Below are 144,179 nucleotides of genomic sequence, written 5' to 3'. Positions count from 1 at the left end.
GGCCACAGCTTTCCTGGTTACCTAAAGAACTGTGTCACTTCTAATGTTGCTAATACAACAGCTACTTGTCAAACCAAAGACACACAGAATTAGAACTGAAGAGAGCTGGCTAATCTACAAGAGAGTACTACAGATTCCTTGCAAAAATTTCCAGATTCATCTGTTCTGACAGGACCCTGCCCCACAATGCACATTTTAAAAGTTCTCTTTCACCAGAGAAGTGCTCAGAAGGTGTTGGGAAACCTAGTACAGTGGACTTAAGCATCTATGGGGCATGTCAAAAGTTATAGGACATGATGCGAGGTCTTATCCCACAACATTTGTCATGTCAGTGAACAAACAATAACACAAATATTAGATTAGGCTCATAGAATCAGCAGTGGGGCTTCTAAAAATGTATTGGGCCCCAGCTTCCCAGTTTTTGACACTTTAAAATCTGCCACAGAGTATTTATGTAAAATGGATCAACATGCGGTACTGGAGCTTTTTTACTCACTACCATATTTATAGTGATACAGTATGGATTCTATCATTATTAAGAAAAAGCTCTGTGCTACCATGATTGTTATATATTTAGTGATTATTAAAGCATGTGCATTTATTGAGAATAAACTTCGGATCACTTATTGACTTTGAGCACTTAGGTCCATTCGATTATAGTTGACCTTGCCACTGAATGTACCCAAATATGGGCGAAATTACTATTTATTTATTAAGCCCTATATAGATGGGATTCGTTCCTTAGGGAGACGTCTGTGAAAAATATTACACACCCCTACTCAGTGATAAAACGCTTGCATCAATTGTGACTGCAATTGAAAAAAACAGGAGGACCAGTGAGTTTTTTGGCTTTCTCTGTCACATGACTTCACATTCAGTAGCTCCTCCATTTCCACTCACTGTTGTGTTTACGTGGATCTCCACACCCAAAGTGTAATGGCGGTTCGTGGCAGTGAACAATAGCTATTTTATTAAATGCGAGGTGACCAAGGAGTTCAGTGAAAAAAGTAGGTAAATCAACCCGTAATTTTCTCATAAGACATCTATGAAAAACACATACATTGTCGTTCCGGATGGGAATAAAATACCAGAGGACCCCCTGAGAAACTAATCTTGTCCGGATAGGGCTTTAAAGCACTTCACGAAAACACGACTATTCTATGAGAATAAAGATTGAATTTAATATATATGTTTTTATGTTTTCTCATAAATTAAGTGTACAATAATGACACAGAGGTTCCAGAAGGCTATTATTAGGTTAGAACATCAGGGTGGTTACTATTTGGAACGTTTCTGACTTTCACTTACAGTAAAATAACATTGATTGCCTCATATTATCTGGTATTATGTCGTTCTGCAGCGAACATCAGCGTACATCAGTTAGAACATTCTTGACGATGCTGTCAGGATCCCTCCTGGGAATCACTCTCTGCCTCAAAGACTCAGCGGCCTCCTGAGGCTGCTAGGAACTGTGCTGTTTGGTCCCTAATGCAGTCGATGCATGCAGAGCCATATACACTTATTACTCAATACACTTAAATGAGTTGGCAGCATCTGTGAGAAGTTTTTTCTCAGTGTATGTGTGTGTGTGTATATGTATGAGTGTGTGTGTGTGTGTGTATTTCAGACCAGACTGCATTGATGCTTGTAGACTTAGCAAATAAGCCCCCCCTCTCCTCGCACTCCTTCCCTCTATCCGTCACTGACGACGTCTGCTTTTTCATCTCAGACTTTAATATTCTTTTATTGCTGTCCTCACTTCTTTTTTTTCCCCCTACGTCCAACTTTATACTTTTAGTCGTATCACAGTCTTTCCCCTGAGGGTACGACTCAGTCTCAGAACTGCCTTTTGATTGACAGAGTGTTTAGGAGCAGATTGACGAGGAACCTTGTTCTGGACGCCTCCTTGTCTGTTATCGACTGCCCTTGACAGGATCGTCTGGAGACAGACGCAGTATTGGAGATGATTGTTCATGTAAGACGCAAGTGGCCCACAAAAAAAAATGCACAAACTAAGTGATTCTGATCTCAGTGTTGATTGTTCCCTGGGTGTGTAGTTTAAGATGTGGTGGATGGAACTCGTATTCGGTTCCCATATGACAGGGATTGGTGCTTTCCCCGGGAATTGTGGGAGATGTCCCCCTTCGGAGGAACAGATCACTTGTACTGACAGGACTTGACCTAAACATCGTAGGGACGGTACTTGTTTTCCAACACAAAGGCTCTGTCTCCGAATTTCCTCTCACACACTTCCTTCCACACACATGGTCACTTACACACAGATGCTCTCTCTCTCACACACACACACACACACACGCACAAACACACATTCTTGTATTTATCTTGTATATATCTCTTTGTGAGAACATTAGTCAGACGTGCTTTTCAGGGACACCACTTTCCCATGGTCTGTGTGGTGGTGGGGTGTGTGTGTGTGTGTGTGTGTGTATGCATGTGCTGGGTCTGGGTATGTCTGCCTTTGGTTTAATGTCCTGATTATTTTGGAAAAACAGACAAAACAGGGTTAACCTACAATGTAAAAATATATATATACATATATAGTATATATGTATATATACATAGCAACAACCAATTATCAGCCATAAAATTAATACCACCTTAATTTTATCAGCTCCACTGACCATACAGAAGCACTTTGAAGTTCAACAACAAGTTAAACAGACTGTAATAATCTGTAATCTGCTTCTTTGCATACTTTATTATCCCCCTTTCACTCTGTTCTTCAATGGTCAGGACCCCACAGGACTACCACGGAGCAGCTATTATATGGGTGGTGGGTCATTCTAAGCACCAGGGCTAGACTGGAAACTGAATTCAGGCCTGGACAGCCCATAAATCATAGCAATTCTTAAGTAAAAGCACCTAGCTCCCCTATCAGCCCTCTATATGCATGTTTAGTTACGTGCAAGTAACTAAATGATTATGCAAAAACATATGCATTATTAAATGAGTGATTATCTGAATATTAGGGTTTATGTTATTGATAGTTTCAATCTAAACTACCAATGAAATTAAACAGAATAACCAGACAACATACTACATAGTGCCTTTTTATAATGTATTCTCAGCTTTTTTTGCTCTTTTTTGGGTGCTTTCTCTCATTACTAGTCATGGCATATCCATGGTTGCCTAATGGCCATGCATGTCGGATACCAGGGTTCATTTTCAAGAAGTGCTGTCTAATCAAAAGTTGTATTCTCTTTGTTGGTATGTAGTGATTAAACTATGTAGTGATTAAAACCTCATGATAACTGCAGACAGAAAACAGCCCTCTTGTCCCACTACCTGCACACCAAATACATTCGTGTATACAAAGTAACGAATATGGAGTTGGATGCAAGTGGTCTTCAGTAATCGATATGAAGCTCACTGCAAACTATGCAAGAAGACCATCAAAATAGAGACCTTGGGTGTGAAGGTGCTCAAGACTTACGACAAGTTAGAAAAACACCAATCTGCCACGAAAAGCCTCAGCTGACTCAAACCATCATGCAATTTGACACAAGCTGAGATTGGTGCTACACACTAAGAAAAGTAAGAACAGATTTGTACTTAAAAGAGTACAAAGCTTGTTGCTGGGGCTGTACCTTATATTGAGGTATAAAAAAGTACCTTTTCAGTGAAAGTCCTTTTTTGTACCCATATTTTTGTGCCAATAAAGATTATAAAGATTATAAACATTATCATCAACTAAATATGTGTCAATAACTTGATGATCTAAAATTGTTTGGCTTTCACATAACAAATCTGCAATTAAAATATATATTGTTTATTTAGTACAGTGATACAGAATACTGAGTGTACTTTTTGGCTGGTTAAATGGTACAAATCTGTACTTATTGCTGTTAGGAATGACTTTGTACTTCAAACAGAACAAATCTGACTCTGTAAAGACCAATATTGTACCATTGAGGGTACAATTATTAAGAATGTACCTTAGAGTACAAAAAAGTACTCATATCGTACCTCTGTTTCTTAGAGTGTAAAAAGGAAGAATTTGAGTCGTCTTAAATTTAACTCACTGGACTTGCAAGAAACCTTGATACTGTAGAGCAATTTATAATTCAATATTAGTATACTTAAGGTAGGTTCTATTTTTAGCTTTTCACCTGCCAACACACATAGAGCCACTCACCAAGAATTGTCCCAGTAGTCCCTACGGCCAGTCCATCCCTGCTCAGCACTGCATTGACACTGACATGGTCATACAAGGGGATCAGACAGACAGCAGTGCTGGTGGAGGAGATGATAAAAAATAAAGAAATGAATTTGTAGTGAAAAATAATAAATATATTAGCTTCTCAACCTGCTTTCTAATTCCGGTTTCTGATGTTAAAGTTATGGTTACACAATATGCTTTCTCTGTCTCATCTGTTTGCATACCATTGCATTATTAAAAGAAAGAGCCCAATATCTTAGTATAACATTTGTTTGCTGCAGGTTAAACTTCGGTCAGCTTGCTGAATGATAAGTTCACGGTAGGTTATCTCAAGATTTATTTTTATTAGAAACCGCTTAACACTAGTTGATCACAAATGAAAATATGTGGGAGAGTATTTTCAGCATTTTTCTGGAGGCAAGTGGCACAGAAATTCCTGCACTCATGCTGTTTTTGCAGTTCACGCTGCGGGCAGCTACTTTAAAGGACCAGCCACTGTGAGTAGAGTACAGTATATAGTGTGGTGCTTCATTCTATACTTATAATGTATCCTCAAAAAAATGTGGGTGGTAATGCCTTCTTTGATGTATCCCTGGTACAAGATGCCTTCCATCAAGAAAAGTTTGCTACCTATAAAACTTCATGCATGTAATATCCCATCTTTCTTACACGTGTACTGTTGTCATTTGTAGTGTTGTGTAGCACAAGGACCCTGGAGAAATATTATTTTGATACAGATATACAATTGAAATGACAATGAAACCACTTCACTGGAATAAATTGTAGCATCTTTCTTATATCCTGCTTGAGAAATGATTGTGTCTTTACAAGGTTAAGACCAGAATTAAGACTACTTATTTGTTAAGACTGGGCTTGGACTTGTACCAAAGCAATAATATATCTTGTAACAATAACTTGTAAAATAAGACAAATAAGGGTTTCAATTAGGGCTGAACAAAAATTCAATACCAATATACAGCTCTGGTAAAAAATAAGAGACCACCTAAAAATTATGAGTTCTTTGATTTTACCAAAATGAAAACCTTTGGGATATTATCAAGAGGAAGATGGATGATCATAAGCCATTAAACCAAGCTGAACTGCTTGAATTTTTGCACCAGGAGCGGCATAAAGTTATCCAAAAGCAGTGTATAAGACTGGTGGAGGAGAACATGCCAAGATGCATTCAAAACTGTGATTAGAAACCAGGGTTATTCCACCAGAAATTGATTTATGAACTTTAAAATTTTATGAATATGAACTTGTTTTCTTTGTATTATTTGAGGCCTCAAAGCTCTGCATCTTTTTTGTTATTTCAGACATTTCTAAATTTCTGCAAATAAATGCTCAAAATTGCAACATTTTTATTTCAAATTTGGGGGAAATGTTGTCCGCAGTTTATAGAATTAAAATAACAATGTTCATTTTACCCAAATATATACCTATAAATAGCAAAATCAGTCTATTATTTTTTCCAGAGCTGTATGTTGTGAAACAATATGTTTAAATTACAGCAATATAATTTTTATATATTTCTTACAGCATATGTCATTGACTGACGTTTATTACAGGGCGCATTACACAAACAGGTAAATTCTTTTTTTTTTTTTAGAAGTTGGTAGGTACAGATCCTAAAGTAGTTTTTTTATATTGTTCATATCAATACAGAAATTATATTGTATAACAAATGTGTTAATATAAATTTTGGACATATTTTCCTGCCCAAGTTTAAATTAATAATGGTTCTAATGGTTTAAATTAATGAACACTGCATAATAATACATATGGGTTGCATATATATCATATATAATGTATTTCCTAACAAAGTATTGTGCGTGAGAAGCTGGACACCATTTAGGTCAATATATTACGCATGAATGCAGCAAAACGATTTGCATCACCTCTGAGTTTCAGGCCTAGCAGCCCCAAATCCAGTTAAAGTTCAGACACTAAAAATGCCTTTATGACACATCAGACCCCCCCGACCCCCAGCCCCCTTCCTACCTGCCGCCTCCTCCATCTCTGAGACGTATGGCTTCAGCCGGCCTCCCCAGTCTAAATCACCATGACAACTCTTAGACTGTATTTATCTCTTAAATCACGGTTCAGAAATAGCTTTGGAGATGGGGGAGAAGGGCATGCGTCTTTGGGAAATGATTGCGGTTGGGGCGACTGTGTAATCGATGCCCTCTCACTCGCCCTGCGCACATCCGTCAAAGGTAACGCTAGAATTGTGCAGCCCAGTCATAATGGATAGCAAGACAGTGATGTATCGGTCCAATATATAATTATCTAGATAAGCAAATGTTATTTGATTGCAACTCTCTTTCTCTGTGCTCCATGCATGAATGTGCGTGAGTATGTGTGCAATTGTGATAAAATTACTGTAATTGTGCAGCGTAGTTACAGTAAAAAAAACAGATTAATGTGCACTAATATGCTTTATTTTACTACTTTAATAACTGTAATAGTAATAGCTCAGTAATTGCAATTTACTATAGATTTTTTAATTTAAGAAAGATTAATATTAACTAGAAAATTGCTTTTCATGTAGGAAACACAGAATGGTTGCACAGATAAAATAAAATGAGAAATCAAAAAAGGACAAACAATTTAGTGTGAGTTAGTATGGCTATAGATTAACCAGAGTTTAGTACCTGCCCTGATTCAGTAAAAGAAGTTTGGTTAGTGAAAATAAATGGGGGTGCATTGGAGGAATGAGAGGAAAAAAATACAAATAGATGAGTGCAAGTCAGAACGTTGTAGATTAGAATAAGAAGAAAATAAGAAATGGAAGAGAAAAGAAAAAAGAAGGAACATAAATCTGATACATATATAGTTGCACAAATCCTGAAGGAAATTATAGATTCATCAGCCTATATTGCCTTACTCTATATCTCAGATGACCCTTTTGCGCTTTTTGTGGTTCCATGCAGTACCATCAGTTTTAATTGTTCACTGCTTGGCTAGGCTTGGTGTAGGTTGGGCCACAGTTCACCACTGATTTTTCTTTATATTGTAACAAGTTACTGTTTTTTATCATCTGAATTTTTGAAGAAAATATTTATATATTTTGGAAACAAATGCAGAATACAGTATATTCAAATTGGCAAAGATTTTGCTATAGATCTCTGATTCCCTAGAAATATAATAATTATAAGAATAAAAATATTCGTAATAAATTGGGTACTGTCACTTTAAACAAACTGCGAGTTCTGGGAAGCTCAGCATCCTTCCCGTATCAATACTGTTTGTAACATCCCTGTGCCAAGTTTGACTCCCCCCTCGGACATGCGTCATACCTATGTTACACAAATGGCCACCTGCAGTGCAGAGGGAGGACCAGAGAATGAGAAGTGGGGTTTTTTTTGGAACACGCTGGAAATGTGTCGGGTTGCAATGCTTTCTGGGAAAATTCTGCTGCCAAAGTCAACACTTATGTTCACTTAGTCCCTTACCCTTCTGAAGGCTCATATAATTAACTTTAGGTAAAATGTTAAGGCTAACAGTGCTGGGTTGCCTTTAAGACGCAAAGCAATGAGTTGCCTTTAAGACTTACAGCTAAGATGACATGCTGATTTGACTGAAGACCCACACAATTTAGCTGCCTTTAAGAGCCACAGCATTGAGTTATCTTAAAGAGTGATAACACTGAGTTCCCTATCATACACTCTGCCTTGTACCTGTGTGGTTAAAATAGCGTCAGAGTTCAGGAATAAATCTACACTGATGAGAGTTATTTTCTGGAAGTGAGGTGTTCAGGTAAATTTTGGAGGTGGAAAACACTGGTGGAGGTGCGCCACTGACTGAAAAGAACCTAGACAACAGTCAATCGTCATTCCTATATGTGCGTTATGTGCACTTCGCCGCTTTTTAAATACACACACAAGCAAAACCTGACTTTAAACTCAGCAATAAACAGCATGAAGAATAAAATAACATGCTGTTCAACAATAAACAGAATAAAGAATAAAATAACATGCTGTTCCTTAAATGAGCTGCTGGTGTATCTTCACAGTGTGAATGCACAGGTCAGTATAATCTTCTGAGATGCACAAAGCACAGCGCTGTTAAGATACGAATGCGCCAATATCAGAATGCACCTGCCTCTTAAAGGGAATGGCAAATGACACACTGATTGGTTTATATCACATTACATCTAAAACACCCTCATGATTATTTAAGATAATTAGTATGCACCTTTTGTGCATTTCAAGCTGTGCAAGATGTATTTTTTTGGGCCCTCTTGATACCAAAGACACACCAATATGCCCTAAAATCAGCTGCGCAATCTTCAGTTGACTGGTGCACTATAGATCACTAAAATATGGCCTTGATTTGCTTTTAAGAATATGTTTTTATAGTATGGCACAGTATGTGACATATGCATGACCCCTTACCCTAAAGTTAAATATTGGAGAAGACCTGGTGTGTTTTGTTGGTGTTTGTGTCTGCAGTTCTGTTTCCAACTTTAACAAGCATTTGCTAACTACTCTGTTCCCATGTTTTGGCTTTACCTTAGGGGACAATAGGACAATATAGACCTTTACACACTTGCACAGTCCAATTTTGGCTTAAAAGATCAGGAAGTTTGTATTTGGGAACAAACTCAGCAAGGGCAATTACTTCTTTATTCACTGCTGCTTCTCCTTCTAACAGGTAATGGCAGGAGAGGGCCAGAGAGGCTAAGAGAGATGGAAAGAGGATGAATCACTGTGTGTGTGTGTGTGTGTGTGTGTGTGTGTGTGTGTGTGTGTGTGTGTCTTATCTAAGAGAATCCCTACTGTGAGACACATGTCCAATGAGTAATTATGTGGGGCCAAAATGTCTCCTCACCTCCACGACTTCTCTCCAGCCTCTGCAAAAACTAAAATTAATTCCAGGAGACACCTTCCAGTCAGAAAAGGAAAGAAAAAGAATATATGAATATATATATATAATGTCTACACCTCCATGCAAATGTGGGGGAACATAATGAACCACACACTCTTTTTTTTTGGTCCTGAACAGTAAATGTAAGATTGGATGCAGGATTGGAAGCAGAATCCTGTAGTGGACAGGTTTGATAGAACAGAGCAATGGATCAGAGACACATGCAGTGTCAAAACTGTCACTCAGTAACAAATGACCCAATGCTGAGAAAAACAACAAAGAAAGAAATGAATTGGTTTAGAAAAGAACTTTGCTCAAGCACAGTGACTGTTAGAAACAGCTACACATAATATTTGTTTTTCAATACTAAATAAATAAAATGATGATAACAGGCGAATAAAACATAACTCCAATTAATAAGATAAAGTAATTTTTAATTTTAAGAACCTAACATTATGAAACTACATGGTAAAAACTAAAGCAATAGCCAAACACTAAAGCAATACAATATACTGCCATATATATATATATATATACTGTCATGGGATATCAGTATGTATTGATTGTGAAGAGTAACCTTCAAGGACATCTTCGAAACTGCTACACAAACCTGTATGAGTTGTGAGGTGTTATCTTGTGAGTGAGGTCAAACACTGGCCAGTGTGCTCATGGGAAGGCGACATGAATAGTTAAGCTTGAGTTCGAGCGGGGTCTGACTGTGGGTGGATGGGACATTCTATTCCTTGATCCACATGAATACTGAAAATACGCCAAAGAAGGCATGAACATACACATTGGACAGTGTAATACTGTATATGTAGTAATGATTGTGACCAGCGATGTCTGGTCAGAACTGTCCATACAAAGTGACATACAACTCTGCAGAGGCCTCACATGCTTCATATTCCGCAGGTCAGTGCAGCATTCTTTACCTTTTATAGGATATGGCAATATTAATATTAGTTCCTGTCCCATGACATATGGCATTTCGGTGTACAAGACAGTACAATACTTTGTATTTTTACATCCTTATCTGTCACGCAGCCTTGTTCTCCTTCCACACTACCGGACTCCATTTCTCAGAATTCCGCTGGTTATGACATCAATAATAACCTTTCACCTTCACCCATTCGCGTTACGCTCCGACGCTCTGATTCACCTGTATTCTGAATTACTTCCGGTTCATTCTTGTTTAGCTCCTGTATTTAAGGCATCCGTTTGTAAACAAACACCGCGAGGTATTGTCGACTCATGTTGCATACTAAGCGTTTTCCTATGTTCTGTTTTTGCTTTCTTGTTACGACCCTGTTTTCGGATTATCGGTTTATGTCTTTTGTTTTGCCCCTATTGGATTTGTTGTACGATTGGACTGTTTCTCGGTTTCGAACTCGGACTGTATTTTTGACTACGTCTTCTGGTATCGGTGAGACCGCTGTTTGCCTGGCTTTCCTGTTAGCAGTATCTGTTAGCTTGCCTGCTAATAAACCTGTTTGTACTTTTAACTTTTAACTTTTAACCCGGCTCGCGTCACTCCTCTCTACCTGGCGTTACATAATACCTCGCCGCAGGTGATGGCTGAGGTTAATGACCAGTCGGGAACCAGGGGAGGGTTCTCGAACAGCATAGCCAGCTTTTTGAGAGCCTTGCTAACACCGTTACGGCTCTTACTACCCAGCAGTCAGATCAACACTCTCAGCTAGCTCAGATCACCGCTAGCCTTCAGGATATCGCTACTCAGCTCGCCCAGCTGAGAGTAGCAACTCCAGCTAGCCTAGCCTCTGCTAACCAGGCCCCTGTTAGCTCTCCCGCTATCGCTCCCTCGGCAGCCACTTTTCCGGTAAGCAAGCCCGATAAATATGATGGTTCTCCAGATTTATGTAGAGGCTTTCTCTTGCAAATGTCACTTTTTTTTGCTAATTCACCGGTTAGTGTCGACGCAGCTCGTATTTCGTTTTTTGTATCTTGCCTTACCGGCAAGGCTTTGGATTGGGCTACTGCTATTTGGCCTAGCATTGAGCGTAGCACTTATGAGCATTTTCTCAGAGAGTTTAAGCTGGTATTTGATCATCCGCATCATGGACAGTCTCAGGGGGAGTTATTAATTCAGTTACGCCAGGGGAATCGTTCTGTTTCAGATTATGCTCTGGAATTCCGCACTATGGCTGCAGGTAGTGGTTGGAATGAACCAGCGTTACGAGTAATGTTTCGTAATGGACTCCGTGTTAGCCGAATTAGCTTGCAAGGACGATGGATTACCCTTGGAGGAACTTATCTCCTTAGCCATCAGACTTGATCAGTTAAAACAAGGCTCAGTACCTGGTCGTAGAGCTGCTGTCTCTGCTCCCCGTTTTGCTCCACCTCGTGCATCTGGATTTACTTCACAGGCCACATTCAGAGCGGAGGAACCAATGCAAGTCGATGCTATGCGTTTATCTCAAAAGGAGAGAATGAGACGATTACGAGCTGGATTGTGCTTTTACTGTGGAAGCGCTGGACATGTATTACGTAATTGTCAGTATTGCCCTTCCCGAGGTCAGCGACAAGATTCTTCAGGCTCGTCCAACGGTGGGCTCTCCCATGGTTACCATGGCAACCCGGACCGTCCATATGAGCCACCTGCTTCTGACTCGGGAAAGCGTGTGGAACCCCTTCCACACGCTTTCCCGAGTCAGAAGCAGGTGGCTAAGCCGACCCAGAAGAGGGTAAGCCGACCTAGCTCTGACATGTATTCAAGATCATTTATAATCTCAGTTATACTGTTCTGCCAGTCCTCTTCCTTGGTGTTTCCAGCCCTGATTGATTCCGGTGCCGAGGGGAACTTTATTAATGAGCAGCTGGCCAGACGACTCCAGATCCCGTTTGAATGCCTGGAGAACCCAATGAGACTGTCAGCGGTGGATGGTACCCCAGTTGGTCAAGGAGCCGTATCCCACACCACCACACCAGTCAAGCTGAACGCCAGCGCTTTGCACTCAGAGGAGATCAGTTTTTTTGTGATGAGGGACACAAACTATCAGATTATTTTAGGACTTCCATGGTTAAAGAAACACAATCCTCAAATTTCTTGGTTCAATTAACTTCTTGGTCTCCATACTGTCATGATCACTGTATTATTGGCCCTAGATTATTGATCCAATCTACTACAGTAGAGAGTCCTGGTGTTGAGTCACTTGCACATATTCCTCCAGATTATTCAGATTTAACTGAAGTATTTAGCAAGTCTCGTGCTACTCAACTCCCACCACACCATTCATATGACTGTGCTACTGAGCTTACTGATAATCAGATACCTCCTAAATCACGCATCTACCCGTTAACTCAGACTGAGGAGAGTGCTATGGAGGAGTATGTGCAAGAGGCCTTAGCTCAGGGGTATATTCGTCATTCTACCTCTCCAGTAGCCGCATCCTTCTTCTTCGTCAAGAAGAAGGATGGAGGTCTTCGTCCATGTATTGACTATCGTCAACTCAATGCAGTTACGAAAACTTATCCTTACCCACTACCTCTAGTACCTGTGGCCCTAGAACAACTACGAGGGGCTTCCATTTTCACAAAATTAGACCTCCGCAGTGCTTATAACTTGGTAAGGATCAGAGAGGGTGATGAGTGGAAGACTGGCTTTTCTACCACTAGGGGGCACTATGAGTATTTAGTTATGCCGTTTGGTCTCAAGAATGCCCCTTCCATTTTCCAATCTTTCATTAATGACGTACTCCGTGACATGCTGGGAAAATTCGTCATAGCTTACATAGACGACATTCTTATCTTCTCATCAGATTTGCGTACTCATGTCTCACATGTACGTGCTGTATTAACCCGACTCCTTCAAAATAAGCTTTTCGTCAAAGCAGAGAAATGTGAATTCAATTTGTCTACCATTTCCTTCTTAGGTTATGTTATTAGTGCCAAGGGTATAATCATGGATGATAGGAAGGTTCAGGCTGTAGTTAATTGGCCTCACCCCAAATCTGTTAAGGAACTACAAAGATTTCTTGGTTTCGCTAACTTCTACCGAAGATTTATTCGTAATTACAGCTCTCTAGCCGCTCCACTCACGAACCTGTTAAAACGAAATGCCAGAAAATTGGTCTGGTCTGAGGAACCATCAGATGCTTTCTCCTCACTCAAGGAATCGTTCGCTTCGGCCCCTCTTCTGAAACATCCTGACCCCAAAGAACCCTTTATAGTAGAGGTAGATGCTTCCAGTGTGGGGGTAGGAGCAGTACTGTCTCAAAATATTGGCTCTCCCAACAAAATGCACCCAGTGGCTTACTTCTCCCACAAACTTTCCCCTGCTGAACGCAATTATGGCATTGGTGATCGTGAACTTTTGGCTATAAAATTAGCTTTAGAGGAATGGAGACACTGGCTAGAGGGAGCTTTACACCCTTTTGTAGTAATTACTGACCATACAAATCTGGAATACTTAAGATCAGTGAAGAGCATGAACTCACGTCAGGCACGTTGGTCAATTTTCTTTGCACGTTTTGATTTTGTTATTACTTACCGACCTGGCTCCAGAAACACTAAAGCAGATGCACTTTCACGTATTTATGAGGAGGACAGTGCAGAAAGCTCAGAACCCTCTACTATTTTAAAACCAGGTATTGTTCTAGCCCCTATTCGATGGGAGATCTCGGAAGAGATTGATCTAATTAACTCTACTTCACCTCCTCCTGTACCGTGCCCCTCAGACAGAACTTATGTACCAGAGCAATGCAGAGATAGACTCATAACTTGGGCTCACACCTCACTCACTTCAGGGCATCCTGGCGAAACCCGCACTTATCAATTATTAGAGAACCGTTTCTGGTGGGAAAATGTGCGATCCAACATCCACCATTTTGTATCCTCCTGTACTGTGTGTGCTCAGAGTAAGACTCCCCGCACTCTACCTGCTGGTAAATTAGTACCTTTGCCTGTTCCTGCTCGGCCCTGGTCTCACTTAGCTGTTGATTTTGTCACTGATCTCCCGGAATCTATGGGTCAGACAGTTATCATGACAGTCATAGACCGTTTCTCTCGCGGTGTTAGGTTCATTTCTTTCAGTAAGATGCCTACTGCCTTAGAAACTGCTGAAGCTTTATTTAACCATGTGTTTCGTGTTTTTGGTATCCCTGAAGATATTGTCTCTGATCGTGGTCCCCAATTTATTTCTCAGGTTTGGTCTGCCTTTATGAACAGATTGGGTATATCTGTTAGTCTATCCTCTGGTTATCACCCTCAAAGCAATGGACAATGTGAAAGAATGAACCAGGAGCTAGGAACATTTTTGAGAATTTACTGTAGTAACAACATTCATGATTGGGCCAAGTTCCTTCCTTGGGCCGAACTAGCTCAGAACTCTCTTATTAGTTCCACCACTAAAATGACCCCTTTTCAATGTTTTTTAGGATATCAACCACCCATTATGCCCTGGTCAGCCGAACCCTCAGATATTCCTGCTGTTGACGATTGGATGCGTCGGAGCGAGGAGGTGTGGGAGGAGACTCATAGGCGTATTGAGGCTGTATTACAGCGACAGAAACAACAGGCAGATCGCCTACGCCGCGAGACCCCCCTCTATTCTCCTGGGGATCGAGTTTGGCTATCTACCAGGGATTTCCGGCAACCAGATATGCATAAGAAACTTTCAGTTAAGTATATTGGCCCTTTTAAGATTATCAAGAGAATTAATGAAGTTACCTACCGTCTCGATTTACCCTCTCATTATCGTGTATGCCCTTCTTTCCACGTGTCTTTATTAAAGCCGGTTATCCCTGGTCCGTTGGATGAGACTTCGCTTGGAGCACCTCCTCCTCCTCCGGTCGCTATGGATGGTGGTCCAGTCTATGCGGTGGAACGGTTACTGGACTCCAGGCGGAGAAGGGGAGGCCTGCAGTATCTCGTGGACTGGAGGGGTTACGGACCGGAGGAGAGAAGCTGGGTGCCGGCAACTGATGTTCTGGACCCTTTAATGGTGGAGGACTTTCACCGATCTCATCCGTCCCGTCCTGCACCACGCCTCAGAGGTCGCCCCAGGAGAAGATCTCCAATTCCAGGAAGGTGTAGACGTCGTGCTTCGGGCTCGGTTCATTCCCTCAGTTCCGTCCACGGCTCCAGAAGGGGTCGTCCAAGGTCTAGGGTTTCCGGCCATCCCGTTCCCGCTTCTGGACTGCCTGTCCTGAGTGCCACTGGAGGTGATGGGGCTGTCTCCTTTCGTCGTCCTCATCCTTCGGTATCTTCGGACTCTTTGGAGGGGGGAACTGTCACGCAGCCTTTTTCTCCTTCCACACTACCGGACTCCATTTCTCAGAATTCCGCTGGTTATGACATCAATAATAACCTTTCACCTTCACCCAATCGCGTTACGCTCCGACGCTCTGATTCACCTGTATTCTGAATTACTTCCGGTTCATTCTTGTTTAGCTCCTGTATTTAAGGCATCCGTTTGTAAACAAACACCGCGAGGTATTGTCGACTCATGTTGCATACTAAGCGTTTTCCTATGTTCTGTTTTTGCTTTCTTGTTACGACCCTGTTTTCGGATTATCGGTTTATGTCTTTTGTTTTGCCCTTATTGGATTTGTTGTACGATTGGACTGTTTCTCGGTTTCAAACTCGGACTGTATTTTTGACTACGTCTTCTGGTATCGGTGAGAGCGCTGTTTGCCTGGCTTTCCTGTTAGCAGTATCTGTTAGCTTGCCTGCTAATAAACCTGTTTGTACTTTTAACTCGGCTCGCGTCACTCCTCTCTACCTGGCGTTACATATCAGTTATACAACTATGAATAATACAAACCTTTTTGCTGAGAAACAGCATGGCAGTAAAATGCAATGCTTCCTAAAGTGCACATTAGTTTAATTGCCGTTGTTAAAAAAATATATTTTTTTTTTTATGTTATTTTAGAATCAATAATTTGTACTTAATTACTACTTGTTTGTAATTAAAATGATACAAATGTACACTTAATTTATACTGAATATATTAGTCATATGTTATGTTTGCTATTTTTTGATACAGTTTAAATATATTTGTGTGAGCTGTCCAACTGAACATTAAAACATATTAAAATGTGATTAAAGTATAGATTTAACACATTAAAAAATCAAAAGCAAGATATCATTATACAAGCATTAACTGTTTTTTTTATTACACTTAAATAAAGTAAACTTGTAAAGTATAGTTTTAATTTGTATTAGCAATACAAAATTAATGTTTTGCTAAATATAGGCTCCTATAACATTCAGTAAAAGTATAGTTTTATCATGAAAAACAGTTTCTTAAACAACACTAATATAAGTATATATTCTTATAATGTACATCACAAGTACACAATTAGCATAGCCAAATAAAGTATATATTTTCAAAGTATACTGAAATACAGGTTAACTAGGTAAAAATGGAAGTATAATGGAGAAAAAGTATACTTTAATTGTTCCGCCCATAGTTCACTATTATGTTCACTAATTCAATAAGTACACTATTATTATATTTTTCAATATATGGCATTTTCACAAAGGTGGCTATGCCAATTTGCCCCTAAATGTGGGTATAACTGTGTGTGTGTGTGTGTGTGTGTGATACCCTGTGATAGACTGGCACCCTGTCCAAAGGGTATTTATGCCTCCCCTCCAGACCCACCATGACCCTGACCTGGAAGAAGCGGAAAAGAAAATGAATGGATGAATAAATAGATGAATGAATACTAGAATTACAGCTGTTTTTCAATTTCAACCATATTTCAATACAGAAAATGTTAAATATGCATTATGTTAGCTTGTTAGTGTTTATTAGCTCATTATACATAGTAAACAATATGCTACTTTATAATGATGCACCAGCCATAAGCTAATTATTCAGCCTCAAGCCTTTATAAATATGTTGTGCCTTTGCATATTAAATTCAGAGGCCCTTTATGAATGATTGCTATAGGGTATTGTGGGCTATTCTCAGCGCAATATGAAAATTATGTAATAACAATGTGTAGGACATTTGCAACGGTGGACATTTGCTCATAGCGATTTAGCGGAGATGGTTCCGTCACTGTACCCTGAACGCTAGTGATTATAATGTCAGACAAATCACAAAATCTACTGAGCTGTACAGGTTCTTCTATACAAACAACTTCCTGCTACTTCCTCCATGAGTTTACAGCTGCTTAAAAGTACCACAGCCTAACAATGTTGACCATATTGTCTGAAACTGAAAGGATGTTCAAAGAGTGCATTGAAATATTATTTATTTAAGCTTGTTTACTTTTTTAAATTATTAGTAGCTCATTCTGCATAGTAAAGTATAGTAGTACATAGTACTTTATAATAATGATAATACTATTTTGTTTATTAGGATAATATGATAATAATAATGTAGCCACAAGCTAATATCTCAGCCTCAGGCCTTTTTAAATATATTGTACCTCTGCATTTTGAATTCATAGGCCCTTCGTGAACAATTGCTATAGGATATTGTGGGCTGTTCTTGGCGCAAGATGAAAATTATGTAATAACTAAGTGTAGGTGTGAATGCTGTGACCCAGAAAGTTAAGAGGTTCAGGAGGTACATATTTATAGGCTAACTGTACATTTGACACAATCTAAACGGTGGATTATAAGGTGAATTTGGAAAGAATAACTTTAACAGAACAAGCACTGCTGTTAAACTGCTGTTCTGTTCAAAGGGAAAGGTGTGCAGAGAATTTAAATGAGGCCAGTAGAATACAAGCACTTTCTTTTGATTCCTAAAAAGAAATGACAGATGATACTTAGCCCTATCTAAAGTCGACAGCCAAATAACCTCTGATTTCAGAGCGAGGCCAATCAAATATCTGTCTACTCCTCTGGTGGTGACACTGCTGTGTTTACACATGCATAACATCTGTTTCCTCCTCACTCCAGTCTAACATCTTACGCTTTTCCATCCCTACCTTCTGTCTCCCTGATTTTTTTCACCCACCACTGCCTCATCTCTTCCTTATGACTCAGTTTTGTTCCTTACTCTAAGGACCACCACTGCATTAAGGAGGGGTTTGTGTTCAATATTTTTTCTTAAGATGAAAATTAGCTGTTTTAAATAGAAGCCCATTATTTTTAGCTGAGCATCTAAATATAGGCTCTCGTGCTCTACCTACTCAACACTCAGACATGTATATATTACTAAAGACCCAGACTTGAGTAAAAGTACAAATGCTCTATCAAAAAAGAGACTTGAGTAGAAGTTAAAGTGTTTTGATTGGATGAGAAGCGTTCTATGAATGACATTATCAGCCAGTAATGGTAATGGAAGCTCTCCATGTATTACTCCGCCGCATACAGGTAACCTAGCAACGATGCAGCGCTTACAAGCCAAACAACGCAGCTACAAACAGAACAGTAATGGAACTACTGTAACTTGGGGAGTGTTTATAACCAAACGGTTCATATTTTCTCTCCCTCGTTAACTCAAACATTGTCAATAAACAGCGATAATGTAACTGTGTTATAATCCCAATAATTATGCCAATAATACAGCACTCCCTCTCGTGTATGTTTGCTTAAATCTGCTGCTGAGTTTACTGAAAGTAAAAGCACAGTACTGCGTTGTGTAGTTATTACAGAAAGCAGTGGAAAATTATCAGAGTGAAAGGCTAAACAGTAGCAGTGTGGTCTTCTTATAAGATCAGCTTGATCTCTTGATTCACTCTGTGATGAGAAGCTTCATCAAACCCGGTGACAGTGCAGAAAATCTATCTCTCTGGCTTTAGTTTTAATGTGGGTTTGGAATGATTCTTAACGTTTTTCAGCACATAAAAATGTATCGGACACAAAATAATTAAACTAATGGAAAATATGTAGTGAGGTAAAAGTAAAAGTAGGAGAAAAAATAATACTTCAGTAGATACAGATTTTAGTACTTATGTTCACTAGTGAAGAATTGGATATGATTTTTCCCCTTATTTTGGAGTAAAAAAAATGACTGAATATTTTGATATCCAAAAACAGAATCTGTATTTAAGAAATCAGACTAGTCAGACTAAATCAGAGCAACATTCAGCATTAAACCTCATTTTACAACAATTTTACAACAGTTTGGAAAATTCAAATAAACAAATTCAGTTTTTCTTAAACTACCTTTAAATTTTACTTTATTGCAGACCGTATGAAGCCAATATATTTCATGTTTTGTCTGTTAACCTTCAATTTACTTGTTAACATAAGTCTATTTCTTTATTTTAGGCCTGCAACACATTCCAAAAATGTTGAGAAATTTAGAAATAGGATAAATCAAGTGGTATCTAAAAAAAGCTGAGCCTCTTCAGTTTTTCAATAAATGTAAGAATAAACTTTTTGAAATATTTTTAAGCAATGTTCCTTAAAGAATGATTGGAATATACTTGCATATTTATATCTCTCTATAGTATATAATATTATTAAAGGTTTCAGGGAATCTGGAGAATGTTCAGTTTGTAAAAGGTAAGGACACAGGCTTAAGCTAAACACACGCAATTTTTGATCCCTCAGACTTTCAAGAACCATGCATCAAGAACCGTCATTCAGAATCAGAATTAGTATCACTTTATTTGGCTTGGTGAGAGCAACACATGTATGACATGTAACAATTACAAAGACTATTGACAAATCATTACACTACGAAAAAGGTACTATAAACAATAAAACAGAAGACGAATATAGTTAAAAGTACTAAATACATAAAGAGTAGATGCTGAAGAGACTCTGAAGAGCATTATAGAGCACATTGTCATTCAACAATAGCTGAAAGAACCACATATACAGAGTTACTGTGTATTCATAAATGGCACTTAAAACTTTACTGTGCAAAAAAAAAAAAACTTATTTTAACCATGTTCATAAGTGTCAGTGACCTCTGAATCATCTCACAGAGGAAACATGTACAATGGTAAGTTGAATCTGTATTCAAGAACCATTTTTTGAAAGAAACAGATGTGCTCTGGACCAAAGACTATAAGAATATCCCAAGACCATCTGCACTGCTAGCAGAAACAAGTCCAAAAAAAGACATGCTGTGCCATGGTACAGGGTTGTGACAGTACACTTCTGTGATGCAGGATTACTGCAAAAAGGCACATTGACATCTTAGAGTAACATATGCTTCCTTCAAGACATCTTTTTATTGATGTTCATGCATTTTTCAACAAGATAATACAAATCCACACACGTGGCTGGCCAAAATGAACTGTAAACAGTAAACTAAAATGAAGTTGATTGAACAAAACATTAAAAATATCTTGGGGTCATATTGTCTGCAATGAAATAAAGGTCAAGAAAGATATCAAGCCATCCTGCAATCCACATTATACAATAAAATAATCAGCTAGAATTCATCCTAAATGTTGTTGGCAAGCCTGATTTTTTTAAGCACTCTCCACACACTCGAATGATCCATTTTCTGTTGGATGAAGTGCTTTTCGACTTTGCGCTATCCTGAAATATAGTGTCCCACAGTGGATTATAACTCGCAGTTTAATCCATACGCCTGCGATCACTGCAGCACTCAAGTCAGGGTGAGTTAAACTACATCCACAGTGCTTTTAAACTCAGTATGCTAATATTTCCAAAGTTCTTTGTACAGAGTGCACTGTGAGGATTCCGTGGATCTTATGAGCATTTGCTCATAGCGGTTTAGCCGAGATGGTTCTGTCACTGTATCCTGAATACCAGTGATTATAATGGACGGCAAATCACGAAATCTACTGAGGTGTACCCTAAAATTACATGGTAATCATGTTCTTCTACACAAATCACTCATAATAACTTCCTACTACTTCCTCCTGGAGAATGGTTTACTGTTACTCACGTCACTCAGTTACTCAAGGAGCACAATTTTCAACATATTGTCTGAAACTGAAAGGATGTTTGACCTTATGTATATATTCATTTGTTGGATAACTCTCAAGAAAACCTCGAGAAAATCTCAAGAAGCCTGAGTACAAAGAATATAAGGAGACAGTGTTATTTTTTTTGCTGTTATTCTAAAAAAGATGTGAAGTGAAACAAAAAAAGGGACGCTCTGCCTTAGACTGAGCAAACTAAATAATGCTAATTGACAGTTCCAGAATTTTTATCAAGGTAGTTTTCAAACGATTTTACCTGAAAGTACGTCAGAGAATGCAATTGTTATAAATCCAGCTCATTCGTGTGAGAAAGAGAAATAAGAGAAATAAAGAGAATAAAATATTACAGGAAATTATTTGAATTCTAATACACTCCCTCAAACACCTACGTTGCACAGTTAGAGGCTGTTTCCCATCCTTGACCATGCAAAATTAAACTCCTAGCCACCCTTAAGTTTATCTTCACTGACTTCAGTGATTCAGTCCTAAGAATTAGGCTAAACCAAATGGCAAAAGAAACACTTTTAATGTATGGTATAAGGGATAAGTGTTTGGTGTAAGGGATAAGTGTTTGGTGTAAGGGATAAGACTAAATAATTTATACAGAAAAATGATTTTATTTTATTTTAAGTCATAGGCTACATTCACACAGCAGGTAAAAGTGCTGTTTGTACGATTTTGGTCACTATAATGTTGGTCAGTATGTGGAAATGTGAAAAAAAAATGCAATGCTGAGGTAGCTTAATGTATTTTGCTTTGTTGTATTGTCTGTTGGGATGTTTTTATTAAAACCAAGAAATTAATAGGTAAAAAAATGTTTTATAAAGTCAGTCGTCCATACACATTTTGACCATCAGTGTAATTGTAATTATGAAAACATCGTAATCCATACAATCAAGCAGGTTCACTTATACAGGTAATTTGGTGACATTGTTAGTATGAAATCTAATTTGCTACTTAAAATTCTTCTAAAAACACAAATGCTGCAAAAGTCATCTCATGTAGAACACTTGTAATCTTTTACAGCACAGCAGATGTTATGCTTCTGATGAATGCTGCCTATATGACACAGTTACTAATTAAAAGAAAATCTCTGCCATTCGTCACCATACGTGACTTGCGACGCATTAAGTCCCTTAATAATATGTTCCTGGAGCGTCTGTCAGCATTTAATGAGTTGTGCCTCATCAAATCAATTCTTCATCAACTGGCATTTCTCTCAGACACCTCATAGCCCATAGTAACGGAACCGATTAACAACAGCACAACAGGTTGTCGTACAGTGGCATGGGGTTTAGCTAATTATGGCAGGCGACGTCGCTTTCTGCTCAACAGGTAAAATTCCACAGTTGTGTACCTCACACAAGGTGCACACAATATACACTATAACTATATGGACAAAAGTCTTGGGACACCTGCTTATTGATTATTTTTTTTTAAATCAATTGTTATATCCAGTTGTTCCAGTCCCTATGGTCCAGAGAAGGTTTTCTATTAGATTTCGGGAACACTGCTGTTAGGATTTGATTGCAGTCAAAGATTTGTGACATCATGGTGTTTTATGATTATCACCTCCCAATTTCACCCCAATCCCCCCAACTCATACCAAAAGTACTGGATGGTTGAGTTAAAAGGATACCAAAAGTACTTGGATCCTTTTAACACGGCAGAAAAGATGACAAAATCAGCACTGCGTGCTACATCCCAGCTAACAGATAACATTCTAATAACGTTAAGCAATTTTTTAAAAAGTTTCCAGGAAGGTTAACTGTAATTTTTTTGCAATAATGTTTCACAAACATTATAAAAATGTGTATCATAATAATAGTTTGTGTCACAATGTTATTAGAAAGTTTCTCACATAAAATTAGACAAATACTATTATTATGGGACGTTATGAAACATTAACATTATGGAAACCTTAAAAGTAACATTCCCTAAAATAAAAATGAACATTGACCAAACTACCATCACCAGAAACAATAAAAAAGCATTTAATAAAAAATTAAAAGAACATCCAGAAAACTTTCTCCCAATTTGGCTATCTAATTGTCCCACCCTTTTGTGCCGCCTGGCACCACTTTTAAGCGTGATAGTGAGAGAGCGCCATCTACCCACCCGGAGGGAGCAAGGCCAATTGTGCTCCCTTTGGGCTGATGGCAGAGCTACATGAACGGGATTCGAACCTGCAATCTCCCAATCATAGTGACATTTTTGAACATTCTAAGAACATTAACCAGAACATTCAGAAAACATTCTACTAAGCAGAAATTATAAATTACAACATTATAATTCATTGTAATTCCTGTATAGTACATAACGTATTGCCATGTTCTTGCCAATAAAGAGCCTTGTGTGTTTGATAAACTAGAATTATCATTTGTCATTTTTTTCCCACACCTTTTTTAATAAAAACAAATAGAACAACAAATTCAAGGTGAACAAGGTAGGTGTTTTTCAATAAAGTGGGCTTTTATGTTTATGGACACCCTATTCGTTTTTTATTCCTCCTCTTTATTTAGGGGAAGCTACATCAGCTTTTGAATTAGCAATATTAGTTTTGCTTTCATGATTTTCTGTATATTGGTTCAAATTTTGTGAAAGATTTAGAAAGTTTTCAAGGATTCAAGGACACTTTATTGTCATTCATATTGCATGTGGTACATGAGTTGGAACGAAATTGTGATCTCACGGTCCAGTTTACACCCAAAGAGCACTGTTAACATAGATAAATATATATATATATATATATATATATATATATATATATATATATATATATATATATATATATATATATATATATATAAAAACAGAATAAAATAGATATAAAGATAAATCCACAAAAATAGGGCCAGTAGGCAGGTAGCAGCAACATGAAGTCCAGAGTGCAAGTTTGCTGTAGCAGCAAGATAGTGTGAATGAAGGGCAGTAAGTAACAAGATAAAGTGACAGTATTGTCCCTGTAAAGTGTCAGTGGTGTGTGTGTTATCTAGGTAAAGTTTAAGAGTCTTCACATTCACACACTTTTATCCATTCATACACAGTATAGTGTGGGCAGAGCATTGGGCCAAGCTTCTGCTGATGTTTAGAGGAAAGTGCCTAAAGACAATTACTGTACATTCAAAAATGCCAGATTCAGGCAAACTTGGCAGCTGATGCCTGCTGAGGAGAGTTAACTGGTAGCTGGTATTTACAGGCTTGAGTTCAGTAATTGAAATTCTGATATTCTGGAGTGTCTGCAGGGCTCGGAGGGTGCCTGAGCAGTTGGCAGAGCGCCCACGCCCTCTCGTTATCGAGCGAGAGGTGCTGATGAGCGACCCTGACCCGCTCAGCTAACGGAGGAGTGCAGGCTCCCTCCACCCAGTCACACAAACTCACTCAGACAGGGAGATGGGGTTTCAAAGACACAACTCAAAAATCCCACCCACACAGTAACACACACCAAGCGGCTGACACACTCAAATCTACTCAAAGGCTCACAGTCACACAGTAACACACACAAACACACACACACATTCACACACTCACACAGATGCTGTTGGCATTAACATACTTGCTCACAATCCAGCTAGAGATTCAATTTAGATTACCAACACAAGATGAGTCAAGAAGGGGGATGTCAAGGTGGAAGAGTTTATTAAAGCTATGAAGCAGAGGAGTTGCATACTGTTAGCGGACAGTGATTTTCAAACTCGACAATAAATATAAATCAAAATCAGATCATTCTGACCATTTCTCATCACATAACGAAAAGTGTTTCATGTTTAAACAGTGCTGTGCTGTAGTTTACAGCACAAAAATCTTCAATTCTCTAAGTAAAAAATAAGTAAACAAGTCCTCAGCAGTAAACAAACTTAAATATGGCATTTTCTGCAAATTTAAAAGCACAATTTTTGGTATTTGTTGTGTTGTATGGAATTAAGGGTGCTTTCACACCTCCCTTGTTTGGTCTGGATTTTTTTTTTCAATTTATTTTACTTTTCAGTTGGGTCCAAACAAAGTAGCAGGTGTGAAGGGAGGGACAAACCATAGGATCAAAAGACGAGAGTTTGATCCAACCAAAAGAGGTGGTCTACTGAACCATGCATCTACTAAAAGATGGTCCACACTTGGGCCAGAATCCAAGATGGCGGCACCACACATAAACGGTAATAAAAGTAACAAAAACAGAAGAACTGTACAATTTATTAGAACTTCTATCTTTTTGTGTCTAAGTACAACAATTCTACACACAGCTTTCATCTGTAGACATGTTTTCTTGGTGTTATCAATTGGTATTTTAAAGCTTTCCTAGGACAATGTTAACAGCGATAACCTAGGACACTTAAAATGTGGATAAACAGCTCTGGAAAAAAGTGAGAGAAATAAGAGAAAACCTTTGGAATATAATCAAGAGGAAGATGGATGATCACAAGCCATCAAACCAAGCTGAACAGCTTAAATTTTGGCACCAGGAGTGGCCTAAAGTTATCCAAAAGCAGTGTGTAAGACTGGTGGAGGAGAACATGCCATGGTGCATGAAAAATGTTATTGAAAACCAGGGTTATTCCACCAAAAATGTATTTTTTTTTTGTCATTTAAGCCATTTCTCATTGTCTGCAAATAAATGCACTAAATGACAATATTTTTATTTGGAATTTGGGAGAAATTTTGTCTGTAGTTTATAGAATAACACAACAATATTTATTTTACTCAAACATTTACCTATAAATAGCAAAATCAGAGAAACTGATTTAAAAACTGAAATGGTCAATTTTCCAGAGCTGTATTTTGATTGTATGTACCATAAAACACCAGTAAAGGATTGTCAATCAAGTTGTGGTAATTTCAATGTTGTAAGTAAACTGATTTTTGTAAATATTTTAAAATAATGTACAGTTATCTAAACTATGATGTAATTTCCAGCTCTGAGTTCTGAGATAAATGTTCTTTTTTTTTCAAAGAATGCTTTGTAAATGATTTCATATTATTTTAGATTTTATCTCTTAAAGATACTTACATACACATGGTGAAATGTCACTGGTCTAATTAAATATTTAAAAGTATTTCAAAAAAGCCAACAAACGCCAAATTCAGTATAACGCCATTTAGTGGTAAAATATACTGTATACTATTATATTGACATCAATGTCAGGGTGCCACATTAATTCTAGCTATAACACAGATCTCTGTCTCTTAGTGGAGAAAAGTGGACATGAGTGCTGATTAGTGCTCTTAATTTGAGTGTTACCACAGCTTTTAACAGCACCTCTCATGTTGCTAAGACGCCAATCCGCTACTGCTGTACTAAATATTGTATGAACCCTCTCTGGCTGTACCAGAACAAATAACACGGCGGTGTGTGTTCCATGACGCAGTTTGCTTTTTTTAAACCAATCAAAACCTGGATCAAAACCTGGTCCCACACCTAGCACCCAGCACCCCAGCGGTATCTGGCACCAAGACACAAGCAGCATATCCTTTAAGTTCTACAAATTGTAGACTTACACCAACCATAAACTGGAAAACATTAAAAAAAAAAAACAATCTGCCATTACTTTGCAAAGACTCAGAATCTTGCTGGGTCGATAGGTTCCCTTGTGTGTGCTGAAGTTTTTTTTTTTTTTTTTAAATCATCCAAACAAAAAATGATGCCACATACTGTAATATAAACACAACACTTGCTAAACAAATAGAGACAATTGCTTCATGTTTGGTGCTGGGAGAGCTCACCTAAACATCACATTTTGCATAAGCCAAGACTTGCTCTATTATTAATATTGAATAAATATATTTTATCTGAATGACAATATAAAAAAAGCCTCATCATTCTGAACATGTTACATTAAATGATTAAAATGTTGGAATATAATAAAAACGTTAATGTATCTAAAAACTAAAAGGAGGCTCTAGTGCCCTGTTGGGCAACCCTTAACCTGGATACAGGATGAGATTCTGGGACACAGTTACCTACAGATTGTAGTTGCAGCAGGGCCTGTAGATCCAAGGAAGACCAAGGAAGTGATGCAATTAATTAGAGACATTCCTTGGAAACCCTAGATGACAGCCAGTTTGTAAAAACGAATATCCTACTTCTCTCAGTTAAATGATGTGCCCCTATGAAAAAAAAGTACTTTAAACTGGGAGTAAATGTTTTTGAATGTGTCATAGATTGGGTTGCTACCTGTCATGGTTTTCCCAGGACTGTTCTTCTTTTTAATAAAAAAAAACATGTCCAGGTTTTCAATAGGTTAGTTTAACTGACTATTTAGACTTTTTCTATATTTGTGTCCTGTTTTTTTTTTCAGACACAGGTGGCAACCCAAGTCATAGAGGAATGTCTAACAGTCAACAAACTCTCATCAAGAGGTACACTACCCAAAAGTAGCCTCTGATAGCACTTTTGCACAGATGTGGAACCAGCACATTGTGGTTCACGATTTGAACCTAATTTTTTAATTTTGAACCGTGTTTCCACCAACAAAAGTGGGTTCCGGAACCAGGAACGTTTGTTCACAGCGGAAAACCGAAGAATACTAGGTTCTTCAGTGCGAATTATGACCACTTCTGTTCAACACCGCTTTGCAACACACTCTGTTGATGGCAAATGAAATAATGTTCCACTAAAACTGGAGGAAAAGCCTGAATGGAACTGGTTCAAGAACCAAAGTTCTTTTGGTGGAAAAGCACTCTGAGAGACACGGACCAACAACAAATAAAATACACCATCCAAAAAAGATTTTCCTTTTGTAACACAGTGTGCATGTCTGTGTGTGTAATACACAAGTTTGCATTAAGTGTTAGTGGCACTGAATGGCCTAACGGCAGTGCCTGAGGATCTGCTTTTCCCGCAGTACCGAGTCCTCCCTGCAACTCACTAATGAAGTCAGGCTTAATTACTGAACCTGCCACAACTCTGCCCAAAACACACTCTAATTACAACACCACTGCTGCAGTCGATTACCCTGAGGGGACGATCATACGTCAGTCTGTCCGCCTGTACCCCATTCCCAGTCGTTTTTTGGCCCTTGAATAACAATAACAATGGTAAACAAAAGAAAATACATTTGCCTTTGGTCAATGAAATTCATCCCCGTTCTGACAGCTCACTTGCCTCAAAATGACGGCGGAGTTATCTGAGGGGAAGCTGCTGGACCTCGCTCGTCCAAGAAATCAGATCAAAACAAAGCCATCAATTATAGAACATCTGAACAAGGAAAAAGAAACACAATCTTATCATATGCACAGAGCCAGAGTTTTGACATTTTTCTAAATGTCTCCTGGAAAATGGAGGCCAGAAAAGGGCAACGGGTTGAACTATCCGTAACACTGTGGTGACACAGTGGAGACCATCGGCACCTTGGAAACAGAGCAGAACTAGATTACTTGTGTCCCTCGTCTGAACTGCTCGTGGCCTGGGACGTGAAGAGAATGCAGTATAATCTGCTTCATGCATGAGTGAATGAGAAGAGTGTTTCTTAGAGGCTGTAGAAACACTCTAGTAACCGCAAAGTGTCACTCCATCTAAAAATCTTATTACAGACGGTAGCAGTTATTCCAGTGTTTTGATGAGTCACAATTCTTGTACGTGGATATAACAACCTGCTATCTGAAAGAGTTGGGACAGTGTGGAGAGCGCAATAACAAAAATACGGCGTTTCTTACATTTTCTGTGACTCGTGATTTTTATTTCATTGCAGACAGCATGAACCCAAGACCTTTATTGTTTATTGACTGGACAATTTCATTTCATGTGTTATATATATATATTTATTCCTGCATTTCTGCCCTGCAACATATCCCAAAAAAAGAGATAGATGAGGGATAAAAGAGGGGCGATATAGAATTTACCACTTTGTTTTGTTGCCATTCTTTCTTACAACACTTGAAAGACTTTTGGCACAGAGGATACCAAGTGATGAAGAGATTGAGGTATTACTCATCATCACATTTTTCGTTTCAAAACTCTCCATGCATTTCTTCTTGAGGACAGGTCAAGACTGCAACCTCTTTTTTCCACACTTATATCTTTGTAATGTGTGCAGTATGTGATTTTGCATTGTCTTGTTTAAAAAAAGCTTGGATGTCTCTGGAAAAAGATCTCAAATTCATCTAAAAGGCAGCAAACGTTGCTCTAAGATCTCAATGTACTTTTCTGTGTTAATGTTGCCTACACAGAAGTATTCTGACACAACCCATACCATGACAGACCATGGCTTTTGGATTGCATGGTTGCTAATAACACTCTGGGTGGTCCAGAGTCCATTCTGTCTTTTGTCCATAGCATGTTTGTTATACGGATTCAATTAAACTGATACACATTTCCACTGTGTGATGCATCACCCTAGATGCTTCTAAGCCCAGAAAAGTTGATGCTGTTTTTGAACATGGTTAACATAAAGCTTGTAACTCTGTATTTTAGTGCTTGACAAAGGTTTCGCAAAGTAATCCCATACCCTTATGGTTCTATCAGCTATTGCTGAATGATGTTCATGATAAAATGCAATCTGAGGGATTGAAGAAGGGTTTATATTAACAAATTAAATTAAACTGACCAGAAAACACATAAAAATATTTGGTTCATACTGTCAACATAGAGCATACTGCAACAAAATGAAAGTCAAAGTAAATGTAAGAAACAAGGCATTTTTTATATGCACCATACAGTCCCAACTTGAGGTTGTTTAAAGCAGATTTTGTACACCTATTCTGGTCTTGTGGGATCAAAAAAATATATATTTTATTTATTTTAATTTAATTTTGCTGGGGAAATGTTTATTTTCTTCTTTTGCTCTATTTTCATTGCTAAATTACAAGTCTGGAAGTGGCTATTACTACATGCTGGCCTCCTAATACAATTTACTCTGTATATTTGTTTTAGGAGACGCCCCATTTTTTCCAGGCCAATCTCAGTGAAGCACTAAGTTGGAGTTAGAAAAGGATAGTTTGCATTTAGCAGCTCTGTATAGACCTCATCTGTTATCTAGAATATGTAGAAGTTCAGCTGTGCAGGAGTGTTTATTGCATTATTAAATTACTTCATACCCTCACCACTCACCAGAGGTCTTCATTTCAGTTATTACTGGGCATTGGATGAAATACAGGGAGTAAGAAATAGACTCACATGTAATGTAAATTAATGTAGGTGAAAACTAATTTGTATTTCTTTATTGATAAATGGCAGATGCTTATTAGCTGGGTACAGGATATTAAACATCTACGAGTTAAATGAAAAAAAGCCATTTGCCTCGGACACAAAATACTCCATTCATTCAACTTGTCAACATATCAGCACAAAGTGTATAAGCCTACTGGCACAAATATAGACACATAGATAGATGGGTAGAACAGAAAATGACTTTAACAGTGTTTCCCTTCTTCCCTCATCACTAAACACTTCTATAAATATTTCCAAATCTATTGCTACTCCTGGGTTCTATTGCACAAACTCTCAATATTCATTTAGACCTTTATTTATTCAGCTGTCGCTGCTGCACTGAAGTTAAATACAGCAGCGGAAATTGGGAAATGCCGCCAAAAGTTCATCATCTCTGTAGGAATCCTTCTGCAGTTTATGCTATTTGTGTAGATCAGAAGGATGCGGCTATGCACTGAAAAGCCAGAGCTCATAAAAATAATAAAAACAAAAAATGCCCTCATATCTCATTCTCATACCAGGCCACAACTGCAAGTGCACACTATCTGAGCAGCCAGAAATATGAGCGTATCTCAAATGCTCATATTTGGATTATCAGGCACACCAGTCAGTAAGTTTGTGAAATTAATCAGGGAGCAAAAGGCCATTGCTTTCGAGAACATTGTATTTGCCCAATTTCCTGTGAGTCACTATGTGTGTGTGTGTGTGTGTGTGTGTGTGTGTGTGTGTGTGTGCGTGTGTGTGTGTCCACTGGTGGAGAGAAGTGGCTTATGGCTTCAAAACAAAATGTAGATATCAAGATTCATAGCTATATTTAACCTTCTGTGTTTTGAAACATTTAAAACCTCTTACTCGCAGAGATTTACACACATTTCAGCAAAGGAAAGCATTCCAGTGACTGCAGTAGTCTAGACCCTTTCTCCACCTCCTCCACAGACTATTCTGCATCGACTCCTTAGATAATTACCAGATGCTTATCAGGGAATGAGCACAGCAGAGAGAGAGACTGAGACATATAGACAAAAGGCAGAGGGTCAAAGCCTATAACTGGACACTGTGATGCAGCATGTTTTTCATTTACAGTATACACCACAGGTGTCAAACACAAGGCCCGCGGGCCAAATGTGGCCCGCCACGTCCTTTTATGTGGCCCGCAAGAGCTTGTAAGATCTTAGTGTCTATAATAAATAGGTCAGAAGCGTGCTTTGACCAAAAACTACATTTCCCACAATGCTTGTCGATTGTGTTACCCGCGAAGTTACGGCTTACTGCCACTACACGGCAGTGTAGTCATTGATGTGGAAACCCTGCCGGAGGGAAGGCGTAACTTCGCGGGTGTAATTGAGACATACAAATGTTGATCCCATAATGTCCAGAAAAAGAAAAGTTGATGCAGACGGACGGCTGTGCTTCAAGGCGAAAGACCGGTATGCCTTTTGTGTTACGAAGAGTGTTACTGACCAAAATAAACACTTTTTAGGAGAGATATAAGTTATGTGTAAATATTTATAAGACAATACCAGACAAATCTGTTTTAATGACGTTAATAAACATCACTGTGACAGCGCTAGTCACAGTTTCACCGCAGAAAAGGACGAGGACGTGAATCACTTATCTAACCAGCCTTTACTGATTTCTGCCACCAATAACCCTTTCAATAACCTCCAATAGACTTTAATAGTCTTCAGTAGCCTTCAACAGTCTAACCTGTAGTTATAAACATCCTGAGGTGAGCAGCGCGCTAACTGACCTGTTTATAATGTAATCCCAGCAGTGACTCCGGGACAGCTGCTCTAAACTGCTGCTGTTAGCTGCTTGGGCTGAAAGATGAACTGTAGTGAGTTGTACCATCCGTAACTGTATTATTATTTCCTATACAGAAGAACTTTAAAAACCGTAAAAACGCTCAGACTGGAGCCCTGTAGTCCTGTAGCCCGTGGCTGGGCTGTAGCTCTGACTCAGTAAAGACTGCGGGCTGCTGCTGCTGCAGCTCCGACTAGTGGTTGGATGAGGAACTGCTAAATCTGAGGAAATGCTAAATCTGTCACGTTCTTAACAGCTCACAATTTTTAATTTTATATTTATTAAGCCTCTTTTCAGTATCAAACGTTTTGATCAAACTTAATATAACTTGTATGTTATGTCATTTCTATTCACTTGAATAGTTTGGTTCTTGATTGATGGAGTTTTTGGATTTCATAACATGACAAATTAAAAGGATTTATGTTAATAGAGCAACAAGCAAACATATTTTCCATTGTGAGTTATTTAACATTAAGGAGTAATTACATTCATTTTATATTACATTTGGTTACATTTTATTACATTTATAAGTTACATCTGGCCCTCAGAGGACAGCCAATATGCCAATGTGGCCCTTGGCCAAAATGAGTTTGACACCCCTGGTATACACAGAGGTTCTTGATATATTTACACATAAGTTACTGACTAAACTAGACAATTCAGCATTTTCTGCACTCATTGCAGGTCTCATGCATTTAATCAAATTCTTTCTAGTCTGTTAAAAGCAGTCCAAACAGAAAAAAGCCTAGACAAGCAACAAGCAAGCAGCGTCTGCAGTGAAAGAGAAAGATCGACAAGTCCACACAGCTCAGGTCGACCCCTTTAGATAAGGTTTCTGTTCGGATCATGGTCCATATATCGATTTGTGTTGTGAAATAAAGCCTTTTCACCCTGTGCATTTTCTGAGGTGGGAAAATTAGTCACTTGTTTCTTGACGGTAGTCGGCGCACTATGAGAATGCGTCCTGTTGTTGTCAGTATGATTGGGTGAGTGCAGGGTTAGATTGTGTAATTAAGTGCAATGTCCCTGAGTGGCTCTATTACAAGGCCCATAGCTGCCAGTGGCATGCCACAAAATGGTCCGCTTAAAAAAAGCTCTGCTTCACTGCACTCGAGCCGCGCTTTGCTGCCCCCGAATAAATGCTTTTAAGCCCAGGAGAGCAAGAGGGATGATGCCATAAAAACTGTTTTCAACCTCTTGCATTTTCCTTCCACAATTTATATTGCAATAAAAGAGCTGAAAGAAAGTAACAAGACACAAACTCAAAGGTAGATCTGACTCAAGATGAAAGGAGAAGCGCGGGAGGTAAAGGCTGCCATTTTCTCTGCCAGAGGTGCCAAACACTGGCTCCTTCTTTAATGAGGCCCAATTAATTGATTCTAATTAGCAGTGAGTTTCGCTCATTAGACAGTGGATAGTCACTTTGTGGACTGTCTGTCAGGCGCACTGTACATTATGATTTTCTTCCTCACATTGTTGCATGTAATGTTTGCCCAGTCTCTTCTTTGGCCTTTTCCCAAAGCAGAATAAATAGCCTATACCAGTTTTGTGGTCATAAGACAACCTATTGACAACAAGATTTCAGTCATATTACATCATATAAATTATAGAACATTTTAACAATTGATAGGTACTCTCAATATTGTCACACAGTAATTTTGTTTGCTGGGCACCTATCTATCATCATTATATCATTATCACTAAATAAATCTAAGTAATAGATTAAAGGGGAACCATGGGAAGGAATTTTATGGCCAGGACTTCATTATCTCGTTTCCACAACTTAATAAGTTGTGGCCCGCATTAGGATATCGTTCCCATGCCTTAATTCTTTTTTACAGTATGTCACCTTAGGGGTTCCGTAAATAAATTCGTTTTAACAACAAAAAAATCTGAGGAGACACTTAAGTGCTCTTTTTATTGAGTCGAGTCAATAGAACCGGCTCTTTTCAAAGAGCCAGATTTCCCACAACTATTGACCAGCCTGAGCTGGCCATTCCCTTTTTTCACAGCACGGTAATACAGACATATTTTTTTTTAAATAGATGGAAGACCCATTTAATTTTGCCGGATAATTACATTTTTAATTGTATTTTTCATTGCAGTTTAATACAGACAAAATGGCTTACTATTCATTCACAGTGTGCAGTTTGGAGTTTGTGAGTGTGTGTTAAGGTAGTGTAGCATACATCTTAATAAAAAAAATGTGAAGAAGTTTGAATTCCTAATTATTATTATTATTATTATTATTATTATTATTATTATTATTAACAAAATATGATATACATAAATGCTGCCTTAAAAAAACAAAATTAATAAAAAAAGATCATATAAATTATCTTTATTAAGAAATATATGGAGAATAAAAATAATGTACATTCAAAATGTAAAAAAAATATCTGTACTTACCCCTTGTTTTATTTTTATATTTTTAATACTTATATATCATACAATTTATATAATTTAATTGTATTCCTTTCAAGTCTACTAATTATACATTCTTCCTTTAGGTATGTACATACGGTTATGTTATAGATTATTCATTTGTGATTTAGCGCCATCTAGTGACAGAGAGTCTTATTTACTAAAAACTGCGCATGCGCGAGCATGAGTTCACTCAGGAAGAGATGGGAATCATAACATGAGGGTATGTGTGAAGTGTGATATTCACATGTAGCTAGTTACCCTAGCATTCAGCTTTCATGTAAGTTATAGGTAAGGCGTTTCAGTGTATGAAAGTCTAATTTGTAATGCTGCACCTCGTATGTATGCTGTTAGTTACGTTATAGCCCTGTCAGTCTGAAAAAGAGGGATTTAACGTTAGCTGGTGCTAGTTAGCCAGACTGACAGCTAGTTAGCATAACAGCTTAAAGATTAGCCTCAAAAACTGCTGGGTTAGAACCGAGTTTAGCCCTGTGTCTGACTGCAGCACAGCCCTGATGCAATTTAGATACTATGTTTGAAATTTAGCTAACGTTAGACCTGTGTGGACAGGAGGTGATATAAACCCTGAAGACTCGCTCAGACATTGGTTGCTGCACTTGTCGATGTAGATTATAATATAGCTACCCAGCTGGCATTTCAACATTGAATCAGTGTTGATGTTATGGTGGAATCAATGGTGAATCAGTGTTGATGTTATTGTTGAATCAACGTCGGATTTGGTGTTGATTTTGAAAAGTAAATCAACATTGATAGGCAACGTCGTTTCAACGTTTCATTGTCGTACGTTCAACCTTAAACCATAGCTCACATTCGGGAGGCTCAAAATTGGATGGAAGAGGTAAAATAAATATGCAGCGATAAAAAAATAAGCAATTTTATTTTTATTCTCTCTCTCTTCTAATATACATCTCTGAGAAGTAGGAACTGCACAACTACATACAAAAAGCTTTTATTACTACAAATAACTAAAAATACAAAATCCCCTGGTAACAGTAGTGCTGCAACAGATTATTATTTTTGGTAGTAAACTAATCAGATTTTTTTTTTTCAATTAGTTGATCAGTCAACGATTATTTGGTGGAATGGTGGAATGGTGGAACAAACTACCTTCCACTACCAGATCAGGAGAATCTCTCACTATTTTTAAGAAACTCCTGAAGACAGAGCTCTTTAAAGAGCACTTACTCTCTTCACACCTTTAACACACTAACTACTTCTAACCTCATTTCCTTCTTCCCCTCCTTCACTCCTCTATCCTATTATTTCCCTTTGACCTACTTTAGGCCCTATCTAAAGATGTTTTACCTGTAACTTCTTTTACTTTTGTACTTCACTATTGTAAGTCACTTGGGACAAAAGCATCTGCCAAATCTAATGTAATGTAATGTATTTCTGCCATGTCCTTCATCTCTAAAAATGATAGAAACAGTTGAACATGATATTTGAAAGGCATTTAAATGTCTAGATGTTGTTTAAACATAGAAATTACTGATATTTAGTGATTAAATATGTAATCTTTTGAGTTTGGGCACTTTTTAAGACACCAACTAAGTTGAGTGTAAACTGTGTGAATGGGCCATTTACCAATCTCCCATTGTGCTTCTCTCCCCAGCAGTTTGTGTAATGCGGTACTGTTATCGATTAGTAGACAATGAAATTTGTAGTCGACAAATTTAAATAATCAACATTGTTGCAGCCCTAGTTAACAGTGTTAACAATAAACTTATCACTAAAATCACTGAGTATAAAGAATTTTACCAACACCTACCAATCTGATTGAAATTTTGATCTAAAAAACACAGCAGCAAAACAAATAAACATGAACATTCCCCCAGATATGTTGAGGAATTGGTGCCAAATTGAAATGCAGTTACTGCAAATTGAAGTAAAATCACTTTTTCATCCCTCCATCCAACCTTTTTTTGAAATTGTTTGGTGATGAAATGTAAAATGCCAATTCAAAAGAAAGAAGGTTGAGGACATTATGTTGATTTAAAGTTAAACAGACATTACTTCACCACATTGTAACATTCAAGGTTGATTGTGTACTAGCTGGGTAACTAACTAGTTAACTGACTAAATGAGTTAACTGATGTTGTTATAAACCTGTTACAGCTGGATAAAGGAAGTATTCGTTGTGCTACATAACTGAGTGAAGAAAAGTAGTCGAAAGAACAGTTTAAAATGCCTGCCAGAAATACAGTGACGAGTGGGCTGCCCAACAGCAAAGTGAGATACTCCAAGCTTGCAAGTGATGATGATGGATATATTGACCTCCAGGTAAGCCCTCCTATTCTCTATTTCTATCACATAGAGCTAATTTCTGCTTCAGTCTCATGCCAGAGGTGATCCTAGGATAAGAGGTTTGGGTTGAGCACTCAATGAGCCCAGTCTTTAAAAAAAAAACTGTACTTGAATTTGAGGAGAGTTTCCAGGAGGGGTGAGTATCTCATATCAGAAGAAATAGAATCATTTAGATTCAAATCAGACACACGAACTTTATTTAACTGGACCAGGTGTGTTACACTGTCTCCATCATCTTATTCAATTTAAATAGCTAAAAGTGGAATGCTACTCAAAACTATAGTATAGAAAAAGTATAGATTTTTCAGGGCATCTGTTCACCCTTTTCTGGACAATGAAATTCTATCATTTATTTGTTTCTTTATTCTCTCACCTGAACAAAGCTTCTTACTTTGGAACAAATATGCAATATTCATGGCTGACTGGCCACACATACACATCACATATCAAGAGTGTGACACTACATGTCTTATTATATCTTCTATTATTCTGTAACATTAATTAACATTAAAGTGTCAGACAACAACAGCATACGAGTGGAGAGAAAGTTGATTATACAATTTGCACAGTGTGGGGAGAGTGCTGTATTTTTGTTTTCTAGGATTTGAGCATTGTCTAGTTTATTAGAGACACACTTCTGTTTAAAAAAAAAACAACAACACAACAGTTTGCTTTCACTTTTAAGGTTGCTGGGACTAATTTTAGGGGAGCTTGAGCCCCCCCCCAAAAAGTCTAGCAATGCCCCTGTCACATTCTATTAATTTAAATAACTTAAATTACAGTTTACAATTTAATTTAGATTTTCAAGTGTTACTTCTTAAAAACATACAGTTAGGGCACAATATTGTTGTCTTTCATGGGTGTTAACATTTCAGGTCATAATGATATGTAATAATATTCTTTCTTTCTTCTTCTTTTTTTAGTTCAAGAAGAGTCCACCCAAGGTCCCATATAAGGCGATTGCTTTGGCCTCTGTTCTATTTCTGATTGGCACAATTTTGATCATCATAGGATCTCTTCTCTTAGCAGGATATTTTGAAATTAATGATGTGAGTATTTTATTATGTTTTTGTAGTCCATGTTGTGTATTAATAGATATACAGTAACATTCATTGTTTCCTCTAAGCTTAACATACTTCGTAACACTTTGCTGTCAGTTTGTGAATTCTAACCTCAGTAGAGTTCATTTTGATTGGAATAAGGTGAATCCTATACAATACTTTGCAAATGTATTTGCGTCTCCTAATTTTCTTTTTATTTATATCTGTCACTCTGACTGATTTTGGGGGATTTTGGCCACCTCTTCTTTGGTAATTTATATTCAGTTTTAAACATTATAAGCAGCAAACTGATTTCTGTGCAAGGATATAGTGAAGTAAGGGTGTCCTGAAGGGAGAATAAAGTCACACACTGTTGGTGTGTTGTTCTCTACTTTCAGTTTTCATACCTAGTGTGACCACATGTTTGTCCCACCCTGGTAGACAGGATGGTAGGATCAAATTAAGAACCTTTAAGGTCTTGCCACAGCGTTGCAGTAGGGTTCAAGTACTACGCATTTGAGATTTCGAAAAGTGAATTTGCTATGCATTTTAAGATCATTGCCTTGCTGATCACAGCATAATAATGGCACATTACTTTCTGGAAGCAGATAGCAAAACTTACTCACACCATAATGCTACCACCACCATGTTTAACTGCGTCTTTGTTAGCGTCAGTTAATGTGGGATTTTTTTGTTTGCAGCACAGCCAAATTATTAAAATTTAATATGCATTAATATTTAAATATTAATAATTTTATATACTAATATAAACACACTGTTTTACATTCATCAGTAATACCTGCTGCAATAAAACAATTGTTTACTGGTGCGCTAGAACTTTAATATTATGTGACTGTATCTTTGAAATGTAGTGACTCATTTTATTTTATTTTTGATATACATATATATATATATATATATATATATATATATATATATATCTTGCTCTGCGTTTACATCCATGGTTCACTTGTGAAAGCTGTTAACGACTCACGCACTGTAATGTGCTAAACAAAAGAATAACTTCATTACATACAAATTTGTAAATTATACTTTTTAAACATGTTAATTAATACATAAATTAGTTTGTCACCAATATGAATGGCATTTTTTTACCTTTTATGATTGATTGAGTTGCAGCAAATGGCAATTTACCCCAGTGTTAAATACTTTATGTATTGTATGACATGTACATACTTTGACAGACACCCGATACTATGTAATTTCAGTCAACACTTGCAACCACAAGCCTCTAATCCATTAATAATAATGAGCAGCAGTAAGACAAAGTTGAGACATCCACTCTTGATAATAACACTAATCTGAGTGGAAGAAACTCCATTCCATTAGAGACCTCAGTAGTTAAGTGAATTGCAATGCCTTTATTAAGCCTTCATGACAAAAGACTTAGCCCTGCTGAAAGTAAACAGTTCAAGCTGTGCTCCGAGAGTTCAGAATGGAGTGTGATTACGTTCCCGCTGTGAAGAGCATCTGATGCTAGCATTAATCCTGTTCATGGATTGTCTGAAGGAGGTCTTCAGTCTACTGCCCTATTTCCTGACTCAGTCCAGATGGTGTTGCAGCCATATCACTCCCAGCACACACACCTGAACTCAATATCAGATATCAGGGTTGATGTTTTTTTCCAGTAGGCTGGTGAAACTGGTAATGCAGACCATGGTAGCTTTGTAAAAAGCATATAAATGTAATAATATAAATAAACTGCATTTTTTTATTACAGTAATACTCACAAAACTGTTATTATTAACATTCACTCTACTTGAATAAAAAAAAAAACTGTATAGTTACTTTACTTTTACTAAAGTCACACTTAGTATCAGTTACTACAAATTCACAGGCATAGACTAACTGTTTACCACTTACAACCTAAAAAAATGCTTACTAACTTTAGCAAGTTGAGGTTACAAACATATATGTCGGTTTAGCTAAAGACTGGATGTTACTCTTTTTCTATATACAGTTAGAGAGAATATTGATATGTCCTTCTCTCTGCATAATATACAAAATACTATTTTAGTTGAAAATAATTTAAAATGTACCATTAGAAAAGAATGATTCTTATGTTAACTGCTGAAAAATAAGTCCCTCTCAGTTACTGTACTGTGGGTCACAGAAGAAATATGTTTACTGTAGAATTTACCTGTAGAATTCATCAAAGAAGAATTTTACCCACCGTTCTCTGTGCAGGTACAACAAAAAAGAGAATAAAACCATGGCAGCACAAAAATGATGCATCATGGAAAATAATACCTCTAGGCAGAGTTCATTTTAAAATGTTAATTTTTAGATTTTTATAATTTCTGTGAAACAATTAAAGACCAAGAAGCATCGACTTTTTGTTCCCTTGTGATTTCTGTGCTGCAATTGCAAGAAACTATATCCACCACCCAGGTTCCTTAGATTGTTCCATTTGTGTGACCAATAAGCTGCATAAAATGAGTCTTCATTTTAGAAATTTGTGTTATAATAATATTTTGCTCACAAAATCAAAATCAGTTATACCGGTATTCAGTGTACAGTAGAATCAAATGTATCGGTCTTGTTGTAATCCTCTCGAGGAGACTCGTAACTTGTGACTTGTGTGACATAAACATAAAGCTTACCCTAATCTCAATGCAGCTGTTAATGAACAAAGCTTCACCATATAAATAATTGATAATGTTTGTAGAAAAGTTACACAAGGCCGTCATTATGTAGTCTAACCACTGTGCTGCATTTTCTGTCTGTGTTCTTCAGAAGTAATGCTATTTTTATCCTGTCTCATTCACAGCACCGTGACCGCACTATACCGGTCCTTATCATTGGGATCCTTGTTTTCCTTCCTGGATTCTACCATTTACGCATAGCCTACTATGCCTCTAAGGGCTACCGAGGATACTCCTACGATGACATCCCAGACTTTGATGATTGAGTAACATGGAACGTCGTGACAGCTCGCTGACGTTTCTGATAGATCTCTGAAGAAGAGCATTCTTTCATGTGCAGACAGACAAAGCTGCGGTTTTGACAAGCTCCCATTTAGAAGTGCACTACTGGAGAAATGATGATGGTACTTGTTAGCGCTGAATATGCTTCTAAAAAAGCTGATAATTTGAGCATAAAGTATCCAGCATGTGCATTTTCATTCCATACCTCAGTAATGGGAAAAATGCTTTTGTGAGACTACATTGCCATGTTTCCTTTAAACCAGATTTGGTTCTGATTAGAACTGAGACAGCATTTGGAAGCATTTGCAGTATCTGTTTTTATTTAACATTGCTTAGAATTGGATTGGGGCTGCAGTAGAAGTGGTTTTCAGGAGGGGAAAAGCTTGTTATCTGTGTCACTTTTGATAATGTTCTGTAGAGCTTAATCTACACACTGCCTTGATCTTCCACTGCAGTAGATGGGCATTTAGTATCACATTCCATGATTTGTATCATTTCAGAGCTATAACAGCGCACCTTACCATTCTATTGTATTATTTATTTGTATTAATTAGTACTTCCACTTTAGTGTTATGATGTTTCCTGTCCATTCTATTGCACTGTAAATGCTGTAAAATTTAGAGATGTGTCCAATCTTTTCTTTAAAGGGCCGGTGTGACTGCAGATTTTCATTCTAAACACCCAGCAGCACACCTGTTTTCACTTGTTTAATTAATTGGTCATTCTTTAAACAACTGATCACGTGTTTCAGTGTGACTGAAGGAAAAGCCACTCAAGCCCTTTGCAGATATGATTGAACGACCCTGATCTACAGCATCAAACATCAATTCTTTTACATTTCTGTAACTAAAAATTAAATAAAGGATTTAAATCTTTTTAAAAGAAGGACTGATCGGAGCCTATTTTCTTATATTTTCAGTGAATAAAAAAGCTAGCTGTATTTCAATTAGAACATTGCAAAAAAATAAAAAATATGTTGGTAAATTGAACTGTTGTGATTGTCAACCTGCGCCACCAAGTGGCTGGAAGGTGAATAGGTCTGAAATCTAAATGATATGTATTCCATCTGTTGTTAAAATTTCCATCTCAAAGTAGAAATACTTAGTACTATATAATTAGTATATTATCTGTTTTGTATCTTATAATTGTGTTATCTAATCATTTTGTCATTAATATTTTATCTAGCAGTGATCAGCTGTCTGAATTTTGTTATTAATCTGTTATCTAATAATTATCTGCTACTAATCTTGGTTGCAAAAAGAAAAAAAGATGAATAAATAGCTTAAATGATCATATTTACTTACTGCATGCACACAGAGCTATTAATAATAGGGCTTCATGATCAGTTTCTTTTTTGTTTTAAATAATAAAATCAGATCCTGGGTGGAACACTTAATGTCTGTTTTATTTAAAAAAATAAAAGTTAAAAGCCTTTTGTTTAAATTTTTATCACAGCATTAAGGGGTCATATAATATTTATTAAACTGCAAGCAAGATTAATAAGAAATACTAATTAACTAACAGATTAATAACAATTATCAGACAACAGATCATTGCTAAATAAAAGATTTATAACAAATATTTTATGTGGGGGATTTGGAAAACATATTTTTTCCAGTGTGAAGAAAAAGCCCCTTACTGTGACCACACAATCAAAATGAACATATTTAATTTAACAGACATTTTTTTTAATTTTTGGCTGTGTTGTTATATTAACAGCAAGGAAAACAGTCCCAAAAATTCCTAATTCATCCTAAAGTTAAAAGAGAAGTTTAGACAAAAATGAGAATGAAAGTGTTTACAGATTAAATAAGCCTGCGTTTAAGTCAGTGGGTAAAGTTTCCCCAGCCTTTCTCTCTCTGTCTCTCTGGGTTGTATATACCACTGGCCCTTTTGTCTGCAATGTGAAACAAGGACAAATACCTACTGAGATGAATTAAAATAAAAGGCATTAACCATCTATGGAAAAGTGTTGCTCTTCTCTCAGGGAACACTTTTTGTTTTGTTATTACACCATACCATGCATTATATTGTATGTGTTTATTTATTAGTTTATTTACTTTTAATATAATATTACAAGCCTGTAAAAATCCAGCTAAGCTTGCTCTTGACCAGCATAAGGTGATTTTTTTAATGACCAGCTGGTCTTGAGCTGGATATTTTAGCAGGGAAGGCATATATATGTCCAATACAATGAGATGTACAGTGACAAGTGGGTAATAAATACAACTAATAAAACTGTAAATGTGCAAGAATATGTGAAGATGTATATTTGGCTGTTTATATTATTTTATAAGTTTATCTTGCTGTAAACTTTCTAAGACCCTGTTTTTCCAGGTTATTTTGGGAAGGTTATAGTATCCCAAGCTTTTAAAATAATATATATATATATATTTTTTTTTTCTTCCCATAGAGGGTTAAAATAAAACGTAGTCTAATAAATATTTTTTATTTTAATTAGGCCTATACAGTAATTTATTTTAAACAAACAGTGTTAAATAAACACTAAAAAAATCACTATGTATGTTTAGGTCTCCTTTTGTCTGCCAGGCTTTTACAAGTCAGGAGGTCAAACAAACGGAAAGCAGGAGCGACGGCGGGTGATTTTGTGATTTTTCAATCTGGACAGGAGGAGAGCACATGGACCGAGGAGGCGGGGGGAGGAGGAGGCTCGTCTCGGGGGGAGGGAGAGGGAGAGAGAGGCGCTCGGGGAGAGAGGGAGAGGTAGCTCAGAGAAGAAACCCCAACCACAAAGTAGACAGACGGTTTGTCCGTCAGGCCAGGGTACTCGTGGTCTCTGAGGGGCTGCAGGGGCTGGAGCACATGTTCCGTAGTTTCTAAACTTTCAGCTGGAAAACAATAGTCTCTTCTTCCTCAGCTACAGTGGACCAGGTGGGGAGTAAGTTAGATAGCTTTGGTTGTTTATTTCAGCCTCCATAGTCTCTCAATCTGGAGACTGAATCAGCCCCACAGCAAGAAACACACAGACGCGCGCGAAACTCTCAGCGGAGCGGCGCGCGCTGCTCCTCCTCTACTGGACCTTAGTTACACTTCGGTCGTTAGTTAGCAGGTTAGAATCCAGCGGCGGCCCACCTCTCCGCGCCCACCCGAGACTCAAAACTGCGTGTTAACTGGACTGAACCGCGTCTTCTCGTGAAGAACAACTGGAACTTGTGAGAGAACAGTGAATGGCTCCAGCCTGGCAGCGTACTGGAGCTGAACACCTGCCGCTGAGGAGATATTATAAAACTGCGGAGACCCAAACAGAGGGTAACCGATCAGCCTCAACAGAAACAGAGCCCTTACCAAACTGTAGAACTGGTTAAAAGTAGTTAACGTTACTGTTCTGCTATAAACTGGATTTAGACAGCGTTAAAAGCCTCCCTAAACTTTATTTGGGATTTAAAAGAAGAAGAGAAGAAGAAGGAGGAGGAGGAATCATCCATGGAGTGACTTCTGTTTGTTGACTTCAGACAAGTGCCTAAATAAGGTAAGGTAAGCTAACATAAACTTGAAGCTAGTTGTTAACAACATTAGCTTGCTATGTTAACATTAACCGTTTCAGTGCATACTGGTTAGCTAAGCTAGCTAGTGAGCTAGGTAGTTAACTAACTGGCTAGTCTAGCTTACTCTACTATTAGTGTTAAATTAATAATGTGAACACTATATTTAACACTATTATAACGTTAACCTTGTTTAACACTAGCTAACCTAACCATAATAATCTGAAACAGAGCCGTTAAAACTGTAGAACTGATTAAAGGTTGGTAACGTTAAACATTTCTTTACTGATATAAACTGGATTTAGCTAACCTAACTAAATAACCATCCTAAACTTTGGGATTTATTTATAGTTTAAATTAAGAAGAGGAGGGGAATTTAATGGAGTAACCTCTGTTTTATGACTTCAGACACGTTCCTAAATAAAGTAGGTTAGCTAGGTTAGGATACACTTGAAGCTAGCCAACGTTAACATTAACCGTTTAGCCGGTGCAGATATGTTTGTTAACCTAGCTAACTAGCTAAGCTAGCCAACCAGTTAGTGTTACTTTATTTTTATAGTTAGCTAGCTTATACAGAGTGGCAAATCAAAGTGCTAGAAATAAATAAGGATTTTTTTTTCTTAGATTTTATTTTTCTATGCTATTTTTAAATGTGAATTTTATTTATTTTATTTTTATTCATTTTATGAAATACAGTATATTTTTTACTTATCTTGTAAAAAACAAAGATTTGATTGCACCCAATTTTCTATTTTCGATTTTAACTGACCTACCTACTCTTGTCTACATACATTATTCATATTTATCCATTGTATAGTAACAGTGCATTTCATTAAATGCAGTGTGGTGTGTAAAAGTTTAATTGCACACATGATATTTTATATATAAATGTATATTATTTAGACTGTGTTTTGTTAACAGAGTGGTCTATTCTAGACCTTTAAAGCCTATATGCAGGTGTTATGAGCTGCACATGAGGCACAGCGGGTGTGTGGGAACAATGGCCAGCAGCTCCTTCACTGGTGGACAGCGTTCACATGCTTTCTTCTACATCCAACCACCACCAGCTTTTAGAACACAGTCCCCCTCAAACCCCACTCATTCATTCACCCACGCTCCCTCCTTCACTTATTAAAGAAAGTGTTTCTTAAAAACTAATAAAGAAGCATGTAGCTGATAGAGAAGCATGTAGCAAAACATGTTATAGTTCATATTCTTGAACTAGATTAAAGGTCTGGTCTGCTTTTAGTATGAGTGTCTCAAAGTCTGCTTGGAACTCCTGACTGAACAATTCAGTAATTATCATAGCCTATTTGGGTGCTAAAAAGCAGGAGTTACACATGCAAATCCCCTATTGTGCTTGTGATGGTCCCCATGTAAGGAGTTGATGGGGACTCGCAAAAGCAAGCATGTGGACATTGGGGTGTTGTGAAATGGTGGGGGAGTGGGGGACCTCTGCCTCTGTCATTGTGTATGAAATATCATGCTGTCCCCCTTCCAGATGCACGATAAGCATAATTAACAGTAATTTGTTCATGAGGGAATTGATAGGCCTTATAGTTTCCACAGTGTCAGTCTTCAAAGATCATGTCATTGTAACGTCTGTCGCCAGGACATTTATCAGTGCAGTCAGCTGGTTTGATGACCGCTTAAAAATCTTTGCCATTTTCCGGCACCAGACGCTGTGTTTGAATTACAGAGTAATCCCCAAGTGGTTAATGGTTCTGCAGGGGGCTATCTGGGTGGTTGTGAGTGGCTTTGTAAAAGTAAACTTTCTCACTCAGTAAAAGGGCCACCACTGTTGCCAGAGTCTGTGTGGCTCAAAACTCAGAAACTCCATTCATCTGGGGTACATGCTGACTTATTTCATAGCCTGGCCTTTTCTCACTGTTTATGTGCAAACACAGATTAGTGATGTTGGCACCATCTGTTTTCATAAATCATACATACAGCTGTTCTAATCAAAGGTCTCAGCGGGTGTGCACAATTGAAAAACTGAACATTTGTGGAGCATGTGGCTTTTTTTCTCTGTTATTGACATTCTCTTTATTTTTTCTCTTTATACATTTATCTGTCAAACACATTAAAATCTTTGTTGTAATGTCACATCAACACCCTGGGCTTGATGCTTTGCTCAGTTTACTATTTTTCTTTGAGACATTAATGCACAATGTAGTCACTTAATGTTTTTTTCAGTTGGTTGGAGTAAAAGCTAGACATGGGGATTACAGTAAGTCACTGCTATTACAGGGTACTACTTGAAGCATTGAGTGCATACTGAGGTCTTAAATAATCATGAGTGCACACATGGGTATATCCCGTGAGAGATGCACGAGCGAGGCACGAGACCAGTGCTGGGGTATTACTGTTCTGTAGCGAATAATAATACATGCTCCAATTAAAGCTAAATGCTATTCTTTGCTTCAAGATTCAACTCTTATAACTTAAGTCATTAAAACTAAACTGTTTAGTTATAATTATGTAATTGTGTATAAAAATAAATAGTGACTTAATTGTTTATTTACAGATTTAAACACAACCATAATGAATCTTGGCATGATATCACACCTGAGTTGATGTCTTTTGCAGTGACTATTTCAAAACATTTTCATATTTTTCAAATATGAACTTTGGATTTTACCACAACTGGTTCTTAACAAATTTCCATTCTTTTACAATATAGCCAGAAAACAATTGTGACACTTTTATGTCCTGTGTTGTCATTATGTGCATTGCTCTAGGTTAGCGTTGTTAGACATATAGGTTGGTAACCATGCATGGAAACATGTCCACAGACAGACGTTGTTAAGTTCATTGTGTACAATTTCTTTAACCTGAATATTTGACATACATACATGTTACCTTTCTGGTCTGTTGCTGAATTATTCAGACATTGAAATAACTGAGACTATTTAACATGAATTGACAAGTCATGAAGCTTGATGTATGCGGCATGTTGTTTTAGCAAAACTTCTTGATTGTAGCAGATGAGCAGTACCAGCTTATCCTGTGCATTAGAGGACTAAACGGGCTTTAAGGTGCTGCCCTGGCATCTGAGGGCATTGATTAGACTCTGTCACATATCTGGCTCCTATTAGAAGTGATAATTTCCAGAGATATCTTACCATCCTGATCCCTGCCAGCTGTAGTTACCTGTTACCAAAGAGTAACCTATTGTTGTCCAAAAGAACATTAGAACCTTTCTTAATGGTTCTGGCAATGCATGCTACTAAAGCATTCAGTAAAATATTTTGATAACATGACACAGGGACACAGGGACAGCAGTAATTGAAACTGAATCTTACACATTTAATTTGTTTCTAAGCTACTAACACAGCATGTTTAATTGTATTATAATAACTTTATTTTGACTTTTGTTTCATTAGTCATAGAGTCATGAATGCTACCAGTGCATTAACAAAACCTGCTTGTTGATTCTACTTCAGATTGCTCTGTTGCTGAAGTGTTTTTACCATATTTCTGGTAATAAAACAAGATCAACAGTGTGACGCTGGCCTACTGTCCTTGCGATTGTCCTCTGTCCCCTTTCTTGGCCTGCTCTACCAGCTCGTTCTCTGTAAGGATCATCCAGGATTAGTGACAGAGTAATACAGCTGCTTATCGAGCTGTCTCTGACACCTGCAGCACCCATTACACACTTCAGTATAGAGCAGCAAGGCTACACAGTCATCACAGAGAGATTCATCATTACTAAAAGATATATGAGATGTTTTCACAAGGCTCTTATCACTATTTATTTGTTGGCCTTCAAGACCCAACTCAACAAACTAGAAAATGCTTAATGTCTGCATGAAGTATCTTGCAGGGTCAGTCAAGATAAAGATTTATGTGAGATTATGTAAAACATATGTATGTGGAAGTAATTTCTGTGTAATGATAACACAAAATATGTCTGTATGTGCCATTTTTTATGTGGCATAATTTTCAGCAAATTCTTATAGCCTCGATTCAACCTGCCTGTTTTAAGTCTTTCAGCGCAAGAGGGATTATTCTTTCTCCTCAAACCATGTTTTTCACCTTGGAATGCACAAAAAGCATTCTAAGAGCAACACCTGTAACTTTTAGAGAGCTATTGGACGCATATTATGCAGTAGCAGTACCACATGATAATACGAGATAAACCCACCAAGTACTGTTGCTCGTAAAGAAACCAACCTGGCATCCGTCCTAGAACACAGATTTGTATTTGTGAACACAGCTTCAGTTTTTGCTTGTGAATGGACAACAAAACTTGAAGTTTACCTAAGCTAGGGATTACAAGGTGCTGGAACAACCAGCTTTGGCAGCTGTCAGCTGGATCAAAACAAGCATGCATCAGCTAAGCTAGAAGAGTGATGTCTGTGGTTTGATTGACAATATAACGCCCTGACTTTCAAGGCCTTCACTGGCCCTGCTATAATCAATGTTTAATTCATTTATCCCATCAAAGCCCTGAGCAGCAGGAGTGAATAAGTGCCAACATAGAAATGTGCCAATGAGAGAAAGATCCTCCAAGGGCTGCTGCAGTCTGTCCAAGGGGGGCAATCTCAGTCGTGTAACAGATGCTACAGGTCTTAAGTGGATAAACTGGCGCAAAACCGTGCGTGTTGACATGTCAGCTTCTAAGTATAATCTTAAATGATGCAGATTGCTGTTTGATTGGTTATGTTCATATCAAAGCAAAAACAGCTGTTATGCATGGCCAGTGCAACTTAAAATCATTTCCAAGGGTCCTTCACTCACCTCATAACCATCTGTTTTACATTGGCTGTTCTTCCTGCAGGTGCTTGTGAAACTTAAGCAAGCATTTGGCCTGAAACCCCAAGCTGGTCACTTAATATGTAAACGTTTTCTAATTGATATGTGTATGTTTTATGGCCATTGGGAAGCCTGACTTTTTCACTTTTTTCCTGGTAAAAGTGTGCCTTTACTGCATTTACTATTATTTAATTATAGGAAAGAATTTTAAGAAATTATTTTTTCAAAGTTGGAAAAACATGAATATCACATGACAACCATACGCTGTGTACACCAGGTTACTTCAGTTGGTTTAAGTACCAGGATTAAGGCCAAAACCCAAAATGGATACAAAACTATGGATATAAAACTGATCATTCATCTACTTCAGGGGGTGTTCTAAGAAGCTTTTGAGCCATCGTATAGCAGTGTAAACACTTGTTTTCTTTAAAATGCATTTGATAACTGAAATTTCTCCAAGCACAATGGAAACAACAATAATAAATACGCATAATATATAAAATAATGAATGGAATTAGCATATTCCACTTCAGGTAGCAATCAGATTTCAACAACCAAGTGTAAATGTATGTGGTTTAAATCTTATCAGGATTCAATCTAAAAACGAGTCCCATTATGAGACCAGGTGTATGCAGGGTCAAACAGACTCTCCACTGGGTATTATTGTGCTGTTCACTTCATAAATTGTTATGAATTTAGAATATACATTTAAAATGTTTTGAAAACAACGTATTTTACAGCCCAGTATAGTTTCCCATCTACCTCATCTTTGTATAACTATGCAAAGTTAAATACAGGTTTCCATTCTAGGCCACCTTTAAGTGTCAAAGAAGGCCATCCTGTAGATCTCATTAGTGGCCTGTAAGTATAGTGGACACCTGTGCAAAGGATTACCTACAAAACACCTTTCATCAAGCATAGCTTTACAAGTATATTTACTTTTTAAATAGTGTAGTATATTTGAATCCTCTTTCTCTGTGCTGAATAATTGTTTGCACATGTGTTCAGCAAACTCTGAGAACTGAGAGTGTATTGTTTTTGAGACTGGGACACACCTGCAAAGTAAGGGGGCAGTAATGTAATGTTGGCCGGCCGCTCGTCCCCTCCCCTTGACTCTTCCTGAGCATGTATACTTTGTTCTCTCTTTCCCTCAGAAACCCTCTCACAAGACAGCCTTGTTGGACCTGGCTACATGCAGAGCAACACAAAGCCCAGCCCTGCTCCATTTAGTTAGTATCTAAGCTCTGCTTCTCGATCAGAGCCCTCTGAACCATCAGGAATGTAAAAATAATCTATGGGTGGCCATGTGTTACAGTGATTTAATTATAACAATTACAAAATGTTGTACAAAAGTGTTTTAGTACACCCATGTTATAAATTCTTATTTTGCTATAGGAGCATTACAGTGTATTTTTTCTTTAGCAGGCCATAGTTGAAAGACATTATCCCATTTTAAGACAGAATTCAACTTATAAATACTGTATATAGAATTGTATGTATACAAATCTGATAATAAAACTTGGATCTCATGCATTTGCTATTAGCAGTCAACACCCCCACAACCAGATGATTCTTGTTTTGCTATAGTATTGTTGTTCAAGAATCTCAGGAATCTCAAATCTAGTAAACACCACAGGCTGTATCTGGCATTTTGTATTAAGAATGATAAAAATGGCAGTTTTATCAGTTATTTGGAATAGTCAAATGCATTTATTAATTGCCCATTGTTGTGCATATTATGTGGTGACTTTGCTCTACTGCACTGACTTATCATTGATGATATTTTTTTCTTGAGCTGTTTGTCTTAATGGTGACGCTGCTTTTGCTCAGAAACACACTGTTGCAGGGGAAGTCTCATTTTGCCTGTGAATGATGCAGTTGTGTGCAATACGGGCCAACACTGTGCAATAGCAGGCTTTTGTAATTCCTTGCTTGAAGGACAAATGTACAACCGTCTGTGGACTCAAAATTCCAATGACTGCTATTCAAATCATATTCCCCTCTAGGCATGTGTTTGTGAAAGATAGAAATGGAAATATGACCAGTGTGTTTTGTTTAAACAATAGTATTTCTATTTGTTAGTACATTTCTCACTTTTTACATGTTTAACCATATTTTTCTCAGACACATTTTTGCCTAATGATGGCATTATATATACTTTCACCAAGCATTTTATTAGCAACAGATTTAATTCTTCATGACAGGTGTTACACAAGATGTTGGAAATATTTGTTTGAGATTCTGGATTCTTGCATCAAATAGTTCCTGAAGTTTTTTTCAGGAGCACTTTTTTATGCAGTGAATCTTCCTTCCTGTCACATTCCAAAGTGTTACATTGTTATTCAAATTTGTTGACTAGGAAGGCATTAAGAACACTTAGCTCATTGTCATGTTCTTTAAACAGGTTTGAGATGGCATTTGCAATTGATGGCTAAATTGAAGTTAGAAATAGACAAAATAGACAGACAAAAATGGGAGAACTGCATGTTGCAATTATATCAGCATGATTTACTGTATATACACTATATAACCAAAAGATTGCATTAATAAATATGATAAATGCATTCAGCTAGTTGCACCCATCGCTGACACAGTTGTGCAAATACATGTACACACAGCTTGTCTAGTCCCCGTAGAGACGTCTTACCAAATACAAAAGGATTTTCTAGAGCAGGTAAACATAAAAAAATTGGCACCAATCTCAATGTAAGATGTGGGCTAGACGGGTATAAAGCCTCCAGTGGTGAGCTGTGGAGCAGTGGAACTGTGTTCTCTCTAAAATTATGATGTTTCATTGAATATTTTTGGGACTAAGATAAGGAGATGGGGATGAGATCGGGTGATGATGAGCCAACATCCTGACCATACTAATTCTCTGAATGCAATCAAATTCCAGCATTTCTGTATGTTTTGTGTTTGTGACTTATGAGTGCCCAAATGTATGATTTTCTTTCTAACCATTATGAGGTAGACTTGCATGTTTACTTTGGATTATTGTCTTCTTTAATTAACCAGCTTCAGCTCACAAAAAGATAGATTACTTGATGTTCTTTTGATACAAAACAGAAATCAGAGCTCAGTTAGTGGTAGAAATTAACCTCAAATCATCACACAGGTTTTTTTCCCTGAAAAACAATGTTACGTTTTTGTGCCAAAAAGGTTTTACTTTAAATTCAGCTGTGTAAAAAAACACTGAACTTTGTGTGCATTTATATACCTATAATTTAAAAATGATCACTGCTGTACAATACTTGCCCAGTGTTTTTGTACAGTATGGTTCTGACTGTAGTCCAGTGCAGTGAATATAAAGTTCCAAAGCTAGATTTATAGTAGATAGGGATGGCCCAGATCAAGGTTAATTGTTGGTTGAATTGCTCATATTACCATAATTTTTCCCTACAATTTGTGACATGATAAGACTGTCAGTGGCCCAGGAGGTATATAAAATGAGAATATTGTGCCAAGAGATTAATATATGTTTTGCACACAGCTCATAAATACAGATTCTGAAACTGTGGCAGTAGAATACGAAGGGCTGTGTGGCTTTTATCATACCTGTGGTTGTTCTGAAGGATATAACTCTGCCAAAGAATCTTATTTTCCACTGGCTCAAGCAGACAGATCATGCGCTGTAGAAAGTTCATGAGTTCATTCATTATTTTGAGGAAAGTGATACTCTAGTGTAGTCATATAAGAACGCTGTTAAAATGTTGAGTTTGAGGTTGTTTTCTTTAACATTAAATAGATTACATATAAATCATGATACATGTTTGCATGTGGCACATGCTTTCTTGAAAAAGCCGCTCAGCTTCACTGTTGGTGTAATAAACTTAAAGTAATAAGCTGGTATAAGTGGCTTTGAAAGTGTTTGTGTGTTTGAGAGTGTGAGATTGTGTGGTAAAGCAAAGGGGGTGCTGCTTTCAGGTACTACATTCGTGTAAATGTTTGCCAGCATGTTATTAAATTTACCCCCACTTTCATTTCCATTCAGCTTGAAACACAACTCATCCACAGCACTGCAGAGGACCAAACAGAGCAGCAATATTTCTGTAAATCTCTCTCTCTCTCTCTCTCTCTCTCTCTCTCTGAATGCCAATATATCAACCATAACATATTTGCTACTATTTCTACATCTCAGGCAATGTAATGATAAAATATAATAATGAACTGTCATGTCACATTTTTAAAAAATATATATCACATGTCATGAAAGTATGACTATGTTTCAAAGTATCAAAAACTAATTTGTTTATATAGTGCATTTTAAAGCAAAAAATCAGTAAATAAGGAAAACATAGCTGTGATTAATTAAAAGTTGACAATGGCTAGAAAAAAAACTCAAAGCTGCCGAAAAAAAACCTTGAGAGGAAACACAAGGAACCATCCTTTGGTTGTAGCAGTAGCTCGATGGCAGCTTGTGTGAAGCAAGTAGCAGAACCAAATGGTGAAGAGATTTAGTTCTATTTGGATTTGTGGAGTACAGAGAACATGAACAGAGTATCAGAATGTGGCTAGTGACTCTGGCCAATCTGACTATAACCGGCTACCTAAAAGGAGACAGCCATAAGGTAACACAGACACAAACACCCACACCCACAAGCATCATAATAATATATTTAGCCAAATCACCTGCTGGTAATCTAGGGTTCGCTGAAGTTTACTTTAGGGGTTTAATTCATATTCCAGGTTGTGTAGTCTCTTCACCCAAGCCACTTATCAGTTATTTGATACCAACCCTATGGTCATCCATGTAGGCTTAGGCCAGGCTAATCTGCATGAGCACGTCAGAGGCTGATGCAGGTGGAGATCTAGCTGTGTCATTTTTTGATGACTGCAGTTCTCTGTCACCCTAATTTGTAGGAGTTGATCTGCTGCCACATATTGTACTATGTGTGTTGTGCTCTATACGTGCTTGCCACCTTTAATTTTATGTGCGAAGTGACGACAATGCAAAAACACTGAACAGAAGCCAATAGGGTGACTGTTCCATGAAGAGCTAATGCATTTGTGTCAATTCCAAACCACAGCCCAGACAGATTGCTGTAATGTCTTAAGGAAGGAAGGAATGCATTCACAGTATTTTGGCAGACATTTAACTGGCAACAATGTGAATATTTGGTTTTGTATGTAAGGGGCTTTTATTTCGTTTTTGATATTTTTTGCCTTTTAGGATGATTAATCCACACACTTATTGTTGCATGTGTGTTAAAATTGTTAATATAGTAATTGCAAAAAATTTAAGTTTTCTTACTGTACACATTGCAGCAGAGCAATGATATGTGTGGTATTCTCTGTGTTTTTCAGGAGGGATATGTGATGGTGTGTGACTGTTTGCCATGGGACAGGAGAGACTCTGGCTTCTGGGTGTCACTGTCACTGCCACCCTCTGTCTTCTGGGTAAGTTTTTCCACTTACACAGTATGAGCCAAAATATTGGGGCAGCTGCTAAATCAGTTTTTGTCTTTGAAATTAAGGGTATTAAATGTTTATCCTACACTTTCTACTGTTAAATGGAGGTTAGGTGATTACCCACCCCACCTCATCCCCAACTCCACACTTGATCCCAAAAGTATTGGAAGAAGCACCATTGTTCCACTGATCTCTCCAATAGATGCTTTCTGATATAACATCACTATAAAACTTAAAGTTATTTAACATCAGTTGTCAACAAAAAAAACAAAAACTTCAGTGCAGTGTTAAAGGAACGAAGAGCTAAATGGTCAAGGAGGCACGTCAGGGTTGTGATCAGGGATTTTCTCAGTCAACATGGTTCTCTCTTGATGTCACTCTGATGCAATCTCCAACCCTGTCTGTGTCAAAAATAAATATTCAGTTTTATCAGCTTACAGTAGACATCTGATGCCAAGATGTCTGTAATCACAAGAAAATACCAGAGGCAAAGAGATTCAATCTCACTGAATCAGCTCATTGGTGGAATTTAATTTGTGTTCATGAATGAGCAGACAACGCTACACATTCTCTATTGACCCATAGCATAAGGACATAATGACAGAAAAATATAAGACAGAGTGGAGGTAGTATTCACAGGAGAACACACGACCATGTTGGGGGGAAAGGGGGGGGGGGGGTTGCAAAAAATGAAATCTACAAATCCGGATTTAGATCAGTCTGGGATTTAGGCTCTCCCCTTCACTCAAGGCATGCTTTCATTTGAGTTTTGTGTGTGCTGGGGGCAGGGTGGGGGCACTGCTAGGTCTCAGGCCATATGCATACGGTAGGAGGTCCAGAAGCAGCAGGGGCATGAGGAGGGGGCGCTCTATCAGAGAGCATCATCTTTGAGAGATTAGCCCTAATCTCAGTGCCAGACGAGGTGCAGGATGGTGGCCTGGTTTGCAGCCTGTACAACAACTCAGGAGCAACAAGAAATTCTTTATAATCAATCAATAACAAGTCATATACATATACTAATATATTGCACATTATTTAGCTAAAGTGATCAATCATGTTCATTTGATTAATTATTGAACTATTTCTATTTAACAAACTTTAATCCTGATGTTATACAAGTTGCTTATTTACAGCTCATTCTGTAAATATCTAAATAACAAAATGTAGATTATAGGCTTTCTACAAATAATTTGAAGCTTTTAAATAGACTCTTTTCATGACTGGTATTAACATAAGCAAGATTTGAAGAGAAGTGATTGCCAGCATGACAGCCCACAAGCTTTGCAAGTCTTTATATTTTTCCAGATATCAAAATATAATACATGTAGACGCTGCTGGGATGAGTGTCTAGCCCAGACTCAAGTTTAAATAGATGTTTGGATGTGCAGGCAGAGTTCCAGCTTATTAACATAGATTAGTTTACATGCATGATACATCTCCCTTACAAGCCCCCTAAAGTTTGGTTATCTCTCTGGACTGTGTGTCCCTGTGTGTAAATGAGGTTTCATTTTATGTTCATTTAGTATGTCTTCTTGCCTTTGCATCATCTTAAAAAAATAAGGACAAATTTTTGAAAGTGAAATGAAGGGGTAAATGTTTACAGTATTGCTGCGGATGGAATTTCTGGGAGACAAAATGATCCAGACAATGCTGGTTTTATCATCAACTCAGTTGAACAAAGTTTTCCATCCAGTGGGCGCAAGTGTGCATAATACTGTTATAAAACATTAGTATTTGTTCAGTCCCATTGTTTTTTGTTTTATTCCCTGCCTTAAATATCACTCATCACAATGAGAGGATCATGTTTACCCACAACTTTGTTACCTACAGCTGTCAACAAGTTACCAGCTGCTGTTCTGGCATGTGCATGCATGTTTACCCACACATTCCCAGGGAAAAAGTACCTGGAAACCAGTGTTTCTCTTGAGAATCAAAAACGTATGTAGTGTTTTCAAGAAGGACTTTTGCATTTTATTCTTATCTTTTCAGTGTTGATCTGCAAAAAGCCATTTTAAACAAATGCAACATGTTTTATTGTTAACACCAGGCCTCATCAAATTAAAACTATTTTGACTGCAATTAAGCAGGTGTTTTTTAAAGGTATGGCTGATCAGTGTATACATACCTCAGATACCACATTCTGACAAGGTATTAGCCAATGCATATGTGTTGTTTTAGGTCCCTTGCTTGGTGCTGAACCGGTGGTGAGAGGACGAGTTGGGGGGTCTGCAGAGTTGGGATGCAGTCTCACCTCTACAGCAGATGGGGTGACTTCCCCAAATCTCTTCCCTCTGCATGTGGTGGAATGGGTACGACTGGGTTATAACGTTCCAATCCTCATAAAATTTGGAGACTACACGCCACGAGTTCACCCAAACTATAAAGGTGAGTTACAACCACAGCCAGTGTCCTATTTCCTTTTAATTCACCTTGTCAGAAGAAAGAGACCAGTAAATTAGGTGTGTTTTTATCCCCAGGATTGCAATTCTCTCTGTGTATTTTTTTCTTTGTATGACTTAAAGACCTTTGCTGTACGTGTTTTATGACTGAGTTAAAGTCAGCTCAAGGGGAACATCCAAAGGCAGCCATTTATCTTTTCCTTGAAGAAAGATAGCCCCTGTTGTTTTTTGCCTGAGAAGAGTAGATTTTCACTGTAATTTAAAAGAACAACTTATAAGACACTTTTGGGTCCTTCAGGTTTTTTTTCCCCCGGAGAGGTACTTAACTAAAATACAGCTGTTTGTCTTGATGATAGTTGTGGGTAAGGGGAGGGCACTGATATTTAGTGAATGTTAAAACGAGGAACATTCTGCTGAAAGAACATCCCCCAAATAGGTAATCCACCCCAAACAACAAGTTCCCTGTAATTAGGACGAGTGTGTCTGAGTCTGTGTGTGGGAGAGATGGCAATAAAAGAGAAGCAGTGGATGGGGCGAGGAGAGGGTTTTTTAATTGATGCAAAAGGGAGGAGTCTTGGGGGGAGGGTGAGGCCGAGCGCAGCCCGCGGGGGTGTTGGGTATTGAGGATCTGGATTAAGGAGCGTGGGGTTAAACTGTGGCTGGCTATGTGTGGGGCCACTGGGCTGATAATAGTGTGCCTGCATCTGTGTGTTTGGACCTTATGCTTCTGACCCACTAAGAGGAGATTTCAGTTTTGCCTCAAGAAAAAAATGTATGAAGTGCAGATGATTATATACTCTCCTTGATCTAGAAAGCATAATCCTGCCATTGTCTCAGGAAGAACAAAAGACAAAGAGCTATCATTACCTCCCTTTTTTCCTCCTTTGCTTTCCCCCCTCAATAGCCCATGCAATTGTTTGTAGAGTGGAGTGAATGGCAGTTTGTTATTGAAAAAAAACATGATACATTGCATTATTATACTCATTATACATATCTCATTAGTACAGTACTGTCAGTACTTTGTAAGAAAGAACAGTAAGGCCTACCACTAACAACTGCTTTTTTAACAGCTATTCTATGATTTGTTTTGTTGTTTAGTTGATTAAAACAATCTATTTTCGTCCAGAAAGTTTCCACCAGAAAGAAAACGTTGTTTACAGCATCATAAAACAATGCATAAAACAATGTAAACAAAGCTTTACATATTTAAACTAGGTGTGCAGTGGGGTAAAGTGTAAGTGGTCCCTTGTATTCATGGTTCTCCCTACACAAAGAAATGTGATAAAAAAATAGCTGTTGAAATAAAATAATTAAATATGGTTTGTATCTCATTATGCTCAAACCGCACAAACACACTCAATGGTACCATCAGTCAACATAAAAGCCTATAGTCTAACCTAAACTAACCTAAATTTCAGTTAGTCACATATTCATTGCTAAAGGTAGACATACTGTTGTGAAAGTGTTCACAATTTAAAGGTAGCAGGCAGACAAATTTATCACTTTCATAACGAGACCATTCAGCATCTACCAGGAAGATGTTTATTGTCCCAAATAGCACTTCTGTGTCTCTGGGTGCTTCTGAATTGCATTCGTGATGTGAGCAAAACTCCTTCCATATTCTTGACTATTTAGGGCTTTGGTAACGTAAAAATGTAACATCTTTTCTGTCCCTGTAATTGCTATCTCCAGTGCTTTGAGGTGGGGTGGCCTCTGTACATCATTAGATCAGGCTTTGATCAGAGAGTGAATGGAAATTTCCCTGTTTTCCCAGCGGGCTGTGGTACGTCAGGCCCGGCAGGAGCAGCCGCAGCACAGATGAGGCTCCGCCTGACCCAGGCCCATGCTCACCGTCATCAGTCATGCGGCTCCTTCAGGGAGAGCAGCTGATGCAAAATCAATTTGGATCTGTCAGCGTAGCTTAAATAATGAGCAAAGGGGGGGAAAGGTGCAGAGTGCACTGATGGAAACATTTTTAAGAACAGTTAAATAAAAATAAGGAAATTGTTCAGCAGCATCCACACAGATGTAACATATCAAAAATAGCATTTGTGGGTGATAAACTGAGTGGAAGAGTTAATGATGGTTCTGAAGATGAAAAGTTAATAGACCAAGACATTTTCTTCTCTCCTCTCTTCCCCACCCAATCTTCCAGAACATCTCTGCTTGTAATTTCATCCTGACGTTTGAGCCAGCTGGCAAGGCATAAAGGCATATTGGTGCTGGGCATCTAATGTATTCTCCCCTCAAATTAAAATGCATAAGGATGTAGCTGTGTCTTTTCCCAGCCTTTGCCACAAAACCCCACGCCTTGAAAGACAAGATGAAACTCGACCTTCCCTCGTCTTTAAACATAACCCTGCTGCTAAATAAACATGCTGGTACATGGATTGCTTTTATTTGGGTTATTTTTAGGATTCCTCTGCTGCCTGGGACATGTTGAGGTGAAAGGTTATTTGGATTCTCACTTTCAGTGACATTTTAAGCCACACTAAAAAATATGAAATAGGTCTTATTTTGCATCAGGTAATTTAAAAGAAAACGTTTTTCCCAATCACTGTCTTATACATACAGAAAATAAATGAAAATTATAATTATACTGGAGTTCTGGGTACCCAACTCTAGTGAACTCGCACAGAGACTCCACATGTCAAATGTGAGTACAAGGAGAAGCTGTTGCCTCAGAGAAGTCATCAAATCACCCTGCTGTGTGTATGATAGTCTATCATGTGAGTTTCAGATTAGCATGAGAGCTAATTGCATTCTTCTGCTTTGCTGTAATCAGCAACAACAAGTCTCTGCCACTTTGATCAAGACACTGTGACTATGAAGGCTGCATTTAGACAGCAAGAAACAACAGCAAACAGAGAGCTATGGCTTAACGGCTACCTTTTGGCATTAATAATATAGAACTTTTTGAATGGCAGTTAAAATACAGTTTAAAAGTAATACATTTGTTAAAAATTACAGTTTAGGGATCTCTCTCTTAATAAATATATGTTACAAAGTACAGTACAATGTGGCTGTACAACCCCAATAGTCAGTGAAGATAAAAGAAAATGGACATCAAATATTTGTGATATTTGTAGCTTATTATAACTTTTCAACTAGGTTTTTAATGTAGTTTCAGAGGGGAGACTATATGTGCCAAAACATGTAAAATCCCTGATGTTGCTGAAAAGTATCTCAAGATATAGTAAGGAGGTTATTTGGGAAAGCCAATGAATTTAGAGATTCTGGGAGCCTGGTGGGAGGACCAAAAGAGTAAAATACACTTTTTTTGCTATAAAGACTATATAAAATTATAATCACTGAAAGCCTAAAGCTGCCTATATAACAAATATGAGTCGCATGGCACCCTTTAATTTTAGAAATGCAATATGGCAACTTTCAAGATGGCAGCCATGTTCTGAACATAACCTAAAAGATAGGCCCCCTCACCCATTAGTTTCTGGAGTATTCAGATATGTAAGTTTCCCTTTTGTGTCCTATCCCTTTTGTTTCTGAAATAAGAGTATGTGCGATTTTGACTCACCCTGTAATATAGAACACATTATAAACTATATATCAGAACTAAAACAAACAGACATATATACAGTATATAAGCAATTATTTAAATAATAGTAAACCAGAAGAATTCAGATCAGAGTAAAATGTCAGCTTTTTTTGTGCAGTGTGGAGATATAGCCTGTGTGCTTTTCCCATGCTGTCAGAGTATGTTACTCTAAGCAGTGCCTGATCAAATGCCCCCTTCCTTCCTCCAGCCCAAGGAAATGAGGAAAAGCCCCCTGTGAGGGAGAAAGGAGGGGGCATCACTCTCAATTTGGGCACAGCAGGTCTCTATCACTGTCTGTCTGTTTTAGGATTGCAGCACGGCCTGGTTTTAACCTCTCTGCCCTCCTGCCTTGTCTTTTACTCTTCAGTGCCCTTTTAAACCCTGTATGCCTCAGCAAACTTTCAGAGACTTGTAACATTGAACTCATTAAAATCAGGAGTAAAAAATTCTAGAGGACATGTGAATTTGAACATTTCCCTGTGCTATCATGTTGTCTTTCTTTGTGTGTAAAAAAAAAAACATGATGTGTTAAATTTGCTGCAAATGTTTCTCTAGAAGCATGTTCATAGATGCATGCATGAAATTGAAATTAAGTAAAGATAACTAAAGATAACAACGATTGACAAAAAATCTTGATAAAATTTTGAAAAGTATTTCTATACATATATTTATTTGTTCAAAATAATAATTTGTGACAAACAGAAGAAAACCTAATAGTTTTAACTCTTTGATGATGCTTCATGTGTTAAGTTTTGTTTTCTCTATACACTTTTTGAGATTTTAAGTTGAGAAGTTGCACCATATTTCTTAAGTACTGCAGTCTAAAGGCAGCTCCTCCTTCTGTTGCCTATAAATCATTTAGTGGGTTAACCTCCTCAACCTCCTCTTATCCTTTACTAAACCATCATCGATTAATGCCGAAATGTTTTAGTAATACGACCACTTTACCTTTCCATATCTTAAAAAAGAGTGAGCAATATCTTGGTTTAACTTTAGATGATCTTCTTTAGTTTATTTCATTCACCAAGTAAAGAAGACAAAAATAAACCTGGCTGGGTTGAGTTGAACTCACCCAGGGTCACCAAATAGTGACGCAACAGCATAAAACAAGTAGGCCGTACTTGTAGAACCCTTGTTCTTATAGCTTTGAGGTGCGGTAGTTGGAACAAAACCATGCGCTACTTCATCCAGATTGTTTCAGGTTTTACCTGAGGGATGAAGGAATAAGATCAGACTACTATTGTGCTTGGGCTCTATTGTATAGGACCGCCATGCTTGGTTCTTCCACCTTGGGGACGATTTATGTCTGGGAACGCAGTCAAAATGGGACCTGAGCCATGTAGGTGGTTTCTGTAAGTGGAACTACTCATGGGTGACTGTGGTGGCAGAAGAACCTGCAGAGTTGAATCAGTCATGCTGTGAAGGTGTTCACAGGGTCAGGAGCTTATAGCTCTCTGGAGGCCTTAGCTTCAGGTGAAATGCAACACTAATTAAAACAACTACTACAATAGTTCAGTTACCAGAGGCAATTTTACCTGCTTGTGGACCTACAGGTGTTCATAAGCTTTGTGGGTTTGGTTAAAACCTGTACAAACAGCATAACAATATAACTGGACAAACTTTTTTGCCGTATTTTGCCATGCTGGATTAATTGGTTTGCAGAATGTGGGAATATCTGTGATTCTTTTAAATGCAAATTAAGCAAAAGAACTGAAACGCATTGTCAGTGGTAATGTAGTTTTAACACTAAAAACCACTGCCATTATTAGCTTGACCTCTGTGGTTGAAAGGCATTTGTACTTTGTGACACTTATTAGACTTACAAGCCTACTAACCTGCGCTAGCTCTGATTGGCTGCTGCAACCCGTCATGCACCACACACAGCAACTCTCTTTATTGAAATTAAATCATGCATAACTATAGCTGTAATAGATCTTGTTAAAATTATTGACTGCAACACAAGAAGAGTGAGGATCTGGCTGATTCTATAAGGCAAATCAATTATTGGTTGATTACAGGTGAAATACTAACCTAGAATATCCATCAAGTAGTATTGTACATTGTACGTTTTTATAAATATTGCCAATAAATCATTTCTTTATCTGATCTTAATAAACCAAGACACTTTTTAGTTGTCACTTTTTATTAAAATTGTCACAACCTTTGTAACCTTTATTGGTGGATGAGTGTGTGGGTGTGTGGAGGTTGAAAATTTATAATTTAAATCTTAAATGAAATTGTAGTTAGTAAGCCAGCACATATTTAGTGTTTGATAGACATCTTTAGTTTTGTGCTTGTAATAATACAAACTTCCATTACTTGTTAGCTGCATTAGCCATATAGCTCCAGTAAAGATCTATATAAGCTACATTTAGACAATAAACATTGTCTTAATATTATTCTTAAATATTGCTTATTGCTCAAGGCTTAACAACTTTAATCTACCGGTACTTCCATGACATAGCAAAACATAGTCTACATTTCTAGATTGTCCGAGTGTGTCATAAGATATTGCCGTACCATTAATTTAAAGAGAGAAGCTATAAATGATTGTTAAACATATTGACATCAGCATCAATATTCTGATATGTGTGTGGAGCAGACTTTGCTCAGAGGAATGTTAGTGCTTTGTTGACTGAAACTCATATTCGAGCACTAAACTTGGCAATCATTCTCTAACTTGTGAACATTCAAGACATACCAAAGCTCAGGAGTCGCCCGGTCATATCAGAATTACTGACCAATACTCCGAGGCATTTAAATGATAAAGGCGTTTATGATAAGCCTGCAGACTGTTTAGCACCAGCGGGTTGAGGGGAGAGGCAGTAAGTGTTTGGCCTGTTGATCCATGCCTGTAGGCTGTGCCAGCGGCACTGCTTCACTCTTAGCCATGTGCTCCTGAGCCTCAGTCTGTTAGCTGGTGCGGAGAGAGAGAGCGACAGGGACAGAGTTAACTGTAATCTATCCCATGACAAAGGGCTATTCATAAGAGGGTTAAACTGATTAGGGGGGTGTGGAGTAGGATTGGGGTGGGGTTTTGATGGGGGATTGTGGGGGAAAGCAGAAGGTGGGGGTTGGAGGGGGGCCCCTGGACTTATGATTGTATTCAAATCAAAACATATCCCAAAATGCAGCAGGGCCACGTCTCCCCTTAATCCCGTACAGGGTGGAACAAAGGAAAACAATCCCGAGGCCCTGCTAAACACAGTAATCCATGCTCCTCCGTAGGTGCTGTGTATTATTGTAGCATATTATGCATTATGCAAGCAGTGCTGGACCCCAGTGCTTGGGTGCATCAATGTATGGGGCAACGGACAGCAGCAGATACTACAAGCACATGTACATTCCACTGAGCACAGACAAAGGAGTGGTTATTGCAGAGGGGATGGAAAAGATCAGCATAAACAAAACAAAACGGAAAAGATGGACTAGGCTAAACTAAACGGAACATGCAGCCAACGGAAGAGGCTGCCTCAGTGCACAGTTGAGCTGACATTTATGCATACTCATTTTTTTCTCGCACAGTTGAGAACATAATGATGCAAGGAGAACAACTTTCGGTGGAGAAGTTCAGCTCAGCAGTACTGTACTGCCTGCTGTAGTGTCTTGAGACAAGTGTACAATAAAGAGCATGATGTCACACTGTGCGAAGACGGGTTTTGGCAGCTCTTTTTTTTCTTTTCCAACCACCCACAGGCAAAAAACAAAATGTGGTTCTTACGAGCAGGCCAGGGCAACACAGGGGCACCCACCACCCCTACTTTTACACCCTTCACTGCACATCGGACAGACGTTTCAAAATAGCAACCAGGGACCTGGGAGGTGGGGAGACATCATGTGATATGTGGGTGATGAAAAAACACAAATCAAATTAATTTAAGACAAAACTTATGTGAAAAAAGATAGGAAGGGAAAATAGACAGAAAGACAGGCAGGGAATAGAAGAAGATCATGGTTATTAATGAGCAGGGGTGGCAGGCCTAAATATGAAATGTAAAGAATGCTGAAAGACAATAGAAAACAAGAACCATGTATGGAACAAAGAGTAGGAGACGAATTATGAATAGGAAGTGAGTGAAGTGAGAAAGGGAACTAAACAAGTGAGGAAACAGTGATGTTAGAGGTGCAGAGAATAGAAAAGGCAGGGAGCGCGAGAACAGGGGGGAGAATAGAGGCGGAGGGGCTATTTGCTGAGAAGGAAGAACAAGATGCATCTCATTGTCTTTGTCTGGGAATCCTGGCCTGTGATTGGTTGTCGTTACCCAGATGAACTGGCCATTATGCCAGTATAGCTCTGTGCGGAGTGATGGACGTGTCTGGACGAAAATTATGGGGTCGTTGGAGGTCAGAGGTCACTAAGTGCTTATTGGCTGTGGAGGGTTTATTGATCCAGCAGTCCCCACTGAAACCTCTTAAGGAATTTCTGCAATGCACTTGCCATGGGAGTCTGAGTTTTGTGTGTACCTTCAGAGTGAGGTAGGGGGTGTTTAATGTGTAAACATTCAGCACTAAATGTTTTCATTATAGCAGAGAAAGTTCTGAAACCTGAGCCAGGTCTTAATTAGTTTGAGAGAGTTTGTTATGCACGCATATTGTATTCATTTTGATCAGATGCTAAGTTTAAATTCTTAGAATATTTCAGAGATGCTAGACGGCTGTGCCCAAAGCGAATTCCTAATTTAAACCAAACAAATCTGCATCTGCCAGACCCTGGCGTAGCTTTTGTTCGAGCTGGGATTCAAATAAAAACAGCCCTCTCTTTCTTTCTCTCTCTTTCTTTCTCTCTCTCACCCCCCTCTCTTTCTTTTCTCCCCCATTCACCGTTTGCCTTCGGCCTTATCCGTCATGAGCTTTTAGCCAATTTGAATCAAAACATGTCCCTATTTTCCTCCCCTATGTGTGTCATTTTTCAAAATCACCGACACAAACACACTCCCTGTGATCCACCCTCCCTCTCTGCCCTTTCGCCATGTCCTGTTTCTACAGCAACTGAATTCAAATCTAAACACCCAGCCCCTGGTACCATCACTATGGTAACCTGAGATTTAAAAGGGGCGGCAGCAAGCTGCATTCTCGCTCCGGCTTGATGGACTGACAGTCCGCAGCGGGAAAGGGTTAAAGTGTCCAATAGAGGGGCTGGATTTCTCGCCACACCAGTTGGCATCACATGTGCTGCACAGGCTGTGGATATTGCACGTTCAGTCAGCTAATTTATGTGTAAATGTGTGTGTAAAAGAGTGTAGGTACAAGGATTGTGATCCTTTGGACTGTAGTGGGTTTTAACAGAATTATGGAACCTTTTGGGGGTTATCTGTGCAGTTTTCAAATTTTAAATAGGTAAAAATAATTCAAATTCGGACCCAAAATATTATATATAATGTATATGATTAGAAATTAAACAGACTGAATATATTTTAGGTAAACATTGTTTTAGTGAATGCAGGGTGTCAGATCCTACAAATTCTTAATTTATTTTTATCATAAAAAAGCTTTGTATTAAAAGTACAAATTACAAATAAAACCATATCCTGCCTGTTCAAATGACTGTAATTTTGTCTGTCTTTAATTGTTTCTCTTAATGGTATTAAATGGTCTTAAATTTAATCTCCCATACCTGCAAATCCCCTGTGAATTATTTTCAACTTGATTTGTTGGCGTTATGTGCATCAAGAATTAAATAAATGACACATACCTTTGCTTATTTGTGTGGGTTTAAACAGACATCCTATCCTGATTAAATTTGTTAGCAAGGATTACATTACAGTAAGGGTGTCCAAAATATGGCCCAAGAAATAAATAAAAAAATCTAATCTAATAAATTCTTCTCAGTGCTGTTTTAATTGACTTCAGCCACTTATTAAAAGAAATCCCAGACTGCTTAAAAAAGTCCTGACACTGACCTAAAGGCATAAATAGTGAGAGAGTCAGAGACTCCACAACAAATCCCATCAGACATTTTTAAACAGGTAATCAGTTATCTGTAGCAGAATACATTCAACTGAAACCTGGAGGTTACTTTCAGGACTGAAGTTTGTGACTGGGATTTCTAATTGCACTCTGCAGAAAACTCTCCACTACTGTTTAGATCATAAAGCAGCTGGGAGGAAATGGGAAGAGAAGGGAGGTGCTCATAGCAAAGATAAGAGCAGATTCTGTCCAGGCTCCTCCACACCTGCTATCACCTCCACACACATTTACCTTCTTCCTGCGCTTTTAATAACCACCTTGCCCTTCCTGATCCATGATCACAGCGCCCCTTTTTATGAGAGCATAAACACAGACACTCCCTTTGAAAGCGACCCCTCTATTTAACTCCCTTAAAGTGCCGGGACTGGGGCCTTTATCATGCAAACCCCTTCAGCAGTTAAATCTTGCCAGGCTGCAAAAGTTTACACAGAACGTCAGCCCCAGGCTATTCTAAGGGTGATTCACTGTCAGTGTATGCGTTAATTTGACATGGTGCCCTGAAAAATAGCCCCTTAGGCTAAAACACTTCTTGATTTATTGTCTCTCATACCTGGGGCAATCTCCTGTGGAGAGCCTAGCCCTTGAGCCTCAATTGTGTTTTGCTTTGATTTCTGGTTGTCATAATGTTAATGCTTAATTATTAATGCGTTCTGTGTGGCCTGTGCTGAGCAGAGCTATGCTGAATGTTTTAAAGAACTCTTACGAGCATCCCAGTCCAAAGTGCATGTTTTGTTTAAGTAAGTCAAAGTTTAACTTGACATTCCTCCACAGGAAGCATTCTGAACATTTTTTGGGAAAAAAATTAACCATAACAAAGAATGTGTGCTGAAACCTTTGTACACGCTACATATTCATAGTATAGTATAATAAAACACTTTCAACAAGTAACATTTAACATTCAGCAAGTAGTAATAACACAGCAAATGCAGCAATGAACCTTGTCTCATTTGAACCTGTATCTATATATTTTTATTTTGTTAAATAACCTACTGCACAGCATACCAATAATATTGTCTTATTTACTGTTGTAGATTAGTGAAGACCAGACTTCTGTTGTCTTTGCCCTATAGCAGAAGAAGCCAATAAGAAAAATCCCTCTGTCTGTTCTGTGTCACAGTCTAAAAATCTCCTATTTTAATTTTAACTCTCTTGCATGTAACGTTTTAGTCCTGTGGTCAGTAAATTGTATTTATAAAGGAAAAAGAAAACATGAAAATATTTGTATTGTATCTCCACCAGCCCATTACACGGTAGAGTTGTCGCTGAGTAATTTTCATTTTTTTAGGTTTCTTTGCGACGTCATATAGAACGCAGCTTGCTTTCAAATCCCAACTGCTGCCGCCGGGAAAGAGCAAATGTCCCCTGCTTGGATACAATTCGTCCACGGTGTTATCGTTTAAAACCCTGAAATTTAAAAAAAGCTTCCAGTGAAAAAGGGAGCGAATGAAAGAAGCGGGGAGGCCTTCCAGAAGGAAGCAGGGGCCGGGCAGTGCTTTGTAAGAGCGGCTTCTGTAACTAGGCAACACACAGATCAAGTTTCAAAGAGCCAGGGGTTGTCAGAAGTAGAATGAGGAAAAAGGAGAACGGTGGCCTGAAAAGGGGAGAGGGTCAGTGTGTGTGTGTGTGAGTATTACACTGATCAGCAATAACATTAACGCCACTTTATTAGCTCCACTGCACATTTAGGAGCACATTGAAGTTCTATTATTACAGACTGTTTCTCTGCATACTTTATTATCACCCTGTTCTTCAGTGGTCAGGACCCCACAGGACCACCACAGAACAGGTATTATTAGATATTTCTTATTTGCTTCACCTTGTAGATGTAAAGTCAGACAGAGACTCTGTTGCGTTGTGTTGGCCGTCCTGTAGTTCTTAATTAACGCTCATGGGACACTTTTTTGCGGGACGTTTCCCACAGGTTGCTGTTGGCTGGGTGTCTAAACCACTCGTATCAACACAAAACAACACACGTTAACGCACACCATCATGCCAGTGTCACTGCAGTCCTAAGAATGACCCACCACCCAATAATAGCTGTGGTCCTGTGGGCTCACAAAGTTTGCAGAGAAACAGATACAGGACTACAGTCTTTAATTTTAGAACTACAAAGTGGAACTGATCAAATAAGTGTAGAACCATGTAGAGAGCAGACACAAAAATATCTGTTGCTTCTCTTTCACATCATACTGCATGCTTGCCAGTGGAAATGCAGGAAACTTAATTCCCTCCAGTGAATACTTCACATCTGTTCCTGCGTAGCAAATTCCACAATGGCATGTGAAGTGACAGCAGTGGGGAAAATCAGGTGTTCTCTTGCGGGTTTTCGTGTAAGGCTGGCTCATCTCACGTTATAGGCATTCTGTGGCAGTATACTGAACTTGGAGTAAAGCACAGCAAAAAGTGCTTAGATTTTTTTTTTTTTTTTAAAGGCCAAGGGTAAGAACTGGTTGGAGAGGCTGTGGTTATACTACGCTGCATGTGCCTCAAGCTCAAAATGATAGTCCACATCTACAATAAATTATGTGTGTGATCACTTCCTTTCCAGGTGTTTTTGACTGGAATGCTTTGACTCTTTTTTGTAAGTGCATCAGCAGATTTTGTAGCCCTCTCATTTTTAATCAGCTGCAATTTTATTCTTGGTTCTTGACAAGAGACGTAAGAACTTTAGTTGATTTGGCTTCTCAGCTACTCGTTTGTGGAGTTGTTGAGCTACTTCAGAAGAGTTTGGCCATGGTAAAGGATAACTGTGATGTTTTGCTTTATGCAACAACAAAAAAATCAAAAACACCTGACAGTGTTGAAAGTTGCATTAGTATTTCCATGCGAATTGTGCTTGATCATAACAGTTTTATGTATGTTTTGCGTTTTTTTTAATATATTTTTTTATTTATACATTTTCTCTCCCTGTTTTTTCTCTCTCCTTTTAGGTCGTGTGTCTCTGACAAAGGGAGCTTCACTGCTGGTGGACAGTTTGACACTAGAAGATGAAGGCTGGTTTGAGTGTCGCATCCTTCTGCTGGACAGAACCACAGACGAGTACAAAAATGGCACTTGGACCTTCCTCTCCATCACAGGTGTGACAGCACTTACACAGTGCTTCTTCTTTTTTTCAGTTTGAAATAAACAAATATGTTAACATGCACAGTTTAGTGAAATTTAATTGGTGCAAGAAAATGTGCTCTCCCATCTTAACTGTTTTGGTTTACTACGAAATGTGGGTTTTAGCAGTTATTACATTATTCAAAATAGTAGTCATATTGTCAAAATCTCATATATATATATATAGCAAAAAATATCCTCACCAGCTACTGTGAGACATGCCTATTTTAGACTGCAGTCAACCTGATGTTATGCAGGTTTGGTTAGCCACACCGTTCATCACTGGCAAGTTTCTAAAACAGAGCGACTATTGACTAGATGTTATTTGGGTTGTGGATCATTCTCAACACTGGAGTGACACTCACATAGTAGTAGACATTTTTTTTGTTTTTTAGTAATAACATTGAACGTTTATGAATAAATGATTAAAATGTAAACTATTTCACAAGATTAAAGATATCATTATCTGTCATAAATGTTGTTGTAAGGCTCTAAGAAAGCAGTTTGAATACATAAACTGTTTACTGACCCTTTGTCCATGAATGGCATGCATTAGAATGTCTCAATGCTTGGGGTGGGAGGTGGTTTGTGTCTGAATATGTGGAGGTGTATGTTACCTGAAACTTCACTTTCACGTTCACACATTGACCCTGTATCACTCAATGCCTTTCACACACATCCGCAAGAGTTTAACACACACTGTCACCACTTCTTCCTCACGGCACCCACACACATTTCACATCTATGCTGGAGTGAGAAGCCCTGTCTTTCTAGTCTGAAAATACTAACACCTCCTCTCAGCTGATCAGATTACTATAACAAGCAGTTATTTGAGTAAGAGAGAGACTGTTTTCTCAAGATTCCTGTTTGGTTTGCATTATTTAAGCTTATTTATATCCCTGCTTAGTTCCTTGTTATATCATTGTTTGCAGTTTACGTGCACTCCCTTTACTGTCTCTTTTTTAGCTGTGTGAAACCAAGTCTGGGTACACTTTGTTGTTCTGTGCTTAAGGGGGTTAGTCATGCATCACATGATCAGTATTACCTTTATCATTTGCATTTGCATCCATGGCATTTAGTCTGCACTCTATACAGAGAGACTTGGAAAAGTGCTTAGTTGTCACAAGATATCCCTATATAATGGATATATATTACAAAGGCATTCCTAAGTCATATTATTCTAGTTATAGCTATAGTTTTTGAATACCGTGTCCACTGTTCACTGTATTAGGTACACCTACCTATCTGGTCCACCTTGCAAATGTGCTCATCTATTGCGGCACAGTTTGTGTTGGTCATCCTATAGTCCTTCATGAGTGATCACAGTTGGTGAACTATTCACAATCCAAAAAAAACAGTTGTTTAAAAACTCCAGCAGCACTGCTGCGTCTGATCCACTGAAACCAGCACAAGACACATACTAACACACCACCACATCTATCAGTGTCACTGCAGTACTGAGAATGACTGGCCACCCAAATAACACCTGCTCTGTGGTTGTCCTTTGGGATCCTAAACGAACAGGAGGCTAAAACAATATACAGGGAAATAAAATGACTACAGTCCGTAATTATAGAACTACAAAGTGTGTCTATGTGGTCAGTGGAGCTGATAAATTTGACAGTGAGTGTAGAAACAATAAGGTAGTCTTAATGTTCTGATTCAGTTGTGTAAGTTCGATCACAAACTTGGATTAAGCAAGGTTAGTGATAAATTACATGCAGATGAGAGAAAGTTCAAGGTGCGTGAGGACAGCAAACATCCTTGCGACTGTCTTAGGCTGTTGGCAAACCCAGCGGGTGCCTTAGTGACTGGACAAAGTAAAGTCTAGATGTTTTTCTTAGATGCATCCCAAAGGATGGTGGGTCAAGCCGAGCTGTACTTGAAGTTCAAAAGGCAACTGACTTGCTCAAGAACAGCTGAAAGATTAATGCATCCAATGTTTTCTCTCCACTGCAGCTCCTCCAGTGTTTATAAAGACACCCCCTGCCTTTGTGGAGGTCTTATTAGGAGACTCCCTCACGCTCAGTTGTGGTGCTCATGGTAACCCCAAACCAACCATCACCTGGAGAAAAGATGACAGCATGGTGGAGAAACATCACAAGATTCAGGTAGTACAATGGTTAAACCTAGTTTAGTAAGTTGATGCTGAAAGTGACGGGACATGAAAGCTGCCTTGAAAGGACAAGCTTGCAGAGCTGTAAAATGTCACTCTTCCTTCCGCAAATATTTCCTTCAATAGCAGTCATTGCTAGGATTATTGAGCTCCAATAATCTTAACTTAACTATGAATAAAAATCCTATTGAAGTGAGAAATGTTAAAATGGCTTTTTATGAGCTTAAGTGTCAAGTACAATGACATGTCTGGGATAACAGTATGTAAATTGATAATGAAGTGACTCCTAAATACTTTGTGAGATGTTACCTAGCGAGTAAGGTTGAACACTACTAGCTGAAAATTATTTCATATGTTTGAGCCAGTGTTAGCATGTTAGCAATAGAAATAATAGAAAATATTAAAGTATTTTAAACAGAAATCTTTTTAACCATTATGTAGCAAATATGAAAAAATATGTATGTAATTTTATAATAGTTTATCATTATGTTGAAGTTCTGCACAGCTTGTCCAAATTTACAACAGTTTTATACACCTTTTTCACTTATGCATTATTGTTTAGATTGATTATGGTTTTCTAAAGAGAGTGACTAATTAGCTCATCAACAGTACAATCTTAAAATAACCCAAGATATCATTAAAGAAAATAAAACGTGCATTAAAAAAACACTTATGGACATTTTTTTAAACAAAATGTGAATACAGATAAAACTGGTTTAATTACAGAGTATGTAGCTTACTGGAATTTACTTATTTACTTAATCACAGCATTCTGATTGTGTGGAGGGTATAATTTTAATTGATGAAAGAATTTAGTACACCAGAGCTGGGTAGCTTTCTAATTGCAAACTAATTGTCTATTGATCATGTTATTAAAACCTTAAGTCAGTAACCCTTTAATAATGTTGTGATCTCTGTGCAAAGGAAAACAGATGCCTGGGATTGAAATTTGCTTAAAAAAATGAAGTGAAATGCCATTTTTGAGACTCTGACTCAAGCCGCCTATCACTGACACTAATCTTGTACAGGTATGCATGCTGAAGTTCTCTTTTAACTCCTATGTTCACCTTTTCAATCAGTTGCTGAATGGAACCTTATCTTTGGCCAAGGTAACCAGGGAGACAGCTGGAATTTACAAGTGTCACGTGTCTAATGTTGAAGGAAACCTGACCCATTCTACTCAGCTACAAGTTAAAGGTCAGTGACCCTGTCTCATACACGTGGTTAAGAAACCAGTGATACTAGTAAACCCAATGGAGCCTAAACAGGTTATTGGCTTTAGATTAATTAACTAGTAACTTTTAAAAGCAGTGCAGTGTGTTCTGGGCCTGACTTTTTGACCTAAATGGAAATTTGAGACAACCAATTTGTCCTGGTAGAAGACATGTCAAAGTTCAATTAAGTTCAAGGCTTGCGTCTCAGAAATACTGAGCTGCTTTCAGTCTCCGAGTCATCAGTGCCACCTATTGTTCAAACTGTTGAAGTGCATTGCTTTTTTGTTGGTGGGTATAAAGATCACAATCTACTATATATACTATGTCCATGCAAGAAATTAAAACGTTTAGTTAGAAATCTAATGTTGGTAACTATAAATAACGAGCCTCTGCTTAGTATTATGCAAATGGACTCATGACAAATGCTAGCTATTATTTTTTATTCTGTGTTAGCCAGAACTAATGTCACATACAAGCTTATAAAATAAGACTGCATGGATGCTTTACATTTTTGACACTCTTTATCATTAAACAGGTCCTCCAGTTATCCTCATTTCCCCAGAGGACACCACCATGAACATGTCCCAGGATGCAGTTCTGCAGTGCCAGGCTAATGCATACCCATCTAACCTCACATATGAGTGGTGGAAAGAAGGACAAAATGTTCATCACGTTGAGTGAGTTCTAAATGCAAACATCTCTTCATACTTCTATAAGTCTATGCTTTATATCACTTTAATAATTAATTAATATTTATTTTTTAAGTATAGCTTAAGTGTATTTGAATAATTAGGCATCATCTCTCAAGGTAATGTGTGAAATAGTCCAAGGCTGCATCTAGATACTCCAGCCCATGAACGTTTTAGAAGATAAAACAGCTATTTGTGCAGTGATCAGGATTTCCCAGCCAGTAAGGGGTCTTTTTATTGATGTGTAATGATTTATGTCTTAGGTTCTGTCCACAAATATCCAGATTAAAAGATTAAGTAACACATTTTAACACATTTAAATCAAAAGCACAAAATATTTCTTAAAGCTTAGATAAAACTTCAAAAGATTTCTTATATTTTTCTTTTGCTTCAAGACAAAAACATGGAAACTGTGTTTGTAAAAATAAAAATAGATTTGTTCATTAAAAATTTATGTCAGTAAAACATACCCTTGTATTGGCTTTAACAGGCATTGTGTGCATGTTTTCATAGATCTCTAAAGTCTCGTGTAAAGATCCTAGTAGATGGGACCCTCCTAATTCCTGGACTAATCCCAGAAGACTCAGGGAACTACACCTGCATACCCACCAATGGGTTACTAACTCCACCCTCTGCTTCTGCCTACCTCAAAGTCAAACGTAAGTTCAAAGAAAAGGCAAAGAGGACTTGATTTGACAGATTTTATATGTTATTTTCAGATTAACACTAAACTGCAACCTTATGTTTACAGTGCCCTCCATAATTATTGGCACCCCTGGTTAAGATGTGTTCTTTAGCTTCTCATAAATTGAGTTTTGTTCAAAATAATATATACATGATGGGAAAAAAGAGTAAAATACAACCTTTAACTCAAGTGAATTTATTCAGTAGGAAAAAAATCCCACATTAAGAAATAATTATTTAACATCAAATCATGTGTGCCACAATTATTAGCACCCCTGATGTTAATACTTTGTACAACCCCCTTTTGCCAACAAAACAGCACCTAATCTTCTCCTGTAATGTTTCACAAGATGGGAGAATACAGAAAGAGGGATCTTTGACCATTCCTCTTTGCACATTCTCTCTAAATCATCCAACGACCTGGGTCCTCTCCTCTGCACTCTCCTCTTCAGCTCACCCCACAGGTTTTCAATGGGGTTGAGGTCTGGGGACTGAGATGGCCATGGGAGGAGCTTGATTCTGTGTGCGGTGAACCATTTCTGTGTAGATTTGGCCACATGTTTAGGGTCATTATCTTGCTGAAAGACCCAGTGACGACCCATCTTCAGCTTTCGGGCAGAAGCCACCAGATTTTGGTTTAAAATGTCCTGGTATTTTAGAGCATTCATGATGCCATGCACCCTAACAAGGTTCCCAGGGCCTTTAGAAGAGAAACTGGCCCACAGCATCACTGATCCCCCGCCGTATTTCACAGTGGGCATGAGGTGCTTTTCTGCATACTCAGCTCTTGTGTTACGCCAGACCCACTTAGAGCATTTGTTGCCAAAAAGCTCTATCTTTGTTTCATCTGACCAAAGCACACGGTCCCAGTTGAAGTCCCAGTACCGCTTAGCAAACTCCAAACGTTTGCGTTTATGATTGTGAGTGAGAAATGGTTTCTTCCGTGCATGCCTCCCAAACAGCTTGTTGGCATGTAGATAGCGCCTGATGGTTGTTTTGGAGACTTTGTGACCCCAAGAAGCTACCATTTGTTGCAATTCTGTAACAGTGAGCTTTGGAGAACTTTTTATTTCTCTTATCATCCTCCTCACTGTGCGTGGTGGCAAAATAAACTTGCGTCCTCGTCCAGGCTTGTTTACCACTGTTCCAGTTGTTTTAAACTTCTTAATAATTCCTCTGACAGTAGATATGGACAGGTGTAGGCGAGTAGCGATTTTCTTGTAGCCATTGCCTGACTTGTGAAGGTCAACACACATCTGCCTCACTTGAATGGTATGTTCCTTTGTCTTTCCCATGTTGAAGATAAATGGCCTCTGTGTCACGTCATATTTATACCCCAGGGAAACAGGAAGTTGTGAATTACTAATTAAATGTTCCTACATACTCTGATCAACTTCGTAAACTACTGTAGAAGTGACAGAAATACTTTTATTAAATTTATTTCCTAAGAATTGTTAGGGGTGCCAATAATTGTGGAACAGGTGATTTTATGAAGAATAATTATTTCTTAGTCAGGGATTTTATTTCCCCCTTAAAATTTACTTGAGTTAAAGGTTGGACTTTACTTTTTTTTCCCATCGTGGTCCTATATTATTTTGAACAAAACTCAATTTATGAGAAGCTAAAGAACACATCTTAACCAGGGGTGCCAATAATTATGGAGGGCACTGTATTTAAGTATTAAGACATGCTATTCACACACTCTCCTTCTCTTTTTTCAGACCCTGCACGGGTGGTGCGAATGCCCAGGGAGACCTACCTGCCTGTGGGTATGGGAGGAAAAATTGTGTGTCCAGTCCAAGCTGAGCCTCCCATGCTATATGTCAACTGGACCAAAGATGGAAACTCTCTAGACCTGGACCAGGTACTGAAGAAACTTTCATTTATCACAAAATGTATATATTTTCTGACACTGAAATTAAGTTAAACTCTGTCTTTTTGGTTTTAGTTTCCAGGATGGATGGTTAATTCAGAAGGCTCTGTGTTCATAGCCACAGCCAACGATGATGCAGTAGGCATGTACACCTGCACAGCCTACAACAGCTATGGAACTATGGGTCAGTCAGAGGCCACCAAAGTAATCCTAGAGGTATGACATTTTTTTATTAATAGATTGTTTACAGTATTCTGTCCAGATATGGATGTCATAAACGAAGCAATAATCCATGAGATGGCTAAGCAGCAATTGCATCTTTAAATCTATCATGGCTTTCTGCTTCAAGAAAATGTTTTCTCCCCAAAAAAATATAGTATGATTAAATGCACTTTTGTTTACTAAAGATAATTCATCAAAGGGTTTTCCATAATTTCTCTAGGAACAGCTCAGTATTTGTAAAGTATTTTAAAACCAGTGATCTGAAAAATCTTGTGGCTTTGTCAACATTTAGAATTAAAACTGTCAACTTTATAGTTGTTCATTAAGTTGTTAATTTTTTTTGACAGGATCCACCCTCATTTCGGGTATCTCCCAGGGCTGAGTACCTGCAAGAGGTCGGTAGAGAACTCATAATCCCCTGCCAAGCACATGGAGATCCATCTCCAAATATCACTTGGTCCAAGGTATGTAAAAAATAAAAATAAACTCACAAAATCTCTTGTTCAGTTGTAAACACTCATCTGTACAGATACAAGATACAGATTTGACTCATTCTCAAATTCACACCATAATTTCTCTTCTTCTGTTCTAGGTTGGTGCTGCCCCTCGCTCTCCATTTACAGTATCATCCAATGGTTCTCTGGTACTGCGTCCTCTTAGCAAAGACCACCAGGGGGCGTGGGAGTGTTATGCCACCAACCGTGTGGCCACAGTCAGCACAGGCACCATGATATTAGTGCTGGGTACGTGAGAAATACTTCTAAATGTTGTCTTCCCTTTAAAAAGCTTATAAAGCTTATAAAAGTAATAAAGGTTCATTAGCAATATCCCCACAGTTAACAAACTGCTCAAACACAAGAGGACATGTACAGTTGTGTACTGTATGTTTAGCAGTGTTTTGCCATGTTCTAGGGCTGTCCAGAGAGAGACATTTCTAAAGTTTAAACATCCATTTCTTGATAATGTCTTTGAGGCATGTTTTGGAGCATTTGTAAAAGCGTCTGTTGTAAAAACAAAAAAAATGGCTGAAATACAGTGAAATTAATTACATGTAATTATTTTACCTACCAACACAGTGTAACCATATGGTGACTCTTCTTATAAATGCTGTACAATAAAAAGGTGCACCCCTACACATAAATTGGCTACTTATTACTGCATGTCATTGTTGTCTCATAAATATGAACATTTCCCCCCAAACAAAGTCACATACTATTTGCGCATCACATATTATGTTAAAATAAGCCGGACTAGGACGCTGCCATTATGAAACGAGGATCGCTTTTCGAATCCTGATTATGCTGCTTGCCATTAGCAGCCAGAGCCTTAGAGAGCACAATTGACCTCACTTTCTCTGGGTGGGTAGATAGCTCTCTCCCCACATCACTCCCAAGACAATGTTGGTAAGCACAGGTTGTTCAGGCATCTGTGAGCTGATGTATTGGAGCAGAGTCACTACACTTTCCACCGAGCACGCTGTGATGCTACTCGATAATGCTACATCAGCAGCAGTTAAAAAAGGAGCAGTGGCTGAATTTACATGTGTCAGGGGAGGCATATGCTAGTCTTCAAACTCCTGTTGCCGTTGCATTGCTAGTGATAGGGGAAGTCCTAGAAAGTGGTTTGGGTAATCGACAATTATAAAAAAGGAAGGAAATTCAACACAATATGTGACTTGTTTATCCTAAACAGTTTAGCTTATCCTAAACTGTTTTTACGATCTTAATGTGCAGACCTCATTTGTTATTCATCAATTTCTCTGACAGGCACTAGTCCACATGCGGTGACTGCGGTCTCTGTAGATCCAGGGCTGAACCATGCTAACGTGTCCTGGGAGCCAGGCTTTGATGGAGGATATACACAGAAGTTCACCGTCTGGTCAGTGATCTCATTTAGTTCTACATTAACAGTGCCCAACTCTGGTCCTGGAAAGTGTAGCTCCAATGCTAGTGATTATCCTCATTGAGTAATTGATTATTTATCCTATTTAGGTTTGTTGACATTGCACTCGTGTTGTTTTTTGTTTCTTAGGGTGAAGCCCACGACCAGAGGGAAGCATGAATGGGCATCTCTTCCTGTTCCCACATCTAAATCCAATCTCCTTGTTACGGGTCTTCAGGCTGCCACCAGTTACCAGTTCAGCATTCTGCCCCAGAACAAACTGGGATCTGGTCCTTTCAGTGAGATTGTCACTATTAGGACACTGGGTAAGTAGTCAAATGAACCACATACTGCATTATAACTGCATCTTAAATACTCAGTAACTTCTTTGAATTTGGATTTAAAGTTCTTACATGACTTGTAATGTTATGATTTCTTTTGTTTTATTTTTATATTCAGCTCCGGCAACAGACCCACCCACTGTAGTAACTATTTTAGCAACAATACCCCCTCCTACCTCACTGTCAGCCAATCGTACCGCAGTAGGCGTGCTGCTGCAGTGGTCCCCACCATCTGTTGAGTCTTCACAGATCACAGCCTTCGTCCTCCAGGGAAGGCAAGATAGGCAAGGAGAGTGGGTTACACTTGATGGAGCAGTCAACATTAATACTACAGAACTGGTTGTGCAGGGACTATTCAGGGTAAATTGTTCAACATATTACTATAATGTGTATAAACTGTAGCATGTAGCATACAAACATACCAATGTACATTGTTAATTTTTTTTATTTGTCATCTTTAGGATTCCACTTATGAACTGCGACTGCTGTCTTGCAAAGACAAAATGATCAGTGACCCCAGTGAATCAGTCAGTGTTTCTACTAAAGGTATGCATATGTATGACTTATTTGTTTTATTTAAGTGGAAACAATATAATTATATTCATAACTATAGTATCACTATTCCCTGCGGTCTACAGGTATGGAGATCTACCCAGCTCCGCCCAGTTTGCTGGCTTTTGTTCCTGAGCCCTTGCTGGCTGGTGTAATTGGGGGTGTGTGTTTCCTGTTTGTGGCCATCATCCTTTCACTGATGACAGCGTGTATCATGAGCCACAGAAGGGAGCGGCGCCGCAGAAAGAGAAGAGATGGTAAAGCCAAAATATTGAAAGCACACTGCTATGTTTCATAATAGAATATACAGTATTGGAATATTTATATATAGAAATATTATAATAATGTTTAATAATTAGCCTTTATATATGATTTGTTAGGTCTCTAGAAAAACACAGGTTTTATTGGTGACAAAAGCATTGTCAATTTCACTCTTTCATTGAGATCTTTGTTTGCATCTAATTTAACATAAACATGCAATACTTGCAATGTTAAAGCCTGCCTGTCTTTTCCAACACCTGTAATGTGCTTATTTTATATTTATTTTAGTTTATATTCTTTTTATCATTTCATTGTTTAATTGGTTGAATCATTCTGTGTGGCATGATGTAAATTCTGCATCCTCCCCCACCGTTTCAGATATTCCATCTGCCTTCCAGAAGAACTCATCTCCACAGTAAGTCTCCATTCGTGCTCCTCATACATCATACTTAAACGTCTGTTTTCCATCATAATATTTCAAATATATCTGAAACTAAGCTTTTTAAATGCGTTTTATATAAGACGTAAACTGGTCCACAGTGGATTCTGTACTCATACTTGATATGTCCAAATTAACCTATTGTAACCATGCCTGCTGCCAGGAAGGGACTAGAGGGGTATAAAGCCATCCGGGATTCATATGAAATGTATATGAACTGTACATGCACCTTTTGTGATAAGTTGCGGAATTGAGGATGAGTTGGGGTGACGATCATCCAACTCCACTCATCACTGAACAGAAATACCCCAAAAACTAATAGGAATCCTTCCCTGGACACTAGTCAATGTTACTCCAACAAAAGAAGGATACACTCCTTTTTAATACCCTTGATTTCAAAATAAAATAAATGAGCAGGTCTATTGTTTATAAAGCGCAATTATTAAATCCTGCCTGCTTACTTTCCATTAAAGCTCATTGTTAAATGTAACTGTAAAAACGTGTAATCTGTATGTATGTATGATAACCATAACAGGCTTAAGAAACACATTGTTTTTGTTTTTTTTCTCCTCTCAGAGCTCGCTCGCCTTCTGACAGCCCCGACAGCATGTTAAAGATGAAGCTGTGCCCTCCCCTAAACTTTTTCCCAAATTCCTCTTCTTCTGACCGCTCAGATCGCTCCTCCTTCGACAAGGGCAGCCGTAGTGAGTATCAGGATCAGAAGAAGCAGCTCCTCTCATCATCCTCTCCACCACCACATTATACTCTCTTTGAGAGCCACCTTGGCGGCTCCCCGTCCCCAACGTCTGCCATTGAGTCCATATCCAGGGGACCTGATGGCCGCTTCATTGTCCAGCCATGCCCAGAGAATTCCACACCAATGCACATTAAGAAGAACCTTAAAAAAGAATTCCCCCAGTCAAGTGGCTCTTTTAGAGATTCTCCCAAAGCCAACTCTATTAGCTCAGGGAAGGATGAGAGACAAGGGCCACCACCAGGTCTGGCTGTAGACTCGGTAGAGCCTGAGAGACCCGCTCACTCCCCAGGCAGGGTAAAAGCAATGGCCAGAAACTTCTCCCGCCATGGCTGCTTTTACTCGGACGAGGAGCAGGGCTGTTCAGAGGCTCTTCTGGAGAGGGTCAGCATCTATTCAGACTGCAGTGAAAACAGGGGTCGGGACTCGCTGAGTAAGTACTGCCTCCCAAGCAATCGGGAGGACATCTTTCCGAGCCTAACCAAGAGAGCCCGTGCTCTAGAGAGAGAGAGACTGTTGCATCAGAGTGCTTACCAGCCAATGGAGAGAGACAGTCAGCTGAGTGAACTTAGCACAGTGGTCTCTCAGTTGGCAAGTGAAGAGAGGGATAACCTTAGTAAGTGTTTGATGCTAGCAAAGGAGCGGGAGAAGATGGAGCGGGAGCTGGAGAGCTACACTGTCAGCCGCAGGGCACAGCAGTGTGAAAAGGAGCAAAGGCGTGCCAAATCAGCCAGCCCTCTAAGACGATGGGCAGGGGCTGAGTCAGAGGACCCTGTTTGGAAACCTCAGGACATCCAGCTCCGTCAAAAAACACAGAGACCTAGTAGCCTGGCCCAGCGGGTTTCAGACTATCGGAGGGGATGTTACTTTGGCAACACCAGCAGTCCCATGGAGCAAATACCCCCCTCCTCCTCCTCTTACATTCATTGGGACATCAGTCCTGTAACCTCACCTACCAACCAGGTGCCTATGCAAAGCCTCTCAGAGGGAAACACACCTCATTGCTTGGACCCAGACACATCTCGGCAAGGACTAGTGGCTATTGAGGACTCTACGGCAGCTGGAGATCCCTCACATTCACCAGTCACACAGTGCACTTCCCTCTCACTTCTCTCCCCAAGAAGAAACAGTCCCTCTCCCTGTGGCTCTAACCTGAGTAAGGCACGGGTCAGATGCCCAGAGAGAACAGCAGAGAGGGAGCAGGAATTTTTCTGCTCAAGGACTCTGGCAGATGAAAGATGGAGGAAAGGCAGAGGAATAGAAACACAAACAGCTGTGTCTAGATCCACATGTCCATCTCCCCATAGTCCTCATCCATCTGAGATGGAATTTGAGAGAACACAACAAATTGTAGCAGAAAGAGAAAGAGTAAGAAGCCCTTGTTTTCACTACCCCAAACCCAGCACTCATACAGAGGACACAAACCTTAATCGCAAAGTAAAGTTAAGCCACAGTCCCTCTGGTTGCTCCACTCTTCCTTATGACCATCAAAGAACAGGGGCCAAAGTCAAAGTGCAAGAGAGTGAGAGCAAAGCTGGAGATGAGGTCAGCTCCTCATCTCTGCAGCCTGAGAGAGAGAAGGAGGGAGTAAGGGCTCGCTCTCGCAAAAGTGACAAATGTGTCTTCAGTGATAGCCCCAGCCGAATTTCTCCTCTGACCCTTGAAAATGAGGCAGAAAGCGATCAGTCTAATTTCTCCATTGCCAGAATGTCAGAATCAATGAAAGCCAAGATTGTCCCTCAACCGGCCAGAGCATCTCCTCTGCAAACTAGTACTATCTTGGAGTATTTGAGCCTTCCAGGCTTCATTGAAATGAGCGTAGATGAGCCTGTTGAGGAAAGTCAGCAAGCAGAATCTACCTGGCCCAACTCAGAGCCAGAAAACAGGACTCTATTAAGAGGTGAGCCAGATGTGGTCCCTAAGAATTGGGAAACTCATAGTCAGGATGAGTCAGAGGTTAATGAGGTTAAAAATCATCAGAGCAGGGTTTTGGTGGACATCCACACTCCATATGTGCCTTTAGAACATTCTATTCCTGAAAATGTAAATAATTCCAAACCCTGTCCAGAGCTGTTATACAGAGATATCAGTGTAAGCTCAGAGCCATCAGAGACAAAGTCTAGAGCAGCACAAACTAGAGATCAAGAGGGAAGGAGTTCTCAGTCATTGCTCTCCCAAAAAAGAACAGATTCTCATTACCAACAACCCACCAATCAGATCAATCCAGCACAGACCCTAGTGAGTACTGCCAAAAGTGTGGCATCACTGTTCTCTACTAGTCCCAGTCAAGGTGAAATTATTGCAGAATTGGTATCGGAACAATCTCAAAAACCCCAGCTTAAGAGGCCTAACAAAATAAGTTCACGGATCTCTCAAGCTCCAATGCCTTTTATGAAGAAATCAGTCAGTGTTGGTCCATGTAGAACCCTCTCTGGCATGGGGCAACCCCGTCCGTTCCTCAAGAAATCCATTAGTTTAGGCTCTCAGAGATGGGAGCATTACGAAACCCCCAGGACTTATATCTCTGAGACCTGTTATAGAGATGAGTTCCCTTATCCAGATGTAAAGTCTTACAGTTTGGGTCGCACACCTGCAGTCTCTTACTCTAGACCTGGTCCTTCGTGGCAAGGGGCAGTGCCCCTTCAACCCCCCAGTAGTTGTAGTCTGGAGAGACCTCCTTACAGGGAACGACCATACATGACCCCCTCCTACCTCTCACATGCCCATGTCCCTCAAATCCTAGAACCTTCAAAACCCACAGAACCTCATAGACGTGAGTCTGATCCACGTCGACAGGCCACGGTCTTTCCAGAATTTTCCAGATGTCCATTATCCTATCGAGAAACCCTAAGGTCAGTTCAGCACAAGTATGTACCCCATGTTGTCCCCAGACCCTTCTTCCTGCCTAGACCTATTGTGAGGGGAGAATATATTCGTCCTGTAGATCCTAGAAGAGGTGCCCAAAGGCCGTTTTTGCCCAGGGGTTACAGCTGGCCCTCACCATGTCAACCAGCCTTTCTCCCGCGGGATCACGAGGTTCAAATGGATCTTTATGGAGGGGTGGGCATGGGAAAGTGCAGGACAGATGTTGAGGTCAGGGACAGTAGAGCAGAGGATGGCCGAGCCAGTTATGCTAGCCAGAGCAGCGGCCGGGGGAGCGTTGGGCCGTATGGGCACGGGCACCTCCGGCAGTCTATCTCTATCACTCCCACTTTACTGAGCTCTCCAGAGACCACCGAAGAGAGCGAAAGGCACAAGGCAGAATCGGACCTGCGAGTGCAGAGGTCAAAAAGGTGAAAATGATGCACAAACTTTTCTGAGGGGTGACCTCATCATAGATTTTTTTTTTTTTAGCTATTTTTAATTTCTACTCATCCCAACAAATAATTTGCTCCCCATTTTATAAGCATTTTTCTATTATGTATTTTGTGTGTAGAAGAAACACATCAGTAGATGAAAGTTATGAGTGGGATGCTACTGAATGCCAAACTGGTGCTGACCTCCTGGAGGCCATGAAAATGGAGCAGGCTGGAGTGGGGAGAGGCAGGGATCTTAGACGAGATCGGCCTCGCTCCACCACTGGCCTCCAGGACCTGCAGGAGAAAGGTGAGATTTTGTGTGCCTCTCAGCTTCCAAAATGTGTTTGTTCATTTTCTCCACCAAATCAGCTGGCCTTTTTCCTCCCACCCATTCCTGTTTTTTTTCCCTTTATTTTCCATTACTCTCCTCTTAGGCCCATACTCCTCCGTCAGTCTCCCCCCGACGTCCCATCCTCCTCCACGCCAGTATGGTCGCTCACTTAGTGAAGCTCGCTTCAATGCCCTGAGGGAAGAGTTCCAGGAGTACCGCAGAACCCAGGAATCATCTTCCCAAGACCCCTGCCTACCCCCAGACCCTGACTCTGATTCAAGCTCCGCCCTGCTCTAAGAGCCTAACCTCGGTCCGTTACCTTCCACTCCACCTCTTTAACCACTGACCATTAAATTAACTGGCAATTAAATTCAGACAGATAGTTTTCCCTTACTCTAAATATTGATGATCAGCCAAGACTTTGTTGATGGCTAAACTTTGCTTCTATAGAATTGCTCCACAGGGACCACAGTTGGCTAATGTGGCTAAAAAGTAATGAAAGCTCATGTGCACCACATGCAAACAGCATTTTAAAACCATTACACAATTGTCTCCAGTGTGCAATGACCAAAACCACAGTGATAACAGAAGTTCAGGTTTGTAAGACTAAGGCCACTTTTCCACTGCAGGGAAAAGAAGCTGTTCGCTTCCTTGCCCTGATTAAGCAACACAGCAAATGGAAAACGAAACTGTAGCTGGTCTAACAGGTCCACTATGGCACAAAATGATACAACATAGACTCATCATCATTTGTCTCTGCAGTGGAAAAGCAACCTAACTTACCTTACCACAAGTAATTTTTAATTTACAAAAAAAAGTTAAGGCTTAAAGATGGCTACTATAAACTCCTATTTTTCAGTGTGCAATGTGCATTTGTTTATTTTTACACTAACAAAAGTTTTATAACAGTACATTTTAGACTGTTCCAGATACCTTATAAGCAGGTCACCTAAAGTATTTGCACAGATGCAAACATCAGATACCAAACATTCTTTGTTTCTTGGTTGACATTTGGTGCATTAGAACATTTATTTCATAACAAAAAGAGTCTATTAAATGGTTTAGTGTATCTACTAGATATTGGCTGTTTAGGGAAAATTTGAGCAGTTTTAAATTAGCCAAATGTTTCAGTGGCAGACTACTGACCATGCCATTTCACTGAGAATTAATTCATTAATTGTTTATGTATATGATGCTCTAAAGGATATTGCTCTGACAGTGTACTGGTCTTTTGCTTTTCAGAACCTCCAACGGAAGGAGATACATAGCTTTTAGGTACAGCCCTGTCCTGGGTGGGAATACCAATACTCACTAACCTAATAACTGCAACATTCATCTTTGGACATAAAAAGAAACTTTGTACAAGAGATGCTGAATGTGCATAAAAACTTAATTGCATTAGTTATTTTGCCATGGTGGAAACTACTGGAAATGCGAAACCACAAAGTCCAAAATGCATCCAGCTGATTACAGTGAAAACTGCCTCAGCACAGTTTACCAAAAACATTCAAATAATGTATTGAGCATTTTTCCTTTCTAATTTTTCACTGTGACATTCTTGGAAAGGCCTTGAATAAAAACCTAGCATGAAGGTAAGCTACTATGTTGCCTAGACCAAAACACTACAGAAACCACAGTGGCTGTACAACATGAAAGTGTGCTTGGACAATCAAGTTTTTTAGCCTGAAATATGAAATCATTTGTAACTGCCTCCAGTCTTCTGGTACATATGAAGAATGACTGAGTCTTCAGGGCTGGTTAAAGGTAAGCTTTAAAATGGTTTAAACTAATACATGAAATCAGCCCATTTACCTGAACTGTTACATTCACAAAAGTGTTTTATAGTGCAGCATCTGTTTTTGTCTAACCTTAGAGTGTGTTTCTGCTGAGCACAATCTGTTCAGATCCTTTTTGGCAAAATTTGTGGGAAAGTAGCTTAAAAGACAACTATTGTATGATAAGAGTACCTTCACAATGATTTCATATAATATTCCTTTGCTTGAAAATAACTATATGGAACAAATGGAATAAGCTATTGTGGCACGTTGCCAAATGATTTGTGTTGTTTATTATTATTTTTTTTATTTCAATGTTTTTTCTATCAATATCAAAATAATGGACACTTTTGTGCTGTAGTGGAAGGACTGACTAAAACATATTTTATTTAGGCCCTGTCCACATGTATCTAGATATTTGTTAAAAGCATTTTTTGTGCATCTGCGCTGAATCTCAGATACCGCCTTAGAGGGTGGGAAATCTATGGGATTTTTTAATATCCAGGTTCTTGTGGACTAGGGCCTTAAACTTTGGACAAAATCAGCTCGATCTGCTCTTAATCTGACATTTAAGGGAAATTCCTCTACCCACTTTATAATATGACCATATACTGTTACTATTTGGAGCTGTAATACTAACACTGTCAGCTATTTATTCCGTTTAAAAACAGAAAATACTGCAGTTGCAATGAATCCTTATTGTTGGATCATTCATCTAATTCTGCACTGTAGCCGTTATCAGTTGGGCATCAGGGTACAGGTGCAGTCTTTTACTCAATTCATTCCCGCTGCACTTTTAATAATTGTTTAAATTTAGAGCCATTGCCTTCAATGGAGAAAGATAAAAATAGACCTACCATTTTCAAAAATTTTCAGTGCCTGATATGAATTTGTATGTCATCTCAAATTGTATTTGAAATGTGTTGTTTATTGTCATATTGCTCAGTAAGCCACCGTTTATTTGTAGTTTTTCTCCCATGATGAATTGGAAGATAAAATACAGAAATTTCTGGCAGAAATCTTTACCACCACCTGCTTTCTCAAATTTGAAATATTCTACTTTTACACTAAAAATTTGTTTCTTCTGATGTATTTTTATTTCATGCTTACAGAACACAGAGCATATGATGAACACCACTGTTTACATAAAATCTCCATGTCAATGTGAATGGTAAATTATTAACAGTCTTTACATTGCTGGTGAAATGTTGTCCTGTTGCTGATTGTCAGTTTTTACTGTCTGTAATGTTTGTATATACAGTATTTTGTCAATAGTTTCTTGTCAAATTGTTTTTATTTTAGATTGTAAGAAAGAAAACTATCATATATTTAAAATAAAACTGTAAATTTTGTAAAAGAAGATGTTTTTTTTTTTTTTTTTTTTTTTTCCCAAAGATGATTTTCCAGTTTTGTACAAATTGGTCAGAAATATGCTGATTTTATATCTGTTCCTATTTCATTTTTTATCACTGTGTTCTTTGTTATTTTTATATGTTTTTATTAAAGTGTCTTTATTTACTAAATTAACTATTGTATTTTGTTTTAACGCACCACTGATTTCTTTGTTCAAACCCTAGTTATGCAGTTCTAGAGCACAGCACCATGATATATATCTTTAGATGTTTAACAGTCATACACATACAGTACATAAAAATACACACACACACACAACATAGTACAACACAGACAGCCTGCATTGGATGCTTATTTTATTTACTCTCTGTATGCCTGCAGTGTAGCAGGTTCAGGTCAACCTAAAGTTTCAGCTTTTTTTATTAAAACCTTCCAACTGCGTTTCTTGCAGAACTCACTTTGAGGTCATGCGCATGACATGCTTCACCATGTTTCCAATGCCGTCAAAGATGTAGTGATAATGGTAGTCTGTCTCCCACATGAAGCTTGGGGTGCTGATCACCTTGTTCTTCTCGTCCACATAGGCCTCGTAAGAAAAGGGTTAAGGAAGATCAAAGGCTGAGGAAAGAAAACACGATGAAGCAAAAAATCAAGATCAGATTTGTCTTCTAACGACATACCTTATTAACTAATTAATACTTGCCAGCTGCTTAACTCTGGACTGGAGATGTCATAAAAACAATTAGGGGTCTATTATATTGAAGTATTTTAATATTTGGGAATACTGTATCAATATTGATTTTAATTATTAGTTTACATGTAAAGACTTTTATGCATTTGATATTGTGTTTTTATACTATGACAGTTTTCCAAAATGTGAATAGAAAAAAGCAGCATATCTTCTTGCATACATTATTGCAGTATAACACACTATATAAAATCGTAACTGCTATATTATGATATGCATTTTTTTTTATTTGCCGCTAGCAGTGCATTTTACCAGAGTGTGAAAATATGATACATACTATGTATTGCGCACATTTCTTTAAATATTGTGATACATTACATTTCTCTATTTCCCAGCTCTAATATACCATCAATATCTCTTTAATAATGTTCTGTAACCCCATATACTGTTATTCCCTCCATCCCAGTGTATCCCATGTCTCAGTAAGGATATGTAGGGCTCGCGGATGTTGTGGCGAGCACCCATGCTCTTGACAGCCTGCACCATGTTGGTGTTGGGCCAGCGTCCCCAGCGACTGCTCTCATCCCGCTCGTAACCCATGGTGATCTCCAGATTTGGCAGCACCCGGCATGCCAGCAGAGGAGACATGCTGGACAAACTGTAAAAAAAAAAAAAGAAACAGAAACAAAGCTGAGTAAGCTCAAATCCTTGCTCTGGACACAGCAAATCATATTTTTGTTCATGCAAACTTCTGTAGAAATATTTAATCCGGAACTTAAACATCGATGAAACGCAGTTAAGATCTTTATCACTTTTTAAGGCATATTAAGCAATTACCCAATTGGTTTGCGTGAACGGTGGAATTCCTTCAGAATCCTCTCCACTTCGTTGTGAAGCTTGCAGTCTTTCCCATCCTTGTTAAAGCTGGACCTGCTCACACATTAGATCAAGGGAAAGAGCTTAAAAAAAGTCCAGTGATGATCCAATCCTGAGACAATATTACCTGTTACATGCAAGTATTAAAGAAAGCACGTGCACATGCAAATCTGACCTGAGAAACAACTACAGCTACTGTCAAGTTTCACCTTGACCTGAGTTGGCCTACATTTGAGGATACGTGACAGTGACCATGCTCCCCACATCTCCAACTCTAGCAAACCTAACCAAGCTTCAAAACAACTTAGACCCAACACACAGCCCGTCCTTCTCTCTAAAAGAGACGTAGGTAAGTCCGGTCTTTCGTCTGTATTTACACCAAGGACTTATCCATAAGTTTGTTGATACTAATGCCTGTAAAGAAGCTTAGATTCCCAGGAATAGAGGCTTGGATTGTAGATCTGATTCAGGACAGACAAATTAAAGATGTCATTCTGTGGGATGAAGCTGGCTTTTGCCAACTAGGGTAATAGAGACTTTTTCTCTTGGTGTCATTCATTCACTTTCCTCACCATGAAAAGTAAACAAGCAGAGAGCTCTTTATTCTGTCTATTTCTACTATCCCACACATTTAATAATTTACTTCATAGCTACCTTAAATCTTCCAATCATGTGTTTAGTATATAAAGGGTTGGTTTTATGTACTCATTTTGTTGTATTCCTGGATCAAACTTGCATTTTTATTTTTTGTTTTGTGTAAATGCGGCAAGCATGTTTTGTATTTGTATTGTAATCAGTTTCATTCATTATGATACATAATTTACTTTTTGTAAGGGCTAGACGATATGGACAAAAATAGTTTACATTTTTTAGAATATATATCATGGTTTTGGATCATATAATATAATTTCAGTATTGAAATGAACAAAATAAAAGACAGAAAATAAACTGAAACTGAAACTAAAAACCTAAATAAAGTACCCTGTAAGAAATATCTGTCAGTGACAGATATTGTATATAATGTATATTAATATATTGGAAATAAATAAAACAAAATCAACCAATCCAGCCCTGCCAGACTGCTTTAACAACACTGACCAACTGAACATTTCATTACAAACAGTAATTAGTAACTAGACATTATAAAAACCCTTTATTTTCCCAGACTTTATTATATCCTAAATATAACTAATTGGAAAATACATGTTTTCTTATAAATTCCACCAAAACAGAAACCAACAATAGTTCTGAAGTGTTTAAGAGGTTTAGAATCTGTCAAGAAAATCTTGTGTTTTGTCTTTAAATATTATGTAGTATTTTTACCCTATCATCCAGCCCTAGCATTCATGTCAACATCCCACTCCCATCCCCTTCTGCCTTTCCCTCGTTCTTACAGGTTCTTGACGATGCCGTGGCCTCCAGGGAAGATGACTGCATCAAAGCTGTTGACATCCAGCCTGGAAAGGTCCTGCATCTGCATCATGCCCTGACCGTGGCTGAAGCGGGCAGACTCCATCATCATGTTCCTGCAGCAGAACAAACGCATAGTTTAATTTTCAAACTTAACATCACAAAGCAGCAATTCTAGAATCTGTTTCTAAAATCCTGATGCTTGGTTTCTGATGACTGCAGAAGCATCCAACAGTGTTGAAAATGTTTAATAATGGAACCAAGTTTACACTTAGAAGGCAGAGAAGTATACAGTTAAAGAAAAAAGATAAACCACTGGAAGACACGCACCTGTTCTCGCCAGAGGAGGGCTGCATCTTCATGTGGTCCATGACATGCATCTGCTGCTGGTTGGGAGCAAAGATCTGAAAGCGTGCCCCATTACGGCTCAGGTGATACATAGTGCTTTAAACAAAATAAAACAGCTTGGTTAGATACTGAACTTGACTGCACTGTACACAGCTTGCTCAAGCTTTATAGGAATTTCTATGAACTTTCTATATATTATATTATATTTCTATTATATTATATATTTCTATATATTATTTATTCCCAAATCATATAGAATTACTACTTATTACTTACTACGCAGCCTCATGAACATCAGTTCCATCCCACCAGCCACATCCAGAGAACACCTACCCAGCAAATTAAATAGCAAGTTTACATAAAAGTGTAGTACAATTTCTATTTTTAAATATGCATGCATGTATGTAATGCACAAAAACTTCCACGGTCTATTATTCTGTTGTTTGCCAACAGCAGTTAACTACAAGGAAAACTTACCACAGCAATGTTGGTGTTCCCCCAGTTTCCCCAGTCCCCCTGGTGCACCAGGCAAGCGGGCTGGCGGCTCAGCACAGCTGCAGCTTGCTTTAAGAGGAGAGCTCTTGATGCCAACATGGTCAAGTTCTCTGACTCAGAGCACACAGGTCAATCCAAAAAGCGGTGGGATGGTCAACCCAACAAAGTCCTGCAGACAGACGTAACCCTCTTCCACTCTGCACCAAGTGGGAGTCTTTTATACCAACGCTGCAGCTGCAGAGACGTCACTTCCTAAGCTTAAATTCTGAGAAGATAAGATTCTTTGTGGGAGCAAACCTTTTTCCTTTCTTCATCACCTCTAATAATACCTGCTTCCATTATCTTATTACCTTAAGTCATTTGGCCACCGGCACCCACACCACAAGCATTGAGATAACAGTCTGACCATGAACTGTTTTACCTCTGAACTGGACATGACTGTCTGAACTGTCCGGCACGCTGGACATCACACTTATCCTATGGACAATCCTATAGGCGCTTTAACTGAGACAAGCTGTTGGGCTTTGAGGGAATGGTGACAAAAAGACTGCAGCCTCACTGATGGTGACAAGGATGTTGACAGCGATTTCAGGGCTCTGCTAACACACAAGAAACTTTAGATTTCACTTAAAATAAAACCCACAATCAGATATCCATAACACTATATCTTTAGTGAATACTACTGAATAGATTAGCTGTGTTGTGTTAATTGTGGAGTAGAATGCCTACAACCTGCAAACCCAAAATCTGTGCAGGAATGTCTGAGAGTTGGAGTAAAGGTGATAGCTGCCCTGTAAAGCCCATTACTTAAATAAGGCTCTTAGTTTCAGTAATACCATGTGTTGTCTACTGGTGCTGAAGGCAGTGATCCAAGAGACCAAGATGCTGGCAAAGATATTCTAGAGCAGGATATGCTTACAGCAATTTTCTTAGCAAACTTTAAACAAATGTGGTTTGTTAAAAATATGGTTAAGTGTGCTAAAATGATTGATAATATCTGGAAAAAGGTTTAAATATTTGGTGTGGTGCAATTCACATGCATAAACTACCAAAAATCAGCAAGACGACAGAAATCACTGCTGAAATTTCAAAATTGTATCATATCAGTTCATATTTTTATAAACTCACAATTTTGACTTTTTATGTTATTTCTGTTTTAGCAGCGCGTTTTCTTTTCTACGTGTGGCTATTAGGCACCAGTGTCATAGAGGTCAAGGAGTTGTTACGAGATACTGAATGGTCACTCTGGCTCAAGAGCCTAACAGGCTCTCAGGCCTGTCCACTCCGAGTAACAACAGGCCTGCTTTAGGTGTCTGACCAGCTTAGCTCATGTCTGGCTTGGGCTTTTGGCTGCCTCTATGGAAAGGATCTTATGTGGTTTGTTGGGGAGGGGAACATATGCTCACTACTACCCACTGGAAATGAAAAGCATTTGTTCACACCTCATTTCACTCCTTAGTGGTTAAACAGCAGCCTGACCAAAACTATGTACATTTGTATAAAGTCTTTAATCATAATCTGTGGCCTTAAAGTGACATTAAAACCACTCTGCAGGATTTTGAAACGGACCCAGGTTTAAAATGTGCAAGTGTAGTTCTTTTTTTACATCAAAAGGAACGTACGTATTTCTCATTTTCACACATTTAACAGCTGGTAGATGAATTAATTTACAGCTTTAGAATTAAATGACCACCAAACCTCTCTTAAGTCAAGTGGTCAGTCTTGTTTACCGTTCAAGGTGTAAGACATGCCAGGCTCACAGTGAATTTTGTAATTACAAGTCTGTCAAAACATAAGTTCGTCAGTGTGGCCTCCTGCTGTATTTAGTGTCCTAAAGCCCTAATAAACTGGATTTAGGAGCCGAGATGTCAAGGGTCATTTACTATGGCTTACACGACATACAGAAAACAAACCAAAGAGATGACCACTCGCATCTATAAATGATCCATTCCCAAATGGAGGGGATTTCATTGAACTTTATTTAACACCAAAGTCTTAATTGCACACTGAAAGTGTTCAGTCCACACTGAAAATCAGAAACCATTGAACTCTGATGATGGATGGCACAGTGCATGAGATTAAACCAACAGTATGAAACCGTAAAGTCATTATAAAATAAGAGGTCAGATTTCTCCAGAAATACTGCAGAATCTTTACTGTAACACTAAAAACAGCCTGCTAAGAGTTGACCGCTCGCCTGAAGCGTGTTTTGTGCATGTCCTGTGCTCGTTTCTGCCTTTCTGTCATACCGCTGTGCAGGCTCTGACTGATGGCCGGTAGAATCACCTTCTGTCTCACACAGGCCTGACTGGGCTGTCTATAACAATAGAATGAAAAAATAACAAAAACTATAAGAAAATCGAAAATACAATACAGATTATTTTCCATTATATAAAAGAGTAATGCAACATAAACCTACTGTATTTTTGGTAATGGTCTAAGAGGTAGTTTTGGAAAGTGCTCCAACTCTTCACTGCTGAAAGCAAGAAATTAAGATCAGTTTTAGTTCAACATTTGTCAATGAGCAAAATGCCATTCGGCAATGGTGCTGAGAAGAACAAGAGAAGAAATCACCTGGTGCGATCAGAGAGGTATATCTTTGCTTGAGTGTAAACATCAGATGAAATTTTCTTTTTGTTCAAGACAACATCTCTGAGAACAGCCTTCATTTTCAACAGCTGGGAGGAAGAAAAACACATGACCTTAATACATAAAACTTTTCTACATGCACCTGATTTGGACTAAAGTAGTACTCCGGGGGTATGTCACAAAACAGGATATGCAAATTTAACTGAACTGTTCTGAGTTAAATCTGATCTGTAAAATACCCACACCGTGCAGCTTGATTGAGGGGGTGTCAGTGTGCCTTTGCTATTGTAAGGACAGGAAAAGTGTGCCTTGCGTGGCTTGAAACCACTCCCTTTAAGAGCCAGGTGCGCTCTGGCATTGGTGTATTGCTATTTCAACGGTGCAGCAATCTCGATATGTCCAACACATCTCAGCAGAGCAAACTGACCTGCTTATTCACGCTGTGAATGTGCATGAGCTGGTCATTCATGCAAACAGCAGGAATCCACCAATAATTGTAGAAGCAGGTCTGGAAGGAAGTAGTCTTACCTATATTTTGTGCTGATATAGAATACTGTCTATGTTATTTTGTATTCTGTTTATAGTTAATGTAAAAGTTTGCATAGCTCCCAACTTTAGGCACACGGTATCGGTTTGTGAACAATTCACTGGCAAGATAGCAATGAACGTCTAATTGTTGACGACTGTGTAGGTCGTATTCAGTCAGCGGTGTACCTGTGTTTTCCGCTGCCGAGATAGCAATACACCAGAAATTTTCCTAAACACACTTCTTTTCGAGATCACCACGCTCAGTGGCTTAGACATATTGACAAGCACCGTTGCTGTTTAAATGATAAGAGGTAAATAGATCCTGTTGGCGGGGTGTAAGGTAGCAATTAGAATTGCAGAGAGTGCAAGAAATGGCCTATATTAACAGAACTTTGGAGGGGAGCTCGTTACCTCCTGAGACTGTAAGACATTAGTGTTATAGAGTTGCTGGATGATAGCTTCACACTCCTGTAGTGTTGGGGTGCGTGGAGGCCTGAACTTTCCACTGTGGATCTTCAGAGGAAGCAGAGATGTGACGGCTCCTTCATTTTGTTCTACGGGATCATTTGCAGTTTCTTGCTTCTCTTCAGAGCTTAAACAGGTCAAGACAAACAAAAACATTTATTTATCATCTGTTGTATCTAGTGAGGCAATTCCTTTCAAAATGAAAAAAATAAGAAACATTTAGCTACCTGATGACACCAGTCTGATGCTGCTTTTCATGTAAAACTTCAGCACTGGACTCTAATAAGAGAGACTAAATTTAGTGTATTGCTCTTGAATGATACCAAACTTTATTTTGTTTTTATTTTGTACATGTTCTGCACCTCTTGAAGACTGATGTGAATCCATGATCAGTCGATACTGTAACTCTGTGTAAAAAACGGAAAGCAGCTCATTCATAAACAATGCAAGTGTGCCACCTACAGGCTATATTCCACTTTATGAAGTGGCTTACGGTGATGAACAACCTGCTGCATGGTGTTCTATGGAATTAATGTTGTGCCAAATGTTAAACACAACATAATAAAAGCTGCAAACAAAATTCTGCGAATCAAAGGGGAACAGTATATGTAGCAAATAAAATAGATAATATAAAAAATAGATAAAACCTTATTTATTATTGAGGTTATTTAATAACTATGTTACATTTGGATTTTTTCCTTTTTTCATGGATTTTGCTGATGAAGTCTAAGCTAAACTTTTTAACCTGCAACTAGGGCTAATACGATTAGTCAACATAATCGATAATGTTGGTTATTACAATTTGTCGATGTTAACTGGTAACTGCACTGCATTTTCTGCTGGGGTCAGAAAAGCAATGGAGAGGGTAAAGGGTGCCCACTCACTCAATTCACACTCAGATTTGTCACTAGAAGTGGCCAAAAAACAGAAACAACATTTTATCACTAAATATCAGAACATTTCACATTTACATGTCTTCTGGACATTTAAAGGGCATGTGCAGTGTGACTGGATTTAACTTAACTCCGTCTCTAGCAGTGCCTCATCCCTAAGAATGGGGATGAATGATCTCCTCAGTCTGTCTAATTTACATACTTTTGCACTCTTTTTGATTCTTAAAATTTCCTTTGGATATTTTATTATTTTGTGTAAAACCTTTCCACAACATTAACTCTACACGTGTCTAGAACAATTATGTGCATACCTTTGTTGGTGCGTTTCAGACCTTCAATTTCTTCATGCAGTTTCTCCAGGGTGTTTTTGTGTGTCTGCTGAAGGAACAGAATATCTTTCTCCAGAGAGGCTACTCGAGATGCATCCAGCCCTGGTTTGCTCTGGCTTGTCTGTGGGCTTTCTCTGACTGAAACTGGGCCTTCGTGGACACTTTGGACACTGTGAGAAGGTAATGTTACCCTCGGGTAACGGGCCCTGTCTAGTATACCAACCCTAGTCCAGCTGGGTAGATTCCTCAGAGGGGGGAGGTTGCTGGTGGACATAGTTAATTTTAAATAACACTAATAATGCTGTAACCTGTAACACTAGTACATATAAGTTAGCTAACTAGCTAACCATTCAAATGTGTTTCTTCATAAACCTTCTATATAACTTACATAAGCTAGGTTACTAAGATTTTACTCTCTAGAGTATGTTTTAGTTACATATTAAAATATGTATAAATAACATGACACCTTCTCTTGGTTATGCAGTCGGTAGCTACGTCCATGGCGTTACTGTTATTATTTAACAAAGCAAATGAATAAAACACTTAGTAGGCTAACGTTAGGTTAGCTACAGTTAAAGGTCTGTCGCTTATGCTAAGCTAACTGACAAGAAACACTGGCTCGCTACATGTTCACGCCTCGACAACCGCAATACAAGCTAAACCTCTTACTGCCTGGGTCCAACAGTTACCCAGAGAAGCTCAGTAAAGTATATTCGGATATATACAGAGCATTTCTTCCGAAATAAAAGGAAATAAAACAACAGTTTGCTAGTTAGACAGCTAGCCTAGCTTATCTCCCAGGGCAGCGGCATCAGGTCGCCGCATTTGTCCCTGTGCCTCACGCGTTGCTATAGCAACAGTGAGACACACCGAGAGCTGGTTATTAATGTGTTTTAACCTCGGGATTAAGTTTAAAATCTGATTTATTCGCTCGAATTATTTAGTTTTTTTTATGTCAAACGCTTTCACAGCACCGCCTGCCAGTTACATACACTGTCTTGATGTTTTTGGGTGAGTGAATGGTGAGGAAAGCCTGGACAGGCTTCACACCGGTTTACTAGAGAGCCAAAGTTACTGCACACCGATAGAGGAAGCCCCCGCGAGAGAGTCCTCGATGAATGGGGGTAAATGGAGCAAAGCAACTTAAAATAGTATCTAATTAATTACATGTACATGATATTTATTTTAATTAAACTTGTTTTGGGCAGTGAGTAGCATTGCTGCTACTAAGTGCTGCTTGGCAAGTCCCAATAGAGTCTGGGTGAGAAGTTGAATATTTACTTATAAAATTATAGTTTATTAAAAGTTTATCATTTGAAAAAAGGTGCTTTTGTACCAAATACAGTACCAGTCAAAAGTCTGGACCAGAGGTGTAAATGAAGTTATATATACTAAGATACATAAGTTAGAATACTTTGCACTTACAGCACATCATGTACCAAATGGTCTTATATAAAATTAACATTTTCTGAGACACTAATTTTTGGGCTTTCATAATCATCAACAAAATTTTTTATAAACACTTAAAATAGATAACTCTGTGTGTAATACATCTATGTATGAGTTTCACATTTTGAACTGAACCCAAACTGTTACCCAAACTGAAATAAATCAGTAAAGTACAGATTGACATTGAATGTTTTTTAATACGCTTTAACTGCTGTATTACATTTACTTAAGAATTAAGTGATTGACTATGATTTCTGGATGCAAATTTGAAAACATGGTGGACAATTTTGGGTTGATTTCTATAGAACAGAAGCAAATGGAACCACTAGCTGCATCCCAAAGTCTGCAGTGCAGCAGTAGGCCGCATTTCTTGGCCGCTATGCTTTAGATGGTTGTTTCAATGTGATGGACCCTCTTAAACAGCCAAGAAATGCAGCCGACATTCTGTATGATTTCAAGGATGCAACTGATGCAGTTATAACTATGATTTTGTATGAGCTTATCGGTTACCTTTTGCTTTCTACACTAGGCAGGAAATTGTATTTAAGTGAGGGTAATACACATTCCTGTTCTCCAAATCAGACAAAACCTTCTCCCACATTTTAGTAAGTAGGCGTCCAACAGATACGTCTGACAGGGACCATAATGTTCCACAAATTGCATCTTTATTGTGCCATTCCTCTGCAGCATTATGTAAGACATTGTAACAATGGCTTCTTGGACCTAAGCTCTAGTCATCCTATTATCCTGATGCTCTGCTGAAAAGAACAAACCAGCCACAGTGGTCTATGCTGAATGAAAAGAACTATAAATGAAACAGATGGTCATGTAAATGATGTTCTTTCCACAGCTTCAATTATCTGCAGATCCTACAATCCCTGTAAAAGCAAAGAAAAAATCTAACAGTATTTATGAACAAATATCAAACGCTCAACCAAAGATACCACAAAACCATCACCAAATCTTTTATTCATCCTTTTTACATGTTAATGATACAGCTAAAGAAATGAAGGAGAAACTAAATATGATTGAACGGTCACAAACCACCCCAATATAAAGCAGACAAAGAAAAATTGTAAAACCGAAAAGAACATGTTTACAATCAGATTTTGAACGTCCACCAAGTAACACAAATACGGTATCAAATTGTCAGGGCATGCCATGACAGTGCACATATTAAAAATGACTTAACAGGTGATGCTAAATTAGACTGTAAAAGTGTGAATACAAACATGATTTAAAATTTGTATTGATTTCACTGTATCACACAAGTGGCAAGTTTGGACATTCTGAATCTCAATAACACTACCAAAGCACGCAAAATACACACAAACACACAAAACAGGATAAACAGATATATAATCAAAACCTCAAATGAATGAAGAGCACACTTACAATCAGTTGGCAAACTTGAACAGTATCAAATTACAGTTGACAAAACTGATTAAACTGGCTATCCCACAGAGAGCTTAGTAAATGCTGACTATGTGTGGTTGAATAATTAACAATATATATAAAAAAATCTAATAAATAGTCTGTGCTCTCTGGGGTTTATGTGCATTTTTTTAAATAAGCTCAATAACTAAACAGCTAGTGAAAATAATTCATAAAAACTTTACAAAAGTTTAAAAAGAATAATTTGCAGATGTTTTAGAACTGCACAAAAAAAGCTTAAGGTAGCTCCACGGGTCTACAAACTCTTTGTTAGGGTCAATTATTTAAAATCAAGAATTCAAATTGTGTTATTCTGTGGGCTCTTTGTAAATCAGTAAAATGTCAGTTAAATAAATCACTCCATTGGCCAGTCATCCACACAATAAATTGACCAACCTGACTGAGAAAAAACAGCAGGCTTGCACATGACTAGATAAACAGTGTTATACTCAAATTTAAAAGAGGGCATTTATGCTGCCTCAAAATAAAGACTATGAAGTGGGGCACTGTACAGGTGGAATGTAAGGAGGATATGAAATACTTGTGATTTAATAAACAGAATGGGGGGGGGGGGAATGCAAAGGATATGGAAAGTTCTCCCAAAGCCCACAATTTAAAGTGCCCAAGAAGCAGCCAGAAGACTGCATGCCAAAAACACATGAAATGCTGTCATTATGTCATTTTTAAAGCAGTTTTGTAAGGGACCTTTACTGCCATTTACATGCAAACTACTATAAGAAAAGATTAACTTTTCATGTTAATCAGCAATCCTAAAAGCAGCGATGCTGAAACTTGTTAATTTGTTCCATGCACTGAAGCAAGAGCCGAACTGCTACTTCAAGTCTGTGCATGGATATACAATTATGTTTGCATATGATGTAGTATTTTAGGTATTCAGCCTACATAATTTATGTATGTAACTCGTGACTTGGCAACTGGAATCTACAAGTCTCTCAGTCCATGGTTTGTTTGGAGGTTGACAGTGGTACCTGAAGCATGGATGCGAGTATACAGGAAAGGAATAAGCACGCTGGTTTGAAATCCAGATCAGGGTGTGTAAGCAGGTGGAGGCTGGAACTGGTTGGCAATATCGTAGTCAGCAGGGAAAGTTTCACTGCTCTCCTCCATCTCTGAGAGGAGCTCTAGGGCCTGCTCCTCTTCCTCAGTGGGGTAATGACGGAGCAGGTTGGCAGCCGTGGCCAAGATGGAAGCTCCTCCAGCTCCTGCCACCAGATAGAAGCTGATGGCAAAGGTAACGTAGATAAGTGAACCATGATACTTCTTGTGCTGCTGCTGAAGAGAGAGGATGAGCTCTGAGGCCCAGTAGCAGAAACCAATCACAGTGGCACACTGGAGCACTGCAGAATGAAGCACAATAGTAAACATATTTAGAGAACAGCACAAAAATTTACACCGTCATTGCATACGGTCACTGAAATGCTGGCATTTGCACAGCCGCAATGCAAAATCTTTACTATGTGGACTTCCTGTGAGTATTGTATGTTTATGCAATCCAAAAAAAAAAAAGTAGTAGTAAGTAGTAAGATTGTAGTAAGTAGTAAGTAAGATTGAGTGCCAATATTTTTTTAAATACATCACTATTTTTGTTATAGGCCAAATAAATAAAGCATTCTCTACATATCAAGCCAATTGTTAATATATAGAGGACTGACATAACAATGTTTCTTTAACCCTTTTTTACTCATCATTTAAACACATTGTAAATGTGCCAATAATGCATTAAATGTCACTACCACACGCTAAATACCTGTAAGAATGTGAGCAAAGGCATATCGGCGTGTAATCTTGAGAGCAGGGTGTTTGGGTCCAAAGACGTCCAGTAGAAAAGCTGTCAGGCTACATAAAATGCCCAGGAAACAGAAGGCAGCAATAACTCGCAACAGCAGAATGGTCTGGGAGTTAATGCAATAGTCTGTGGCAAAACAAAAGAAACAACATTTATTTATATACAAAATAAGAGTTGCGCATAGGTACATGGAGCTTCATCATCGCAAAAATCACAGTAAAGTAATCTGTGAACTTTGTGTGAATGTTTAACACATACACTTCCTGTTCCATTTTAATAAGATTTAAATTACTCTAAAAGACATTTTTTTTATTAGTTAATCATTGTCATTTTTTAAATGTATTAAGTCTCCTCAGGCCCACTGCCAGAGAGAATTAAGATTATAGCTATTAGATTCCTCAGGCTCTGTCATCCAAGCAGAATCATATCACAACTTGCATCCCTTACAGGTGAGTTGTTGAGTATTGAAGTGTTGTGATTGTATCAGAAACAGGCCTGTTCCTTTGGTAAGTGTTATTAATAAACATTAAGCAGTCAGTTTAGGTCATAATAAGAGCATAAAAGACTAAAGTGAGTAAAAAATGACCTTTAATAAGTGTCTCGTCTATGTATCCCAGAACGTCAGCCACTCCAAGCTCCTGCCTCGGGCAGGTTCCCCCGTGCACCCGCAGCCAGGCTGGCTCGGCCAGGGCTGTGCACAGGGCCGTGATGGATAGTGCGCCAGGCAGCGCAGAAGCCAAACTTCGTTCGGGTTGTTTGGGCAGTGCTGTTCCACCTCTTCTCCTGCGGGTTCCAGGGAGAGCAGGTCCCGGTGGGGCGTACATGATGTGTTTCTCAGATATAACAACTGAACAGCACCAGGTTCAAAAGTATCAAGTGGTTGTTTAGAAATGTACTGCAGAAGAAAAAAAAAAACACATACAGGGTTCAGGAGAATGCATCTGCATATGGAAAATACATGAGTCTAATGTATAAACTGAAACAAAGGGTCAGAGTATAACAGACAGATCAACAATGGTGCATGCTTACTTCGCTACATGACCAGCTGATCCCTAAAGACCTGTATTTGGGTTGTCACTGATTAGCAAAATTATGGAGTCCTGCTAATTACCTCCTGTATCCATAAAAATAGTGCATGCCGATGGTTTAGTGGGGCCTGTGATAAGCAAGTCATGGCCATATACACTACATGGACAGCTGGGATTGGGATTATACGCCATTGAAATGCCCAGATAGCATTCTGACAAGTATGGAATATTCAGATATTTAGTTAAAAAAAAAAAAAAGTATGGGTCAGCCACTTTTGATGACCAAGCAGAGTGTAAACTGAGTAAGCTGAGTTGTGTGCGCAGCCCTTAACCCCTTTCCCACTGCGTTTCTGGTCCCAGCTGACTAATCAAATAATCAAAACTAACAAAATAATCATTAGTTGCAGCATGGTCACTAAAAGTGACAGACACAACAGATTACATATATTACCTCACTAAATAGCAGTATATTTCAGATTGATCATAATGTGTTCTGGGCATTTAAATCCCATGTTAAGCAGTTACTATAAAATAATAGTCAGATTAGTCAACTAAAAAAATAATCATTAGTTCCAGCCCAAATAGCATGGGATATTTTAAGACCCTTATTATTACGATCACCTGATATTTAGATAGTTTCCTAGTATATCTGTTGGCGATTAGTTGACATAATCGACAATGTTGATTATAAAAATGTATCGACTGTAAGTAACAGTGTGAACTAATAGTTAATACTATTTGTTACTATTTGTAACTGCAGTGCACAACACTTTCTCACTAAATAGCAAAACATTGCACATTAATCGGAATGTCTTTTTCTGGGCATTTAAATGTTGAGCAATGTCTATCGTTTTGAAAAGACAGAGAACTCTAGGAACAGAAGCCATACCCTCAGGAAATAGAGAAAGAAATAATCATTGATCTATCTGAAAAATATTCGTCAGATTAGTCAACTACCAAAATAAACATTAGTTGCAGTCCAAGCAGCTAGTATAAGGAAACAAATCAGACATGACGAATATGACTCACTTAAGACTCAAGCAGGAATCACTCAGCATAAGTAAGCTAACCTAGGTTAACACGACATTATTTCAGAGATCATTAAATCCTTAAAAGTCATTTATTCTATAAAAACATTACTAACCGAGCGATAACAGTATCAAAACTACACTTAACATTTAACCTAGGTTAGTTAGCTAGCACCGCGATGGCTACACCGCTTAGCTAGGTTACGTTAAATCTTGTTTTCTATTAAACATTTAGACGTCTGAATGTGTCGCTTTGGTCCCTTAACCAAAGAAAAAATACTATCCACCCAGTCAAACACTAAACCCACCTGTCGGGCGTGTGGAAATCCGTCCTACTGAGAAACAGGCGAAGTCATGAGGGGGAGAAGTCGAGCTTCGTCGCGGCCAAAGCGGATATTTTAACTCGGATACCGAGAGACTCAGACAGACAAAAGAACCGAAAGAGCTTCTCACACGATAAAACACCCACACCACCCTTACCATTCACCTCCGCCCGCTGCCCCTACTCACAATATTCCCCCTCAGAGTGACTGCTCTGTCTAATACAGCCTCATTCTCCTGCTTTATATCAAAATCCCAATAAAAACAAAGACAGCTCCGAGCTCAGCCGCTAGCCTAGCTACCCAGCTACCTCCCTCTGTTTCCATCCGCACACTTCCGCTTCCTGTAACGTGACGTTCTGTAATAAACCCTAATCCGTTTGTTTATCTGTTTATTTATTTAGTAAAATATCGTATTTTATTATTTTATCATTAATTATTAAAATGTTACCAAGTTATCACTGACATGTTTCCTTTTTTTGTATTTAACTCAAATGTGTTTCTCCCAAATTCCAAATAACAAGATTCAAGATTTTTATTGTCACGTCACAGAGTACAGGTGTATGTACATGTGAGTGAAAAACTTGGGTGCAGATCCCCACCAATGTGCAGAGAATAATATTTACAAGAAGAGTAATAAAATAAAATATAATATAAAATAAGACTTACAGATAGCTTTACAGTATAAACACTATACACAATACACTCAATAACAATAAACATAATAACTTACACTATAGACAAATATTGCACAGAATAAGTATTGCAACAATATTGTCATTTAGAGCATTTATATGCAGAAAGTGAGAAATTGCTAAAATAAAAAAGGTGCAGTGCTTTTAGACCTCAAATATTACAAAGACATATTACAAGCTCATATTCATAAAGTTTTAAGAGTTCAGAAATCAATATTTGGTGGAATAACCCTGGTTTTGGAAAAAATATGAGACCACTTAAAATTATGAGTTTATTGAAAACCTCTGGAATATAACCAAGAGCAAGATGGATGATCACAAGCCATCAAACCAAGCTGAACTGTTTGAAATTTGCACCAGAAGTGGCATAAAGTTATCCAAAAGCAGTGTGTAAGACTGATGGAGGAGAACATGCCAAGATACACGAAAACTGTGATTAAAAACCAGGGTTATTCCACCAAATATTGATTTCTGAACTCTTAAAACTTAATGACTATAAACTTGTTTTATTTACATTATTTGAGGTCTGAAAGCTCTGCATCTTTTTTGTTATTTCAGACATTTTTTATTTTCTGCAAATAAATGCTCTAAATGACAATATTTTTATTTGGAATTTGGCAGAAACGCTGTCTGTAGTTTATAGAATAAGAAACAATGTTTATTTTACTCAAACATATACCTATAATCAGAGAAACTTCAGAAAATGAAGTGGTCTTTTAATATTTTTTTTTCCCCAGAGCTGTATATACAGTATACATCCCTGTAGACTGGAAGCTGTGAGGTTCGCTGTTCCCTGTAAGCGGCGCTGTGTTATAAACCATGTGTAAGGGGGTAGTCAGTGAAGAAAAGAGCAGGAAGGCAGGTGGAGGCATCTGATAAACTAACTGTCAGCAGATAAACATTAGTTTTGACCGGTTTAAGCAGGTAACTGGACGCCGAAACGCTCCTGAATGAAGGACACGGTAGAGCTGGTTCAGCGGCTGAGCGCTCACCCCGACTCCCGCTGCTGGTATGTAGCCTGGAGCCCCAAGGGTTCCCTTCTGGCGTCCTGCGGCGGAGATCGAGCGGTCCGGATCTGGGGGAAAGAAGGTCTGATACTCAGTTCTCACTGTGACTAATGTTACTTTACCTGTGTCTGTGTACAGTGCATCTCAAACAAATTAATATAACTGAAAAGTTACTATTTTAGTTATTTAGTTCAAAATGTGAAAATCATATAATATATAGATGTATTACACAAAGAGTGATATATATATTCTAAGCTTTTATTTCTTTTAATGTCGATGATTATGACTTACAGCCAATTAAAACCCAAAAATCAGTGTCTCAGGAAATGTGAATATTACATATAACCAATTGGTACTTTTGGCAGTGTGGGCAGTGTGCCAAGTCCTGCTGGAAAATGAAATCTACTTCTCCATAAAAGTTGTTATTTTGCAGGAAAACACTGCATGGGATTTTGACTTGATACAACACAGTGGATCAACACCAGCATATGACACGGCTCTCCAAACCATCACTGATCATCAGTAAATTTCGCATTTCATTTGGGAATCAAGAGATCAAGAGTATGGAGGAAGAGTGGATAGTCACACAGTCCAAGCTTCTTGAGGTCTAATGTAAAGTTTCCACAATCAGTGATGGTTTGGAGAGACATGTCATCTGCTGGTGTTGGTCCACTGTGTTATATCAAGTCTAAAGTCAGTGCAGTGTTCTCACGAAAAATCTTTCAGCACTTCATGCTTCCCTCTGCTGACAACTTTTATGGAGATGCAGATTTCATTTTCCAGCAGGACTTGCACACTGCCCACACTGAACTACAAGCATGATCAGCCTGACCAAGCTAGAAGATAACCTGTATGACCAACCTGGTCAATGACGAGCATGACCAAAATCATATATATAGCAGTGCAGACGAAGCACTGCTTAATCATCTAGATAATCAGTATAAAGTATGTTTTTTGTGTATGTTTATGTCTTTTACCCACCTAAAGGTACAATATGTAGTATTTGCCTACAGGTCTGTTACTTTTTTACTGACATACTGCAGACCCTACAGCTGGTTTTAAAAGAGGCATTTTACAGCTCACAATCTGCATTCTACCCTCACAACATGTTTCTGTGTAAAATTAAGTAATTTCTACTTTAAGGTAATATTAAATTATCAAGTTTATTACCTTTAACTATCAAAGGTTAGTTAAAAATTAACGTTATTTCCATGCTATGAGTTCCTCAAGTAAAAACACTTGTAACCTGAGGAGGATTTTAGTTTAGTTTACTGATCTCTGATGTCTAAGGTGTCTGTCTCTATGCCCATGTACTGACACAAGAACAAAACTTTTCACAGCAGAATGGATGTGCAGGTTAATTTATGTGTCCTGGCCTGTTCACACAGGAGACAGTTGGGAGTGTAAGAGTGTGCTGTCAGACGGACACCAGCGGACTGTCAGAAAGGTTGCCTGGTCACCCTGTGGGAATTATCTTGCATCGGCCAGCTTTGATGCTACCACTTGCATCTGGAAGAAGAAGAATGATGATTTTGAGGTAAAACATTTATACACTCTCCAAGCATTGTACAAAAACTCTGCATTGATATTGGGTTGTAATTGTGTATTGGATTACAGATAATTCTCTGTAATTCTCATGGATTGTCCCCTCATGGTTTGGGATGCCTGTGAATTTAAGACTGATTGTCAAAGTTAATCATAACAGTGTGGTAACTTTTACAGTAATAAGTGTGTGTGTTTTTAGTGCCTTACAGTTTTAGAGGGACATGAAAACGAAGTAAAGTGTGTAGCTTGGGCTCCGTCTGGAAACCTGCTGGCCACCTGCAGCAGAGACAAGAGCGTGTGGATATGGGAAGGTTTGTAAAGGCAGTGTTACTTTTTACATGGTCTTTCATACTTTGTATTGTTAACTCTGTGTAGTTTCTCAGCTTCTCTGGGTAGTTCTTGTGTTACAGTTGTAACACGTTTGCCATCTCCCATGCATACAGACATAAAAATAGATTTTTTACTTAAGTCTTTCTTTCTCTACAGTTGATGAGGAGGATGAGTATGAGTGTGTGAGTGTGGTCAATTCTCACACACAGGATGTGAAGCATGTAGTTTGGCATCCCACACAAGAGGTAACATATCTTTGATGTATCTTTTCACGTGATACTGTGAAGCGACTTTATTGTGTTGTCTACAGCAGTTAGTGAGTATGTTTACATGCACTGTATAGTCTACATATTCTAAGTTTATCTAGTTTATTCAGCTAGTCACGGAAACAGCTTGCTCATAATTCTGTAATTATGAAATTAACCATAGTATTCTTGGATTTTTCAGTCTGAGCATAAGTGAAAACAGAAATTGGTAATGAAAATAAGCAACTAAAGGATTTATGTAATCCTCGTATTCTAGTTGATGTATATTCATATTTTGGCTTGATGTGTTAAAAGTTGTCAAAGCAAAATGTTTTTTTTTTATATATATAATGTTTACACCTCAGATTTACTGTTTTAATGTGATTTTCCAAATAGAATAATATTGAATATTGATATAGAAGATGCCAGAGGGAATCTCAGTCAGTCTCAGTCTATCAGAGCCCATAAAGAATATAAAAGTTTAATATGAAAAAGGCTGCTAATAAATAATCAAACAATAGCTTGTGCATTACTTTTAAATTGTTCTGTCTGTTTACAAATAAAAAAAAACTGTTATGTAAAAAGTTATATAAGAACCAAAAATAGTAATTGTAATCGAGAATCGCTCATACATGCAAAGAATATTGAGATTAATGTTTTGTCAATATCACCCAGCCCTAGTTCACTGTATATTAAATTTGACGTTATTCATGTCACATTATACTGGTAATCACAACATATCTACAATCAATATATAAATATATTAGTAAAAAAAAGACCAATATGACAAAAAATCCTTATAGATAATGTATTGTGCAGCCATAACATGTCTTCTTCCTCTACAGCTCTTGGCGTCAGCCAGTTATGACAACAAGGTGTGCATTTATAAAGAGGAGGATGATGACTGGGAATGCAGGGCAACTCTAGAGGGACACACGTCGACAGTCTGGAGTCTTTCCTTTGACCCAGAGGGACACAGATTGGCCTCCTGTAGTGATGACCGCACTGTGAAAATATGGAAGGAGTGCACACCAGGAGATGGCGAGGGTACTTTCACAACTTTTGTTAGTCTGCTTCTAGTCCAAATCTGTTAATGAGTGTGTACACTTGCAGTGTTGGTTGCCAAGAATGCCATGGTTAGTTTTCACACAGGGAAAAAGCCAAGAGCCAAAAACCAAAATGCTTTTCAACAAACCATGTGAGAACCTTATGTCTGCTTATTGGTTAGTCCGAGTTAAGCATATACAAGAAGAAGGTCCTGTGGTTTGGACTTGTGTAAATATCTGTACAGTTACACGTGAAGCAATGGCAGATGCCATTTGTTTATAGTTATATTAGTAAATATCTGGGTATGACATGCTAAACTGCACATGCTGAGCCAATTAGCTCAAACATGTAAAGTGCAACTGAAAGCTGCATCAGATCAAGTTCGTATCACATTCTCACAACAAACTAACTGCTCCAGAGTTCATTTGGGACCAGAATCAAGAAGAAAAAAAAATCTTGGTAAAAGATTAGTGTGTTTATAATGTATGTATTCACACCTGTCTAAATGAATTGCATCAAGGGTGAAAATTAGCCAAAATGTAAGGCCTTAAAGCAGCACTAGGTAGGATTTCCTTGATTTTTCAAATCTTTTTTAAAGAAGTAAAATTACAGCTTGAAACTCACTGCAGCGCTGCATTGAGGTGTAATAGGAGAAATAGCGGTCCTCTCGTGTCTGTGCCGGAGCTCCTCTGAGCTCAAACCAGACTGCAAGTTTTCCGAGGTGGCCGCAACCAACGCTCGCGAGATCTGCGACCTGCTTTCCGACCTTAAGTTCTAACAGTTCTACAAGGACTACTGGTTCATTCTTTACAAACTAACATACAGACACTTTGGCAGAAGCTGGAAAGAGACAGAATATATCTGTGAAAGCCAGAAAACGAGAAAGAGAAACTAATCCGCCTGAAACATTTATTACACTCTCCAACTGTAGGGGGAGACCACAAGCACAAAATCTCAATCCTACCTAGTGGAGCTTTAAATATACCTTCATCTAAAGGTGTTTTTGTTGCAGGTGATGGGTCTACTGACACGTGGAAGTGTGCATGTACCCTTTCTGGGTTTCATAGCCGTACAGTTTATGATGTTGCATGGTAAGTTTGGTTTCAAACTATTTAAAAACAGATAAATTAATCTTATTAATAAATGTTATAAATTAATTTTTTTTGTGTGTGTGAACCAGATTTTTGAAAATGTTCAATATTTCCTCACTTGTTAAAATGATTAATATACTTATCCTACCTGTGGAACTTTCTCTGTTTAAAGGGATCGTCTGACTGGTGCGCTGGCGACAGCATGTGGAGATGATGGAATCCGTGTTTTTAAAGAAGACCCAACTGCTGACCCTGAGCAACCTGTCTTTAACCTCACTGCTCATGTGCCTAAGGCTCATACCCAGGATGTTAACTGTGTAGCCTGGCATCCACAGGAAGTGGGCGTGCTGGCCACCTGCAGTGACAATGGAGAAATCGCTATCTGGAAATATGAATCAGAAGTTTAATCTACAGAGCATCCTCTGCATTGGACTCACAAAGCACTGTATTTTACTCTGTTATTGTGAAGTAACAAAGTTAAAACAGTTGTGTTCTCTTGTTTCTTTTACTGAAATTAAGGAACTAGTCTGTTTTTTACAGTAACAGAACTAGCACTGGCATTCTTTCCCATTTGTTTTTGTTTCAAATGTGTGAATTGAGCTTTCAGGTACACCCACTTAAATTTTTGAATACACCCTCTATATGTTTTATACCATAGAAGATGTTTTAATACACAATATATAACAGATCAGTGCATGAAAACTTTGATCATGAAAACATTCAGCTTATGCGTATAGTTCACTCAACAATTCTCACAGCCTTGCTTCTAGTTGAATTATGGACAAACTGTATAATACAAATAAAAAAAAAATGTTTTTGTCATATACATTTGCTGTTAGAAACTGCAAACAGTTTTAAATGTTGTATTTAAAAACTCTCCAGCTTTAATGGGACCTACTTTTAAAATTTAAGCTTCAAAAACATATTTTCTATGTGCAGAATAAAATGTTTGATGCAGCAATGATGGTCAGCAAACCATTTTGTTTGGGTCATTGTGGTTGTGGTATTCAGTAAATCTATAACAATGTAAATTGCAATAGTAAAACTGGATTTATTGAAGTTTACACTTTTTTCAAACTGTTTAGTAAACATCAAGTCATGGGTTTTGTTTTAATAAGCAGGAGAAGCTTCAAAAGGAAATAAAACCACCAAGCTCAAACAGAAACATTACTAAACAAGAACTCTTATTTACATTAATTATTTGTGAAAAAACACCACTAAAGGTAAGCTTTAAAGTTAACTAAAGTTAATTTTTGGACAAATATTAAATCCATCCTGTCATCTGCGCAAAAAGAGTTGAAGATAAAATAAGATAAGAAAAAATATGTAAAATGTGAATCATTGGGCTGCATTTATTCCTCAATTTATTACTAAAATTACTTAAACTGTGTATATATATAAATTAAAAGCAGAATCTCTGATGCTTGCGTTTACATCTGTAAAACAGCATAATGATCCTGATCCTAGTGCACAGACCATCATTGACCTTGTGTTCTAAAAAGGGAGAATACAGGAACAGCAGTTTGTAGGATGCTTTTATTGTTGATTCCTGGTGAAGTGTGTCTGCTCAAGGTTTCCTGCCCTTATTCCGCAAGGACTGTCCTTCTCCCGAGAATGCGATGAAGTTATTGACAGAGTCGTCCTGCACAGAAAAAACAAGTATTATCAACAACAAAGTGAAGTCATCAGAGCGAGCTTCTTCATTTTAATTTTAAAACTGAACTGATAATATGAGGACATTATGAAACAGACACGGTCAACATTTAGAGCAGGGGTGTCCAATCTCATCCAGAAAGAGCCGATGGAAAGCAGGTTTTCATTCCATCCCAACAGAAGCACATTGTTAGTTGTTTAAAGAAAGACCAGGGAATCAGTTGTGCTGCTAGATGTTTAAAATTAAACTCTGCAGATGCTCAGATCGAATTTTGATCTGGATCTTGACGGTTAACATTTACAAATGTAAGTGATCTGTATCTGTGTGTAATGTTAACAGATCAGTCCCTGAAACGACTCATATGCGCACAATGATACGTGTATAAACGTCGCATTCCTCGCCAACAACAAAAAACAGCACATTCGAGAGATGACTTGTAGCTTTATAAAGGGAAATAAATGCGTTAGCAGCTCAATGTGGAGCATCTTTTGTTCGAGTGGAGAGCAAACAGCTCGTCTGAAGAACGTGCTCAGGTAAAGGAGGTGAAAAAAGCCCAGGCGGCTTGCTTTTGCTCTTTTAGAGATGTGTGGGTACGAAAGAGAAGCACATAGCACAATCATAAAAGCAAAAAGACACATGAATTCCAATTTGACCGTTCACATTCATGTCGCACATCCATGGATTGGATATTTTATATGTAGTACCACATATGAAAGTGACTCAAATATATTTTGAAAAAATCGGATTTGGCATGTTCACACAGCCATGAAAAAATCCGATCTGAGCCACATTGAGCAAAAAATTTTATTTGAGTCACTTCAGCCTGGTAATGTGAACGTTGCCTAACACATGCCTCTTCCAACACATGTGAAGTCATTCAATGCCTCTTGTTGAACTGACACTGAAGCAGCATTACTGGGTAGCTAGCACGCTCTGAGGAAAGCCATGATCCAGCTCTGATACAGCAGCTAACAGATGCTTAGCTATCCTGACCAACATTACATTAGGAGTGATGTGGGGAGAGAGAAAGGTCAATTGCGCTCTCTCGGATTCTGACTGCCGAAGGCAAACAGCATGACCCGGGATCCTCAGATCATAGTGGCATGGCCTTAGCACGCTGGACCACCTAGAGCTCTTTGAAATTAATTTAAATTTGAATCATATTAAAACAGATTTGTCTTAGGATGGATGCTTGGACTTTCAAATTGGATTTCAACATGTCTTTTAAATCACTTACAATATGACAATCAACAACCTTATAAAATCTAGAGTGATTGAGGTGAACGTTTTCCAAAGATTAGTTTACTGATGCTTACTAATTCTCCTTCCTACTTCCCCAATAGTGGAGCATGCTACCTACCGCTACCAGAGCAGTAGGACCCCTTGCTACCTTCTCTCCCAACACCAAACTAACCACTTCCATCATCATTCCCTGCTCCATCCCAATATTATTATTTTGGCCTATTCAGGCCCTGCTACACTTTTTTATTTTTGCCTTGGATTTTTGATCCTCTATTGCTTATGTACCCAAAGTGCTAAAATGCAATGTAATGCAATGTAACATAACATAATGCAATCTTCATTAACAAAGCAACCCATGCAGATGCATGTGATGTCCAGACACGCAAATCCAATCTGAATACTTGCAAATTACAGTTGAGACGGTCTTCCCAACTCATCTGATTTGAGACACAAATCTGATTTGCCTGCCGTCTGAACACGGCCTTTGTGGATATGACTGGACACCTCTTTCTTACAGTCTTACAGACTGTTTAAAAAAATGCTGTGGACTGTGGTAAACAAACTTAATGCAGCCAAAAGTGTTTCTTTTAAAATTATAAATACCTCTTCTATTCTGCGAGGCTGTGGTCTGGAGTTTCTGATGAAGGTGATCTTTCCAATCTTGAACTCATAGTTTGGAATGCCTCTATTTAGAACATAACAAAAAATGCATTTAATCCTCTGAAACTGAAAACTGTAGCCCTTTAAGAGAAGATGAATGGATGCAGGTCCTCACCTTTTAATGTCATTTGGGTCAATGCGGGCAGGACTGGGTTCAATTCCTTTCTTTTTTCCATCAAGCCGATTCCCAGAGCCTGTGAATGCCTGATCAGGGAAAGAACATGGCACAGTTCAATATTAGTATGTCTTCATAATCTGGCATAACACTGCTTGAGGCAAAATTAGATATGAATGGGTCAATAACCCAATGAAACTTCTTCTGCTTACTCTGAAGCCAAGGTCCATCTCATAACTGCTCGGGTCTGTCTCTTCCTCCTACAAACATCATACGTTTTATTTAGATCCATTACTAATAAACCATACTGCCATAAGCCAGTATTACCAGTATAAAATAATAACATGGTCCTATCAGAACTTACGGCAGGTTCCTCATGATGCTGTGTGGGTCTCTCTGGCTCTTTGTAACCAAGTGGAGCATCAAAGTCCACCTAAAAGAGAAAACAACAAATATAAAATGCAATATGTTTACATCTAGGAAACATGGTTGGCATGTATACCATTTTGTTTAATGGATGTAAAGTAAACATGTAAATGGAAAACTCTTACGTTCATATCACATTCAATAATGGACACAGCTTTGTCTGGTTTGGTCTCCATTACTCGCAGCTCGTAGATCTGAAGAATAAATGATGATTATAAGATTATAAGGTTTTGTTCGTGTTTTTTTTTTTTTTGTCATAAAAAAAAAAAAAACTACATTTCGCAACACTTCATATACTTACCTTTTCATTGTAGTTGATTGCAATGACATCACCTGTAGTCAAGCAGGCGAAGTTCCTCAAAGCATTTTCTAATCTACAGAGAAAAAAAAAACAACAATATTCTATCAGGCTGAAATACCCATCATTATACAGCCACACAGCAAATATATCGTCCCTGAAATAAATGCAAATCAATATAACTGGGATTTTGAGGTCAGTTTATGCCACTGATATGATGATAAAAAAATTTTAGACACTGCACTTAAAATATATAAATTTTTAAACTTTTGTAAAAAAATCACCGTTCTTAAACAAACCTGGCATACCAGTTTATTAATGTTAACAAGTAAACACAATGGGCAAGATTAAGGTAAAAAAGCAAAAAGTATTGAGCTCATATCCACGTATTGTACAAATAAAGGATTTTTAGCCTAATCACTGATGTATAGACTAATATACAGCTGTGAAAAAAATCAGTTTCTCTGATTTTGCTATTTATAGGTATATGTTTGAGTAAAATGAACATTGTTGTTTTATTTTATAGACTACATACAACATTTTTCCCAAATTCCAAATAAAAATATTGTCATTTAGAGCATTTATTTGCAGAAAATGAGAAATGGCTAAAATAATAAAAAAACAAGATGCAGAGCTTTCAGACCTCAGATTATGCAAAGAAAACACGTTCATATTCATAAAGTTTCATAACCCTGGTTTTTAATCACAGTTTTAATGCATGGCATGTTCTCCTCCACCAATCTTACACACCGCTTTTGAGTGACCTTTTTTCACTCCTGGTGCAAAGAATTTAAGCAGTTCTGCTTGGTTTGATAGCTTGTGATCATCCATCTTCCTCTTGATTATATTCAATAGATTTTCAATTTGGTAAAATTAAGGAAACTCATCATTTTTAAGTGGTCTCTTATTTTTTCCAGAGCTGTATACAGAAGTGATATTCAGTATCCCAGTAGTAAATGTTAGCTATCTGCTAAAGTACTGGATAGCTGAGTGGGGCACATTTCACAAAGCCTGCCCTTGATTATCTGCTTTAATATGCTTGTAATGGGTCCTCACACTTTCAGGATACATAATAAAAAGTGGGTTTTCATCAGGGTCTTCAAACAAAAAAGGCTTCCTTTTCATTCTCCACAATATTACTGCAGTAAAAAGATATGCGGTCATGTTTAAGAAAGATGTAGCGACAGAGACTCTACATGCTTTGTTGGTGCCCCTTTAATTTCCTTTACAGCTTAGCTATTGAGTGCAGTATGTTGTTACACTGGATTACTTACACAGCTTTAGGGTTTGTGATGTCCAAGAAGTCTGGACTCTGAGGCTGAAATTTGGAGTAAGTTGCCACCATGAGATTGACACTCTCAACCTGGACCAAACCTCCTTCTTCCAATAACAGGTTCTGCATCATCTGTGGGACAAAGACAATATTAAGTTCACGGATCAGAAGAAAAACAACACACAGTAGTTTACGCACCTACAAAATACTACACTCTTCGGCTATAATGTCAAGAATAATAAGTGTTTGTTTTAGTTTATTACCCAGTGGGGAAGGTAGCAGATCCCTTCATCAGCAACAAACTCCAGGACACCACAATGGGTCATTCTGTCTGAGTTCTTATTGGTGAGTTTGAACAGCATGGGGTATGTGATGTTAAGTCTGCCTGTTTAAGGATAAGGAAGGTTTTATTCAGTACATCATATCATTTCATACAACTACAGTGGTACAGTGGTCTCGTATTAGAAAACAGTATTAACTTATGAACTTACTAAGCTGGTCCAGTGCTGATGGGGGCATTATAACTGGCAAGAGAAGGAAGAGAGTATTACACACTCAAGAGGAGTACAATCAAGAGACAGTAGCCCATCTAAGCCTACGCTGGATATACATAAAACACACACACACACACACCTATGCCTATACTGTGTCAACTGATATATAAAAATACCATATAATAAATGTTATTCTTGTTGTTATCAATCATGATTAGATTCATTAATATCACATGAGTAGGCCCCATGTGCAGTGTACAACCCAGGTGGAGCTCATGTTTAGACCCTCCTTGCCCCATCACTAACATTAATATGTGAGGCCAACATGGAACCCATGGACAAAACGTACAGGTTCCATAATGTCATTTCAAAACTCCAAATATCTGCAGTGCCACCACAATACACAAAGTGCTGGGGACAGACACACAATGTGAGAAGGATAATGGGCCCATTCACAGTTCTCTGTGTCTCCAAAAGTGCACAAACACAACAGATTACTGTACCATGTAATTGTGAAGGAAATAAAGATATACAGGAACACATTATTTGGAGCTCTATTCTAAGACATACCCACATGGGGTTCTGCACTATAAGCCCCTGTTGGCACAGCCTAAGCTTTTGTCCTTAATGCATTTTCCCCCTTATGTTACTTTTATTTTCATACTTTTAAGTAGTTTTGAATTCAGTTCTTTTTACACGTTTACTTTTAGTAAAAAGCTTGAGTTGATCCCAGCTGGCATTTCAACATTGAATCAACATTAATGTTATGGTTGAATCAACCTTGGATTTGGTGTTGATTTTGAAAAGTGAATCAACGTTGATATGGCGTGTACATTCAACCTTTCATAAACCATAGCTCATAAAAACTAGAAAATTCTATGGTTAACTATAGTTTATAGTGAACTATAAACTTACATCACTGCACTAAAGCTGAGTAAAAAGGATGTTACCCACCACTATCAATCAGATTAAACGTCTAATCTCAAAAACACAACAGTAAGACTAATAGAACATACTCATTTCCCCAGGTATGGCGAAGAATTGATGCCAAATTAAAAAGCAATTACTGCAAATGGAAGCAAAACCACTTTTTCATCCTTCCATCCTTTTTTTTTATATAGTGATGAAATGTAAAATGCTAATTCAAAAGGCAGAAGGTTAAGGACATTATGTTGATTCGACGTGTAAATTTTAACGTTTTCACAACCACTTAACATTAAATGTTAAAACAGACGTTACTTCAACCATATTTCAGCCACATTTTACCGTTGAAGGTCGGTTGTTTGCCAGCTGGAGATACTAATTAACTTCTACAGAAGTATTTAAACCCTAGTATCTATATTTCTACTTGAGTAATGAATGTGAATTCTTTTGAAACATTCGCTACAATAAGACACAGAATATAGTATCATGTCTTAAAGAATCATCACACAAAAACACTGTAAATGTAATACTTTTTCCTCCTTTTTCCACGTCTGAGCGGTCATTGGGTCCCGCCAGCATCGACACCGAGTAGCAGCGGTACTGTGTGGAGAAGCGGTTCTGGAAGGCCCGAGGCATCGGGTGATCAAACATGTTGAAGGAAAACTGAAAACGTAAAAACAATATAAAGCAGATTAGCGAAATGATGGGCTGATCTCAGGCCTTACCGACTAACCTCGCTAGATTACATTCACCCCTATAATATTACACACAACAACTAACAGCTACGGAACCTCATATCTTCAACTACACCCTGAAACTAAAATACTGAACACCCGGTTTCACCAAACCCAGTAAAACTACAGAGCAGCTTCAACTGAGAACACAAAAACAAAAGGGCTGACAGTGACAGTGCAGCTTTAGTCGCTAGCCTAGCGTAGATTTACCGGCTCTTTAACACACACAACTAACTATTTAAACCAGCACACCACCCGCATTCATCAGCTACAAACGTGGCAAAGCTTCCAACACCCACCATGTTGTCTGAATACGCTTTACTTCTCTCAGAAATACTGCAGAAATCAGACTAACGCTACTGTACAAAAACACACTACTATCCTCTTCCCAGGGAAACGCTGAGTATACAGGATGTGACGCCTCCCCACAACAAAACACCTCCGCCCAATCAGATCACTGCAACGCCATGCCGTCATCAAATTACTCCAAACAGAAGCTCATTTTATATTTATTATTTATATTTTATACATTTTATATACTATTTATATATTATACACAAATTGGAAATACAAAATAAAACAAACAACCATAAAACCAATAAACTGAGCAAAACATTTATCTTAACATCACATCTAATTAATCAACTAACAAATTTAACTAATAACTTCATAACTTCATAGCTCATAACTTCATATACTTCATATACATTCATGTTCATAGAACAGAGACTCCATAAATAAAATAAATTCAACAAGAAATACACTTAAAATTGATTACCTTTACCAAATAATTTTAAATTGTGCTGATAATTTCCCTAAAATGATCATCAGATTTAATAAGTAAAATTCACAGCAAAGACATTAAAGTTAAAACGATAAACGATATTTAAGCATATTTAAGTTTTATTAGAATCCCATATTTTTTGTTGCTGTTTGTTTATTTACTTTCGTTTATTTTTATTGGATATATATGGTATGTGAACACGTGCTTTAAGCAAACATATAAAATATATAAAGCTTTAAAAGTATATATATATATAAATATATATATATATATATATATATATATATATATATATATATATATATATATATATATATATATACTTTTAAAGCTTTAAAATCCAGTTATAAGCCTTTAAACCTGCTCTGCCTGATACTTCAGCATCATCTCAGCAACTCACCAGTCAGCACTCAGTAGCAGCAATGCTAGGGCCTTTACTGCTTAAATCCAATTTTCTGTAAAACAATACTTTATTTTACTTTTTAAAATGAACGGAAACATATTGGAAAGGTAGTTAATTACTATACGTAATTTGAGTTTTTAGCCGTTTAGCTATATTTTTCTACGTCCATTGAGGTCTCGTTCGCTGGCTCCCTCTAGCGGTTCGTACCAATAATCAGATTAAAATAGGGCGATAAGAAGTGGCCAGGCTCTCTACATACTGGCTCTCTTTAAACTAACACTGACACTGACTAACACTGCGTTAACAAATATGTATGCAATATTGTAAATAAATTAAACAAAAGCATAAAACATCACTCATTATATTTGTCGTAACAAATATCTGTATCTGTTTCAACGATGCTGCGTAAAAAAATAAAATAAAATAAAATCGAGTACAAAATGTCACCTTGAGCCATTAAATACGAGCAGTTTAGTGATTGGTTTGACAATCTGTGCGACCCGCCTCCTTTAACTCAGGGAGTGAATCTGATTGGTTAGGGCTTGCAGATTTGACAAGATGTAACAGCTGTCACCTGATTGGACACTGCGACAAAGCCCGCCTCCTCTTGTATGAACGAATTTGGCGCCAGAGTTTCTGGACGGAAAGTCGCGAGAATTAGCAAAACAAGCTGATTTACCGAGCCTGCAGCGGGACTGAGGGGATTTTTATGTGTTTTTGAGATTTTAGGATGTTTGTTACCGATATTAGGAAAGAGTTTTATGATGTTGTGGTTAATCAGGTGAGGCGTTTCTCGTTTTAACGTGTTATAAAAGAGTTTAGTCGAGTTTAACCCGGTGGCTAGTTAAACTAGCTATGCAGTGTTAGCCGGGCGACCGTGATTGTACCTTACCTAGCTAACTATCTACCCTTTTTTGACGTTGACTCGCTGAATTCTGTGGTGTGTGAGTTAGTTTATATGTGTATTTAGGTACATTAATGTCTAATTTTTAATATGTTTTTGTGTTTAAGCGAGTGGCCCTGCTTGTGTCCGCGGATATTGACGCGCTGTGTGCCTGTAAAATACTGCAGGTTAGTGTCTTTCAGCTCATAAGTAACAAGCCTAAATAACCAGGTTCACTAGTCGGGATAAATTCCTTGTGTAGATCCGAGGTAGTTAAAGGTAGTTAAACAGTTAAAGTCAATTTATCTCATTTTAACCCTATCGTTTTTTTCTAGGCCTTGTTTCACTGTGATCATGTCCAGTACACTCTTGTTCCTGTGACAGGCTGGCAGGACCTTGGCACTGCTTTCCTGGAACATAAGGAACAGGTAACTTAACAGTGTTAGTTATTGTTAGCTAACGTTAGCTAGGTGTACACATGTTCTACGTAGAGAAAACATAACTTACCTATGTCACATGACTATTCTATTGTATTAAGAAAACAAAACAAAAAACTAGCTACACAATACATTTTTCTAAGCATAGATCGATAGATAAGGTAGATACAGGCCTCTCACGATAATTACATTATCAACTTATTTTACAATAAATGTACATTCAATTCAAAATCACTTTATTTGAACATAAGGAGAGATTTATAATAAATTTGATTATAATTTTAAGTAAACATTATATAAATAAAATAAAATTTGCAGCATAAATTTGTTAAATTAGATTATAAATAAGAAATGTTTAAATTTGTAGTAATAAGTTTGTGGAGTAATAAGAGTATACTTGGTTTGTTATTCTGTTATCATTATTTTAGTGACAATTAAATAGTCTTAAAATTACAATTTTTAGCATTGTTTATCGCAATAGAAATTTTGACAGGCCTAGATAGGTAGATCACTTTGGTCATTCTAGAAGGACATTCACAATTTCACAGACCCTTTACTTAGTATCTGACAGTATATGATTATTTGTTTGTATTGTTTTGTTTTTCTCATGTAGTTACTGATGCATGTCAAAATGTCAGTCAACATTGTGAACATCTTTAAATAGTCATTAACATTAAGGGTACTGTATGTTGTTTTAAATGTTTTCTCTCTCTTTACAGTACCAGTATTTTGTCCTAATTAACTGCGGGGCAAACGTGGACCTGCTTGAGACTTTACAGCCTGAAGAGGACTCTGTCTTCTTCATTTGTGATACCCACAGGCCTGTTGATGTTGTCAATGTTTACAATGACACCCAGGTGCTCCTTCTTTTGTTTGTTTTAATAGAATTTTATTAAATTGCTTTTTCTAATCTGTGTTTTATGGATCTTAAATTATGTCATTAAAATGTATTGTTGCTTTAGATTAAGCTGCTGATTAAACAAGATGATGATCTTGGAGTGCCCTCGTATGATGACATTTTCCGTGATGACGAAGATGAGGATGAGGACGGTGATGGAGGGGATTCTGGGAATGAAAGCGATGGCGGGTCTGAGCCATCTGGTAAACGGCGGCGGTTTGACGAGGCAGGTTTTCTTCTTCTGGACCCAGTCACTGAAGAAATGTGTTCCCATATTTGTAATTCCTTCCCATTCTAATGATTTTCAGTTTTACCTTTATTATTTCAGGGTGCGTTGGAGAGGAGAATCGAAAGGCAGCGTGCAAAGAGGGAGTGGGAAGCTCGCAGGTCAGTTATGCTGAGTTGACTGAATAAATGCCATATATCTATTACTGGTCAAGTAGTCCAGTTCATAATGCTATTTTTATACAAACATGCTTGTAACCTCCTAATGGTCCTGTGTGTTTGCAGGCGGGAGATTCTGTTTGACTACGAGCAGTATGAGTATCACGGAACTTCGGTGAGTATTCACATCTATGATATGATGGCTTGACTAGGATTTTACTAATATGTTGATGTTAGCAATATAGATAAAATTCATTGTACCTTTTTTTTTTTTTCTTCAAAACATGCTTCTCTCTGTCCATCCAAATTGGTTCAATTAATTGTTAACATGCCCGAAAAGGTTCATGCTTGCTGTTGGTACCTTTATCCTCCTAGTTTTGGGGTGGTGCAGCTAAGTGAGTGGGGTAATCAGCATAATAAAACTGGAGAAAAATGGGATTAAAAAAAAAAAACCATTAAAATATTTTTTTTTATGTTTTGCTTTATAAAACAGTGATTGTTTTTTGTTGATGTGGGTAAACATTGGGCTGTTAAATATTGGGATTATGTCTTAGTGTTTGAGTGCCTTAATTATTTTGTCTTTTTTCTAGGCTTCTATGGTTATGTTTGAGCTGGCCTGGGTTATGACCAAAGACACGAAAGATATGCTTTGGTAGGTGTTTGGACAACTAAAGACTAATACATCAGTATTCATTCTATAGAAATGGGATTGTGACTCTTGTGTATTTGACAGGTGGAGTATTATTGGTCTAACTGATCAGTGGGTTCATGATAAAATCACCCAGTAAGGATTTTTTTTTTTTTTTAATTCTTATGTATTCCCCTTTTCACAGTTTATTTGGCATATTTTTCTTAAAATGTAACGGGTGGTGTATACCTTCCTCTTTTTCAGTATGAAGTACGTAACAGACATTGCTACTCTGCAGAGGCATGTCTCTCGTCATAACCATCGCAATGAGGATGAGGAGAACTCTCTCTCTATCGACTGTATGAGGATCTCCTTCGAATATGAGTATCCTGTTCAGTATTGTGAAAAATGCAGTCATGAATCTTGGTGGGGTAAGATTGGAAACATTGTTTTGCACAAAGGAGTGTAAAAACGAACTCCAAAAGCAGAGTGTACAAGAGCGATTCAAGAAATATTACAGGATGGTGCAGCTTCAATGTTACAAGGAAAATAATTATTCAAATCCAGTGGTTCTCACACCTGGGGTTCAGCAAGCGTCCCAAGTTGGTACGCCAGATAACATCAGAAAATTTGCTTCATGCTCAAAAATATTAACAAATTATGCTTTGATGTTTTTAATCTGTAATTTATGTAACTTTAGAATTGTTTGTGCGTAACTAATTAGAGCATGTTTGTCAGCTCACACTTCAGTTCCTCATCCCTGTAACTACAGTTCTATAATTAATAACATCAGTTTTATATGCCAAACAATAGAACCCAGTGGTACTCCACAACTCCTAATAGTTTCTGATTAATAGTTGCGGAAGAAACCTCGGGATCAAGGGGGGCGTCATATAGACAATCTAGTTAAAAACTGTAGTTAAAGTTTGTGTGACCATAGGTACTACATAGTCCAGTGTATTTATGAACTATTGTTCTAATGGATTTCAAAACAGGTTAACACAGATTTTTGGTAAGTGTCCTTAACTTTGTGTCTCAGCTTGAGACTGGCTTTGTACCAGCACTGGTCGCTGTATGAGAGCATCTGTAATTCCTGCTACACCTCTTGTAGTTTTAAACTCTGGTCCATCAACGGTCAGAAAAAACTGCAAGAGTTCCTGGCAGATATGGGGTAATTTTAATTTTTTTTTTTCTTTGTTTTAGGATATTTTCACTTAATTTTTTTTAAAGGCATTTCTTTAGTTAAACATTTTACAGAATTTGGTGCTAACAATTGTGGAGCTGCTGAGTTATTATAATGTTTCATGCAGACAATTAATGTATATATTCTGTTAGTCTCCCACTCAAACAGGTGCGACAGAAGTTTAATTCCATGGACCTGTCGATCAAGGAAAACCTGCGCGAGGTCATTGAGGAGTCCTCCAATAAATTTGGGTAAGAGCTGAAGAGGCTACCTGATGAAATTGAGGTGCACTAATATATATGAAATACATCCTTTAGATTTTAGATTCCAATGCTCTTTTTAATGAATTTCAGAATGAAAGACATCCGTGTACAGACATTTAGTGTGCACTTTGGCTTCAAGAACCGTTTCTTGGCCAGTGATGTGGTACATGCTGCTGCAGCCCTGCTGGAGAGCGTTGAGAAGGATGAGGGCGCTACAGATAACTTCATCAAAGCCCTGGACTGCCTGTCGAGGTGAGAACAAGCACATATCAACATTCAAGTTATTACATTACATTCGGCAGATGCTTTTGTCCAAAGCGACATACAATAGTCAAGTACAAAAGTAATAGAAGTTAAAGGTAAAACGTTATTAGATAGGGCTTAAAACTGTCTAACTTACAAGGAGTTAAGTGTGTCTGCCTGTGTGTTGTAGGAGTAACATAGAGAAACTGCATTTGGGAATTGATCTAGCTAAGAAAAAACTCAAGGCCATTCAGCAGACGATAGCCAGCTGTATCTGCACCAATCTTATTCTCTCACAAGGACCCTTTCTTTACTGCCATTTACTTGAGGTAGGTGTGCTCTTTACTCAGATTTCATTCTCCAATATTTCCCTTTTGTTAAGAAGAAATTAATCTTTGAAGCATGAAATACATTCCCTGTAATTATTTGGATGTTTATTTAATATTTATTTTTAAGTGTGACAATCACTATATGAATGAACTTTTAAAAATGGTCTGTTTTGGATTTAATATAGGGTACTCCAGATGTGAAGCTGTTCTCCAAGCCTTTGGCCCTGACTCTGCTCTGCAAATACTTGCTTAAAGCATTTGTTTGCTCAGTAAGTAATACAGGTTTACTTTTATTTTAGCAATGCATCAACACTTGTCTGATTTACTACAAATTACATCTTATTGTCTGGTAATTAACTCTGCATATACATGGTGTGCCCAGCATATAGAACATATAGACCCATAAATGTGATTTGTATGGTAGGATATTGGTTGCACTTTAAAATATTAGAGTACAAAGTGTTTGAAATGGCACTGTATACCAATCTCTTGGAAGGCAGCATTTGCACCAAGCATTAAAAATGGTTCTGTTCAGTTAAAGGCCTGTAAAAGTAACTGTTTTGTATTATTGTTAAAGTGCAACACATAACGTGTCTATTTGTGTGCGTGTGTGTTAGACCCGGAATAAGCGCTGTAAGGTATTGCCGCTCATTATGGCTGCCCCTATGGATGTAGAGAAGGGCACAGTGATCGTCTTGGGCATTCCTCCAGAATCTGAGACTTCTGACAAGAAAAAGTAAGTAAATGTTAGTGAGTGTGTAAAAGATATGAGTAATGATGGTAGCATTCTTACGTTCTTTTTTGCTATTCTCTCCAGCTTTTTTGGAAGGGCTTTTGAAAAGGCAGCTGAAAGTACTAGCTCCAGGACCCTGCATGATCACTTTGACACCTCAAGTAAGTAACCGCCACAGAAACGTATACAGCATAAACCAAAATTCACAGCTGTGGTGTGTAGGTTCACAAGTGAACCACTAGGGGGTAGACTTGCCTCTCTCTCAAAGACTGTCTTGGCAGTGAGAGTAAAACTATGCACCTGAACCCTGCCCTCAGCAGGGAACATGGCCAGCACAGCTTGACTTAGCCTGCTGGAATTAAGCAGTAGTAGTAAACATGACTGCACTAGTTCATTTTTGTAGTACAGCTTGATAGGAATAAAACTTTGTTTGCCAATTTGTTTGTTTGAGTTTGATTACGTTTAATCATTATACTATTCGCTTATGACTTTAAGCTTGCTGTCTTGGAGACTTTCTCTCTGTCCCATTTCCTCTAAGAAAATTACAGGCAAAATAACCTGCTGCTTTTACTGGACTCAGCAGTGATCAGTGATATTTTACTTCTGTCCGGATACACATCCCTGTGTTTTGCAGGTGCAGATACTGCGTTGTGTTTGGAGGGGTGCTAGCCTCATGTTATCATCTAGCAAAGGACGTGTGCTTTTAGAGGCTAAACAACATGAACACAAATTAATATGTTGGAACTTTGCTTTACCTTAAACTGAAATAAGAGCTAGAATCTCTTGTTGAACTTCACATTGAACTTTATAATGTGAATGGAGGAAATTCATGTGACAACCAAAGTGAAAACATTCTGCTACTACTACTGTCTCACGTTATTTTTTTGCTGTCAAGATTCGAGAGTTTTAGCACATTGGAAACATGTAAATGTTTATTACAGATATCCCTCCCTAATTTGCGATATCATGTAATTTCTGTGGTGTTTTTATTGTTTACATGTATGTGCAGCTGGGAGCAAGTTTTGACTGGTAGCAGTCAGTCACAATCGCTCATGGCTAACATAACTTATTGCACAAGGCTAAAATGTTAGTCATATAGACAGGTGTGAGTTGAGACACTGGACGAGTTCTCACAGTTTTAGTCAGTTTGGTGCTAAATGCCATTCCCTAACTTGCAAGTTCATCTCAAAGTCCCAGGCACGAATACAGACACGCCTTTCCTCGTTTGTTGCTGCTTATGCAGGACCTTGGGCACATCCGGTAAGAACCTTAAGGGTCCACATAATGGAGAACTTCACTGATTTGTAGAAAGTCGTGTAAAATTTGGTATCGAACAGAAACGCAGTCTTTGGGAATCAGATAATTCATATTAGATCAACATTAAAGAGAATTTTAGAGGAGTCTTCCAAACCTTTTTTTTTTTTTTTGTTTAATTTGGATTGTAGATGCATCTGGAAAGGTGATATTTTTTTTACATTATTATTTTTTTAAAGCATTCAACTTTATCAACTTTGCAAGTTCAACTTGCAACTTTTTTTTATTATTATTTTATTTTTATTTATTTATTATTATTATTTTAACTTTAGTCATTAAGAGCATATTCCTATTTACAATAACAGACTGTGAAGCAAAGATGGGTTGGAAACGTGACAGTCTAGACTGGCAAACTATTATATAATCAACTAAAAAAATCTTGATTGGGTACTTAAGGCCATCTGTCGAAACATTTAAGCTCATGATGAAGGTGGACCATGCAGCAAGACAGTGACCTACAATATTCCAATAAATCCAACAAGGAATTGTTTATAAAAGGAATAAAGCTGCCAAAGCCCAGATTTTGTTCCAGTTAAGATGCTGTGTGGTAATTTTTTAAGTTTCTCCCAGTGGATGTCAAAGACTAGGAGACGGTTATAGGAAACGTGTAATTGAGGTTATTACAGTCGAAGGAGGGAAATGCGTGCAACTGGGTCATATGTTGTCCTAACGTATTCCTTATGGGGCAATTTATTTCAAAAGTAACCTATTTTTACTAATGTTTAACTAGTTGTCCATTTACTTATATAACCTTCATCTGAAATGTCCATATTTACAGTCTATAACCTTAGGCTAAACACCAAAATTTTAGATGTTCTTATTCTTTTACAGGAATGCAAGTAGTTAAAATGAATGAATAAATATATTTATAAAATGGATGTAATATTTTCACTGATAATTATGCATTACCTAAAACATCCTTTTTTTTTTTTTTTATACATTCTTTCTTTAGTTATCGAGCTGAAAATGGAGGACCGAGGAAAGTTTCTTGACGCACTCATCACCCTCCTGTCATAATCCCAGGAGAGCTTGCAGGAAGCAGCCATCAAACACAACCTATCAGAATGCCATTAAATTAAGATATATATGTGTGCCTGTGCTGAAGTTCCCACATCTGCCTTAACCCGAGGACTCACGCAAAAACATGCACACAGCCCCTCTATGAATGGAATTTTACGCGTCTGGAGAGCAAACGTGAGATTTGCCATGTTTCCAGTCAGTTTGGTGCCAAATTCATCTCAGAGCTCTGGTCTGTGTGCAGTGAGAGCTGCCCTCCTGAAGACCTCGGCCACTGGCTGGGCACCAGTTTCTACTCTGTAGATGTGGTCATGTGATGGCAGGCAGTCACACCCTGCATGTGTAATATACTGTACAGTCTTTTTATTGTGTGTTGTAGTGGTGTTTTGTCTGTTTTACATGTATGTCTATGTATTCATTAATAAATGAAGTTTTATTGACAATAGAAGTTCATTCTGTTATCATTGCTGAATGCTGCAATTGGCAGAAGCATGTAAAATATCTAATTTGTTGTCAGATCTACATTAGTTTTGACATTTATTAGTTCCACTCAAACAGTTAAAGACATCTTGTGTTGTATGAATCTAAATACAGGATTAAAAGTTTAATTTCCACTTACAACTTACACTTTCTGTTTCTAAGTAGAGGATACTTGGTTATTTAAATAACATCCTAAATTAAGTGGCAACTTGCTATTTTTTCAGCACTGTGCTAACACTGTAGTAGCGATGTTGGGTGAGGCCTGCAGCCAGTGTATTAACTCTGCAGTTGCAATACTAAGCTAACATGCCAGTACTACAGCCACACACATTTAATGTCTGAGAATGTAAGTGCAAATACTGACCATAAGAGAAAATATTGCTTCTAGGAAAACAAGATTGAGTCCTTGAACATGTGCATATCAACAATGCCCATTTTTGGCCTGGCCTAAATACTTAATATATGCACATCATAACACTCATATGCATTCTATATCACTTCTAAACAAAATAAGTAAGCTTTATATAGCAAACATGACTTGGCTGATTGTCTTCATTGATCAGTCATCACTGATGAATAATACTATAGTTTTTTTTTTCTTTACTATTCCATTAAGTTTGATATAAATTTTTTGACTTGAGTAGGTGAACTCTTGGCAAATGTTAGAGCATAACACAAACAACCCAGTGCTGCTGATACACAAATACGTCTGAGCCAAGGCTTAAAGATATGCATATTTATTAGTGTGTACTGTTATAATATTGGGAAAGGAATGACTAGATAAATCATATTCAGGGTTTTGTCCACTTACAGTATGTGTTTTCCCATCATCCTCCTTTTTGAGTGTGAGCTATTCCTCCAAGCACCCCCAACATGCCAGCGTAGAAACGCGGTGTGGAATTAGCTTCGTATACACTAAGAAAAGTGCCTACCCCCACCCTGCTAATGACTGGGTGGAGGTGTTTATGTTGTAGGTTATTATCATGGGACGAGCCAAATAACCGTTTATCCTTTCTCTACGGGTGGTAAGAGCTCCCATCGCTCAGCCGCTCTTCCCACTGTCTCTCTCACTCTCATACACTTTCTCACATTCTCTCTTTGGCACAAGTTCAGATGAAGTATGCGGTCTTTAAACATTGAGTAGTTACAAGATGTACTGTATGAGAAAACTGAAGTGTGTGTCTCTAGTTGCTGCACCGACCAAATGACATTAAACTCTTCATCAACATCTGGCTCAAATCACTTCCATTGTGAACAATTCTGCCGCGATTAGTTGCTCAAGACCAGTATTTCACTCCAAAACACTCTGACAATGACTCTGTTTATATCTTTATCTGTTTTTAATGATTTGTTTTTTTTTATTACACAACTAGAGAAGTTTGTTATTAAAAGAAAACCAGGAAAGGTTGCACAGTAGGCCAGAGTATTGTCAATAAACTGGTGATAAGGTGTGTACAATAAACACCCTGATTTTTGCTGACTCCACCCTCAGCTCAAATTTGAAAAAGAGAAAAAATAGGAGGGGTATGTATGGGTGATATGATGTATGGGTTTAGAGGCAGGGCAGGAGGGAGAGCTGATTGGCTGAGCTGCAGCATTATTCGACGTCACCAGAGGGGTGGTATTATTGGTTGATTAATCTGCATACCTAAGTACACGGACACATCATCCACGCCTATAACACAGTTGAACCTGTGAGGCCGTTTCGAATGGTTAGTAAATGTTTATAAAAAAATTCATGATTATGATTCAAGGCACATGTTTAGCTATTAATAGAAAAAAATATGGTTAAGCCTAGTACGCCAAATTCTTTCAATTCTCCATTGAAAGAGACCTGGGGCCTCATGTACTAAAGGTGCGTACGCACAAAAACATTGCGTACGCCATATTTCACGCTCACGGTCTGATGTACTAAATTTGACTTGAACGTGTGAAAGTGCGTTCCCCCACGGAAGTTTTGTTTTGGGCGTACGCCTTTTTTTTTGTGCGTATGTATTGTGTTTTTGTCATTTGGCAACACTTAGAGGCGATGCATTGAAATTACAACTATTAAGATATCCTTTATGCACACATTGAAGTAAGCATTATTGGGTAAAATAAAGTAAATTAATCAGACAGTTTCATTGTCTTACAGAAATAATCGTTTAACGTGTTTCCACTTAGCCTAGATCAGGTTTGCGCTGGAGTTGTTGGAGATGCAGCGTTGGCATTACTGGAAAATACTGCTAATGGCCGAATTCATTGAGCGCGCATTTTCCGTGACCATTATGTTTTTTTGGCCCATGATGATGACTGGCTTATAAGCAGTTTTAGATTTCCAAGAGCATAAGAAAACAAGCTGAGTGCGTGACGTGTGTCTTTTTGGTAGGCAACTCATTTAAAGCATTTAAATGAAAGCATTTATCTTAGAATAATAAAACTTAAAACATTGGTAATTATACGCTATGCGTATATAATATTATTATTATTATTATTATTAATAATAATAATAACAATAATAATAATAATAATAATAATAATAATAATAATAATATAACATTATACTCTGCGTAATTGAGGGAGGAGTCGTGGCAAGTGTCATGCTTTCGTGCATTTGCGCTTGATTTCAAGTTGATTGTGATGTACTAAGAGAAAGTACGTGGGATTCTGCCTACGCACGGTTTGATAAATCCGGATTTTTTTGTGCGTACGGAACTTTTCAGATCTGAGCGTACGGAACATTTTAGTAGGAAGTCCACGCAAGTCTTAGTACATGAGGCCCCTGGGGCCTCATGTACTAAAAGTGTGTACGCACAAAAACATTGCGTACGCCATATTTCACGCTCACGGTCAGATGTACTAAATTTTACTTGAACGTGAGAAAGTATTATTATTATTATTATAACATTATACTCTGCGTAATTGAGGGAGGAGACATGGCAGGTGTGACGTTTTCGTGCACTTGCGCTTGATTTCAAGTTGATTGTGATGTACTAAGAGAAAGTACTTGGAATTCTGCCTACGCACGGTTTGATAAATCCGGATTTTTTTGTGCGTACGGAACTTTTCAGGTCTGAGCGTACGGAACATTTTAGTAGAAAGTCCACGCAAGTCTTAGTACATGAGGCCCCTGGAGCCTAGCCCTAATTCTTGTCTGGGAAAACGTACGCTTATATGTCCAAATGTTTGTGGGGATCTCTTGTAATACAGCTTTTGCTGTTGCAGCAATACGACTCTGGAAAAGCCTACCTTTGGACATTAGGTCCACCCTCTCTATTTCAGTTTTTAAAAACATGACTGAAAACCTAATGTGCATGATTTTCTGTGTGGGTTTCTTTGTGCACATATAAAACATCACTTTGGTTTATATATAAGCTTTATAAATAAATTACCTACCTACTAATTAATGCAGAGGTGAGGGTCCAGTTGTCAATAAATGCATTTCTTAAACCAGTAAATTCTGAATAAATAATAAATAAAAAATAAGTGTACTAATACCTTTGTTCATATATAGTATCATGTTACAGAGTACAGAGTTGCATTTTTATCGCAATTTGGGACTTTACTTGCAACCTTTGTTGCAACAAGTGGCATAGGGAACATTTTACTATGAGATGGCACAATACAGCACCAGCATCTCATTCCAAAACAAAGGTTAGCATTTCAGCTAACCCACTTTAAAACCCTTTAAGCCTGACTGCTGTATCTGTTATCACTGCCAGCTGTTAGCATCAAGAATAACCAGATTCAACCCTGCTAACCACTGCTGTTAGCATCATGGCTAAGCTGGTCAAACCCCACCATAACCCACTGTTAGATACACAGACTACAAACTACATTTTAGCCTGTAACCATTTGGGGACCTTTACTCTTAAGTTTTAGCTACTTTCTTGGGTGCATATGAGTGTGACTAGCTCTTTCTTCTCACTCATTCTCTCCTTTTGGAATGTAGCTTTAGCTTCCAGTATCGAGCAACTGGTAACTTGCCTTCCAGTAGTTTTCCCGCTTTCCTTTCATGCAATCCTTGAGCGGTCCTCTAACATCTATAGGATTAGCTGGACTGAATGATCAGGAACAATAGAAGTCATCTTTGTGAGGCAGCATCACGCTGAGCAGACTGTGTGTATGGAGCAGCAACCCTTGACTTGGCCTCATGCGCTCCAGTCTCAGTGCAGTGGAAGCAGTGTGAACTACTGTGTCGAGTCCAGATCTTGTGCTTCCACAAATCTTTTAGCCTCTTGAGAAATGGCAGCTCATGTACTGAGAGAGAAAAACTGCTGGTTCCCAGAAATCAACAGTTCACACAGATATAAAGCATTCATAAACAGTGAAGGGGAAGTCAGGAACAGATGCAGGAATAGTAAAAGCTCTTAAGGTTTGTGAAAGTTAGGAATTTACACATCAAAACACTTTATGATGTTTATAATGTTCAGAACTGATGTTTACCTTGTGATATGTGGTCATCAGCAGTGATCTTCCCTGCACTGTTTTGCAATAGTGTTAACTTGTTATGTAGAGCACATACCATATACAATGCACAGGAATGAACCACCACAGGGATGAGCAACTGATGTATTCACCCTTATGTGTTGAGGCATACATAGTTAAAGGGGTATTTAATATGAATGGGGATTTGGTAATGGTGTCATGAGTGTAGAGGACTCAGACATGTGCAGATACCAATAAGATACTTTATTAAAATACAGTTGCAAGAAAAAGTATGTGAATCATTTTGAGATTACTTAGATTTCTGCATAAAATGGTCACTAATGTGTTCTTATCTTTATTTAAGTCACAACCATAGAAAAACATAGCCTGCTTAAACTAATATGTGATCATTCTGTAAAGATGACTGCAAGAGCACAGCCCAGAATGATCAATGAGGTGAGGAAGAATCCTAGAGTGTCAGCTAAAGACATAGAGAAATCTCTGGCACATAATAACATTTTTGTTGACAAATCTACAATAAGGAAAACATTAAACAAAAATGGAGTCCATGGGAGGACACCACGGAGGAAGCCACTGCTGTCCAAAAAAACATTGCTGCATGTTCAAAATGAGCAAAAGTGCACCTGGATGTTTCACAGCACTACTAGCAAAATATTATGTTGACAGATGAAACCAAAATTGAGTTGTTTGTAAAGAACACACAGCGCTATGTCTGGATAAAAATGACACAGCACACCATCCTCAAAATTTCATCCCAACTGTGAAATATGGTGGAGGGGGCATCCTGACTTTACTCTAGGTTGTCTCAGTAATTACATTGCATTACATTACAGTACATTAATTCATGCATGTTAATGATGGTCATATAATATAGTGTACACATTGTGTGAATCCTGAAATGGTCTTTTAGTTGAGTGTACGAATTCCTCCAGACTGAGAATCAGTGGGATTTCAAGTGATGCTCACTCTGTCATATAAGAGATTGCTCTTTAGTTTTGGGCAACTAATCTCATTTAAATCATTGGAATAAAAACTTCCGGCCTACATGCAGGTCAGTTCTCACAATAGGACTGACTGTGATATATATAGTTTGTTATGCACTGTGTAATTAGTAATAGGCCAGAGGTTCAGGACTGCTTGAAAGGCTTCAGCCAATTAAAAGTTTGTCCTGCTGAGAAGAAACAGCTTCCTGCAGTGTGTGTGTGTGTGTGTGTGAGAGAGAGAGTCTTGGATCCATGCTCCTGTAAATCAGGGGAATGTTGCCCCGTTTGTGGTAATGGGTGTGGTGTTGCTGAACAAGGTGGGTGTCTATGGTAGAATGAAGTCATACTAATGTAAGCCCTCTCTCTGCTGCAGGGTGCAGACTGTGTCGTTTCTCAGTGGGGGGCTTAAGGCCATGACAAATCTCATACACTCTCAAAAGCCCCTGCAGAATTCCATGTTCCACACGGTACATTGTGCATTTTTGCTTTAGCGCCCTGTGGGGCTTCGCTGTTGCCACTAGGACGTGTGCGCTTTTAAAGATCCTGTCTTTTTTTTGCATTTTTTAGATACCTTGGTTCTGAGTATTTGTCTTACTCATCTCTTTACCATCCATAGTATTTATGACTGTTACGGCATGGGCTCGTCCACACCCCGCAACATAAGAGAGGGACACCACTCAGGGAGGCACCACCAGGTGCCTCCCTGAGAGAGACAAACCCCCACCTTAAATGCCATCCACCTGCACAGGTGAACTCAAGAACTATTTAGACCAATCAGGCCTAGCCATGTCCGTGCACTGGCACTGGTAGTACCTGAAAGGGGACCCATGGGGTCGTCACATGACTTATTGACTCATTTTATTCAAAAAGGCCCAAGTGTATAAATCCAAGCACCTAGTCATGCAATCTGCTTCTACAAACATTAGTAAAGTGAAATAGGTCGCTTTCAGGAGCTCAGTAGATTCCAGTGTGGTACCGCGATAGCATGCAGCACCCGTGCAATAAGTCGTGAAATTTCCTCACTACTAAACATTCCACAGTCAACTGTCAGTGATATTATAACAAAGTGGAATGGACTGGCAATGAAATCAACTTGCTCTGTCAACTTAAAATAACAGAGCGAAGTCAGAGGATGCTGTGGAGCATAGTGTGCAGAGGTCTTTAACTTTCTGCAGAGTCAATCACAGGCCTCCAAACTTTATGTGGCCTTTAAATTAGCTAAAGAGCAGTAGAGTATAAAGAGCTTTATGGAATTTATTTCCATCGCAGAGCAGCTCCACCAAGCTTTATATCACCAAACGCAATGCAGCAAGCAAATACTTTTGGCAGTACAGTGTATAAACAAGGAGGTCTGCAGTGCCATGCTGTACAACCTTCAAAATATTTACCTTCTATATTAACTCATATAGAATGGCGAAAGGTTTGTGGTGTAATAGATGTCCAAAAATATATATAAACTTTTCTTGCCCGCAAACTAATACGTATACAACCCCAATCAGGCATTTGAATATTTTACTGATACTTGCAACTGTTTTGCCATTGACTGTTTTTTTTCCCTCTCTTCCCGCTCTTGCTCTTTTTCTGTCTTTTTTTACCTTTTATCCTCACCTTTTTCATGTACCCTTCTCACAGGTAGCTTCTGCTACTTGCCTGGCTGTTATTGTAAATAAGAATTTGTTCTTAATGACTTGCCTGGTTAAATGAAAGGTTACATAAATAAAAAAAAAAACATATGGCGCGGTAAAGAAAATTCAAGTACTAATAAAAAGAAAACATGTTTCTTGCACAGCATGTGATCTTGCATTGTCTTGTCGAAAGAGTGCATGTGCTTCTTACAAAAAGCAGCATATGTTGTTGTTTTAAGACTCCAATGTACATTTTAATGAATTAAGGCTGCCCTTACAAATGTGTACTGACACAAGCACATGTTATGATAGACTTTGGCTTTTGGACTTGTTGCTGATAACAGTCTGATCTGAGCACACAGCAGCATTTTTTTTTTTTCAAAAAGACACTACTTCTAGACCTTTTTTTACATAGGGCTTCTGTTTTAAGTGGCATTTGGGAATTTGTAACTCAGTACTGTAGTGTTTGACCTAGGTTTGCCAATCAAATTTCTAGTACATAGAATTCTATTGTATTTTGAGTAATGGTTCTTGATGCAGTTCCGACTGAGACTTTTGCCCTTACCCTTTACATGCTACATTTCCTTATAATACCTTGAGTCTTAATAATTATTATTAGTAGTAATATTATTTAATCGCATTTCTATCTGCTTGGGATATTGGCCCACAGACCTGAGACCTGAAAGCTTTAAATTTCCTTTCTACATTCCATGGTTTACTCAAATCATTGTGAATCTCTGTTCTGAAATGACTTGAAAGATATTTCCGAAATCTTACGCGTGGCACCACTGGCCCTCATTTTAAAAAGATTTATCATAGTATTATTGCTGACGTTATCTCAGTATGACACCTTCTATGTTCTTTCCTGATATAGCCTTAGACCAACTACATACCCTCCATCTTTCCTTGTCCAAACTAACACACCCACTCTCTCTTATTCCTAGCCCCTCCTCATGAACTTCCTTCCTGCTTCCTGTCCCGCTGACCTCTGTGAAGGAAGTCTTATTATTCTTCTGCACTGCGACACAAACTGTATGTCCAAAAGTCCCCTTCTGATTAGTGAATCTAGCTTCTATAAGGTACACCTATTGGCAAGTGCAATACCACAACTTGTAAGATATTCGTAGAAAAGGATTTACAATAGAATTGGATGCTTTAAAGCAAGCATACGGGATATATATAAGGTCCATAAGGGCTAATGCAAAGCAAAGCATCCCCCAGCATGTGGAACAGTGAGATGTGAAACAGTGGAACTCCTCTCTGGAGTGATCGATGGAGCATCATCAAATACTTTTGGGGGTTAAGATCAAAGACTTATTCTTAAACAGAATATGCCCTCACTACTGTTGTCCTGGCTAAATACATTCAAAACCTCCAAACTAAATCCTTCTTCTTCTAAAAGTTCTTCTCACCTCCGTTGTGCCATGGATACATCCAGGCCCTAACATAGATTCACTCGATCAACCTGGGAAGCCTCATTGCTGTGGTTGGTGTGGCACAGTGGTTAACACCACTACCTGCCAGTGAGCTACCACATCATATGGGAGACTGGTTTCAATTCCTGGTCTGGGTGACTATGCTGTTCTACACCAATAAGGGTCCTTGGGCAAGACTCCTAACACTACATTGGCCCACCTCTGTAATAGAATAACCTTGTTATCCAGTTGCTCTGGATAAAAGCATCAGATAAATGCCAAAATTGTAATGTAAATATTATAGCTGCAATGTAAAAGGCACACAGGCAAGATATTTCAGAAACATGTGGAAAAGTCACTTTTTGGCCAAATAATTTAGTAAAACTTTAGAATTATATAACTTTATATAACTTTAGAAACATTTTATATTAGTTTTTTTTTATTTTGACCATTGTCTTGCAGCATAACACAATTGGGCTTGAGCCTCATAGACAGGTCAGCCATGAAATGATACTCAAGAATTCTCTGGTACATATTTAAAGATCTTTAGAAACACATTGTCCAGGTTCTGAGTACAAGAAATCCACACTACCTTGGTTTTGTTGGAATACCTGTCTCAAATGTCCAGATAATGCTTTCTGCTTCTAGATTTTGAAACACTGCTGTAAAAAAATGTATTGCATTCAGTGACTAGAGTAGTAAAACCTCTTCCCTAAGTCCCCAACTCATTCCAAACATATTGGATGAAGCACCAAGATTTCAGTGACTACATTTCACAGCTCAGTGCTTTATAGCTCTCTTGCCCATACCTGGCATCAGATATGCTGTTAACAGATTTATGTTTAATTGCTCCAGAGTGTCCAATTCATGTCCTATTGGCAGTACTTCTTTAGACAATCTGTGTGTGCATTTGCACATTTGTGTTAGTGGTGATTGCAACTTAAATTTGCTACATGCATTCTTTAGAAGAGGTGTTCACTAAACATAATGGTGTATCTTGATTTATTAAAGTTCTGGAAAATAAAACATTTTCTTATTTGATGAGATATGCCTAGTTTACCTACTCACTTAATATGTGTAGAAACTTTCTGCACACTATTCACTATTAGTGAATGCCAGTTTTTGCAGTGCTGGTAAAAAGAAAAACATCAAGATAAGAATCAGGATTCATCTGTCCAAATGACATTGTTCTTTGTCTAGTTGTTCTCTGGCAAACCTCTAGTCTTGTCCTCGTTGTTGTTTTTGGACAGCGAGAATTTCCTCGTTGCACACCTCCCATGTAAATCTAATCAAACTTTTTTTTTTATGTTTTCATGTCATTTTTTACATGATTGTAAAATAGCTCTCAGTGTCTTCAGCTGAATAGTCACATGTTTCAGAGAGTGAGGATGCAAACTGAGTGTGATTGTAGTCAGCGTGAACAAGGGTGAGAGGTCGTTTGATGGGTCTTATCGCCGTGGCGATCAGCTTGGTGTTGAGATTACGAATGGTAAACTGTGGGAACAGGGAAATAACCTCTAACCCCTGCAGGGCAGAGGCCACCTTAGGCGTCATGAGAAACTGTCGAGCCACCACGCATACAGAGAATTACAATTGTGTGTGAGTGTATACACGTGCGTGTGTGTGTGCATGTGTATGTGTGTGTGTGTAACTCCCCCCCTCATTCACAAATGTTGTTGTCCTGTAAGATGGCCACATATTAATTAACAGAAAAACAAATAACAGAGGTTTTATTCATCAACTGAACTTTAAAACATGTGAATCCAATTAATGGCAAATGCAAATACTGGTCATGCACAAATCTAGACAAATAAACAACAACTAACCCTGTAGATTTCTAATGATATCTATGGTCTACTATTGCCTACAACAATGCTAAAATGAATGATTCTTGTAAAGATAAAATCCCCATAAAGCTAAAGGTTAAATATGCGAATGTTAGCTATATTCATTCATTAATTTATCGTCAAACACACTTAATTTGAGTCAGAGCCAATTCCAGCAGCCTTCGGGCAGAAAGCAGGTTTCTGCCGCCAATCTATCACAGAGCTAAAATATTGCTGTCAATTATTATTACACGAGACAGTAGTTTACAGTGTTACTTCTGTAGTTTTAAACTGGTGTTACCAGACTTTTGTCCACACGAACTGATGAGTACAAAAGTGACATCCACATTTAATGCCATTTAATATGGCAAAAATTATCGATATTATGAAACATATAAGAGGTAAAACAAATATTATAAATCATAAATTAAAGAGTCAAATTTAAATAAACTGTAAAAGGAGTAGTGATAAATCAAATAAAGAATAGAATAAATAATAGAGTGGCAATTTAAAAAGTATAAAAGATGAATAGCAAACATGTCTGTGTGTGATCATATATTTAGTGCTTGGTGGGGACCAAATTCTGCATGTGTAGGATGATAAGAACACTTGATCTGTTTGATTTGGACATTTGGATGGTTCACAGGATGATTATTTATCAATTAACCAAAGTTTTGAGTTGGGTTTGAGTTGTATCATAGCCAAAAGAAAAAGCCACAGTTATACTGGATAAACAGACTGCAATATACAAACTGCAGTTATATAGAAATCACATTAACACCTAAAATATTATTGTATTACACTGAAAATACAGTGTTTTAACCTATCCAGTGAAGCTCCTTTTTGAAAATCCAAAGTCTTGTAAGAAAACCTCAATTATGTAATAAATAACAATACAACTGTACATTCTACACACTGTAGTTTCCCCTGACCCCAACTCTGCCCATCCTTCTCCCCCTCACCCCCTCTCTCTCCCTCCCTCCCTCCGTCTTGGAATGTGTATCGACGGGGCCCTCATTGTCCTCGTCCATATGACCACATTATGGGGGTCCGTCACCAGGCAACTACAGGTTCTTTGTGGTTGCCATGACGAAGGTTCTTTAATGACGTAGTGGCTGCCCCTGTGTGGCTCTGTTCACTGTGGAATGAGGGTCCTTTAAAAAAATCCCATCCCCTCCCCCTATTGCCCTGTTACACATCCCAGCCCCAAAACACACACACACAACACACACACTTAGTCTGCCTCGTAACCTCCTCTACTTCAACAGGGCGACTGGAACTAACAATTCCACAATGGGAGCTGAAAGAGCTCGTCTAGGCCTGGGAGATCCAGATATGCTCCATTGTGCCAGAGACTATAGTAGAGGAGCGGGGGATGCCAGCACTGTCAGTGCACCCCGTAAACACAGCAAGTGCCAGGACTGAGAGGGAGCTCTCTAATTTGACTGTAAACCGCAATTAACATTTTACATAGAAATTGATTTACTGCATACGGTTGATCACATTGGACAACTTTGACACTTTTTGCACTTTATAAAAACAATTAAAAAACTCTGGCATCTAAAAAAAAAACTGCCTAATGACTGCTATTATAAATGTGCTTTGAAAATGTTTTTGTTTTCTCAATGGGGAAATTATTACCTTAAGCCTAATACTTGACTGTGCACTACATTTGAGGCATAAAATACAAATTTTATCTTTTATCGTTTGTTGTGTACGATTATTTTAGTGGCATTACAGGGAGAATTAGTCACTTGGTTGAATTAGTCACTTTAAGGCTACTTTCACATGTATCTGGATATTTTTTTAAAACTACGATTGATTAAAAAAAGAGACAATAATTAAAGAAGAAAGAAAACACAGGTTATTGCACACTACTCCCAAAGTGTATTATGCCAGTCACAAAGTTATAAATTCTAATTTTAAATAGCATTTTCGAAAAAAGTTTTTACAAATATGTAAAAAAAAAAAGTAAGTTTTTGTCTATTTTGGCCTCCTGTCCTAGCGAAAAAGAAGACTTTTCGCTAGGACAGCGAAACATTTATGATAACACTAGTGTCACAACACATACTGTATGTGTCTGTATTAAATACCTCTTTGCTTCCCATATAATTAACTTAAATTGATGAAACTACACCTGGTCTACATGAAAGTAGTACTAGGTTTTAGATTTTAACATATGAATAAATGTAAATACTGTTCCACTACAAATATGTAATACTCTATTAGATTTAGAACACATAATATTAGTACATGCACTGTACACTACATTGGGAATAGTATGTTTTTTTGGGACCTCTCTTTTCTTTTTGTGAATTAGGTAGTTACTAGTGCCACGTAAACAGCTAGCAGGTCTCTGTGTGTACAAAAATATGTGACTGTGAAAAACAGAGGGGAAAATCTCAATTTTTAAAAAGACCCACAAGTGCATGTGTTTTAAAAAACTACTGTTGGTAATAGATCACTTTAAAATTGCATTATTTGAAATGTGGATTAAGTTCAGGCACTTGTGCGAGGTGACGGAGTTTGAGCTGTATTTTGGTGTGACTGATGTGCTCTGAGCAGGCATATGACCAACTAAGAGCCTTAAACAATAGAGCTTTGGATATGTCCAGAAGTGCAATGAACAAAGCCCACTCTAAAATCACAAGATATATTGCTCTTGAAAACAATCTAACTCTAATCTAATCATACACTTTCCCATGTTGTTCAAGCATCATGATATAGAGAGGAAAAGGAAAAAACATAGTGTGGATCTAATTAGCTGTGTACCAGAGTGTAACCCCACTTTAGGTATAGTGCAAGCTTTCAGGGAGTCTAATTAAGACTTGTAATGGTCAGGCAGTCACGCGAGGACAATCCGTTGGCGGGAAGGAGCGTGGGTGGGTGTTTGTGTCTGTGTTTTGTGGGGAGGGGGTGTCGGAAGAAGTGAAGGACATTTCTAGAACACAAACACTTGAATAGGTCGAGTGAGATAGAACAGTAAAGTTGCTTCTGCAACCAGGCTTCTGAAACCTTCTTCCTAGAAAAACAGCTCAGCTCATCTGGAAAGGAGGTTAAGGTTGTTTGAAGATTGCTGTGGTCACTCCTCAGCTATTTGGCAAAGCTGTGGTGTTTTATGTTTTGGATGAAATAAATGGTCATGTATTATCGTAATAAATGTTTATTCAAAACAGTATTCAAAACAACATGTAACACAGAAGGCCATTTTTGGAAGTTACAAAAATAATCATTTCTGCCAAACGACTGCAGACAGCTTTTGGCACTGATAGTCTTATTAAAAGGGCAAAACAAAACAATAAGTCCCATCATTACAAGGCACCGGTAACAGATGTCCAGCGAAGTTAATTCCACACTGAAGAGCACTTTCCACCTTACTGAGCACCTCGTTGTGGATACGGCTTTGTTCAGAGCAGTCAGGAGTTGCTGTCTTATCCAGCTGTGTCCATGATGGCATAATGTGTAAGAAAAAGACAGTGTCAACTGCCCCATACAATTATTTTGATAATAATAAAACATTTTGATACCGGTAAACAACTCTGGTCAAAAGAGCCAAAGCTTAAATCTACATACGTGATTTTGGCCTAAACTGAATGCAACATAGCAAAACCCCCATGGTTGAATGAGAATTAATATGTTGACTTGATGGCAGTTCGAGTAACAAAACATACTTTTGTTCATCACAGCACATTATAGTATTGAATGAACATTTACAGAATCATTTTGGTATTTTGTGGCACTTGTCTGCAAATGGTGCATCTACGGCATTAAGCTGGCTAGTTAGTGTTCAAAAGACCCACACAATTGTGTTTCTTTATCTATGCAGCTACTGCAGTATATATTTTTGATTTAAGAAAGAATATAGTTCACTATTTTTTCTCACTACCCCAAATATAGCTGGATGATCAGTCTAGACACTGTAAGCAGCTAATTCATAGTTTTTTACTCGTCGCTGAAATTCATAATTTTCATTCAACACTGGGGATTTTGCTGTGAAGGTACCTAGCTAACTAAATTGACCTCTTTCAGGTCATCCTTCCAAAAGGCATGAAACAAAACAAAACACAAACAAAACAATGTCCGAGAGTACAAACAGGTAAAAACAGTGTCCATGGGGTCCGCAGCCCGTTTGGGCTTATCTCTCAGTAGTAGCAAATGTCTATGCAGCGTCTTTAAACACAATAAAAAAAAGTCATTAAAAGTCATTTACATTTAAGTTTTTTCTTTTTGTTTTTGTCATTTCTCAAGTTAAAGAAGAAGAACAGGTGTACAGGTGCCGGTGAATTAAAGAAATAAAACAGGAGAGCCTAGACGTAATTCCGCTTGTCGTAGTCGCCGTTAGTCGTGGCCGGGCGCTTGGTGGGCACGTAGTTGACGGAGTATCCGCTGGGGCTGGAGGGACACGAGCAGCAGAGCGTGGCTCCGCCAAGCAGCAGCAGCCCCGTGGCCGCCCAGCCGATGTAGAGCGAGGCGCCGATCTCGCGCTTCTTGGCCGCGTGCACCTGCGGGTTGTAGAAGTCCGCGATGATGCTGCTGGCCATCCAGCAGAGGGGCACGAGCAGCAGCGCGCCGCTGGCGATGTACAGCACGCCGCCGGCGGCCACCACGCGCGCCTTCAGGCGCTCGTCGCGGATGCAGTTGGTGCACTGCGCGCCCGCGACCACCACCATCAGCCCGAACACGGCGAGCACGCACGAGACCACGGTGAGCGCGCGCGCCGCCTGCAGGTCAGGGGCGAGCGCCAGCATCGAGTCGTGCACCTTGCACTGCATCTGGCCCGTGCTCTGCACGGCGCACGACATCCACAGGCCGTCCCAGATGGTCTGCGCCACCACGATGTTGGCGTCGATGAACGCCGTCACCTTCCACATGGGCAGGCCGCAGCCCACCATCTCCAGCAGCGTGCCCAGCATGCACAGCGTCAGCCCCAGGATCTCCAGACCGGCCGAGGCCATTTTCCTCCTCTGCCTAATTTCACTTAAAAATATATAATAATATACCTGCGTTCAGAGGGCAGGAAGAAGAAGCTCTGGGTCTGCTCTGAAGAGTTTGAAAAAGGCGTTAAAAAATGTTTCTGGATGAAAAAAAAAAAAAGTTGTTTCAGTGGTGCTCAGGTACTACAGCTCATCACCCCGCTCCGAGTATCCTGCAGACTAACGGACTTTCCTCGCACTGCTCTGGAAAAGCCAGTGGAGGAGAATAATAAAATCACAGGAATAGCGGAGGCAGGCTTGCCTGAAGGAGAGAAGGAGGAGGAGGGGTCCGAGTCCAAAGCAAAACTTTCAGCCAATCAGCTCCGAGCGCATCCTGTTGCTGACCAATAGAAAACAAGGGAAGCTGAGCGGTTAAACACTGAGGGAGAAGGGAGGGAGGGGGAGAGAGAAAGAGAAACAGAGGGAGGGAGAGGAGGAGTAGCCTAATAATAAGAACCGCTTTCTGGAGCACTGTTAAAATAAAATTTTAACTCACTACTGTACTAAAGTACTAAATTGCTGTATCCACATTTACTTCACTAACTATTTTCCATGAGTTTAATACTTTTACTGTAATACATTTTTAATGTGCTGCCAGGTTACTGGTTACAATTATAAACATGTTATGAATCATGCCAATCCCATATTATTACTAAAGCCAGAGCAGTAGATGCTCTGCACTGTCACCAGTTTCATTGCTGAGCGAATCAAGCAATCGAGCTGATCTTAAAAGAAGGCCACACTGCTCCAGTAACCAGACCAAAAATGTATACAATGTGACAACATTGTATACATGGTTCGAACATTGGTTCGAACATTGGTTTGAAAAGTGGCATGAAAGGCACAGGCATGAAAACAATCTAAATCCCTTTCTGGAAAACTGACCCTACATCACGTTATTACACCTACAAGTCTCACAATTCTCAATCCCCAATCAGCATGGTCTCCTATGATATAGATTTAGATATCTAATTTACTACTAGAGAAAACTATATATCCAAATAGGAATCTCTGGAGCAGCTAAACAAGAACCTATAGGCACCATGTCTAATACCAGGCTAAGGGAAAACAAACCCATCCTAGCGTTGAGCTGTGGAGTAGTGAAATATTATTCGCTGGAATGATGGTGTTCCGTTCAAACCTTCTGGTGTAAGTTAGGGAGTTCGGGATGAGATGGATTTCTCCTATCTGAGTGGTGTTCAGTTCAGTAACACTCAAGTTCACCCTCACCTCATCTATAACAATCTGGTTTGGATTCACTTTCACTTCAGCGCAGCAGATAAAGCCTGCCAACACTTCAGAACGTATGCAACAGCAAGGTAATGAAGTGAGCTGGTAAAGGGCTATTTCACCCCTGGCCTCCCACCTCTTCTATCCATGTTTATCTGATAGAAGATTCACAGCTATCAAAGCCAGCACATCTGGCTTTGTAGGTTCCCAGCATTCATTAATTGTTATACTATATTGTTAGCTAAAGGTAGGCTATTTTATGTATTTATCCATGGCAATAACACTGGTGGTCCCCAATATGTTGCTTCAGGATTCAGTTTTGGCTTGTTTTCAGCCTCCCAGCAGGCTGATGGATTGCACCACTACTATCAGCGGGAAAAAACACAGTTCTGCATTTTAGTGCCAAAAATGTAGTTTAAAGTAAATAAAAAAGTTGACTTAGTTATAATCCAGAACACCTACACATGAATCTAGTCTAAATACTTTTGTTTAGAGTGACTTTACTGACAGAGCATTTATTGATGTATTTTACAACCTGCAATGTTTTATTTAACATTTCTCAATGTATACTGAAAATCATTTTAAATGTAAGTTACAAAACGGTTTAAAAACATACACCATTATGTACAGTATATATAGTGTATATACAATCAGTTTAAGCTGATGAATTGAACAAACACAGACAAAACTGATTGTATTCTGTAGAAGCAATTTAAGAGCATTTCTACAGGTCCATTCGTCATGACACAATGATTTTGACATAAATTTGCTTGTTGAAAATAGTTATTATGTTTTCATAAATTATGATGAATGGACCACTGGAAATTCACTTTCACACAGAAAGTTATGGAAGTCTTGGAAAATGTTATTCATTTTATATATATATACGCAAAAATTAAATAATGATGTGAACAACAGCTGTTTACACAGTAGTGTATCAAAGCAATACACATTAAACTAGGCCTTTCACAATAACTGTAACAAACAATATTATTTTAATTTTAGGCGTTTTAGGCTACTAATATAATGATTATACAGAGAGCAGCAAACTTGTATTTTTTAATAATATTCAGACATTGCAATTGGAGTAAATATATATATTTTTAAATATATACTAAACAAAACGAAATAAAAATGTTAATGAATTTATTTACTAAAAAAATCAAGCAATTTCAATATAACGTCCATAATGTCCATATTACATTGGATATAC

At 38.3% G+C, this 144,179-nt stretch overlaps 9 protein-coding genes across 15 annotated transcripts; 4 read left to right on the top strand and 5 right to left on the bottom strand.

The window, feature by feature from the left end:
- Positions 1-34,405: 34,405 nt before the first annotated feature.
- On the top strand, positions 34,406-41,447 carry tmem230b (transmembrane protein 230b). Of its 3 annotated transcripts, none has more exons than XM_007247206.4 (4): positions 34,406-34,472; positions 36,386-36,550; positions 37,498-37,623; positions 40,406-41,447. In XM_007247206.4, exons 2-4 carry the CDS (start codon positions 36,455-36,457, stop codon positions 40,544-40,546), a joined length of 363 nt encoding a protein of 120 aa, XP_007247268.1. In that variant the 5' UTR covers positions 34,406-34,472; positions 36,386-36,454; the 3' UTR covers positions 40,547-41,447. The 3 variants fall into 3 exon arrangements, with proteins under 3 accessions (XP_007247268.1, XP_015460761.1, XP_015460760.1); XM_015605275.3 differs by having other exon boundaries at positions 34,451-34,529; XM_015605274.3 differs by having other exon boundaries at positions 34,460-34,540.
- Positions 41,448-43,278: 1,831 nt separating this feature from the next.
- igsf9b (immunoglobulin superfamily, member 9b) lies at positions 43,279-87,214 on the top strand. 4 transcript variants are annotated; one of them, XM_007247204.3, is made up of 22 exons: positions 43,279-44,052; positions 54,128-54,220; positions 56,411-56,617; positions 69,085-69,231; positions 71,216-71,367; positions 72,452-72,569; positions 73,122-73,263; positions 73,789-73,934; positions 75,681-75,823; positions 75,908-76,048; positions 76,402-76,518; positions 76,647-76,797; positions 77,821-77,932; positions 78,086-78,261; positions 78,395-78,636; positions 78,738-78,822; positions 78,915-79,085; positions 79,468-79,504; positions 80,105-83,575; positions 83,719-83,888; positions 84,016-84,222; positions 85,155-87,214. In XM_007247204.3, the coding sequence occupies exons 2-21, from the start codon at positions 54,160-54,162 to the stop codon at positions 84,207-84,209; spliced, it is 6,183 nt and encodes a 2,060-aa protein (XP_007247266.3). In that variant the 5' UTR covers positions 43,279-44,052; positions 54,128-54,159; the 3' UTR covers positions 84,210-84,222; positions 85,155-87,214. The 4 variants fall into 4 exon arrangements, with proteins under 4 accessions (XP_007247266.3, XP_049341762.1, XP_049341763.1 ...); XM_049485805.1 differs by having other exon boundaries at positions 43,279-44,057; XM_049485806.1 differs by lacking the exon at positions 84,016-84,222.
- A 146-nt stretch (positions 87,215-87,360) lies between these two features.
- Positions 87,361-91,459, bottom strand: gatd3l (glutamine amidotransferase class 1 domain containing 3, like). Its single transcript, XM_049485808.1, has 7 exons — positions 90,840-91,459; positions 90,639-90,691; positions 90,345-90,458; positions 89,999-90,130; positions 88,566-88,658; positions 88,224-88,386; positions 87,361-87,632 (listed from the first exon to the last, which is right to left on the bottom strand). Exons 1-7 carry the CDS (start codon positions 90,954-90,956, stop codon positions 87,495-87,497), a joined length of 810 nt encoding a protein of 269 aa, XP_049341765.1. The 5' UTR covers positions 90,957-91,459; the 3' UTR covers positions 87,361-87,494.
- Positions 91,460-92,818: 1,359 nt separating this feature from the next.
- LOC103022143 (coiled-coil domain-containing protein 74A) lies at positions 92,819-96,629 on the bottom strand. 2 transcript variants are annotated; one of them, XM_022670410.2, is made up of 8 exons: positions 96,128-96,629; positions 95,644-95,924; positions 94,802-94,846; positions 94,667-94,718; positions 94,386-94,566; positions 93,432-93,535; positions 93,277-93,330; positions 92,819-93,174 (listed from the first exon to the last, which is right to left on the bottom strand). In XM_022670410.2, exons 1-8 carry the CDS (start codon positions 96,160-96,162, stop codon positions 93,036-93,038), a joined length of 891 nt encoding a protein of 296 aa, XP_022526131.1. In that variant the 5' UTR covers positions 96,163-96,629; the 3' UTR covers positions 92,819-93,035. The 2 variants fall into 2 exon arrangements, with proteins under 2 accessions (XP_022526131.1, XP_022526130.1); XM_022670409.2 differs by having other exon boundaries at positions 93,277-93,333; positions 96,128-96,627.
- Positions 96,630-98,051: 1,422 nt separating this feature from the next.
- On the bottom strand, positions 98,052-103,063 carry tmem127 (transmembrane protein 127). Its single transcript, XM_007247200.4, has 4 exons — positions 102,716-103,063; positions 100,938-101,246; positions 100,313-100,477; positions 98,052-99,902 (listed from the first exon to the last, which is right to left on the bottom strand). The coding sequence occupies exons 2-4, from the start codon at positions 101,173-101,175 to the stop codon at positions 99,592-99,594; spliced, it is 714 nt and encodes a 237-aa protein (XP_007247262.3). The 5' UTR covers positions 101,176-101,246; positions 102,716-103,063; the 3' UTR covers positions 98,052-99,591.
- Positions 103,064-104,241: 1,178 nt separating this feature from the next.
- ciao1 (cytosolic iron-sulfur assembly component 1) lies at positions 104,242-109,764 on the top strand. The gene is made up of 7 exons (XM_007247197.4): positions 104,242-104,511; positions 105,818-105,966; positions 106,174-106,285; positions 106,461-106,549; positions 107,395-107,596; positions 108,609-108,687; positions 108,860-109,764. The coding sequence occupies exons 1-7, from the start codon at positions 104,373-104,375 to the stop codon at positions 109,092-109,094; spliced, it is 1,005 nt and encodes a 334-aa protein (XP_007247259.3). The 5' UTR covers positions 104,242-104,372; the 3' UTR covers positions 109,095-109,764.
- Positions 109,715-116,925, bottom strand: ufd1l (ubiquitin recognition factor in ER associated degradation 1). Its single transcript, XM_007247198.4, has 12 exons — positions 116,807-116,925; positions 116,304-116,436; positions 114,847-114,879; positions 114,619-114,740; positions 114,357-114,487; positions 113,086-113,158; positions 112,910-112,978; positions 112,723-112,791; positions 112,571-112,618; positions 112,359-112,447; positions 112,187-112,268; positions 109,715-110,329 (listed from the first exon to the last, which is right to left on the bottom strand). The coding sequence occupies exons 1-12, from the start codon at positions 116,807-116,809 to the stop codon at positions 110,255-110,257; spliced, it is 927 nt and encodes a 308-aa protein (XP_007247260.2). The 5' UTR covers positions 116,810-116,925; the 3' UTR covers positions 109,715-110,254.
- A 1,366-nt stretch (positions 116,926-118,291) lies between these two features.
- On the top strand, positions 118,292-126,454 carry cdc45 (CDC45 cell division cycle 45 homolog (S. cerevisiae)). Its single transcript, XM_007247199.4, has 18 exons — positions 118,292-118,475; positions 118,706-118,765; positions 118,913-119,005; positions 119,734-119,871; positions 119,977-120,138; positions 120,241-120,299; positions 120,423-120,471; positions 120,887-120,948; positions 121,030-121,080; positions 121,189-121,308; positions 121,964-122,095; positions 122,260-122,358; positions 122,461-122,622; positions 122,804-122,942; positions 123,128-123,211; positions 123,560-123,678; positions 123,760-123,836; positions 125,942-126,454. The coding sequence occupies exons 1-18, from the start codon at positions 118,425-118,427 to the stop codon at positions 126,004-126,006; spliced, it is 1,722 nt and encodes a 573-aa protein (XP_007247261.1). The 5' UTR covers positions 118,292-118,424; the 3' UTR covers positions 126,007-126,454.
- A 13,456-nt stretch (positions 126,455-139,910) lies between these two features.
- On the bottom strand, positions 139,911-142,096 carry cldn5a (claudin 5a). Its single transcript, XM_007247196.4, has one exon. It carries the CDS (start codon positions 141,716-141,718, stop codon positions 141,071-141,073), a length of 648 nt encoding a protein of 215 aa, XP_007247258.1. The 5' UTR covers positions 141,719-142,096; the 3' UTR covers positions 139,911-141,070.
- Positions 142,097-144,179: the final 2,083 nt, after the last annotated feature.

This window comes from Astyanax mexicanus, chromosome 12, assembly GCF_023375975.1.
Source record: "Astyanax mexicanus isolate ESR-SI-001 chromosome 12, AstMex3_surface, whole genome shotgun sequence".
In the NCBI taxonomy this organism is placed as follows: Eukaryota; Metazoa; Chordata; class Actinopteri; order Characiformes; family Acestrorhamphidae; genus Astyanax; species Astyanax mexicanus.
Note: the sequence above shows the minus strand (reverse complement) of the source record. Positions and strands in the feature narration are given on the sequence as shown.

Bases quoted from the DNA above. Each gene is read 5' to 3' on its own strand.
- tmem230b (XM_007247206.4), top strand. From the start codon at position 36,455: ATGCCTGCCAGAAATACAGTGACGAGTGGGCTGCCCAACAGCAAAGTG. The intron at 36,551-37,497 runs GTAAGCCCTCCT...TTCTTTTTTTAG, and splicing joins ATGGATATATTGACCTCCAG to TTCAAGAAGAGTCCACCCAA. The intron at 37,624-40,405 runs GTGAGTATTTTA...TCTCATTCACAG, and splicing joins GATATTTTGAAATTAATGAT to CACCGTGACCGCACTATACC.
- igsf9b (XM_007247204.3), top strand. From the start codon at position 54,160: ATGGGACAGGAGAGACTCTGGCTTCTGGGTGTCACTGTCACTGCCACC. The intron at 72,570-73,121 runs GTCAGTGACCCT...ATCATTAAACAG, and splicing joins TACTCAGCTACAAGTTAAAG to GTCCTCCAGTTATCCTCATT. The intron at 78,823-78,914 runs GTATGCATATGT...TGCGGTCTACAG, and splicing joins AGTCAGTGTTTCTACTAAAG to GTATGGAGATCTACCCAGCT.
- gatd3l (XM_049485808.1), bottom strand. From the start codon at position 90,956: ATGTTGGCATCAAGAGCTCTCCTCTTAAAGCAAGCTGCAGCTGTGCTG. The intron at 88,659-89,998 runs GTAAGAACGAGG...ATGTGTGAGCAG, and splicing joins CACGGCATCGTCAAGAACCT to GTCCAGCTTTAACAAGGATG. The intron at 88,387-88,565 runs GTAATTGCTTAA...TTTTTTTTACAG, and splicing joins CGTTCACGCAAACCAATTGG to TTTGTCCAGCATGTCTCCTC.
- LOC103022143 (XM_022670409.2), bottom strand. From the start codon at position 96,162: ATGGACGTAGCTACCGACTGCATAACCAAGAGAAG. The intron at 94,847-95,643 runs GTATGCACATAA...TTTTTTACACAG, and splicing joins TCTGAAACGCACCAACAAAG to AGTTACAGTATCGACTGATC. The intron at 94,567-94,666 runs GTAGCTAAATGT...GACCTGTTTAAG, and splicing joins CATCAGACTGGTGTCATCAG to CTCTGAAGAGAAGCAAGAAA.
- tmem127 (XM_007247200.4), bottom strand. From the start codon at position 101,175: ATGTACGCCCCACCGGGACCTGCTCTCCCTGGAACCCGCAGGAGAAGA. The intron at 100,478-100,937 runs GTCATTTTTTAC...GTTTTGCCACAG, and splicing joins AGACGAGACACTTATTAAAG to ACTATTGCATTAACTCCCAG. The intron at 99,903-100,312 runs GTATTTAGCGTG...TTCATTCTGCAG, and splicing joins CTTTGCTCACATTCTTACAG to TGCTCCAGTGTGCCACTGTG.
- ciao1 (XM_007247197.4), top strand. From the start codon at position 104,373: ATGAAGGACACGGTAGAGCTGGTTCAGCGGCTGAGCGCTCACCCCGAC. The intron at 104,512-105,817 runs GTCTGATACTCA...CTGTTCACACAG, and splicing joins CCGGATCTGGGGGAAAGAAG to GAGACAGTTGGGAGTGTAAG. The intron at 108,688-108,859 runs GTAAGTTTGGTT...CTCTGTTTAAAG, and splicing joins ACAGTTTATGATGTTGCATG to GGATCGTCTGACTGGTGCGC.
- ufd1l (XM_007247198.4), bottom strand. The intron at 114,880-116,303 runs GTATTACATTTA...TTCTCTTGCCAG, and splicing joins CGTGGAAAAAGGAGGAAAAA to TTATAATGCCCCCATCAGCA. The intron at 114,488-114,618 runs GTAATAAACTAA...TTTGTCCCACAG, and splicing joins TCTGCTACCTTCCCCACTGG to ATGATGCAGAACCTGTTATT.
- cdc45 (XM_007247199.4), top strand. From the start codon at position 118,425: ATGTTTGTTACCGATATTAGGAAAGAGTTTTATGATGTTGTGGTTAAT. The intron at 120,139-120,240 runs GCAGGTTTTCTT...TTATTATTTCAG, and splicing joins AACGGCGGCGGTTTGACGAG to GGTGCGTTGGAGAGGAGAAT. The intron at 120,472-120,886 runs GTGAGTATTCAC...TCTTTTTTCTAG, and splicing joins ATGAGTATCACGGAACTTCG to GCTTCTATGGTTATGTTTGA.
- cldn5a (XM_007247196.4), bottom strand. From the start codon at position 141,718: ATGGCCTCGGCCGGTCTGGAGATCCTGGGGCTGACGCTGTGCATGCTG.